At 41.2% G+C, this 131,384-nt stretch overlaps 3 protein-coding genes across 4 annotated transcripts; all 3 read left to right on the top strand.

Annotated features, from left to right (window-relative positions):
* Nucleotides 1-11,728: 11,728 nt before the first annotated feature.
* Nucleotides 11,729-16,264, top strand: LOC307250610 (uncharacterized protein; the record flags this gene model as incomplete). The annotated part of the gene is given in 7 exon segments (XM_080027726.1): nt 11,729-11,881; nt 11,884-11,953; nt 12,687-12,862; nt 12,905-12,997; nt 14,209-14,290; nt 16,082-16,143; nt 16,145-16,264. Coding segments are annotated over 7 exon segments (756 nt in total).
* An 11,748-nt stretch (nt 16,265-28,012) lies between these two features.
* Nucleotides 28,013-41,128, top strand: wfdc1 (WAP four-disulfide core domain 1). Of its 2 annotated transcripts, none has more exons than XR_013844872.1 (7): nt 28,013-28,557; nt 39,007-39,202; nt 39,460-39,543; nt 39,696-39,836; nt 40,431-40,490; nt 40,586-40,645; nt 40,770-41,128. XR_013844872.1 is itself a non-coding variant. In XM_080027303.1 (7 exons), the coding sequence occupies exons 1-6, from the start codon at nt 28,456-28,458 to the stop codon at nt 40,642-40,644; spliced, it is 633 nt and encodes a 210-aa protein (XP_079883429.1). In that variant the 5' UTR covers nt 28,013-28,455; the 3' UTR covers nt 40,645; nt 40,770-41,128. The 2 variants fall into 2 exon arrangements, 1 of the variants encoding a protein (XP_079883429.1); XM_080027303.1 differs by having other exon boundaries at nt 40,431-40,481.
* A 2,215-nt stretch (nt 41,129-43,343) lies between these two features.
* On the top strand, nt 43,344-79,056 carry dyrk4 (dual-specificity tyrosine-(Y)-phosphorylation regulated kinase 4; the record flags this gene model as incomplete). Its single annotated transcript, XM_080027725.1, has 15 exons — nt 43,344-43,375; nt 43,972-44,041; nt 68,002-68,085; nt 70,249-70,389; nt 71,047-71,221; nt 71,455-71,618; nt 72,405-72,541; nt 73,461-73,601; nt 74,712-74,850; nt 75,063-75,144; nt 75,271-75,443; nt 75,533-75,593; nt 75,887-76,016; nt 76,191-76,333; nt 78,836-79,056. The coding sequence occupies 15 exons, from the start codon at nt 43,344-43,346 to the stop codon at nt 79,054-79,056; spliced, it is 1,893 nt and encodes a 630-aa protein (XP_079883851.1).
* Nucleotides 79,057-131,384: the final 52,328 nt, after the last annotated feature.

Raw genomic sequence — 131,384 nt, 5'->3', positions numbered from 1 at the left:
GGTTTTTCCGACTGGAATGCCTCCGCAGCAATATTAGTAACCGCTGCTTCCATTAACATGCAATATTCAATCCAAAGTTGCTTTTCCTTCCACTGTGAAAATACTTAGAAGTCCAACTGCAACTTTTCGTTCTATTATTATTACTTTGTATTATCTTGCCTACAGTATGACCTAAAAAAAAATTCATACTCTACTTGTCTGTCATGAATTTAAACAAGTGCTCCTCTTGCTTTGTTTTTGAGAAGCTTGAAGCCATGTTCTGAGAAGAAATATAAACAAACTGATAGTTTGGCCTATATGTGATATATAGCCATCTCTCTCTCTCGTCCTCTCTCTCTCTCTCTCTCTTTCTCTCTCTCTTTATCCCTCTCTCTCGTGAAGAATTGGACTCATGGAATCAAAGGGTTCTCCATTCTCTACTGTGAACTCCAAGTAAACTGTGTGAAGATATCACAGATGTTATTATCTAAAATGTTTTTTTTTAATCAGCTAATAAGGAAATGAAAGGATGGAGAGAAAGAAGGAGTGTTTGTGTGGGAGAGAGAGAGGGTGTGTGTGTGTGAGAAAGAATGAACGCTAAAAACCTTGACGTGTACTTTGCATCACTCCAAATAAAAGCTCTTCTAGTAATCTGAGAGAAATCCATTTTCTGGGCATTATTTTTTTGGGGGGTTTGTTCTGGGTATGATGTTGTAATCTCTTCGCCAATGACGCTCAACATTTGTGAGATAAGAAGGAACATAAACAGCTTTCTGAGCCAAACACACGGATAAGTATTCATCTGAACAACAATTCTGTGACAATCCCCTTCTTACATCGGCTCCTTGTTTGCATGTGCACAGTTACAGTACACCACTCCGCAAGGCTCCCTGCTGTTTGTCAACTCGGTAATGGCAGCTGCTTAGTGCATAATATCTTCAGGCCTGGCTTTAACCAATCCTCTAGCAACCTTGTCGACACTTGCGGTTGCCCTCCGAAAACAGGCCATGATCCTTTTTCTAAGAATGAGTGCTCAGCCAAACCATGGTGAGGCATGCAGGGCTATGCCAGATGTGAATGTAATCTAGATTAAAGTTGGGATTAACAGCCCTACCGGCAAATGAGTCACTGTCTGAAACTCAACTTCATTCAGTTGCTTGAAATTGAATTTTCCCTTTTCACTCTCTTCCCAGAATCCCAGTCATTCCCAATGCAATCCGTTTTTTGGTTTAGCCGATATCGTGGTATGTCACGTATTGGCCATATGGCATCCAATTTCAATGGTTATTATAGCTCTGGTGAGATTTATAGGGACAGTGGCATTTGTAATAGGAGCTCCTGCAGTAACATATGGCCCAATGGATGTCAATCTAAATAGGCATTGCAGTTTTGCGTTATGAAGTATGATGGATTATGGCTATTATCCCTCTGTATACTTTAAACTTCAAGAGACATTGATATAATAAGCATGAGTATATGTGGATGATATAGTACATCACAGGACTGATCGTATAGCTCACATTGATAGTGATTCTAAAAATGCTTACGGGGATAATCATGAGAGAAATAAAGACACATCACATAATAAATATTCTCTGAGCTGTTCATGGGCTCACTTTGTTTATTGATGAATCTCCACATGAAACAAAAGGTCAGTCACAAGCTGATGTAACGTTTTTAAACTGTTCCACAGACACTTACTTTTCTATTAGCAAAATTAAAAATCTATCTCCTCCATGCAACACATCAAAGGGCAACCAAGGTCATTGCAGTGTAAGCGGAAGGGTTGACGATAACTTTAACAATTGAACGGTTTTCAACGCAAGCCTCACATTACAGGCTACTTGCTCTTTATAAATGACTCGCATTACGTCTGTTAATGGACTATCCTAGAACCGCAGCCACTGCAAATACATTGAAATTGGGTTTGTTTATGCACTTGTTCAGTCTCTAATTGCTCTTCAAATGTGGGTGATAACAGTGTTGTTGAGGCGATTGAGCCACATTACTGGATTTAAGAGGCCAAAATATTGAGCATCTGCTTCCCAGATGCAGAAAAACAAAACAACTTAAAGACCACCAGGAAGAGTATGTACATTTTTTTACACTTTTCAATGAAATGGAGATCATTTGTGTTTGTTTTAATGAAGATGTATGGTCATTTGCACACATTTCAGATTTGGACCCATATACAAGACTCACGCTGACTGTCTTGCACAAGCAGACACAGAAACACACACACACACACACACACACACACACACACACGCACGCGCGCACACACACACAGACACACACACACGCGCACACACACACACACACACACACACACAGTCCCAAGAAAAGCAGAGGCCATTACTTGGAATCTCATTGGGATGGATCTCCTGTCTGCTCCCTCCTTCAGCTTACAGCCTACAGACATCTATGTATAAACACCCCTGCTGAACACAAATGTTACGGCTCCCTTCCTGGTAGTATCAGCACCGTATTTATTTTCCTCATTGTCTTTTTTCTCTTCTTTCTCAAATCAATTGCTGACATGACTGATCGGCCGAAACAGTACGACCAAACGATTATTCAGAAACTCAAACCCCACTGTGCCACAGCACTGCACATAATGGATTTGGCCATATCTAATTTATTCCAAAAGTTAAGACATGTAAACAAATCCATCAAAAGTGTGTAATGGCATGGCTGGCATCTCTCTCTCTCTCTCCCTCTCTCTCTCTCTCTCTCTCCCATACACTTAAAACAATTCCCTCTCTGTCACACACACCTACACACACCGGAGACCCAGGTTTCTGTGGGAGTTTTTTTTTTTTTTTTTGCTCATTGAGAATCTAAAGGTTGAAGGGGATTGGTTACATGCATTCATTGTTCCCATAATGTGGGCGTTTGGGAAACCCTTTGAGACAAATGAACTGTAACTCCCATGATGTGCATTTCTTGCTGCTGGTGAGGATGGATGGAGGAGAGGGAGTGAGGTGATGACAGACACTCAGCAGACTACGCCAGATGGATCCACTGACATTTGTGTCATTTGGCTCCCTCTATACTAAGGCAATCCTGGCAAGCACTTTTTAACAGTTGAGGGGGAGAGAAGGAAATGAAAGTTTAATGTTATACTGAAATTCTTATTCTCTCTCGCACTCCACGCCTCCCTGCTTCCACTGTAAATACTCCAGCTTTGGGGGAAGGTTTATAAATACGATGGACTCAGCTCTGGAGTGTAACTTGTTTTTAAAAAAAAATCATTTAAATATTGATGAAATAGCCGAGTTTGAGGATTCCTGGGGCCACAGAAAGACAGAGAAGCATGTGAGTCAGAGGGAATTTACTGTAGTTCATGCATACCTTAAAATTGCACTGTGAAATGTGGCCTTTTAAAAAGAAATGTACCGACTTCTGGTGAAACGTTTTTTCCATCAGGCATACATAAAAAAAGGTTTTTGAAGTTACGCAGAGAAGGTTACAGAAATGAAACAACATTTTGAGAAATGCGTAGTTTAGAAGATCAATAGAATTTAGTTCAAACTCAGTTGGTGAACTTAATGATCTTGTAGAGCCAGGTCAGATTTTTTTATTTTTTTTATTATTATTTTTATTTATTTATTTGATGTCTTATTTTACCCTGTGGAGTTCCAAGGACATTAGAAGGATCTGGAAGGAAGGAGTGTAGGAAATCTATTTATAATTCATAGCCAGCTTTACTTTCATCCTGTACTTATGTATTTACTGGTGAGGCTAAAGTAAAGTCTTGAGGGGAAGTTCCGAGAGCTTCATAGTGAAGCCATAACTTGACTTTCAGTGTTCTTCACTGAGAGCGTGTGTGTGTGTGTGTGTGTGTGTGTGTGTGTGTGTGTGTGTGTGTGTGTGTGTGTGTGTGTGTGTGTGTGTGTGTGTGTGTGTGTGTGTGTGTGTGTGTGTGTGGTTAAGAGGTATAATTGACCTTGGCCTATGCTTGGCCCTTTAACACCTTTCACCAGTGAGTACATATCCCTGTTTACCTGTTTCTGTATCCCTGTCATTACTATTGGGGAACTAAAATGTTGCACCATCTTTATTTCTTTGATTTTCTATTGATTTGCTTCTGTTTCCTGTAAATTCAGAGTCATTCAAAACGCAGCCCACTGTCTGGTGAAAGATTTCCTCTCTTTTTTCCTGTCTTTTCTGCAGTGTGTTGTATTCTCCCAGCCACTCAATACTGTGATACGATCACAATAAGAAATGTTGTGGTTGTGCTGGACAAATCCATTTGACCTCATGTTGATTGACACTTTCATATAGATGGAGTTCTCATCAGTATGTCACCATCAGTGCCGCGGTTTTGTCGTAATGATCGTCAATAGATTTGTTATATGCATGTTTGCTTGCAAAACACATTTCAGAGTACCTATGCACAGTCACATTTGCTTGCATGCCAGGTGATATACATAACCAATTCCATTTCCCCTTTGTTGTTACACATGTCTTTTTGAATTCCTTCTATTTTGTTCCCTGCTGTTTACGTCACGGTTAATCCATTCCACAAGATTCAGATAAGACTTGAATCTAATTAAACTACCCAGACACGGTGTATCAGGATAGAAGACCCTATAGGGACCTCAGCCCACCGTCAAGATGGCGAGACCACGGGCTTAGACTGCAAATGTAGGATTTAATCTGCTGAAGGAGCCTTCGAGGAGTGTCTTCTTCCGCCAACAACCAGGAATGAATTATAAAAAGTGAAGAAAAATCTGCCAAAAATGCCTCACTGTAGGGACACATAATCTTCAATTGTACTGAATAGCATGAGGCGTGTCTGTCATTGAGAAGGGAATAGAAAAGTTATTTTGTTGGAAGTCCTTCTGAGTTGAAATGTGAGAGTTCTTTTAGCAGAGAAAGGGAAATCAGAAGTGTCGGGTGTTGATGCAAATGTAAAAGCTACAGGGAAACAGAAGCCTTTTTTGGGTGACAGAAATGCGGAGAGACAGAGAGGCAGCGAGGGGTATAGATATCAAAGAGAGGAAGGGGGTGGACAGAGAGAGAGAGAGAGAGAGAGAGAGAGAGAGAGAGAGAGAGAGAGAGAGAGAGAGGTCTCTTTATCTGTCCTCTTATCCGAGCCGTGCACCCATTATTTCACATAATTAGCTGAACTATGTGCTCGGACTCAGAATTAGCCCACTCCCTCCAACAGAAAATAAGCTCAGGACACAGCAAAAACAAGAGATGGACACACACACACACACACACACACACACACACAAACACACACACACACACACACATACAGAAGCTATCAAAAACTACCTGAAGCTCACCAGGAGGATGGTTCAAGGCAGCTTTAGAATCGATAAAGACAAATACCTCCACCACACAAGAAAGTATCTTTGTTGAACCATCAAAGATACTTTTTACCTAAAGTATGCTTACTTACCTTGGGGAGTTATTCCCTTATAAAATCTTTATTTTTCTAAAACCAAACCAAACATACACACACACACAAACACACACACACACACACACATAAACGCACGCACGCACACACGCACACACACACACACACACACACAAACGCACGCACACACACACACACACACACACATGGCCCACAGCAGCTGATCCTGCACATAAAGCCCCAGCCCGTCCTTCTTCTTGTATCCACCTGTAAACACAGTTTCATTTCCTGGAGAAATAAACTCAGAAACCTTTTTCCCCTGGAGACACAACCTCGGCATCAGCAGGTAAGATAAGCCACATGTTCTGTTTGAGCTTACCTTCATACTATGTTTCCCTGCAAAAGACACATGTCCAATGTTTGCTGTAGTGCCATGGTGACTGGAGGCCCAAGCAGGGATGTATCTCAATTTGGCAGCCATTGACCTTGAACCGATATTATGTCCGTCAGTGTGTAAGAAGGGCTCAAGACATCCAGCAATATCGGCAGATGTAGATGCATGTACTTATTGCTGATGCAGGTGAAAATAAATGTCTACTGGTGGCACGAGGAACAGTGTGACATTTTTCTAGAGTCCAGGGAGTCAGTGTGCCCTGACTGACTAGAAGTCCAGATCATTACCCAACTTCAAACCACACGTTGTCATGTATACACTGTTCAAGTAATTTAGTCATATATGTGTTATGTGATTTTGTCTATGACAGGACTGGGCTTGCTGTTTTTCCTTATTTCTAGTCTTGATATTAATCCAAGTTACTGTAACCGTCTACAGGCTACAGCTTCATATTTACTGTACAAGTATCAATCTTCTCGGCAAGATGGCTAATATACATATTTGACCAATAAACATATTGTATCTCATTTGTTCAATAAGAGAAGAAATTGCAATTTGTGGTTTTGGCAGAAGTAGGTCTTTCTACTAAGCTGAGTTAATTACCCCGTGCCACCAGCTTCATACCTAATTTACAGATATGGTAATGGGATTATTCTCTGTGGGCTACGCAGCAGATTTTCAGATTTTTGATGGTTTTATATTTGTGGAAAACACAAGCTCAAACATTATTTTCTAAGCTAGCGTTATAAAAAGGTTTGCATGGCCAGTTGATGACCCTGTGTGCGTTGGGCTATTTGCCGGCCTCAGCATCAACAACAACAGGCTGCCATCTGGCTATGCGCACACACACACCTGTTCTTTTTGGGAGTGTGCCACTGAGAGCCCAGCTAAAGGCTGGTGCACTGAAGCAGAGGTGGAAGGATGGAGACAGGAGACAGGTCTGGAAGTCAGACTATGAGAGGCTACGCTTCAAGTTGTCCTCATGTAGTTCAAAACACATAATTAAAACACCTGTCACATTATTCCCTTGGGTAGGTTGATTAAAGGTGGAGTCAGCGATTCTGGAGAATGCTTGTTGTCAAAATCACTTTTTGTCAAAATCAGTTAATATCTCCTAACGATCCGCTACCTAACCGTACTGTGTGTTCGCTGAAAGAAAAAACCTGGTGTTAATACACAGCCTCTGAGAAGGGATATGTAAACAAAGGTTATGTAAACAAAGGGGCCGCACGGTAACATGCTTGTTTACAGAGCCTAGGCTGTGTAATAACACAGATTTCTTTTCAGACGACACACAGTACGGACAGATAGCGTATTGGAGAAGATATTCATTGATTTTGACATGGAAAAGAAGCATTCTCCAGAAACAGTGAGTCCACCTTTAAGGAGAGAAAACATGCTGATTGTTACAGGGGATAGTGATGTCAGACATCGCTTAATTCTGTCTGCGTTATTCTTAGAGAAGTAGCTTTGTGAAAAAAGAAAGGGAGGTTAGTGACCCACTAATGTGTGGGTACAGTGCGACCTGATCCATGGATTGATGGTTATCCATGTCAAAAAGGTCAAATCTATTTCCCCTCCGGCTTGCACCACGTTTTGGCTGAGTTTGCCTGTGTCTGCAGAATTTCTGACAAGGATGTCAGCACACCCCACTGCTCTGCTCTTCTATCCACTCACCAGAATAATTCACAGTCAGCTAAAAACAAAACCGACAACACAACATTGTTTGGGGCTGGGAATAGAGTGGAGATGGATGAAAAGATATCTGCAAGCTATGGGAGGGTGTAGTTTGTGTATGTGTGTGTTAGTGCGTTTGCGTGTACGTGTGTGTGTGTGCGTGTGGGTGTGTGTGTGTGTGAGTGCGTGTGCGCGTACGTGTGATCATTGACTAAGCCCTTTTTTCACAGAAGACAGAGTAGGGAAGCTGCCCAGGGCCAGTTCTAAAGAACCTGACTGGCCTAAAAAATCGGTTCACAAAACAAAAACTTTTCTTGCCCCAGGTAACCAGTTGTGCAGAGTTTAAAACCTCACAGTTCTTCTAAATAAATCATCGTAGCCAGACTAAGTTAATTTATGTTTCATTTATGAATATGTATTATGGCTTAGCTACATAATCATTGTACCTATTTGCAACCAAATAAGATTCAAGATTACAATCCTTGATGAGGTGTGTTCAAGACTTGTCCGTTATCACAGACAAACAAAACAAACAAATATGAAAACAAAAAGACAGAGAGAGAGAGAGAGAGACAGAGAGAGACAGAGAGAGAGAGAGAGAGAGAGAGATGAGTATAATTCAACTAATACAAGAGTGATTTGCCAGACTTTGGCTTCACCACTGGTCAGAGAAAAGAAAGGAAGTCCAGACTGTGGGGCGGAAAAGTCGATGCCAGTGGACCTCTCTTCCTGAATGACTAGCACCTCATTGTTCTTGTACAATGACCTTGGCTCATCACACAATCAAGTGTCTGATTGCATCACACTCAAACCCAGACTGGCTTGTTAAGCTTTTGCAGCAATTACTGTGGGGCATGTGTGAGTGAGTGGCTGTTAAGGCCAGGACACACCAGTCCGACACGTTCCGACTACCCAAAAACTGGAGTCGCCGTTTCAGGAAGCTCCAGTCTTTCCGTCGTGGCCCAAAAACACACCGAGACGACTGCTTATTTTCCGTACGTCCCGCGCTTGTAATGTCTCCACAACAGCAGGCGGCGCTAATCTGTATTGTGGCCCGAAAAAATACGAAAGCCGGAAATGATGGGACAGCTCTCTAGAGCATAAACATAGATAGAAATACGTATTTATATTTATGGACCATAAGAGCACAATGTTTAGCAGAGAGTGTCGAGCATGGTGTCGAGCAGTCAACAAGGGTTAATGCATGTGAGTACTCGCAAAACGAAACGAACAAACACATTAAAACGATGGCTAGCTGTTGTTAGCTGTTTGTGCTACCCGCCTCACTTCCGGGCTTCACTGATTCGCTAGCCCTCCACCAATCAAATTGCTCCAAATGAAAGACGGTCGGCCGCCGATTGAACATGTCCAATCGGCGGCCGACAGGCTCAAAACAAGCCCGACAACCTCTACGTCGGCCGACGTCACAGCACACACCAAACAGATTCGTCTTTTTTTTTGACGACGGCGATTATCGGGCTGGTGTGTCCTGGCCTTTAGGGAGCGCATCAGTATTCAGAGAAGTTCAGTCTTGTGTGACATTTACTTTTTCTTTGAGCTGGTTTCATCCACAAATCTTTGCGCCACCCCACTGGCTCATGTTTCACGACTTGAGGCCAGTGTTTTCTTCAACTGAATGGTTATTTGTTGTTGTGAATGAAAGCCATTTATTTAGATGTTCTCTCATTGGTCAAGCAAGACTTCACATCCCATTTTGAGCCCTATGACTAACTTAGAAGAAGGTGAAGAATTTAAACGTAATCAGCACTTGCATACTCAGAACAAACAGTCATGCTTGCAACTCAGCAAAGCTGTTCTCAGGTACGGTGGGGGTGTTAGTGAAATGTTAACGCTTGCATTATAATATGCTCACAGTGGGAAGGCTGATATGCTCATGTTTATCTGGTATAATGTTTACCATATTAAACATAGTTATCCAGGGCATTAGCATGCTAACATTTGATAATGAGCACTAAACATAGAAATTAAGCAGAGGCTGATGAGAATCGCAATAAGTGAGTAAATGTTTGGTCATAAAATAAATGTAAACTTTGACCTGATGATTAGGAGTGGTATTTTGTTATCAAACGGCTGTCATTGCTACTGCTCACAGTGGCGAAATAGAGGACAAGCCAAAGGATCACTAAAGCCATTCATCCTCTGGGGAACAGGAAAGCCACTGAATAAGTGACAACTTTGTCTTTCTGATGGCGATAGACAAAACGACAGGATCACTTAAGTCATGCAATACACGTCTGTGCAGAATTGAATGACAATCCGTTCAACAGAAATTCCAGTTTTGCACAAAACCGACCCATATTGCCGTCCCTAGAGTCACAGCTGCTCCTCACACTGCTAGCAATACCTCTGGCTAAAACACAGGCAGTTTAGTTGAATAATGCAACTAAAAAGACCTGTTCTATCCACACACAAGTACAGTATGTATAGAGAGGAAGCTAGCTGTCAACCAACTCCAAAAGTTTTCCTTCAAAGGCATGGAGTTTAACTATATTTCAGAGTCATTGCATCACTAACATGCTGAAATATAAAAAAAATAGATGAAGAGGACAACAACAACCAAGGTCTAGTCAGTACTGTTACGTCAACACAGTCAGTATGCTGAAATTCTCCTTTTTTTATCATTCACACCAATTAAAAAACATTGTGTCTTCGGGAGTTGTTTGGTGACATCAGGGACCCCCCTTTGGATGGATAAACAAGTCCCGTGCTGCAACAATTCAGGCGCAAATACAGATACAGTGAAGATAGACAAAAATGCAGACATCAGATAGAAACATGGCTAATAACGCCGGCCCCATGTGCCCACTGTGTCAGGCCACCTCACCAGCACCTATTCATTATTCAGAAGGTCTTCCTCTCCGTCTCATTTCACTGCTCGACCCTTACCAGTCATCCCCGCCATAGATTTATAATTTATGTCCCGAGCCTATAAATCTTTAATTGTCTTTAGAACACCCGTCGGGGATGTATAATGCAATGTCCTGTGCAGCGAGAGCAAGTTTCTCCCATGAAAGCGAAATTACCAAAGAGGGCAGGGACAATTCTCCTTATGTAACACAGAATATATCATTGTGGATATTGTAGACCCTTCTATCACATTGTCTGGGTGTTGGACAGGTGAACCGAAAGATGATTGATGAATTTATCATACTACAAAGTGTCTTTTGCTGCTGTCTGCTGACTCAGGAGCACAAAGAATCTTGGCCCAATCTCTGTGCACTTGGCTTACTAGAGCTGGCACACCCCAAAGCCTGTGTGTACCCTGTATTGAACTGTAAATCTCATAAAAGAAGCAGCTGGCTGAATGACTAGTTTGAAAAAGTTTATTGGCAGGCTGTACCACTGAAAGGCTGTTTCAGGTTATTTATGAAAGATTTGTCCAAGCTGTTCTGTGTAAAATGACAGACTCTTGACAGTAAAAAAAAACTAAAAAACATTTTCAGATATTGTCCGCCTTTCCCTTGAGAAAAGTCTCAGTGAAAGAGTGAATGAATTCAAGCATACAAATTCACAAACATATGAAAATATACCAAATGCATCTCATTGTTTCCTCCAAATGATTGGAAACATCATGCAGTCTACGAAGTTCCATTGTTATGATGTATTTTTTAATCAACAGAAAAAAGGAATTGAGGTAAATCCTATCAAGCACGATGAATTTAGTCTGCTTGCAGTGACTGTGGTGAAGAGAGATGACGAGCAGCTTGCAATAGCGAATTATGTCTTTTAATTTCTGTGTCTGGACAGCTGTAAACACCGTTTGAATTTCACAGCTTGTCCAATATGTCCAAGAATGGCCTCCTGTCATAAATGGTGTATTCTACAGAGATGGTTTGTTGAATGTCATACCAAATACCTGAAAATGTCACACATAAACCTGACATACCTGGAAATGCCAGTTCAGAGATAAGGGTCACGCATGCATGGATGGTGCTCATAAAAAAAATACATTGACACACACACACACACACACAGTGAAAATGTCTGTGGCCACACTTGCAGTCTAGTATTCTCATCCACAAATAATGAGAAGTGGTTAAAAAAAATTCAAAAGACAATGCTTTATGATCAATGTATTTCTTAAGCATAAATGGAGTTATAAGTCAAAAGAGTCATGGAGCAGAAACAAGGAGTGGCTCTACTTTGTGTAGCGTAATGATCAGTCAATATCACTTATTACTGCTGTTGGATGACTTCCGTCTGTGAATCTTTAATGCCTTTTTATCAAATAACAAACGTGTGTTTGTCCATAGACAATTGAGTATTGCATAAACCAGCAGATGGACTCTCCAGTGACAGCTCACAGGGTGAGGGTAGATGTGGCACTAGCCGCTGCCCACGCCTGGTTCATCCTGCTGTCCTGCTTCCTGGTCTTCAGCCTAACGTTTGGGGTCATCGAGGTCTTTGGTGTTTTCAATGTTGATATACTGTACAACGATTCTTTGAAACCACAGCAACAGACACATCTTGGATTACCTCTACCATGGCTACTGTTCACCTTGTGGGTAATTAACTCAATCATTTTCTAATACAAGTACATATTTCTTGAAAAATAAATCATATTTTTTATCTTTACAAAATCCCTCCACTCTACTTGACCTAGATGTCAAATCCTTTAGATGGCTGTGCACTACCTGCTTGAGGTGCTGACCACCAGGTGGCTCTCTCCTACATATTTAAAAGGCCCTTCACTACATTGTACTTCATCATTAAATTCCCTGTCCATTCTTGAGTTGAAAGAATCAATGAAGTGTTTGTGTTAAGTCAATTTTTATATCCTGCAAAAGGAGGACTAACCAGGCAGTAAGAGGCACTGGGATTCATTTAAAAAGCTCTTAAATGTACTGTCTACTGTAGTTAAACCTAATGTCGAGTTCCACTGAGAATATTAGTCTAACAGGATTATTCTCCCAGAGAACATCTTCAATTCTACATCTACAAATTAAATAGGACCTTTTTGCAAAAACAGTAAACTGCAATTTTGTTGCCCAAAATAAAACTGTATGTGTATACTGTATAGAAGGATTATATATGGATGTCCTGTCTGTCTGCAGGTCCTGTAGCATCTGTGCTAGTTACAGCCCACCCTCTATAGTGATAAGGGGAGGGATGATATGCAGTTTATGAGTTGTGTTTAGGGCGTTTTACAGTGGCATTCGAAAATGGTAGGTGGTGTGAACCAAACACACACATAAAACACAAATCCAAAATGCTATTCACTGTTTGTTTTTGCTGCAGGTTTGGGCTTATCATTGACATGGTTGGACCCCACAGTGATCAAGCTGGGTTTGTACTTTGAGAAGAGGTGCCCGGTGGCAACTGCTTTGGCCAGCACTGGAGAGAGCATCCTTACCTTTGTCATCACACCCATGTTCCAGCTGTTAAAAGACAGCTACTCCTGGAGGGGTGCTTTGGTAGTCCCTGGTTCCATACCATATCCTCGGGGTTAAGGCATTAGGGAGAACCAGGCGGCTGCACTCATAACCATCTCTGCAGTGTCTGACATATTTGGAAGGGTGTTCGTTGGCTTGGTTGCAAACATGAGACTGGTGAGATGGTAAGTTCAGTTTTATAGTTAAACAGGGCAATAACATTTCTAAAAGCAAAGGTATTTCATTTTCATGCATTTCATTTAACCTTTATTCATATTCGATGGTCTAACTTTAAGTACATGGGAGTCCACAAGATCATATTGAAAGCAAATAAGCTTTTTTTTACTTTCTATCTGTGAGTTAGATGAGAGGTTAACCACTATCATGTCTGTACAGGATATATGAGGCGTCAGGCACCAGCCAATTAGCTTAGCTTAGCATGAAGAGGAAGCCAGGGAAAAGAGCTAGCCTGTCTATGAGCAAAAGTCAAAAAATATTTTTCTTTTCTTTCTTTTTATCAAAATCCACTTTCCAGCTCACTAATTAACAATGTTTACTGTATGTTGTTTGTTTAATCCGACAAACATGTAAAAAGGACTAATCCCTGGCCAAGAGCCGAATCTTCCTGCAGACTCAGCTGGTGATCTGGCAACCTCACAGTTAAGAGATTCAGGCTTTCTTCCAGACCCAAAAGCTTATCAACTTTTGGCAGCAGCTTCATATTTGGGGTTGGACCTCATCTAACTCTCAGCAAGAAAGCCAATCAGTGTGTTTTCACATAGTAACATATTCATACAAAGAAGAAACTTACTGCCTTCATTTAAAGTGTCAATGGTTGTAGATGCAACAGCTGATGAGCTCATCCTCCTGGGGTGAGGAGGATGCTTTGATAATAATAAAATGCAAGTGCACAATGTATCTACTTTGCATATCAAAAAGTAATGGATTTCAGATTTGAGTTGTTGCTGTAAAGCTCCCTCTGATCTAATTCACCCTTTCAAAACATTAATTCAAGGTTACAGCGTCATTTTACTGGACCTATTATTCCAACACATTAAATGTCACACCGGTCATGTGCTTATTAGACACTGTTCTACTTTGTAACCACAGCCCAGTGAGCCTATTCAACCACAATGAGATATGTATACCTTGATGACATTGCAGCACCACTCCTCAATCCTTCAATTATTAATGAAATTTGGTGATGGTCCGTCCCACAGGATCGGCGGGTTTTACATTCAGAGAGCAGCAGTGCAAAAATTATAATATGATACGTTTTTGGTTGTGTTAATTTCATGGCTGGTTGCTTCTGTAAGATTCTTTTTGTTCCCCTTTTAAATTGAGTTTCTTCCCCACTGACTTTCCATTCTGTTTCTGGTGACGTCCAGCCGAATCCATTCACCCTGTCCTACTGGAACACGAGAAACAATGTAATATGGCAAAGGCATAACAAAGGAGAAGAGAAAACCGGTACATCTTGTGAATGCCAGATCTAATTGTTTCGTTCAAAGCTGTGGGCAAAGCCGTTTCGGAAGCGTTGGCCACTTGGGGCCAGCAAAAACAAGCTGTAAACACAACATTGACCTTTTTTACTAAGTTGACTTGAGGAACTTCTAAGTCGATCAGTGGTTTGCACATCCAACAGTTAACAGAGCAACAGTAGCAGCCATTGGAGTGGTGTTTCTGGCCACCTGACACATGCAAGACCAATAATTACTGGGTCTTAAGCGATGTTTTCATTTTCACCAACTCTTTATGGAAATATTTTTCTCTTCAGCTACTACATGCTTCACAATGTTCGGGAGCTACATGAGTAGTGCTGAATTTCACTATATGCCTTTTGGTGGTGGGCAGGGGTAGCATACAGTAGGTTTATCAAAACAAAACGGTAACAGGGAAGTTTAGGGCGTTTTAATCAAAACACGTGTAGCAATAGAGCTGGAGGAAATGATTTACATACCTTTTTTGTGATTAGTATAGATTAAGTAAGACAAATGCATTAGTGCAAATAGGACAGTGACTTATCCCCTGTCTGGTCACCTAAAACCATGTGTGCGGGTCATATCCAGAAGTCTACATACATCAGAGTAATTACTTGCAAAGTGTACAAACCAGCACATTACTGAGGTTATACGATCCATTTTCACACACAACTCAAAATAATGGCAGTATAAGTTCAGCCTTGAAAAACACCCATCTTGACTTTGGCACCCAGGCAATGCAACCCCTTGCCAGAAAGTGTCCTGCTATACTGAGCACAGCCAGCGGTATATCAGCTGGAGGGGAACCTCTCCAACGGAGTGGAAAAATAACACCCTCACATAAATGTAGCTTGGATTTATTTGGAGGTAGCTATTTGTGGGACTACAAGAAGGCTGTAAGTTGTAGCAAAAACAGGTGTGTGGTATTAATCGTGTGACAGGATGCTACCTTGCACTTGGACTTAGGACCCTTTTAATGAGAATATGTTTTATATTTACAAATCAGGTGTAATATCGTCCTTCTAATATCTCCATTAGTCTCTGTTTAACAAGTTTCTGAAAACCTCCTCACACAGATTTAAGGAATACCTGGAGTAAACATGCATATTATTTTTGAATTCAAGATATCGCTGAAGGCTGAATGTGGCCTAAAATAAAGTAAAGAGCTAGTTAAAGTGAAGCTGTTTTAACATGGTCTCTCTGACACAGAGGCTTATCTTATGTACTGTCCCCTTCAGTACTATGCATGCACACTTTGAAGACCAGAGAGTTGATAGAAGTTGGATTCTTCAAAGTGTTCTATTTCACAAGAGGACGCCACTGGCATCGCAGCCCTAAGGATAAAGGATTCTCTCATCGCTGCCACAGTGTTTTGCCCTGTTTTCCATCATCGAATGAAGATCAAATGATCCCATAATTGTGTTTTGCTGTGTTTTGGCCGGCATTGGGGCATTCCACTCAGGAATAGATGTTAGACTAAGACTTAGAGATTGGGTTGGCAGTCTGATCCTTGCCCCTTCCTTTTCATTTGTTGAAGTGTCCTTAGGCAAGGTGTGTGTGTGTGTGTGTGTGTGTGTGTGCGTGCGTGCGTGCGTGCGTGCGTGCGTGCGTGCATGCGTGCGTGTGTTTGTGTGCGTGCGAGTGTGTGTGTGTGTGTGTGTGTGTGTGTGTGTGCATGAATGGTTGAATTTGGGGAGGAAAAAAAACTTGTAAGGCACTTTGGTTAAAAGCACGACATTAAAATATAGCTGCAGGTTTTCACACGCACCTTCCCCTTCAGGATTCTTCATAGACAAGAAGAGTGATCACGGAAGGGCTTTCCTCATGGCAGGAGTGGCACTGTGTCGTTTCTGCTCTGTTCCTGCTGCTTCTTCATCAAAGTCATGGGTCACTCACTAAGAACCAAGATATGCATACGGACATAATCGTCAGAACTGAAGCCAAAAGACTGGACATAACATAAGTCAAGGACAAATTGTTCGTTGCTAATGGACAATTAGTTTTTGAAGGAAAAGAAAATCTGGATCTTAATTACAGAAATGGAACATTTAAGTGAAGAATGAAGCAGAGAAGCAGAGCAGGCAAGGCTCTTTACTGTTTTTTTAAAATCTTTCTAATAAGATGAGTCCTGCAGATAGATTTTCACTGCATTTATCATTTGAAAACTGTTCACCATTAAGCAAACTGCAACCAGGAGGACAGTCGTTTGAAAATGAATGTAGGCCTTCCATTAAAAAGACAGTTTGAATGGAGGTATAGTTCATCTTAAAAGCTGTATTTAAATTTCTTATGAATTTGGCACCCAGGCAATGCAACCCCTGCCAGAAAGTGGTGCCAAAGTCAAGCAAAGTCAAGTCGAGCATCTGAGATGAACTGTACTACCTCAATTCAAACATTCTCTTAAATGGCCTACATACATTTACAAACAACCAACTGACAGTGCAGTAAAGATAAAGAAAGAAAGATTTGAGTGTCCTGGTTGCAGTTTGGTAAATCATGAAGAGTTTTCAAATGATCTTTACTTAATTTCTCTTTTAAATGTATACATCGCTAAAGGGGGTTTTCTGTTGTATCATACTGTATTATTAGTTTTTGCTGGGGGTTTTGTTTCAGTCAAGGAAAAAATAACAATCCAGGGCAATGTCTTTTAATACATAACATATAGTGCAGCCATCCTCAAGTCATTTTCGTGCCTTAATGTATTAATATTAAACATAAAATCACTTCAATGCAAAGAAACTAGTGATACTGTGCAGATACTGGCACTCAATACTGTGTGACAGTCAGGAACCTTATGAATTTTAATCTAATTATGTCAGACATCTTTATCCAGAGAGGGGCCAGGGGGTGGCACAGGCTACCCCTGAAATCTGATCAGCCGCCCCATTATCCTAAACTGTGATTGGCTTTCTGCCCGGTCAGAGGAGTATAGGACTTAGTTTGAACCAACTGTTTTACCAGTTAAACCAAAAATTGAAACAAAACGATGTAAGAAACTGTGCCTGTAATGTTAGACATGTATATGATAAAAGGAGACAGAAATGTTCAATCCATGCCATGGCTGTATGAGTGGTTGCCATACTTGAGGTTTGGGCCCCCCCATTATAAATCAGTTTATGTTTAATACTGTATGTTCTATTAAAGTCACTGTTATTGAATATGTTTTTGTTCTTTTTTGCAAAAAGGGAAAATGTGACTATGGCTCCCTCCAGTGAGGAACTATTGATATTGCATTTGCAGCCTCCACAACCGTAGGACTGAGCTGAAAAAATGCACATATCACCACACAGGGACTTTTGGTGGGTTTACAGATGTAGTCCCAGATAACAGTAAATTGCATCAGTTTCGGGTTCAGTGCTCAGAATGAATGCAGTATATTTTGCTGCTGCAAGGAAATAACGCATGCTACCATTAACGCAACAAGCAGATGTTAACTGATGTGAAGGCTGAAGTCTTGATAACATTATCCTAAAGGTTCAGTCGGACACCAAGAGTTTTTCTTCATTTTCTCGCTCTGTTGCAAAATGTTTGGTATGTGCAGCCAAGAAGAAAAATAGCTTTCATAACTTTGAACCAAAAAGATAAACATCTTCTAACTGGTATAATGCAAAGAGATAAACAAACATGTCAAACTCCAAACCGAGGTTTACAAATAGTTGGCCCACACTGGAAAGCTTGCACACAAACACATAGACACACAGACGCAGAACCAAAGGGCATGGACGGCAGAAGAGAAAACTTGCCACAAAAAGAGAGCCGGTAACAAAATACCATCAGCCTTTGATCTGCCAGACAGGAACAAAGACATAATCCATGTTTCATACAAGCTCAATAAGAAAACCACACGCACACAGAGAGACACACACACACACACACACACACACACCACACACACACACACACACACACACACACACACACACACACACACACACACACACACACACACACACACACACACACTGTATGCCATGGTTGACTGCCAAGAGAGAGAAGAGGCCAACTATTATCTGGGAAAGGAGGATGACTGCCGGCTCAAAGATTATCAGAGGATTTCCAAATCAGTGAACCTAACATCTACTGTTACTTGATACAGGAGAAACGTTGGTCTTTTAATTGCATACCAGCCCGCTTGAAATCCCTACACACTCATGCACTGTACTGCACATAAAAGGAGTACGATGTTGGACTGAGAAACACTGTACACAAAACAAACAACAAATGTGAAGTTACACACTATTTGCTTTGAGATGAAACGTTTTAATGCATTATAAGCTGAATTGATAAATAGGATAACTAGGATTAGCTCATTGATGATCCTTCTCCAACTTGCAGTATGTATACAATGTAATCCTGAAACTGACACTGCACCAATTTTGCACAAGAAGTTCAGTTCACTTGTCACAGTATATCAACTTGTATAAGCAGTTGTTTGATGTTCTCTGTGGCCTTGGAGGAAGCTCTTCAAAGTAAAAAATAAAATAAAATAAAAATATGTTCCCAGCATTGTGATGTATTTATGTCTTTTATCAGCCTGGGTTTGAGTCTTAACTCTTTTAACATAAGCCTGAGTCGTAAAGTGGAAATCTTACCGTTTAGGGGTTAGGCAGGGTCAAATGAAAGATGGTGTTGAGTTGCATTATTGGAAATGTAGGATTTTGTAGGATTTTGCCAGAGAGTGAAACAGAGAGAGTCATAAAAGTTGTGTTCAGCAGGAGTGCTTGTTGATGTCTGCAGACAAGGTCCTAAGAGAAGGCTAACGGAGGGATTGTGTGTGTGTGTGTGTGTGTGTGTGTGTGTGTGTGTGTGTGTGTGTGTGTGTGTGTGTGTGTGTGTGTGTGTGTGTGTGTGTGTGTGTGTGTGTGTGTGTGTGTGTGTGTGTGTGTGTGTTGGAGAGAGAGAAGAATCATTGACTTGGTACTGTCTTCATTTCACCTTTCCAACTTCAAACCCCCGACAAAGCATGATGCAAAGAAAGAGCTTTGAAGTCAACACACACTGAGCCCACATTGTAACTGTAGAAACAGCTGAAATAGTTTTGCACTAGTCTTTTCTCTTTCATTTCTTTTTTCTCCCTACTTTTTCTTTTTTCAGCTGACCTTGCCCCCGGGGGTCATGTTGAGGAATGCCGCACGGCTACCTGAGTTCAATGTGCTCAGTAGCAGGGCGAGAGAGAGGGAGCAGAGAGTTGAAAAGTGAAGGAAAAGAAAAAGAAAGAAATAGAGATGAGAGGCAAGAGAGGGGATAAAAGTTGATTGTAAGTGCATATGTAATCAGAGGAACTGGCCGCGAGAAAGTTAGGGGGAAGGAAATCATAAGGAGGTAAAAACTTCAAACTGAGGAGGAGCAAAAGAGGGGGACAGGAACAGTATAGTGGGAGAAAAAAAAACGGAGGAATGTTGCGGAAGAGAGAAGGAGAATGACAGAAAAGAAGCAATTACCGTACAGTGGGGGAAACCCTTTTTTTTTAAGCTGGCTGAGTGCAGTCAGACTATGTGCTGCTGACAGCCATTAGAAGATAAAGGATAATGATACAGAAATGGAATGGAATAGTCTTGAAGGGGAATCAGTTGAGCTGGGGCATGGCTCCTCACTGATTTGAAGAAAAACAGACATGGTGGTGGTAATGAGAGATGATTAGTGTAGCTACTACAGGAGGGTTTACTTAATGAGCATTACAAGCAAACTAGACCTGCACATCAGGTGCATCGCGCGAGCAGAATTTTTTTGCCCTTGTAAGATCTCTGCGTCTGCTTTTTGGCACATTTACTGTGAATTGTGTAGAACACAATATGCAAATAAACTTTGAGTGTTGCTGTGTGGGAGATTTGATTCTTGCATGTTTTTTTTCCCAAATGTTTATGAATAACATATAATTTACATTATATACAACATAATGTATCTTTTTTTATTGCAGTATTAACTGTAGGCAGCCTGAGCTGATTGAAGAGAAAGCTTTGGAACTGGGCAACCTGGATGGTGGTAGTCCAGAGCTATATACTATACACACTATATAGATACTGTATATAGTCTTTCCACTATTGCCTCCGATGTCCAGCTGGGTGAAAGTAGTAGCCAGCCGAGGTCACGACCCTGCTTGGGGGGTCCGGGGGAATGCCCCCCCGGGAGATTTTTTTTTTACCTTTTTAAAGTGAAATGCATGAATCTGGTGCACTTTGAGAGGAAAATTAAGAGGCTAAATCTGAGGAATTTTGTGTGAACAAATTATTTGGATACACTGGGTCGGATGAATTAGAAGCTATTGAAGAAAGACACATGGATTTTCCATAGAAATATAAATTTGAAATAAAATATTAGGCAGGGTCCTCTGGGTTGGGCTTGGTGCTCTTTTTCTTTTACGGGACATATTTTTCTGTAATATAATTAATTAATTTAAATGCAGTGAGAGGAACGAAGCAGAAGAACTCTGTTGTCCAGTTATCTTTTTTCCACAGACGAGGCTGAAATAGGCTATAGACTATACACAGTGCATGGGCAACAGAGGGCAGCCCCATTTTCAAATATTTTTAAATAAACTCAATACACACTGTGCATGCCATGGACTTGAATTTGACGTGATCAGTTAACCTCGGATTACCTCCCAGATGAACTGATTCAATTATTAAGCTATTAACTATCTACCAAAACATTGTATTCCTTTTATTGTATGATAATTTACATTTACATAATATGATGTTGATATCAAACACACAAACTAAAAAAATAATAATAATTGGGCGGGCCCCTCTGGCAGTCGGGACCCTAAGCAACCGCTCATTTCACTTATGCCTCGGGCCGGCTCTGCTGACCAGTGACTACTATAAGCGGGTGGGTAACTTGGAGGCAGGCTATCCTGCCCACCCAATAATACAATTAGAAGCAATGCATGGTAATGGTATATTCTTTAGTATTAATCAATTGTCTGAATTTTATTTGACATTTTCTTGGACAGCGAATGAACAGGTCCGTCCGATAGTGGGTCTAGACTTCCACCAAAAAAAAAAATAATAATTTTTGATTGGGTGGGCACAGCTCACATTTGGGTGGGCACGGCTCACCCTGGCCCCTGGCTACCGCCGGCCCTGGAAGGCATGCAGGTCACCCCATAACACCTGGACCGTCTCGTGTGAATATCTCATCTCTAATCTGAGAAGCCTGAAGTAAACTCACTCTGAATTCTTCTTCTTCTTCTTAGGAGAGTTTATAGGCAATAGCTACAGCATCCAACACACTGTCTGTGAACAATCTACAGTATGTGCAGAGATTCATCTTTCCCAGGGTTTTCATTATTGAGTCCCTCTCCAAAATTATGACATTTTGCAAAATGACACCAGGTTGGCTGGTGTTGGCTCTTCAGGATAACCCACTCATTTTCTCTGATCTTTGAAAAAGATGGTTGAAAAGATTACAAACGTGAGAAGCAGAGAGATGATGCAGAAGTCGGGCAGATGTTTGGTCTACGTGAGCCCCCACAGTTGTCAGTCATCCCTCACAACCCTCTCTATCACCCTTTATCAGCCCATTTGCATCTCTTTTTGTTTTCTTCCTTTTCCCCTGTGTTCTTCCTTGTCTTTCTCTTATGTTTCCATCCACCATGTGCCAGCCCGCATCGTTAAGCTGTCCCACTATAAATCATCAACATCATTGTGTTGTCAAAAATAAAAAAGGGGCATTATATAGAAGTAGCTATAGACAAAACAATGAATCATATTTTAGACATCCTTACTGTGTGTTTGAAAAGAGTTGTTATGCAAACATGTAGTATCAGATTGTATTACCAGTGTAGAAACCTTTTCCCATTTCTGTGTTGATGTATCGTGTCGATAGACAGTAAAGTTGAGCGGATGGCGCCAGACAGTAATACTCTGCTTGTCTATTCATGGTCAAATAAATTCACAACACAAACTCGTTCTTTCCCTGAATTCATACAGTGTGTGTGTGTGTGTGTGTGTGTGTGTGTGCGTGCGTGTGCGTGCGTGCGTGTGTGTGTGTGTGTGTGTGTGTGTGTGTGTGTGTGTGTGCATGTTTTCCATTTTATCACGTTGCTCAAAGTCAAACGGTACAAACAAGACAAACACACATCCCATCACTGACATAAACAGTCGTTAAGTCAAGGATTTATCAGCCCTCTTCAGCCGCTCTGGGTTTATATTCTATCAGACGCACATTAAAACCAAATGCTGGAGAGCAGCTAATGCTCGCTGAACTCTTTAAATGTGAGACAGTAAAACAGAGCAAAGTAGACTTTTATTGCTGAAGATAATATACAGCACACCGAAGGGATTACATTAGTTTTAAATAAACTGTGTAAGTCAAAGTGACACAAAGTTCTTTGCTCAGTACAAGTGTGACAAGAACTATGGAGATGTGTCTCTTTCCTCACTTATCACAGCAGTACAGAATTAACCACATTGAGAATGGTAAACGTACAGTGGTGGTAGGCAATGCTTTAAATACGGTAAGAATCTACAATACGGTCACAAGGTCACTGTGACCTCAGAATACACTGTGTGCAAAATTTTTAGGCAAGTTGTATTTTTGAGGATTCATTTTATTATTGAACAACTACAGTGCTCTCGGTCAATCCAAAATGTTAAAGAACCTAATCCTGAATGTTTACGAAAGTAAAAGTGAGGTTTTGTCTTTCTTACGAGAAAATATATATGTTTTGCTATTATTAGGCAACTATTAGTATGCAGAATTATTCTGCAACTAAATAAAAAAAATTAAATGTTCCCATCTCACTTGTTTATTTTCATCTGTTAAAGTGAGAATAATAAAACAACTCAAAATTTTCAAATAAAAATTTCCGACATGTCAACAAAAAAAAAATCAGTGACCAATATAGCCACCCGTCCTGCATAAAAATCATGGTCTTCTTGAAAGATGCAGACTTTTTAAGATACTAATAGTTGCCTTTAAAGATGAGCTAGTTGGACCTTTTCGGGTTGAAGATGGCCTCAAAATCAACTCCCAAACCTACTGCCAGTTTCTAGAAGATACTTTCTTCAAGCAGTGGTACAGGAAAAAGTCTGCATCTTTCAAGAAGGTGCAAACTCTTTGACATTGGAGAGTTCAGTCTTGAGTCAAAGAGAAGGTTTCTGCCAAATTTGACAAAAATCCCTCAAAGCGTTCTGAGATATTGCATTCATGAGGCATGAGGTCACAGCAACCTTGACCTTTAACCTACGGCTTCCAAAAATCTAAATACGTCATCCTTCAGTCAGAGTTGACATTTCTGCAAAGTTTGATTATAAACCCTCAAAGCATTCATGAGATATCCCTTACGTACAGACGTGCATTGATGGACAACCTGAAAACATAATGCCTTGGCCTTGAGCTATCACCGGCGCTAAGGCATAAAAAACACAAATGTAAACAATTTCTGCAGGCATCAGTATTCCGTATATTATAAGGATTATAAATGGAGTATTGGCCTAAGTACAACATTCGTCCCGCTCTACATCTCTGCAGCATAGTAATACCAACCAATCACAGCTAACCTCTGATTCCCCCCCAGGCTGACCTCAGACCCCGCCTAACAATAAATGGCTTCAACAGGCTTCTGCTTCAGGGTCTACCATACTGACACAAGAGCTGCCCAACCAGAGAAGCGTGCTAATAAATATTGTGACAAAGTAATGACAAACGCTCTGTCCACATTGTTAGCTTGTTCAGTTGCATAGACTTCCTTGAAAATGCCAAAACAATAATGCCTTTTTATCTTTTGGGTTAGCTGTGTTTGGATGGGGATCGTCTTTTGACCAGTCATTCGGTCTTTCACCTTAGTTCTGACCGAAATGTTGCCAGACAAATCTATGAGGTTCTGTACAACTTTGTCTTTTTAAGCTGCTGCAAACTCAAGTTGTGTGCTCTCAGCTCTCTGCTTCCTTGTCCTATAAAAAAAATGCATCCCAGTGTTTGAAATAAATGTAAAGACACAAACAGTCCAACTGACACTCAGACAGAGAAGCAATAAATGCATTCTGTATATACATTAACACCTAGTTAATTTGTTTTGTGTGTCTGCGTCCTCGGGCACAGAAACCACACACAATGTCAATACATTTGCATGAACCCTTTGCTGGTCTGCAAATCACATACTCAGTCTGCATCAACACAAGCTGGACCTCATCAAGAACCATATGCCCGGCAAATTCCCATTTGGCTTGAAAAAAAATCAATGCTCACTCAATCAATGCTTGTTTTCGTATAATTCTCACGTGTGGCCCGAGGAACTGTGCTGACCATCTGAACCTGTTCCCTCTCTGGACAGCTACCAAGTATTACGCCCCATGAATCAGTCCGGAATTAATCTCAGCATGTTACATGAAGCCCCCTGAGACCTGCAAGACACTCCACCCTGCAAGAACGAGCTTTTGCCTGCAGAGAAAGCCTCTCAGATGAAAGGAATTTCTGACTTTTGACTGGAAAAAGTTGCATTATATCCGTAGGCTGGAATGTGTGAATGTTTCCGTAAACCCTGTTCACAAATTCAGCTCTGCAGTTTATTTAATATTCATGTATACATTCCAGATTTGGAACGGAGGCAGGATATGGATGATGAATGTCTGGGGAATAGTCTATTATCACACACTGTCTACAACTGGAGACTGTGCAGCTTGCAGTGTTTCCCCCATTAGTCGTGGAAGAAGTGGAGATAAGGGTGTGGTGTAGTTTTAGAAATGATGACAAGATAATGCAACACAGATCTAAATTGATTTCAATTCCAGCCCGCGGTCGTTCTCTGCATGTCACTCCCCTCTCTGCCCCATTTCAACTCTGTCTCTACACTATCAATAAAGCATAAAAATGCCAACAAAAAAAAAAATCTGAACATTGAGCCATATGGAGGACATATTAAAGGTGCTGTAAGCGGAATGGTTCTTTTAGCTAACTTCCTGTCAGTTACTGCAGTTAGCAGTCCCCTCGCTCGTCACCACATTAATGCTCAGTCTGCAGCGAGTTATCTAGCATCATCTCAGATCCATAAGTGTGATAAAACATCATAAAAACCATCAAAACAGACATTGGGAAGGATTTTTACCTGCTCCGCCATTGTAGGCGCATATACATTCACACATCTGTTGCTCTGGCGTGCACCGGCAGTGAGACCATGAGTGAGACGGGTGTCGGTTTGTAGCGTTCTCTCTTGTGATTGGATAAAAATTTCGGGATCCTCCGATAAGTTTATTTGCCGATTACATGAAAAGCAGCTGACCGAGAGATTGGCTTTATGAAACGCACACATTATGTAAGTGATCACTGTATGAATAAAGAGCGATTTAACACTTATATTAACATAAATAAACCGCTTACTTCACCTTTAATTATGAGAAACACTTATTATGCCATCTCAGCATGTTTTTATGCCTGAGTAAAACACATGTTTATACGAATTTCACTCCCTAAAATGTCTGGCCCTGTCACAGACAAATGTGTAAATGTCAGAAATGTTTCCTAATGAATTCCTTTGATACAAATACAACCCCAATTCTGCAAAAAGTTGGAACGTTATGTAAAACGTATATAGAACAGAATGTGATCATTTGTTAATCATTTTTCACATACAATCAAGTTGAAAACAATACAAAGGCAAAAAGTATTTTATGTTTTACCCTATCTATTTAATTGTTTTATGCTTATTCTGAATTTGATGCCAGCAACACATTTCAAAAAAGTCGGGACAGGGGAATTAAAAGATTGGGACAGCTGTGGGAAATACCTGTTGGGAACATTACTCACATACACATGTTAACTAACAGCTGATATTATCATGAATGGATATAAAGTGGCATTCCCCAAAGGTTCAGTATTCACAAGCAATAATGGGGCGAGGCTCACCACTCTTCCTCCAGACTCTGGGACCTTGATCAGTGATGATTTGGGGTCTCATAACACCTCAGCAGTGCCAAAGCCTGATCATGTCCATGTCATGCTGCATTAATGCAATAATTCATGCAAAAGGAAGTACAGAGTGAACATATTTTTCATAAGTTCAACATTTCTGTATTATGATCCTTTTTTTGATTGGCCATTATGGAATATTTTAATGTTTTGAGATGCTGGATTTTTGGGCCTGAGATATTTCACGTTATGTCTAATGAATCAAGAGAATATGGAATTTAAACTTTTTTAATTCAATTACAGATTTATTTTTTTATTTTTTATGATATTTTGAAAATGTGAGATGTGAGTGTTTTTTGTGTTTGCCACCATATAACCCTGGAAGAAAGTTGCTACTACAAAATCTGTGATCTCCAATTAAAGTATTAAAATGAATGTACTCACCTTCTTCTTCACACTTTCTCAAGGCATCATCCACCATATCGCCTGGACCGGGCCTGTGCACACACACACACACACACACACACACACACACACACACACACACACACACACACACACACACACACACACACACACACACACACACACACACACACACACACACACACACACACACACACACACATTGCCAATCAATACTGCCACTGTCTGCCTTTTGCTAGAAGACTCCTCCTTTAGTACTCAGTCTGTCTAGCCACTGTAACTAGGCACTTTCTTATCTGTGTGCAATAAACATGGTGCTGCAAGTTGAATGTAACTGACACTCATTTATTAGAAAAAGTTACACACTACAGCTTTAATGCTAAACCAAAGCTTTCAGTAAGGGACAGGCTCTTCTACCGGCCAGTCTTTCCCAATATATACAGTGGTATGGTCTCTTCCAATGACCTCTTCCACAACCTCCATACCCCCCCCACCCCAACCCCCCCCCCCCCAAACCCCCCTTATGTTGTCTCCTTTTTCCCTCTTACTCTTTACTCTGTCTTTTGTGTAAGTGAATCCAGGCCGGGGCCTCCCTGTGACAGGAGCCCTAGTGCTCCTGTAAAACTAATAATGACTGAGGTTTGTGCGAGCTTGGCATTCTTTCTCCCTTTCAGTGTAAAACACCAAGAATGGCGTGAGGGGAGGGGACAGGGAAAGGGGAGAAAGGTCTGGCGGTAAGGTAGGGGGGTAGTGTGGGGTCAGGGGGGGGGGGGGGGGGGGGCGGTGTCCTAGTTTGACAGGGTGCAACAGGGCAGATACGTGGAAGAGAGGAAGGGAAGCACAAGATGGAGAGAGAAAGAAATAGAGAGACAGAGAGGCCCCCTTTCCACCACATGCCTTCATTCTTTATGGGTGAATGAATGCCACTGAAATCACACTGTAGCCTCCCCAAACAAGTTGCACACACACACACACACACACACAGGAAGGCAGACACGCATTCCCACATATGCAGGTGTGTTCCCCAGCTGCCACATTGGTCAGATAAACCACACACACGCTGTCCCTAAGTAAAATCTGGAATGTAAACACGGATGTTTAATAGTCACAATGCATGCTCAGACACTCTAGGCTATATCAGTCAACAACAAAGTATTCACGAATAAAACATGTGCAGCAGAGCCACACAGAACATGAGATGTGTCACGGATGCACATTGACACAACTCATTGTCAAACTCACACAAAAAGATCACCAGATGTGTAGTAGCGAGTTGTAACGAGGGGGTAAGGGGGAGGTCTCTCTCTCACACACACACACACACACTGCCCTCTCTAACACTCTCCCCTCCCCTTCTCCCAGAGAGAGAGAGAGAGAGACATGTGCACACGCTGGGCCAGCAGACAGTTCCAGCTCTCAGCAAACTGATGCACAGACAGCTGCCGGTTTCTCACTTTTCCCTCCTCAACTATTCTCCTCTTTAAGTCTTTCTTCTCTCTACACTGCCTCCATTCATCCCCTCTGTACTTTCCCCTTCCTTCCCTCTATACTTTGTCACTGCCCTGCACTTTTCCTCAGGCGGATCTAAAAAGGACAGGTCCTAGTTGGAGGGAGAGAGGGCGGCTTGTGTAATCCCCTGGCTATAGTGCACATGAGCACCGAGAGAGAGAGAGAGAGAGAGAGAGAGAGAGAGAGAGAGTTATTGCCATAGCTGGAAAGGCAACGTAACAGACGCGCAAAAGGACAAACTTTTGGAATAAGGAGAAGGTGGGTGGAAAAAAAGGAATACTTCTCAGAGAGGAAGGGAGGAGAAGGAGAGAGAGAGAGAGAGAGAGAGGCTGAAGGAAGAGTTTGGAGTTTGGGGTTGCACATACACAGACCATGCCGGGCTCTGTGGGGCTGCTGCTGCTGCTGCTGTCCCTGTTGGTCCTGTCCACAGGAAGTCATGCCAGACGAATCAGGAAAAGAGGACTCAACCAAAAGGTAGGGCTGCTAACCTCTTCTTTGACTTTTAACCATGTGCATGTACTGTATATGAGAGTGAATGTCCTTCCTATCTTGATGTCGATATATAGTTTAGGTGTTTACAATATCCTCCAAAGTAAGGGTATAGGTGAAAGCTAACAGCAGCAGTTATTGTACAATACCGGCTCTGTTCCACAGAGGCTGGTTTCACACAGGGAGAGTAGTTTTGTGGCTGAGGTGAGAGGTGGCCAGGTTGACCTGCTATGAGGAGCTAATCCTGTAATGAATGGAATGAATAAGAAACATTTACCAAAGTACTGTGCTTGAAGGAATAGTTAGTGAATGTTTGCAGAGAATTTAGTAAGACAATCAATATACCACCCTCACGTGTGTTCGCTAAATATAAGGCAGCAGCTTGGGACAGAGCCAACAGCTAGGTTGGCTCTGTCCCAAGGTAATATTATCCACCAATCAGTATTGCTAAAGCTGAATAATGGACATTTATATATGGGTAATGACAAAATGTTGAGGTCTTACAAGTTATTTTTTTGTTCCAGACTATTTCTTGGCCAGGAGCACTGCCATGCAATGTAAAGACTACCCAGGCTTGCAAAAAAAATGTCTTCAGTTTGTGTGCCCTTTGGTGTTTGTATAGCTTATTTAAGCAGCATTGTTTTGGTATTTGTGCTGGACTAAGCTTTAGGGCTACCGGCTGTAGCCTCATAATCATAAAGGTATTGAGTGTGATTCGTACAAACTTACACTTTTACAACTACTTAAAAATATATACTTCTTATTCCACTAGTTTGACAGCTTTAATTATTAGTTAGTTTTCCAATTGAAGTTTTACAAACAAAACCTATGACCACCTCATCTTGTAGGATGCATTGTTATGCAGACTACTACAAGTATATAATGTCATCAGAACTAGCTTCAGTTTAATCCATACAACATCAAAATGCTGATCACACGTTAATTCATCCCAATGAATAGAGCAATAATAGTATACTGTGGCACTTTCAAACGGATCTTCTGCTGAGTACTTTTACATGTTACTGATATTGCTTCTGTACTTTTATATAGAACATAGGGACTAAATATGTAAATTAGGCACCGGCTACAATTTTGCATATTTTCACAAATGTTCATCAATATGCACTGTCCCTATTTCAAATAAATACATCTCAAAAAGTTGAAAGCAGGACTTTAACTTGCAGTGGAGCACATTGGTTTATTGCTTAGCGTTTCTTCCAATACTGGAAAAAAGAAAAGTTTGACAGCTGTCCCGCTTTGATTGCCAAACATGACAAAGCAACGTGGAAGGGAGAGTTTTTTACAATTTTGATGAGGAGCAGAGAGTGGAGTGTGCGACAGGTTGGAATAAGTCACTGATTTTCAACTTTCCGTATGAGTAATTGAAGGGCACACTGGATGTACAACTTTTTTTGTGTGTGTGTGTGTGTGTGTGTGTGTGCGTGTGTTTGTGTGTGTGTGTGTGTGTGTGTTTTGGTGGTGGATTATTAGGGCAGGAACTGAACTTGCAGACCGGGCCCCTGCTCAGCTCAGTGTAACTGATTGATCATCTCTAACAAGGGCTCAGTGTAGCGTGCAAACCTCTCATGCTTCAAGGTTCTCACTTTCTAACTGCTTTATGCCCTCGGTGGCCTTCTTCTTATTCTCTCTCTTTCCCTCTCCCTCTCTCTCTCTCTCTCTCGTTCTCTCTTCCCCTCTGTCATATGAATTAGTTTGCCCTTTCGCCCTCTCTCGCACTGCTTCCTCCTTCTACTTGACGCTCCTCTCCCAGAAGACCCTTATTTCCTCTCTCAAATCTCTGTCTCTCTGGTCCCCCTCCTGAATGGGCTAAAAGCACCGTCTTGCTGGACTGCGCTTCAAAGCTGCTGTAATTGGAACATGCTGAGACGGCTGTGCAGATGGAGTTTTGTCTCTTTCTTCCTCCGAACCTTTTCATCTCTGCATCTTTCATTTTTTTTAACCACTTCCCTCACACCCACATATTCACACACACACACACACACAAGCGCGCGCACACACACACACACACACAAGCACACGCAAACACACACACACACAAGCACACACACACACACACACCCTCAGTCTCATTCACAACACCGGGTCCGTGAAGAAAGACAAATTATACTCACAGAGTCGTTCAAGTATAAGCACAGAGCTTTGGAATAGTGTACCTTGGAAGGGAAATGAGGAGAAAAACAATAACAAACCCAAGGCCACCAGCGTGCTCCGTTCCTGTTTTGGGTTTGGGTTTGGGTTGAGTCAAAAGAACTTCCAGATGAAGCCAATTGATATAAGTAAATGTATCAACAATATTTTGAAAAATGGAGACTTTCCCGAAATGTTTGATCAGAGATTGTGTGGAATTTAAAGACTCATTAGATATAGAGGGGGAAAAAAACATAGCTCAACATAATTGCAGTGCAGAGTTTATGATATCCACACGATTTATACAAAAAGTTTTTTATTTGCCTCTATATCTTGCTGTTTTTGCCGGCTTGGCCTTAACCCACTAAATTTCACTTGTATGAATGTAAGTATCTTTCTTCTACCAGAAGGCTTTCACTCTGACCTCTGGGTCCGCTGGTCTTGGGGAGTTGAATGTCCAGCGCCTCTTACCTTGACCTCCCACTGCCACAAGGTTCAAATGTCACCAGGAGCACTTTCCCAATTTCCTCTTTGTGTGTGGCTGCCTGCCAACTAATAAAGGTGTAGAGGGGTGAACAAGTAGGCGTACTACAACCCAGTCACGGTGCAATCAAGAGAAACATGATTGATGGTTACATGAGAAGATGTGGGCGTGGTGGGGGCGACGGAAAATGAAGAGAAAAAGGGGCTTAAAAGAAAGAGTAACAACAGAGGCCTTAAGCTGATTGATTATATACTGTATTTTAACACCGTCTGGCTCTCAGGCTCTGACACTTGCCTGGGCATGTTAGTGAGCACTAACAAACAGTGGCTCAGGCTACCATCATACATCTTTACAGTTTCATGTATTTGATGTGATGTGGTTCCATTCAGAGCACCTGTTATTAACACAGGGGCCCTGCAGATTCTCAGGAACACGTGTACTTCCTGTTATATGGGCTGGCCGGACTGTTTGACTTGGCGTGGGGCCACTAGGTAAAACAAAACAGATCCATGCACTGCCTGTCCTGCTGTTTGACTGAATAATGGGGTCCAGCTTATTCTCTTCAGTGTTCCATTTTGTTTTTGAGTTAGTTGTCCCGTCAACAGCATTGAGATGCGCCAGTTTCTGTTGGACTAACTAGTAGCACAGCCAGGGCCGACGGACTGGGGGGAAAAGTGATACAGTCGTGGGGGGGCCCAAGGCAGAGGAGGGCCCATAAAAATACAATAAAAACACAATGGACAATGCCATTCCAAAAAAAGAAATATTTGACTGGCTCATGATAGGCCCCTGACCCTTGCAAGGAGATCAGGGGCCTGCGCATGACAAAGGCATGTGTGCGGGAGAGTAAGCAGGAGCAAGCCAACATTGAATTGAACTGGTGGCGAAAATAAACGCAGCGATGTTTCTATGGGGATATTTAGCTGTACAGAAATAAGTGCTAGCAAAGCTAGAACAGTTTAAGACTCCACATCACTGTGGCAACACAACCTATCTATCCGCTCAGACAGCGCAAAGAAACATCTGATGAATACATGAGAGTGATGGCCCCTGCAAGTTTCAGTAAGTTTAAAGAAGTGCCACACTGTTACTGCCTTTGAAATGCATTTAGACATTTTAAGGGGAAACACATTGTATTTATTATTTCAACTATTGAGTTATTTGTAGAACAGCATGTTAGTGTAGGCCAACAAGATTTATTTTCAGAATTTTCAATGCTGCTTTATTTTTATCTTTTCAATTGGGAAAGACATGTTCTATAATGACCTGTATTTAAAAAGAAATCAAGCAAGTAGGCTAATAATAACCATTAATGAATTATAGGCTATCGCATCACAGTAGGCCTATTGTCCACAATAATCACAGCCCCCCATCCATAAAGGAACTTTAAAAAGTTGAATTTGTACTTGATGTGCCAACACAAGTGTATGTTCTATTATTTGTATTTAGTGTGTCTGCATAGTATTGCACCAAAACAGTAGAAGTTTTCTTTAATTGTGTTTTGTACTGTCTGTAAAATTATACCTGCACATAGCAAAAAAAATTGCACAATTGTATTCAAATAAATAGTTGTTTATTTCTATAGTGCGCATTGGCATCTTTGAGCAAAATACCCCCAAAATTTTAGCCGCGCCTCCTGTGACCCTGGCCAGTGACCACCTTGACTAAGACATATTATGAGGGAAACACCGGTAAAAGTAATGATTTGGTCATTCATCAGATGAAATATTGTGGAGTTGTCTGGCTCAGAGAGCCATGTGTATTGTAAGACCGCTTTTCAGGGGGCCCATCAGGACTTTTTGTATAGGGGCCCAGAATTTGGTGCTACGCCCCTGAGCACAGCCGGCTGCATTTCACAGCTAGGAATGCATTTCATATCATCATCAAATAGTTTGTGGCCTTAAAGGTTGAGGAATGTATGACCAATGCATTACAGCCACAGGCTACACGATAGCCAATTCACATCACAACATTTTTGGGGCAATTTCAATGATTTCCAATGGAATGATGAGTGGATTGGATCGTGGAGTAAGAAAACATTTGTTGCAGTTTGAGTTCAACTTTGACAGATGAAGAGTCTCTCATGTCTCTTGTGAAGGGGACAGAGAGTCCAAAATGCAAGACGTTTCATATCGTTGTTGTTGCACTTTTCACTTTCATGTAGCCTCCTTTGTTGGAATAACAGGAGTCAATGGTGCAAATACATCTTTTAAATAATCTGTGAATGTATTGTCCCATTAGCGATAATATAGCTAATAAAAATGTTTTAACTGGTTGTTAGCTAAGCTTACAAACTAAAAATATTTGTGATGTGTTAAACTTGGGAATATATGTATTGTAGTCAGTCAGTCATTCGGTTTACCAGGGGGTTTGTGAACTGGTGTGTGTGCAGCTCTAAACTGGACTAATCCCAGTCAGATGATGCCCTGATGGTCAGAAGCACATTAGTGGATGTTGTTGTAACTCCTGCAATATCAACATTTGAGGTGTATGTATCAGAAAGATTGCTTGAATTGCAATACATTGCAGCCTATTCCTAGCCTGGCTCCGCCCGCCTACCTACTTCCGCTCAAATTTAATTTTCCCTTCAGTAGTCAGTCTGGGGTAGCGGTGAATACATGTGCTCTAGCTCAGGGAAATTTCCGGCCGTCCAATCAGCGAACAGAGCGAGTGGCTGAGAACGATGACGTCGAAGTCGCGCTCCAGTTTGAGTTGAATGCTGCCTTCCTTTATACTCGGAACTCGGAGATTTCCGACTTGGTAGTTCCGAGTTCCGACCTGTCTGTGTTCCAGTGCATCTGCTCGCGAAAGTATGTACGCCGACAACCTTTCTCATCCAAATAACTAAACTTTAGGCTCTAGCAAGATACCGTTGCCAGGTACCGGTAGATTCGTAGACTACAATACTTAGTGAAGTCGGAAATTTCAGAGTTCCCAGTGTAACTGGAACGCACCGTCAGAAGCCGGCTCCTGTCATACGTCACGACCAAACGTGATGCGATTGGTTGGCTGATCCAGAGTGGCACTGGGCAGATCCAATAGTTTTAAACTTCAACAGACACCCGCCTCCAAGTGAGTGAACGTTTGCCAATATAGGGCAGTTCCAGACCTTCTGTACAAATGAAATGAAGTACGATGGTCTGGTTGGACCAGGCTAGCCTATTCCATGTGTGCCAGACATTCACGCTCTGAATGTCAATATATTTGGCCAATCAGATGTAGCCTACCAGAATGTCTCATAAACAATAAAACCATGTTTTTTGAATGGAAATGATGCGTTTAATTTTTTAATTCATTTTTTCCAGTGTGTGGTCCATGTTGGCAGTAAACACAGAGCAGAAAGACATTAAAACCGTACATTTGAGCATTTATTTATTATTTATACATTATTATTTATCGCACGTTATATCATCATCGCAATATTCAACAATGTTTTCACATATCACAAGTGTTCCTGATGTCGTGCAGCCCCTAATTTAAGGGCAACTCTATTATTGCTATCATTGCCCTGCCACCTCAGGTTATGACTGACAGGTAGCAGATGCTACTTCTGGTTTCCCTACACTAATTAGCTGCCTGTTGTGTAAAAACCACACCTCGTTTGGATTGGGTCTGTTTTGTCTGGGTTTCAAGGTTAGACATCCCCACTCTGCCAGTGTGTCCACAGTTCAAGGCTTTGCAACTACTTGTTTGTCTGTTAGCATGTCCTACCCTCACTCATTGAAACTCTTTACAGGCTGTCTGTTTGACTCAAAGTATAGCCTGCCGCGCCTCCATCTATGTGCACGTCTGCCGAGCTTTCTGTCAAACCTGATTCCTGATGTAGACAGAGGAAATGAGGCCTGACAACTCAAAAGAAGACCAGATGTGTACTGTTGGCTAGTGGCTACCTCATTTAGTAGTCATGGGAGATCTCTGGCACGTTTGAGTTACACTTATATGAAAGAACACACCTTTCTTTTTCGGGGTCTGTGTGTTTGTTGTGCACGTGCAGCCGCAAAAGGGAAGCCCAAATAAATCTCAGTATCTGTCTGAGATCTCTGCGTGGAACCGTGAACGGACTGATCTCAGTACAGTTATGGAGCCAGACAAGGTCTCCAGTGGGTTCTGCACACAAACTCCCCAAGGGAACCACAGAGCAAGAGCACTGAAAATAATGGTGGTGGTGGTGGTGGGGGTTTGGGATTAGTTGTTACAGCCACCCTTGTGCCACTGCTTTTGTGCACCAAAGAAAGAGGAAGAAATCAAGGAAATAGGAAGAAAAAACAACATAAGACAAGGGGGAAAAGAAGAGAGATAGTGAGAATATTTCAGACCTAGAGGCACACACACACGCCTAAAGACAGACACGGACATCACACAAGTCCCCGCCGGCAGTTTCTCTACAGGAGAGCAGTCGAGCAGACAGGAGTGTAAATAAATAAAGCGCAACATCAGAGGGATGTCAAGTCAAGTCAACTTTATTGTCAATTTCTGCAATACAGTGCTGTATGTGCCAGACATACAAAGGAATCTAAAGTATGTCTCTCTCCAAACTCGGTCAGTACAAAAGGATTAAAAAAAAGGTAAGTAATAAATACAATAAATACGTTTGAAGTAGTGCCAAAGTAAAGCAAGACCAAAAGGGTATCGAAAAGTAAGGAAATTGAAAATGTGCAAATATGAAGAGAAGTGTGCAGGATTGTGTGAGTGAGCTCGGGATGAAAAGCATGACAGCCCCTCTGGCATACAAAGACTGGACAGGAGACCTGAGAGTGAAGCATGTAACAGTAAGAGCTGTAGGACAGTATGGCAATGTAATATTTTTTACATTGGTATAAGTCTAAGGACTCAAGGATCAAAACAGTGCACACATATTTAAGAATGAATGGCTTCTGCAGTGTCCAATATTCACTTGTCTACATAGTTGCATAAACAGGAAGGGCACACTTGACCTTTTGTAGGAGACACAGTTGTAGGAGACTTGAGGAACAGATCGGATACGAGACAAGGGGAGACGGTAGTAGCGATTATGTCATTATCCAGTCACAGCAGACTTTGTAGTCGTCATTCATAGATGTGATTACACCGGAGGACGTTGTGAATGACATCCTGAGAGCCATGGATGAAGAGTTTAGTCCAAAGTGTGGGGGAGCTTGTATATCAGCAGAGATAACTGTCAAAAAATGCCATACAAGTGATTAGGTCCGGGTATGTTTGGGAGTTTTTGAGGCTGGTGTCAAAAAACTAAACAATAAACCTTTTCAGTCACACACCCAAAAGGATGGGAAAAATGTCTATTTAACAACAAAAAAGAATTACACAAATGTATAAGTATCCAATGTTGTCTTAAAGGGAAGAAGTTGATTATCGTGGCCAGTTTGGGGCAACGCAAATTATTCTTTATTATGTTCTATACGATATTATCAAAGTTAATATAGCAAACCTGTTAGCAAGAAGTAAACACACTCACAATGATACACGAATACCTACATTTCCATACCAATTGCTGCTTTACTCCAGTCACTCCCTTTTTTTGGCAACGGAGACATTTTCCACGTTACATCAGAGAGGAAATTCATAGCAAGTCTGAGTATGTGAAGCCACCGGCATGTTTGTTTCCTTCACTCTTCAAAGAGTTGCAAAGATATCAGTACGGACATGTCAAGTTGTTTCATCAACCAGACACGGAGCAATAAGCATTCGTCTGGAGTCGTGTCTCTGGCCACCCACGGATTTTAAGGCCAACGTTTACTCTTCTTTTACCTCTGTTTTGGTCTCCACCAACTTACTATGTTTCACCAGCTTATACAATCTGTTTATCAGAATTGTTGAATGACAACAGTAAGACTGAATCAAAACAGGAAAGTCTTCAGTCCAAAAAAATAATTCTCATCAGTTGAAATATGCTACAGAGATCAGTAAGTAACTTTAACAAGCTCTGACTGAAAGAGCCGCACATTGCTCCCTCAATCCATCCGTAGTGTGAATCCTCCCTCCTCCCCCCTCCTCCCCTCCCCATCCCACCAAAGAACAATTCACCCACTAATCTTTCAGCTGCCAGAACCAGTTAATGTGTGCTTAAAGCGGACACACATGCAGTGAGAGTGATACCACGTCAGCGCCAAACATTTGCTTTCGTTTTTCCGGTCGGTTTGTAAGAGCCCTTCAGTGAGCCTGCCAAATAAACAGCACCGTTTTAATGACCGTGCGCAGCCCACAAGCTGATTATCTAATTACTAATCTAGTGTAGGAAAAACACCCATTTTTCTCTCTCTCTCTCTCTCTCTCTCTCTCTCTCTCACACACACGCCCCAAATGAATGGTGGCTGCTTAGGCAAATAAATTCAACCCCTCAACTGAAAAAAGACAGTTTTTTGGGGGGGGGTGACACATAACATGTGATATCAGCCCTGTGACATACAACTTTGCAGAAATAACATTTGAGGCATCATGATCTCCACAGGCAAAAACTGAACGAGATAAACAATCTGCTTTACATTACGTCCAATGCAGCAGATGCTCAAATAGTTCAACGTTAATCACTTCAGTTATGGCCGATAATAAAAAATACTAAATGCTTAAATTGTTCCTTGTTATGTCCTTCAGTGCTTGCTGTAAAAGTGATGATCAACCAACCAGTTAACAGCCTGCACTGTGTTTCTCATTGCTAATGTGCAGCAGTGAGAAGAAATAAGTGGAATTAGATTATTCACACTGTGAACACTATTAAAGCAAAATGCAGTGTATGAAGAAAGAGAGTTGATGTCCTTGGGAAAAGGGCTGTAATATGTCCCATGTGTACACAACCTCACACAACCACAAGCTGCTTACACTGTGGTGCAAAACTTGTGATATTCGATACCAGTGTGAACGAGCATAAAACCACACATTCTGTTCTGGATATGTCCAAACCATTGAGCACGACTCGATAAAGAGTTGCAGCTTGGTCAATTCTAATAAAGCACACATAGCAGAGATCATGGCCTGATTCCCATTATGTTAACATCTGTAAAGAATAAGAAAGCAGATCTTCATTGGCAACAGAGGAAGAGTGCGTGCATTGCTGTTTTTACTTGTGCATCACATGTGTATACGCAGGCCAGCACTGTATGTTACCAAATTTGCCAATGTGTGTGAAGTGCTTGTCTCAGGGTCCCGTGTCCTGCTTTCTCCCTCTCAGACCCACCATGGAAGTGTGTGTGTGTTCCCACAGTGAATTAGCTTCACAATCCAGGTCAGGACATTAGCACAGCCGGCATCCATACTAAAGCAACACTTGTATGTGAACAGTATGTGGCTTAGGTCTTCAGTGCAGGAAAATGACCACTCAGATCCAATGCTGCCCTCTGGTGGTTAATGGCAAATTACATGATGGAAGAAATTACAGCACCAAACTAAAATAAAAACCTTCACAACCTTTAAAAGATTGATATATTTTATCCTAAATCTGCTACACTCTACACGCAACTGTTTTAAATAACTTTATTGTACTTTCACCCACGCCATTTTAATTGCAGCCGTTTGACATCACTTTCTCCTTTGTATTATTTAATTGGTCATTTAATTTATTTATCTACTATTCAATGTTTTGGCTCTTTTTATCATCTTTTTCAGGGCACTAACTTTATTTTATACTAAGCATTGTTGTCGCATTGTTTTCGTGTTGTTTTTACTTTGCATTGCTTTGATTGACTTGGATATGAGTTTCACCCCTCAATGATATCTCAAATATAAATAAAATATTACATTAAATGAATTCAAATTGATATTCTTATTCAATTGATGGGACATTTTGGATTCATTTTTGTGTCTCTCTGTAGGACTACGAGTACCCAAACCACCCTCAGTCCACCCAGCACCAGAAGAATGACCGGTGTCCGCCGCCGCCCCAGATGCTGCCTGAGAGAGCGTGTGAGGTGCCGGGCTGCCGCTCCGACTCGGAGTGTGAGCGCCACAAACGCTGCTGTTACAATGGCTGCATCTACGCCTGCCTGGAGTCTGTCCAGCCGCCACCAGGTCAGCATAGACAACAGGCAGAGGGTTACACCTTCACACACACAGTAGTAACTTGTGTGTTAATGTTACATTATAGCAGATCGAAAAAATAATACACACATGTATTATTATTATTATATATATTATTATGTATTGTGTGTGTGTGTGTGTGTGTGTGTGTGTGTGTGTGTGTGTGTGTGTGTGTGTGTGCGTGTGCGCGTGCGCGTGTGCGTGTGCGTGTGTGTGTGTGTGTGCGTGTGCGTGTGTGTTCTGAACAGTGTTGGACTGGCTGGTGCAGCCCAAGCCTCGGTGGTTGGGGGGCAACGGCTGGCTGTTAGATGGCCCTGAGGAGGTTCTGCAGGGTGAGTAAAACACACGCACCCGACCAGGATGTCAATCGGCTCAGTACAATCATCAACACAATACATTAGATAGCCATTCTGCTATCTGAATATAAAAGGTCCAGAGAATCTCCCTGGTGCAATTGATGTCCGTTATTTCTGTTCCACTATAGCCGAGGCCTGCAGCACAACCGAGGATGGAGACGAGCCGCTTCACTGTCCCACGGGCTACGAGTGCCACATCATCAACCAGGGAAACCCCGCTGCGGGCATCCCTAACCGGGGACAGTGCATCAAGCAACGTGCCAATTCTGGTACGGCTAGAGTTAGTCTAGTTACTGAACTGAGGCTTTTAAATCAAGGCCTTTAACACACACACACACACACACACACACTCACACACACACACACACACACACACACACACACACACACACACACACACACACACACACACACACACACACACACACACACACACACACACACACATCTTCTCCAAGCTTCATTTTACCTTTACAACTTGTCCATTGGAACTTCTTTCTAAGGTGTGTGCTCTTATAAAAAGCACCAAAGAAAAGAGACAGGGTGCTGGGTTGTGCCAGCAGGCTTGAAGTCTGGCCTGGTATTTTCTTGGCAGATGAAATTCTATTTGCCGCCAAGTTTCTCATTATAATCTATGAATAATATGCAAAGTGGAGGGACCTGGCAACCCAGAGCACTTCCTCAACTTCTAATTTACAGTGAAAGCTGTTGGCAGGGATATTTCAACTAATGATTTAATCAAAAGAACATTTGTTTTTTTTTGCTGGATATACCTCTTTAATCCCAAGGATATTGTGTATGATATGGAGAATATTAATTTTTTAAAACTGTTATCTTTCAATTGTGTGCCATTTTCTGTACAGATGGACGCGGTCTGAGGCACAAATACTTCAAGGACTACAAGGACTACTTAGGTAAGTGAGGTAATGTGGACAACTTGTTTGACAACTTGCACCATTACTGAAGCAGAGATGGCGCCAATCTGCCTGACATGATGATGGCTCTTTTTCACCCACAGGCACCGCTTCTGACAATGCAGTGGGCTACGAAAAACACCATCAAAAGCACCTGGGATGAAGTACGTTTCTTGTTTGAGCCACTCTCAAAAGAGCTCTGCACCATGATGCTTCTTCAGACAAAGCCTTATGATTTCTAAAAATGATTTTATTGTAATTCTCTTTTTTTTTTCTTCTGCCCCTCAGATCCACCTGACCTCCGCCTCGACCATAACACAACCTCAGACATTCGCCGGTTCCTGCTCAATCCGCTCACATCACACCTCATCTGACCATTTTTTTTTCTACCAGACCTACCACCGCTACCTCCTCAATGTAAAGAACCAGGTCTTGCGGCCGGTCCATAGTCAAAAAGTACTTTGGGAGACAAATCATCACGTGCCTACAGTACAGAGCCAAAGAAATAAGTGGGGTTTTTTTTCTCTCTGATGAGGACGGGGTGAAGAGAGCCTAATGCTTTCTTTATCAAATGTCTCAAAAATGAAGGAAACTCATGCCATTCTTTTTTTTTTCGTTCCTTTACAACCCTCTCTCCCTTTCTACAACTCATACTCGCTCACTCTCAAACCTCCGAGACTGAAAATCAAGAACATGTGGGGGGGGGGGGGGGGGAGGGGATTCACATTTATTCCTTCTCTCTTTCTCAGAAGGACGTGCTCCAAGTTCCCGGTCTGAAATCTGGAAAGTTTTATATAGACGGAATAGGAAAACATTCCATCCGTGCTTGTTGCTTCTTTGAATCCAATCCCAGTGTGGTTCAATTCTAACTGGCTGTAATAAGACCAACAAATGCCATATACGAGTGTGTATGGATTTGGAACAGCAGTAGATCTGTTTCTACTGACTTCAAAATAAGATAAAATAATTTGTGCAAGGGGTTTATTAGAGAGAGATGTAGTTTTAAAGGGATACTCCATCTGTGACACAAAAAACCACCATTTAAATAAGTCTCCAGAGGGAAGGTGTTTGGTACTGCAACGTTGGGTTTGGGTGGATTATCCCTTTACCTGTGTATATTGTATCTGTAATAATTTTCCCGAAAGTTTTTTTTTTTTATGAAACAAGTCATACAGCAAATTTCTACCAGTGCATTCTGATCATTCAAACACCTCATACGTTTGATTGTGATCATGCAGAATGTTTTTTTTTTACAGACATGATGATAAAAAGGGCTTTTGTGCAGAGCAGATATCACAAAACATGGTCAAAAGATTGTGCGTGTTATCCTCAGACTTACCTTGCTTCAGTCCACATGTTCCTCTCATACGTTGTTTCCGATATCACTTCAAATGGTGCTCAGTTTTAATCGCTGCCTATAAAAAAAAAGAATAATAAGCTGGTCACATAATAAGCTGAAGGTGTACAAAACAAAAGCTATAACCATCCTCGATGTGGAGAACTAAAGTGATCTCTGAATGTTTCTATCCGACTGGTGCTGTAATGTTGCCTTGTTCATGAGAAATAAACCCCGTTATTGAATGACGAGACTTTTGTGATGCTTTTTTACTGTAAGTAATCGTAGGAGTCGAGGATAAAGTCATAGAATGTCCAATAAATGATGATACAATAACAAGAAGATCATCACAGTTTTCTATATGTGTTCTGAATGTGTTTCTGTGTTTGGGTTAGTTTTTTTAAAAATCCTGTTTAGTCATAATTGTTTAGCAATAGATTTGGGTGAAGCAATTCATTTTTTTGAAATAAGGCCTACAGCTTCAGCGAGGTACATGGGTTTATTTCAGTGCATGTAAATCAGCACAAAAAGACAAATGTGAAAGAATGGCTGTTATGATGTATGTGTTTGTCATATCTGAATTGTTTTCCACAAACAATCATATGCTAGTGTTGATTATCTATTGTGCAAATTGCAAAGTGTACCTGTGTATCTTGAAAAGCTCTAGGCATATATGTAGAATGTAGTGATATTATTACACAACACAGAGATGAAGCCCTTCTAGGCTATACCTGAAATATGCACACTCACTGTTTCCATTACAGGTGCTTTCATCTCATATTTGTCTTTTTAGCCACAAATCAGTGAGATAATAGTAATACATTTTTCTATTTTACAAAACTATTCTATTCTATTCTATTCTCTTCCATCCTATATCCTTCATCTCTATCCCTTCTTCTGTTGTCTCCTGCTAGGGACAACTTTTAAAAACAAAGGGGAAAGCATGTCAACACTCTGTGCGTTACCTTTTCCAATGGTCAAATGAGGGCCGACTCTTTTGCAAAACCCTTAATGCTATCTGCCTAGCTCAAGTTCAAACTCCTTTTGGATAAAAGTTTCGGCTAAATTAAATCTAGCGTAATTAACTTTGTCTTATTAAGTAATATTCTGGTAGGCTATAATAGGGAGCTTTGCATACAGTCAGGAAACGCGTTGCTGTGTGACCCACAGTAGGCCCATGCTATTTGGAAAATCAATAGCCCAGTGGGTGCCTGTCCCTCCCTTTGTGTCGAGCTCTCTCACTCTGCCCCCTCTACCTGTCTCTCGTAGCCTACACACACGCGCGCGCGCTGCCTGGCACGCCCGTGAGCACCTGCCTGCAAGCTGCATCGGGGCCTGGAGGGAGAATCAAATTGTCAATTGGCACTTTCTGTGGAGAATATAACAGCCATTGTGTGCTTCTTAAGACGGTCTGCCAGCCGTATGCTCTCGCCGGGTCGGAGCCATGGGTCGGAGCCTACAAACTAACGGTTGGGCATGTCGCCCGTGACCGCCTCATGACTTCCACCTTGTTGATTTGTTTCATCATGAGCGCGCCGAGCAAGTCATCAGAGAAAAGGTTAGTGCGATAGTCTACTCATCTGTGCGTTTATGGACACGATATCCCATTTGCGGAGGTAGGCCTATTGGTACACGCAATATTAGGACTATAATGTTTTAATTGCAAGCCAGTATAATAGTCATTTCGCCTAAACCTATAGTTCTAAAGAGTTAGGCTCATCAATATAACTGATTACCTTAATAAGCCTACCTGTTATAGGCCTATGTGTATCTTTCCCTATGGGCTTACACAAGTTATTTATTTGTGGGTGATTACTTATCGAATTAGACACCTTTCTTAGCACCGGAAACTGTTTGACTTACTCCACACCTTTCTATAAAATAGGCAGAGCTCGATGTGTGTAATATGAGAACAACCAGACTTGTGCCCAGAAGGTGTCAGTGTGGTACTGACAGCTATGAGTAAACAGCTCACTTGATCATGCAACATTGTGATTTTTAATATTCATATTATAGTGAATGACAAGAGCAGTTGCTTTGTAAAAGAGATTTTATTTTTGAACCTTGAAGCAATACACTTTGGCATCATTAAAGAATAGTTCCCGTCACTGTAAAATTGCAGTATGCCTAAACTCAGATTCTACCTCTGTACAGAAATGGCTCCAAAAATAAGCTGGGAAAGCGATTCAAGGAGAGAAAAGGCACATTTCCTCGGCTGACCAAGGTAGGGGGTTGCTGCTATGTGTTCCTGCTAATAATAATAATAATAATAGGGTTTGTGAATTGGCTTGTGTTTGTTTTTTTCTTCTTGTCAGCCTGTCCACTTCAGTATATCATTCAAAGTTGTGGCAGTTGCCATGTTTTTGTGTGTCTCCAAGCAACCCTACACCCTGTGTTGATCCGCAGGCCATTAAATAAATGTTATTTAGGTGATTGTGTGCACTCAGCAGAAGTGATTTATTAGGGGAACATACTATACATGTTGGCCTGCCTCACTGAAACATAGAGAGGTGCCCTTCTCCCATTGAGCAAACGTTGGGAGAGCCAGACTACCCAACCACGCGCCATTACAAGGCCTCTGTCTGCTCTGACACCACCTCATTTGATGGCCCTGTCCCTGATAACCCTGTCATCTCCTCTTCATGGAAAGGGCCACAACTTTCAGCTCTGCCCTCTAAGGACACATTCACGCAGCGGTGGACTGATTCAAGCCCTACACCTGTTAGAAAAATATTTCATGTTCTTTTAACCAGAGTTGAAGAAGGAAAAACAAGTAGAAGATTTATTTCAAAGCTTAAAGGTTTATTATCTAAATTGAGTGAGCAGACACATGTAGGCCTATACATGGAGCTTACTGGTTCTCAAAAAACGTCCCCAGTAAGACTGAAGACAAAATGGTGGGACATAGTGTTATATGGAAACAAATACATTATTTCTGATTGGTTGACTATGTGTTAGAGGCTGGCCGATGACGACTTCTTCTTGCTGGTCTTCATAAGATACATTTCATGGTTTACACTACCCTGCTCATAAGAGAGGTGAAGGGAGGGAGCGGGGTCGTTGCTAGGCTGGTTGTCATGTGCAGGCTCATCCCACACAAATAGTTCTCCCCTGACCTTGGGCAAAGTATCTACTGAAATGGCCTGCCTCAGTGTTGCTATGTGCACTTACAAATGGTGAATGAATGTGAAGTTAATAAACATACAAAAGTGTATAAGTTTAAAAAGCACAAAAGTATAAAATTAAGATTTATTCTCACGCACCTTTCACGTGTTGGAGGGATTATAAGGGTGTTTGATAGCCCCTCAGACTGCCCCCTGCTTGAGCTCCTGTCACACCAATTTCTACTCACTGTTGATTAAATTGCAAAAGCGGTTTGGACCCCTCTGAAATCATAGTGGACAAGCCAGCGGAGCAGGAATGAATGAATCCCTTTGAAAGGGACGCGGCTGGTCGTCTCATTCTGAAGCTTTACCTGGGCACAGGGTTTATTCAGACTCTATTCATTACAGAGGAGGCTTGGTGAGGAGCTATAGCTGAATAGGGAGGACAAGACAATGTAGATAACATTTGAATATGGGACGTCAGATTCACCTAATGGAAATGAATGAAAAGCCTCCATAATCAAGGCCATTGTCAGTCAAATAATCCGAAAACCAAGCACAGACAACATTTACATGAAGAGCATTGCATAGTGCAGGGCTAATGTCTTCTTTTCAGCCTATCACATACCCTTTTATTTGCTTTGATTGGAGCACTTCAGCCTCTTACATAGTGAGTATATTTGAATGAATTAGTAACCACTCTGCCCACAGGCAGTTAAAGCCAAATGATAAATCTCTGAACATCAGTGTGGAATTGGAAAGAGCAGTTATGTGAGGCATCATTTGAAGCTGTCAGGGTAGTGAGTGGACTACACGCTCAGGGTGTCAGCTCAGAATATTTTCTCTTTTTCTAAGTTAAGACATCAATAGAGAGCATTGTCCTAATAACAAAATACAGACACAAGCAGCTGCTCTCTGTAGATGCTCCCCTTAGCCCTTTGAGATGTCCTGAGACTGTAGCAGACGGTGTCTTTTTATGTTTGCAGCATTTACACCTTCGGCATTCAAGCCTTCTTTTTTTATCAGAAAGGGCTACCAGGTCATTCCATCGAAGAGGCACATTATGTTGCACGGATCTGCGCGAATTGTTTTGGTCGCATTTGTCCATCCCCCAAAGACTACTTTTCAAGCATTCTTTTCAAGCACTAAGGATAGCATTACAACCAGGGCTACAGCTGACGCTGATTTTCATTGTTGATTAAAAAATAATGGAAAATGTTCCAAGGTGTTTTCAACTCCCAAATATGTTACATTTACAACTAAATAAGTCAGTCAGGTAACTATCTCATTGGAGAAGCTGGAAACAGATAATGTTATGAGAACGTACTGTATATGATATATATATATATATAAAAATACAAACATGTGCAAATTACTTTTCTGTCCTTGACGTCTCTGACTACTCTAATCGAGCTACATATAATCGAGCTCTACTTGAACACCCCATGTAAAAACAATGTGGCTCCGCTCTGTTAGATCATGACCTTGATTGTTGTTTGTGCACTTCATGGCCTGCTGTAGAGTATTGTTTATTAGAGCAGTCACGCACACTTGGCCCAGGCCTCACCCCACAGACTGTTGTACAGAGAGGGTGCCTTCCCATTATTCTGATGAACCCTGGCCCTGATAGGGTTTCTCATCACAGCTTTGTCCTTCGTTGACACCGGACCCCCCGAATTAACGCCAGCCATTATAGAGAGAGGGAGCTCACCTCTGCTGAGTAACACACTGATATCAGTGGCACAGGGTTCAGGCTGTAGTGGCTGTGTAGAAATTATATTATATCCTAAAAAAAAACTATTTTTTCTTACTTGTTATTCTCTTCTTCTCTCCACTTATTTCGACCTCTGCATGTGTGAGTTTGCCTGCATAATATTGTGTTGTTATGCCAATTTACTTAACTGTATCCATGTTACTTGCTTGCAAGCATTCAGATGTTCCAGCAGAACATGGCCTAGTGATCACATGGCCTGTGCTTCTCAACATGTGAATCAATATTCATGTTAGGACCTTAAAAAGGCCTGGCATCATGGCAGCATCCGCTCTGCTGTGGATGACTGTCATCACTCCCACTGTGTCCCACTCCCAGACACAGCACTGTGAAAGCCTGGGCTTGTATATGTGTGCTGCCATGGGTTTCCATGGTGAGGGGGCGTTGTGTTGTTTCTCCAGAGAGGACAGCTGGACAGAGACACTCCAGCAGTCTGATAAACATTAATTGGATTTACAAAGAATGCTGGGTATACAGCAGCCACCCAGGGAGTTTTTGTTAATGAGTGCCTGCATGGCTTGTGTCTGTTTTCCTTTAACAGTGAGTCATGCAATACAGAGAGAGAGAGCTGCTGATCAGGGTATGCCAGCGTCCTCCCCCATCTCTCCCACTCCTAACATAGCCGTGGGCGCAGAGGCATTGTTGTGTAACAATGTGTGAAGTTTTATCTAAAAATAGTTATTATATAAGAGGATATAACCTTGCGTGGTTATGGAATATAACACAATATTTTATGGCTCTTTTTGTTTATCTTGGACTCACCTTACCACTCACCAAATATGAACACAGGTGGTCATTTATTACATAAGAAACATAGATATGTTCAAAATTGCATCCCTGAGAGCTGAAACATTTTAAAGTAAAATATCGCTATAGCTTTTAGAATATACAATATCAGCAAACATACAGTTTTCCTTTGTATGGTTTTGTCTTTTTTAATGCAAAGCACTCACAAAAAAACACAATATAAACATTTCTCCACCGTATTATCACATTCAAATGATGTTTTAATCATGAAGAGTGATTACATAATTGTGATCACAATGATGAGGGTTAAGGCTCACTTATGCCCTATGTTAGATACACATACGGGTACGAGCCGAGCCTTCTGTCCGTACTCTGCGTACATTTTGTCCGTATTTCTGCACGTATCCTGCAATCTTACAGAGACTAGTTTGTTGGATATGTTGTAATGATATAAATGGCCTCACAGACCACCAACATGTACACCAACGCCTCCTGTTTTGCCTCTTTCAGCACTATGTCTGTGTCGCTATTGCTTAATCTTTTTCATGGCTGTTTGACTCTTCTTCTTCTTCCTATTGAGGTAACTTTTTACTTAGGGCGGCACCGCTGCCCTCTAGAGGATTGTTTCCTTAATATCCATTCCAACATATACGCATGGAAGTATGAGGGCAGCGACCAACATAACGTTGAAAACATACATCTCTATTTTTGCATCTAATGGGGGCATACATTTGCCTTTTGTCGACCCTGCGTTGGTCACACAGGCCAGAGAGTGCCAGTATATACATGTAGCATTGGATGCCAGTTCGACAGCTTACAGTATACCTGAGCTTTGGATAATGAAACCATAAGGGTCGAAGAAGGGATCTCCTTTACAGAATCCACCTATTCGCTGTGATTTGACAACACTGTGTGGAACAGTAGAGCCTCTTGTACTTGGCACAAGAAGACAACAAGCGTTCCAGTCCCCATTGTCCACATCTGCCACACATGTCATCAGATTAAACCCTGCAATTTGCACTGATCGTGGCAGTTTGAAGGCAGTGTATTGTCTATGTCAATCAAGCTCGGACATGGGGTCCTTTGTGTCCCGGTGGCGACAAAAGCGGATCGCCTTGCCATGTTGTTGTGGAAGGTGACAGGACAGTCTGTGTTTATGGGGTCAAAAGAAGGGCCAACAAAGCTCATCTTACCGGGGCCGACCAAGCTCAACTCTGTCCATCACCCCTGAAGGACCAAAAGGTTTCAGAGTGCAGGGTACTGGGACACAGCTGGCAATGATGAAATTAGTCAGAGATACGTCTCAATTTATCTGGTTGTAGCAATGGTACTATTTGAAGTAAAAAGAGAAGGGGCAGATTGTAGTTAGAAAGTTAAGAATGGAAAATGCCATGTGGTGACTCCTGGCGCTGTGTTTTTTTTTTTTTTTTAAGATATTTTTTGGGCATTTTTATGCTTTATTGATAGTGTAGAGACAGAGTTGAAATGGGGCAGAGAGGGGAGTGACATGCAGAGAACGACCGCGGGCTGGAATCGAACCCGGGTCCGCTGCTGGCCGAGGCCCATGGGGGGGACGCCCTACCAACTGAGCTAAGGGCGCCCCCATCCTGGCGCTGTGTTGTCTGAGGTCTGGGTTAATGGGGGGGTTACTCACACCAGAAGTGTTTGAGGACAAGGAGTGTTGCCCCAGAGCCAGAGATGCCAGGCTATCATCGCTCTCACACAGGCCTGGCTGCACAAGTTCATCTCCTCCATCGTCAGGTCCTCCCTGACAGGGAAGAGAGTCTGGGGCATTCAGGTCAACACCCTCACTGCAAACGATAGGGGCTAGACTAACTGCCGTGTTGTAAGCGTATGTATCACCAACACCTATCACACACACATTTTTGATAATGGAAATAGACTCACAGGCTTGAAAAATCTCACCCGCACACAAGCACCTGTGCAAATGTTACGATGCACCTGCCTAAGCCGACCGACAATTACTTTGTCTGAGCGGCTTTATTGATATCCTGACATACAGTGGAGCGAACAGAGCAAGCCATGGGGCCCTGGGTCGGGAAGCAGCAGATTTTAGATGAAAGCATGATTAATGAGGTAAGACTTCCAACTGTGACACTCTGGGAAAAACAGCCTATTATGTTACTCTGTAAAGCATAGACTATACTGTACATGGTGTTTTAAATTAAGGTGGTACTGGGTGCAGCGGAACTAGATTCCAAACTTTTAATCTCTCTGAGTATTGAATATTGAGTATCTTATAAATATGTTCGGTAACACTTTATAATAACTATCCGTTATAACTCGTTAATAGATCATTAGTAAACTCTTAACTAATGATTTATTAATGATTTGTTAAGTGTTTGTTAGAAGTTTGTTAAGGATTTATAACAATGCCTTACAGACAGTTAATAGACCATTAATAAACTTTTAGTTAATTGGTTATAAATGACTTGTTAAATGACAGTTAACCGTTTGTTAAGGATTTATAACTGTGCTTTATAGATAGCCGATAGATAATTTCCAAGCTAGTAGTGAATTACTTACTAATGACGTATTAAGTATCAGTTAATAGTTTATATGTGTTATCGGGACGTTATTCTAAAGTTGCAACTATTCCTCATTTATTAATTGTTTGTAAATGAGGAATAGTTGCAACTTTAGAATAACGTCCCAATAACATATATAAACTATTAACTAATACTTAACTAATATATTAACTCACACTTTACAGATCAGTTGTTAATAGATTGTTAACCTTCTACTAATACCAGAGAAACTTTGTAGAACTGCACATGGGTGAAACAAGTTCAAGGTACAGAAATTTGACATGATATTTAAAACCCATAGGCTGTTCTGTGTACTGTTTTTTACCAAAGAAACACCACAGATGAAATGTTGAATATTGTGTTTAATCTATAGAAACACACATACTGAGCCATCACATGGCATAACAGTAGTATACAAAAGTACACAACAACATACAAACCCATGAGGTTTGGGAACTTTTTGTGGTAAACACTGGATAAACAGAATTTCAGAGGGACATTTAATGTCCATACATCACAGCAATGTCATGGATTATCCGTCCTAATGGCCCTTTGCGATGCTTACGGGCAAGCCACTCATGCCATTCAATAACTCTGAGATGGTCAACCAATAACTCCTCTGTACGATTTCCCCTGAGTCTCCACACATTTTCCTTAACCGTTCTCCAGGCCCTCTCTATGTGCTGAGTATGTGCACCTGTTTGGGCATCAACATATGACACACTGTGATTGACAGTCAAATGGGTGTAACCTAGCTGAGGTAAAGCATTGCGATAAGCCCGCCACTCATCACTTATTATTGTAGATCCCACTTTAACATGGTGAGCTATAAGTGGCACCAGATCTCTCCTTCTTCTTCTCTCGACTAAGCGAAGAACAGGCTCTGCATGTCTTCTCCCTCTCCGGTTCACACCTAGCATCCCAAACACCCACTTCTTCCTCTTCCAGCCACCAGCCATTCGTCCCCGTCCATACTGTTAAAAAACATGAAATGTTAGGAATTCTTCTTCTTTAAACAAAATGAATAATCTATCATTCAATGGTAATTTGCATTACTATTTTGATAATAGTGCTTGCTCCTTGCCTTTCTTTTGTGTCTGAAGTGGCTCTCATCAACAGTGACAAACTGCTGCCGCCCCCCAATGTACTGGCCTCTTGATTGCTGATATCTGTCCATCGCAGTAGTGCACACATCTCGCAGCTTTTGAGCCATCTTGGACAGGGTTGCTGAGCTTCCAGAAATGTCATCATTGATCATGTCCACTTGACGTAGACGCAGGCCTTGTGCAAATCTAACAGAACAAGGCAAAAAAATATAATCCTACAGTTATTTTGATCTTTTTGGTTTGATACACAAAGTATGCATCTACTGCACCACAGGATATGATAATTGTCCACTGCATAGATACAAACAGCAATAATAATGGAAAATATACATTGTGGTATTATTTTCTACAGAGCTCTGTCAATACATTTGGGACTAATAATATTGGGATATTTGTAAAATCCTATTTCTAATATTAATTGCTAGAGTCTATAGATTGAGAGAGCCAATTGCCATTTAGCTCCACCAGGCCTAATGCTGGCCAACACAGCATCCCATAAGTAACATTAAACATATTTCCATAATTAAACTGTTAAGCTGTAAATTACACCTATTAGCAAAATAAATCACAAAAGTGAAACAACTCCAAGCACCTGTTATCATCATGGGTGTAGAGATGCTCTATAACATAATAATTACACACTTTACTACATAATCTCCAGTTATTGTTTATGACAGCACAGTTATACAGTATTTCTATTGAAATAAACACTTTTCATCAGACAAACACACTAAAATCATTTAAATCATTAAGTCATAGCGTACCTGTACACAAAGCGCATCCAGTTGAAGAGGGAGACCTTTGAATTGCTGAATATAGACTTGTGTCGAATTGACCTCTTCAGTTTCCTCCCTCTGTGGTTATGGTGTTTGCAAACCCTGAAGATACATACATAGAAATAAATATAATAATGACACAGGCCAGGGTAGTGGCTAGAGCAGTGATTCTCAAACATTTTCATGCCAAGGACACCCAACTTAATGTATTTGGCCATGGAGCCATCTGAAAATATTTTGTGCCAAGACTCTCCCTAAAAGGTATGTTAATGTTTCAAAAGTGTTGATTTTTTTCCAGTATTGTTTTATCTGAAATTAGCAGATCTATAAACTCACAACGTTTTGTGATCTTCTAGATTTAGTAACAGTAGTGTATTGTATAGTGGTGTATTTCTATAAATTAATGAATTAAGATATAAGCCTATTGGGCACTCTTATCAGCTCATTATTAAATAATTTTAATTTTCACTAGAATTCCGAACCAAAATACCCATTTATGTTTTCATTTCATACAACAAAAATAAACTTACCATGCATAGTTGTCCACACAAACTGATTCTTTGAATTTCATCTTGTGTTTGCATTTTTGGCATCTCATCCGTCTTCTTAGAAGCCTTTTCTTCTGCATCCATTTGATTATTTTTCTGTGTCTTCTTTTAGATTTAGTTCTGCCTTCAATAAGCTCTCTTAGCTCAGTGGCTAAACCAGGCATGATTTAGTTACGATATTACAATATGACTTGATTCGGCCTAGCTATTTTCCTATCCTGTTATTTCCACACACATCACACGATCAAGTTTCCCCGAGTCTCTGTGACTAGCTCCCGCCAGATTACGTTTGGGTTTGAATTGACGAGGGAGAAACAAGCCAATCATAATTGTATTCAGGGGCTGGAGGAGGAGCCATCCGGCCTCCTCCATCATATTGGCTTGTCGTCAACTTGTCAATCACCTGTACTTTGACGAGTGAAAACCTTATTTTTATACAGTCTATGGTGAAAACCGGAGACGACCTAAACAGACACGCCCACCCTTCACTCTCTCGGTTGATGGGCAGGGCAGCTGGCATTAGCATGGACTTCAAAATGAATACACGGTCTGGTAAAATGTCCGATATCAGTGTTCCCAGCAGCGATGCGCAAAATACCGAGATCAATCCAGGTACTGTCGGGAGAAAGAGAAAGAAGTCAACAGCCGGTACTTCCAGCAAAAAGAAAACTACGCCTCTGGACCATGCTGTGCACATGGACGGTGACGGTAAGCGAGAATGCGTGTTATCTTTCCATTAAAGATGTTTGGTCGGGATAACACGGATTGATAGATTTTTACTACATCATTCAACCAGATTAGTGTCAAATGATTAATTTTGTGTGCGCGCGCGCGAAACTAAACAAGCACGCGCGAGCTAGCTAGCCGAATATAGAAGATTTCGCCTCCTAGCCTATATGAGTTGTAAGACTTGTTGTAGGCCTACAGTTAGTAGAATTGTTGTTTTCGGAGAGCAACACAGGGTGCATACAAAGTATTAATCAATGTTGACTGAATGTTACAGCTGCCATATGGGTTGAGCAATATATTGATATTGTTATAGCATAATAGTTGTCTTCTCCTGGGTTTGAAAGCTATTACAGTAAAGTGATTTCATTTTCTGAATTTACCAGACTGGTCAAGTTAACCTTAGTCTAGAAGAACTGAAATGGCTGCAAAATAGTCAACCAAGAATCATCATACTGGTGTGATTGAATGCATCAAAACTTTAAGTCAATGCTTAGACAAAATATAAAGATACACATAACCTAAAAATATTGAGTTATTTCAAAAAGGCTATATCGCTCAGCCCTATACATGTGTGTATAATTATAGTCTGTACACATCCATTCATATATTCACTGGTGATGAATGACAGTTATACAATTATGTTCACTCATTCAGAGATCCAGTGCAGATATCAATCTCTAGAGCTAGCTGCTCATATACTATATTTTATTTTACCTTCACTTGGCTTTTATGATTAGAGTTTTTTTAATTATCTATCCTATCATTCCAGATACTGAGGCAACCGTAGCTCCAACAGCATTTCTACATATTAAGAAAATGCAGCTTAAGCTCCGTGAGGCCAAGAAGAAGCAGCACACAATCACAGAAAAAATCAGTGACCTGATTAAGGAGAGAGACTCCCTCCACCAACAAGTTGGTGAAAGTAAGTTGGCCTAACACTTTCTTGGGAAAAAAACATGTTGCACACCTAACAATATATATGTGTGTGGTGTGGTGTGTGTGTGTGCGTGTGTGTGTGCGTGCGTGCGTGCGTGTATAATTGAGTGGAAGAAAGGCCAACATTTCACAGTGACAAGACCTTCAACAGAGCATTACTGTGTTATTAACCAAACAATATATGTGCAGTTAATACCTGGAAGATAATATCTGTAGCATTGATTGACAGCAGACACAGCTGTCCAACTGATGAAATCTCGATTGATGAGTCAGTGAAATTAATTAATAAATAATACATGTGAGTACAGTGTTGGAAAGAATGTATGTGAGTGTACTTGTATCGTCATACTTAGTAATGCATTTGGTATTTTATTTCTCTTATGTTGTAGATACAGATGATGGTGGGACAATTGACACATCTTCCTCGGCCAACTCGTCTCCTGGTCCATCTTCTTTCTCTTCATCCTCCAGTCCATCCAACTCCTCTTCATCCAGCTCCTCATGTTCATCAACTGATTCTTCCAATTCAGACAAGAAATCGAAGAAAAGACGCAAGAAGAAAAAGAAGCACCACCACCAGAGTCACAAGAAAAAGGATAAGAAGAAGAAAAAAGAGAAGAAAAAAAGGCTACATGGCAAGCAGAGAGGTAAGTGTACTCATGTGTGTCAGGCATATAGACGTCACAACGTCTCTCTCTCTCTCTCTCTCTCTCTCTCTCTCTCTCTCTCTCTCTCTCTCTTTATTAGCATGACCGTTAAAATACAGTGTTGCCAAAGCAAATAAAGGCAATACAGACAATAAATAAAAACAGACAAACATAAAAAAACAAGAAATAAGACTGCTCCCCTCATGTGTGTCACGCATGTAGACATCTCTCTCTCTATCTCTCTCTCTCTCTCTCTCTCTCTCTCTCTCTCTCTCTCTCTCTCTCTCTCTCTCTCTCTCTCTCTCGCTGTATAAAGTTTATCCAAAACTTGCTTGCTGGTGGGACTATTGTCTTGGACCTTCCAATTGCTCTGTGCCCATGTAATCTTGTTACTTGCAACCACTTTGCATCTATGCGTGTGTTTCCCTGTGTTGATTCACAACTTGTAGGTTTGTTATACTTACCTAAACTTCTATCTATTTCAGCACGTCATCCAGAGGAGGTTATCAAGAGATACAGGAAAGTTCTTAAGGCGTACAAGAAAGGAAGGAAACTGAGCATGGCATATCGAAAGGTCGGTGTCGACCGAAACACCGTTGTCGCCAATGCCCCGATCTGTGAGCTGGCTGTTGTGGCCCCGAAGAAATACAAGGAGTTGCTGGTTGCTTATACACCACAGCAACGACTGCAGGACTTTGCAAAAAAATGTCTGGAAGTGTTGATTAATAATCCAAACCTTTTGAGGGATGTTGAACATCAAAAGAAAAAGGGAAAACTGATTCCTCTGTCTAAGAAAGCTTAGGTGTTGTGTCACTGTGGAATGGTGCCCTAGAGCAGTTCGATTGTAGCTCAGGTCTGGTTCAGTACAGTATAATACTATATATATATATATATATATATACAGTACTAAGTATAGAGGGTCCAAGTTGTGGGAAGACATGTTCATATCAATAATGCCAATGGCTTAATTTTGATTTATTTTGTTTTCATGTCCTGCACAAAAAGTTCCCAAACCTCATGGGACATTGCCGTGATGTATGGACATTAAATGTCCCTCTGAAATTCTGTTTATCCAGTGTTTACCACAAAAAGTTCCCAAACCTCATGGGTTTGTATGTTATTGTGTACTTTTGTATACTACTGTTATGCCATGTGATAGCTCAGTATGTGTGTTTCTATAGATTAAACACAATGTTCAACATTTCATCTGTGGTGTTTCTTTGGTAAAAAACAGTACACATAACAGCCTATGGGTGGAACAAGGTTGAGGTACAAAAATTTGATATTTTAATAAATATCATGTCAAATTTCTGTACCTTGAACTTGTTTCACCCATGTGCAGTTCTACAAAGTTTCTCTGGTATTAGTAGAAGGTTAACAATCTATTAACAACTGATCTGTAAAGTGTGAGTTAATATATTAGTTAAGTATTAGTTAATAGTTTATATGTGTTATTGGGACGTTATTCTAAAGTTGCAACTATTCCTCATTTACAAACAATTAATAAATGAGGAATAGTTGCAACTTTAGAATAACGTCCCGATAACACATATAAACTATTAACTGATACTTAATACGTCATTAGTAAGTAATTCACTACTAGCTTGAAAATGATCTATCGGCTATCTATAAAGCACAGTTATAAATCCTTAACAAACGGCTAACTGTCATTTAACAAGTCATTTATAATTAATTAACTAGACGTTTATTAATGGTCTATTAACTGTCTGTAAGGCATTGTTATACATCCTTAACAAACTGCTAACAAACACTTAACAAATCATTAATAAATCATTAATTAAGAGTTTACTAATGATCTATTAACGCGTTACAACGGATAGTTATTATAAAGTGTTACCATATGTTCTCTTGGGATTTGAACATAAAGCCACCGGTGGTCATATCATTGAAAGGGTGCACTTCTCATAACATCACTATACATTCCCATGCTTGTGTTTTTTTATATATTTATTATCAGACATTGAAGAAAATAATGATAGCACTAATGGCATGTCTTATTGAACCAAATGTTTAGATTCCTGTGTTTCTTTACTGAAGCCTTATACAATTTCAGGAGGTTTTTCCAGCCATTCTACCAGACAACACCATGTTGCCATTGCAGTACCTGCATATTTTAATCTCTAGTGTTATTGCCAGCATAAAGCACACAAACAATTTAATCAAGGCAAAGGCAAAATAAAACGTGTATTTTTTCTGGTGTATAGGTAACTATCTAGATCATGTGTCTTTGAAGGCTGAATCTCAATATCTCTAGGAATATGAGATGGGTTGTAAGATGGGGAGTTGGTGAGCAGTAGGAATTGAGTTGTCTGAATACTAAAGGAGTATAGTAATTATGGCAATGTAAAATAGTTTTGTATTTGGTTATACCAGTCACTTAGGTGTTGGGGCACAGGATTAGTTCGAAGGTCTGTATTTTACATCAGACTCTGACGTGAGGGATCCATTTCTCAGACGCATGCTTGGGAAAATGGGAATTGCTGTGACAGTCTAGGTCTTTGTCAGATGGAGAAGACAGAACGCTGGTGTTTGTATGTTTGTGGTTATTGCAGCACATGAACTGGTGTGCTGTGTGCTTGAGAGGATTAATCTTATTCTGTATGTAGGTGGTCTCAACGGGCCAACAGTTATTACACATATGATGTAATAGGTCAACCTCCACCTCCATCAACCAACCAACCCACACAAACGATGGATATAGATACACATACATACACATACACATACACACACACACACACACACACACACACACACACACACACACACACACACACACACACACACACACATACATACATACACACATACATACACAGATACACTATTGTATAATTATAATGATAATAAAATGACAATGAGTAGGGTGAATATTTGTAATACATTTCACATATGTAATATACATTTTAGAAGTGATCATTTTATGATGACCTTTTGATCATTTGGATATCGATTTTTAAATTGTCATAATTACATATTTGTTCCGACTTTCTCGCTTTTTCAGTTCCAACATTTCTCATCGAGGTCAGTAGCTACATGTCATTATCGCCAACCCGAATGCATTAGCCCATTTGGAGCAAACAGTGGCTAGTGTCACTGCTTTTGGACGCGAGTTTGTTTTGTCGTGTCACCCTCTTATACTCAGTAGAGTGAGCCTCTCCACATGGCTAACAAGATTTGGCCTGGCCTGACCACCGCTTAATTTTCAGCTGTGTCCACATCAACAAGCAAACACATAGACACAGATATACCGTAACAAAGAAACACACACAATCACTCCGTCCATTAATAGAGAATGAGGACAATCAGGAAAATAATTCAGAATTTGACTTGATTGTAATTACTTTATGATAATAACAGCTGGATGCTCTTTTACAGTAATACACAGACCGTGTCTTGATTGTTCAGATAAAAAAATTATCAAATAAGAACCCCTTCCGAACCTATTTATAGCAAAGGTTTCAGTTTGGACCTTTTTAAAGGATTTTAAAATGTCCACAATTTGTTCAACAGACAGAGAATTGACCTCACTTATGATGGAAGTGTTCCTTTAAGTGGGCGTCCACTGAATTTCCATTCATAGATAGCTGGATTAAAGGGAATGTCAGCACAAACACTTTGTTAATCTGCACTTCTTTCCATTGCCAAGGACCATTTAAATGCCCACATGTCACAATTGAGCCTTTAAATTGTTTGTGTGTCTGTAAGTGTGTCAAAGTGTTTGCGCTTGTGTCAACTTGTGAACTTGACCCATATCAGCTTCTCAGGGACAAGCTGTCACTAAGATGCTTGCTGTCTGATACTAACACTGCAGATGCTGCAGTCCACCTGCCAGCCAGGTCAACCTACCCACACTGCCTCTCTGCCAAACAGAAGGAGGCTCAGATACTGTCTGTTTTGGCTGGCAGCTCACCTGGCTTCAGTTTACCTCGCCTGGCACCTGCCGGCGATTAGCCAGGGCCCAACAGAATGTAAGGGACAAGGTTAAGAGGAGGTAATTTGGCCCTGCTTTTACAGAGCCTCATCTGGTCTGGTTTGGCCTGTCCAACCACCTGCTGTTCGCTCTATCCAGGTCTGTCCTGATGGTACATGGAAAGGTGTGGTCTCTGATAGGGCTTTCACACTGACACGGTTCTGGTTCTGGTACCGTTCTGGAGTCTGAGAACCTTGGTGCTTTCTGGTGAACCAGCCTGTGTTGGTACAAGTTTAAGTGGAACTAAAGTTTAACCCCCCTAAGATCATAGTCTTGTACCTTTTTGTGCTTCTCCTGGAAGTCGGTTTGAGCCCAAATCACCTACAAGCATTTGGTTTCCTTTGCGGAACACTGCTAGTTTTTATTTTCTACTGCCTGGACATTGTCACTGCCTTTGTCTCCTTGCTTCTCTTTCTCATCTTCACAGCTCTCAAGAAAAAGCAAAAAATAAATAGTTTGGCGTGGAGCCTTGCCAATGTGAGCGAGCGCCCTTTGAAATGCCAACAGCTTGTCAAATGATTGTGTCGTAGTTTGGTTTAGAGCCAGCATTAAATTCTAGGAATTTAAAAACCCCAAAGATGTGTAAGCAGAAGAAAGATACAGCAGCTACCACTATCAAGACTGGTCTTTGACTGAGCTGTAATGGATTATAGTAGCTTGGTGACTCATGCTATAGAAATAGCTAAATTGTATTCGGCACCAAAACAGGGTGATACAGATGTTGTGTTTTGGAATAAGGCAAGGCAAGGCAAGGCAAGGCAATTTTATTTATAGAGCACATTTCAGGCACAGGGCCACTCAAGGTGCTTCACAGGGTTAAAATCAAATAAAGAATACAAATACAAAAAAAAAAAAGGACATACAGTAAATTATATGAGCCAAGATGCAAGTAATCACTAAGTTGACACATCCTCTGAAAAGCAAACCTTTAAAATGACATGCTGCTCTGTAACAACTCATATCAATTAATAGTTGGTACTTATCATCTTTTAGTCAGCCTCCAGCTAATCATTTATTCATAAAGAGGTACAGGGTGGTAATTACCTGCAGTGTATATATATAGATACGCTCCCGCTGTGGACTCAGCTGTACTGTTCTGTGCTGCTGTGTGCAGCAGGCGGGCGGCCAGGGAGTGGTGGGATTGACTTTCAGTTATACACACTGTTTGTCAGTAAGACTGTAGCATCCCGCAGGGGTTTGTCACAGCAGCAGAGCAGGTTGAGAACGGTTTAGAACTTTAGAGCGGTTGGTGGGGGTGGGGGGTCTTCCAGGGCTGCTGGGGCCTGGCAGCCTCAATGGGTTTGTCTCTAAGATACAGTGGCAAGTGAGAAGTCAGAAGATAGATACAGGCGTCTGTTGAACCCCACGGTATGCCCTTTAGAGCCGAACCTCCTCCTTGTCTGACTTCCTCAGCCCCGTGAAGAGAGGCCACCTGGGAGGATATGAATCTACAGCACCTCTAGTCCCAGAACCCCCCTCCTCACGCTTCTAACCAGCACTCCCAAAGGCCTCATTTACTGGAAGCTACTGTAAGTGCCAGGCCCCTGCCGCTGTTTCTCCGGCTCAGGCTGGGTCCCTTGTTGAGTCCCATCCGTACGTCACTTGCAGTGGCAAAGACAGAGAGAGCACTCCCTCACCGATTATAGCAAACAGCACAAAGCAACAGCATCCGCACACTGTCTGTCTGCAGCCTGCCTCTCTACACTCTCTGTATCCCGGAGTGGAGAAAAATTATCCGGAGGAACCTGACAAGGAAGAAAACCAAGAGGCACCAAGGACTCAGACAACCACAATGTTACCTAAGGCTTAGATGAATATGTGATGCATGCAATAGCAGAGCGTAGGGGAGATTTATGACCAGGAATTCAGGATGTGTTCACATCTAAAGTTGACAATGCAGAGTCAGCGTAACCAAACTCTGTAGCATCATATTTCTGTTAACGGCAAGAAGAATTGTGTTTCGTCAAACTGAGTCAAGGAGCAGTGCCCTGACTTACAGTCACTAAACTACGAGCAGCAGCAGCAAATGCAGGCCTGGCAGCATCATCATCGTCATCATCCTTCATTTTGCTTCCGGTGGTGTCTATCTGATCTCTGACCAGCTGAGTAACTACCTCCCCTCTGGCTGGAAATGGTGTCTAAAGGCTGAATTGGACTTTGGGGTGTGGTGTTGGAAGCATGGGGGAGATGTGCTATGTGGGAAGACGGGACCTCACTTGCCTGCTGTGGCTTTAGCCTCTTCCAGGGCTGCTGGGGCCGAAACAGGAGGGTCCAACCTGAGGTATGTTTGGAGGCAATAGAAGCCAGACGGGATGTTAGACAGCTATTCACAATGTATACCCTGCACTCACACTCTTCCTTTTTTCCCAGGCACATCAGTCCTTATTTTTAGAATCGCTCACTGTTAGCACAGTCCTCCTTGTTTTAGCTATTTTCAGACATACATAAACTGTGAGCCATTAGGATGTGGTTGTCAAGGTGAGATCTAATGCATCTACATTGTTTTGCTCCAGCTGCTTTGTAACACAGATGCATTGTCACCAAGGTGACAAGATGTAAACAGCATACCGACTCTCCCAGGTGAGCTGTGGCAAGGTTTAGAGTATATTGGATTATGTTCAGTTTGGTCTCGGTTACATTATTCTGAAAATACTTTCTTACAGTTCAGAACTAAAAGGTGACTTGGGCTTCTCATTTTCTCTGCATACTTCAATATTCCATCAATAGTTTGGTTAGGGGGGATTGAAACTACTCATGATTGATTCTACTCACATGTCTTTACGCTGCCGTGTGGTTAGTTTAGCACAAAGACTGTTAACAGGAAGGAGAGGCTAGCTTGCATTACGCTCACCATGAGATTTCCAGGGAAGCAGCAGAGATGAAATGACTGAGGCCGGTCAAGAAATAATCTAACACCATAAAACCATGTTTTACTCTTATTCACTACTGTTTTTGTATATATCAAACAAACAAGATATACCATCAACTAGTATTTTTTGCCAGTGCTTTCTGTTTCCCCGTTTCCAATCTTTATGCGGTAACACTTTACATTAAAGCAGTTCGGATGGATGTGAGTTTGAGCATTTCAGCACAATCATAATATCCCGCCTTCCTCCAATGCAGCCCCACCCCCCCATTCCTATCCCCGTTTTTTTTGTTTTGTTTTTGAAGAAACTTAATTTAGGCTACACAAGCAGACTTACTTGCTTAATACTGTCTCCGTGCACAAAGTGAGTTATATTGTGGCTGAAGAAACTGGTGGCTGTAGGCTACCGGTACCGCGCTGATCTGCTTGTATCACTGGTTTCACTTCAGATATGTCGGCCAGAACACCACTTATGCTTATAATGACACTAGGAGAGGAGGAGTAGGGTTTTATCCGCTCTTTATTTTCCTTCTTTCACAGGCACAGCCGCATATAGATCGCGGAAAAAGAACAAAGGCTTAAACTCCGCTCGTGAGGAGACGTTTGAACAGCTGTTGCGACTCGCGAATCGCAGCCGCTAATAACATGCACAAACTATAACTTATAACAGCGATCGGGACTACATGTACATACTCACACACGGGTGATTCACATTTACACTCAGATAAACACGAATGATGGCTTACTGTGGCAACTTGCTCACACACATCTCACCGAGGGAGAAGCGAAAGGAAACTTACTGAACTGGCTCTCTGGCCGACTGACGTCACGGCCCAACACTAAACAAAACACAGCTTAACACACTGTAAGAAATAACAAGAAATAACAACACTGTAACCTTTTCTACAATGGTCGCTACTCGCTAGGCTACTGTCTGCCGTGGAATCAAAACAAACCCTTTCGTTGAGGACGCGCGTGCACGAATGCGCGGTACACAAGCAGACGGCAAACAGACAGGTCTGTCGGCCAATTAAATCGTTCGGTCCGAACGATTTGATTGGTTGTAGTTTTCACCTAATATTATGAGACTGAAATAATTGTTTCTTTTTATTCCTGGTGGGTCTACCATGCATTTTAGAGTGTAAAAACCTTATTTATACCATTTTAAAGTCATTTAAAATAAGTGTAAAAACTCTACAAAGGTAAGAATAGCTTTAAGGGTATATTCATTTGATCTGTTAGTTAATGTTAAGTTAATAGTCAATAAGCATTAACTAAGCATTAACTAACTTTTAATAACTGCTTAGTTAATGGTTAAAAAATCACAAGTTAACTTAATGAGCTGTATTATGCACGATTAATTAGCATTAACTACGCATTGACTAACCGTTAATAGCGTTAAGGATTAACTTACAATGCATTAATGTATTACTGTAAAATATTCAGCTTACAAAAACAAGGTACCATCTAAAGCTTGGCAAGAAAGCAAACCCTAGCCCATTAAATAAAATATTTTGGTGGTGCTACAAAAATTTGATTTATTATAGACACGATCATAGTCTTTCTACTCCCATCTTGCTGCTTTGAAGATCATAAAAAACTAGAAGCAAAGTAATGTGGGATTTTGTCTAAGTGGTGTCATATCAGCGTTATACAAACAAATGTTCAGTCTGCTCTGTTCTGCTGTGGCTCTATCTAGATTGTATAAGATGTATACCTCCTACACTGCCTCCCGCCTCTGAGAGCACCCCCTGTCTCCTTAATAAAATACATAATAGATCATTTAAGAAGGAACTAGATACATACAGTAGGAAGAAAATAAAAATAGAAAAGATAACAAACAACTGAAATGTCAAGTTCAAGGAAGAGTAGAAAAGCCATAATGGCGTGTTGGGTGGCCCTCCTAATGGAAAATATTCAACATAAAGACACACAAAGTATTCCAAAAATGCTTGACACAATGTTGTTTAACTGGACCAACAGCAAAGGATGGTTTGGTTTGCTTCTCGACTGTATTTAGGCTGATGCAGTTTCTAATATGACTTGGTAAACTATTCCCAACAATGAGGACCTCGATTGGGAATTCAATGAATAATTGAGAAAAGGTTGTCCTGAAGAAAGTATGATGAAGATCATTGGCTGGCCTTTTGTTGTACTGAAGAATTTGGGATTTGTACTGAAATGCCATGCCTTACAAATGTCTGAACCAGCATCCTGTGAGTATTTTAGTGTTTTTATTGTGTTATGAACTCATTCAATGCAACAACAGATTGGGGAATGAGGGAATGTATTATGGAGAGCTCAATAAGGAAGGCATATGGAGCCCCTTCCTCGACAGTTCATCTCATCTCATCCAGTCCCAAGGCTGAGGTTGATTACTGGAGTGGCTGCCATGGTTGCATAACAGCTGTCGTCTAATCATATTCATCGTACGTGTTCTGGCCTCCTCTTCGCATGGAGCGACTGTGTTGTTTCCTCCCCTGCAGTTGGGATTAGTCATGGGAAACAAATGTCTTCTTGCTTACATTTAAATCATGTCTGCAACAAGGTGTTAATGCTGTAATGGCTGAACTCTTGTTACAAGATGGGATTTCACATTAAGTGTTTCATTCGTGGTTAAGCTAAAGTTTACAGATATTTGCCACATGGCTCTCTGGGGGTTGAGAAAACTGGGCACCGATTGGTTGTATGATGTGACTTGGCATTTTCGAGATGACTTGGCAGAGATGATTTCACATTCCCTACAGGGTGAGAATGTATTTGCAGTCCCAAGGCCTTTGTATTTTGACAAATGGAGTTGCCTTATTGTCTATTTTTGGTTTTATGTTTAAAAGCTCTCCAGGGTTCCAGCCAAAAGTATGAACTATATAGGCTACTGTATCATTAGTTGTATATATTGTCTCACCTTGGCACACAATCCTTGCAAAAAAGGGTCCACAATTCCCTTTGACACTGGTAGCTTTGGGAGCCCCCAGTCCAGTTGCTACACATGACTGAATAGAGCTAAGGAATTTTATAAGAGAGAGGCAGCAGCCTATTCTTCAAACACGTCCATTTGCTCTAAAAATATGTTAATTTGGATATTTGGTGATACAATATGGTTTGTTTCTAATGTAGCCTGACTAAAAAAAAATCGTATGTTTTGCTTTCCTTCGATGTTGCAACTCGTTCAAAACTTAAAAAACACTTGAAGTAGCCTGTAGTGGCACTTCGCTGGAAACAAGTGAAATTGTCCGATTGTTTCACCTGACGCCGGAAGAGGGATATGATCTTGCGAGACACATGTACGACAGATTTCCGAAGTTGGGGATCCTGTATGGTACTCATTTTGAGGGGTTAGTCGTCAACAAAACTTTCACTGTAGCCTACATTTAGTATAGGGGACACGACGTGCGTGTGTGCATGCGTTGGTGAGTATAGGCTATATGCAGCGTCCTGTGTCGGGGGAGCGCATCAGTCACAGAGAGCATGGTGTAGGTGGAGGACAGCAAACGGATATAAATAAATCTATATTTGGAAAGCCCCAGCTGTCAGGCAGGTGGCTCTTTCAGTGTCTGAGCTGTGCTAGCGTCAAGGCGCAGAGACCCTCAACAGCTTGCCCCGCTCGCTAATCCACTCTCTGACGACAGCGCCTTTACCCCGCGCGCGTAAAAACCCAGGAGTACTGCAGGTTCGGGTCGGTGGATCTCATCAGTCATCGGGAGTGTAGGCTACTCTTCATTTCACTTGGTTTCACTTCTCTTAACAGGGTTGGACTTGTGTGGTTTTGAGGCTGCACTGACTGATTCGGATACAATGAGTCTGTTTTGGATTTTATAATCTCCTCATCTTTGTTTGGATTGTCAAGCAACTGCAAAGACTGACTCTGATAATAACACAACATGTTGCCAGAAATAAACAACAAGGTGAGGCACTCCTTAATTACAGTGTGATTGTGGAACTCTTTGTTTAAGGAATAGTGGATTTGTTAAAAGGCGATGTATGGTCAGAAATGTTCAATAATGGCAAGGCTGCTGGTTTGGTTACAATAAGTGTGAGTTTTATATCATTATCCCAGTATTAATAACCCTATGGTGAGCTTACGGATTTCCTGCTTTTCAATGGAAAATCATTTTTTATGTTGCCCAGATACAGGGCTTCAGTCTAGGGTAACCCCAGAAACCTTCCAGTTATCCTTCTACAGTACAGCGATAATCTCAAATTAAACTGTTTACTCTACATGCTGTATTTATTTTTGTTGATCCCCATGCCAAGAATGCAAAGTTATTCTCACTTGAATGCTTATTATTTAGTTTGCCCTCTGTCCCCCCTGCCCCGCAGGCCAAGTTATGATGAAAAATCTGATCCATTTCTATTTCAGTCGTTGTTCAACGTACTTATTTCAGCGTTTGTTGTGCTGACAGATTCTGTAAGTCTATATGGGCCCTGGTGTATTTTACACACCATACATGGAAACATATAAATTTAACCTATGCTGATTTGGGGTCTTAAAGAATTTCATCTTTCTTTTTTTAATTCTGTTTTTAATAAGAGGAGTTATAAATTCAGGAATGTGTGCTTTGAAAATCGACCAACACGTGATTTTGATCACATGCATTGATAAGTGATCATGCCCACCTAACATGCACACATGAACTGCAACCATGTTGACACTCTTGATGCCGACATTGAACAGAAGGGTTGTGTGCTATGGAAATGACAACGTAGTGTGATTATTCATTTAAAAATGCACGTGCGAGACACCATAGTGTTTGTGAGTTGCTTTGTTGATCCTCTGACCAACTGAACCTGGTCAACCTTAATTAACCAAAGTTGCTGTCACACCCCTGCTGGGATGATGCTCATCCAATGATGACCCCCGGACACACTGACGCCGAGTCAGAATTGCTCTTGACGTCGGTCACTTCACATTTATTTTCATCCATGTGATTATATTTAAACTTGTCGGCACATCGCACACGTGGCTTATTTCATGCATGTGTCATTTCATAAACTCTCCTGTGCAAACCTGAACTTAATGCAAATTCTTAAATGAGAGAGGTGAGAAATAAAGAAATGTGTGCATTCATTTTCTCCTATAGCCCCAATAAGCAACCATGTATATGCCTCAGGATCTGATCATCCATCATAGTGGAACAAAAGGTCACAGTCATTATTTAGTTTTAGTTTTGTTTTGGTGCTTTGACAGACACGTGTTGTTGTGATGTTGCTGGGTTTCCACTGGCTCAGTGCTCATTAGCCAGGCTTACAGCAGGCCTTTACAGGTGATGGTTTAGAAGCCAACCTGCCACACTGACCTACATGGCTACTGCTGTCATCCACAATGCTCCAGGTTTAGTTACACGACTACATTGTTAAGATAAGATAAAGTAAGATAGAACCTTAATCATTCTGAAGGAAAATCTTTTGCCAGGTTGCTCCAAAATTACAGAAACAAAAACAGAAAGAAAGTATTATAAGTGAAAATGAAAAAATGAAAGTGAAAATGAAAATAAATAAATATATATATATATATATACAAAACTTGATCAACTTCAACTTTGACCACTAAATGAAAAATAGGTCACTTCAGTGTCTCATCCTTCTCTGCCCCAGCTTGTTGAAATGGCTTAACCCTTTGAAAGACAGACATAGCCCTGACACTGATCTGATGGGGCTTTTGCTTCTCATTCAGTGGAAAAGTTTAAGACTATTATTGGGAAGCTGTCTCCTATATGCAGCACCTGTTGATACCTCAACCAGCTGGCTTCACCAACTCCCTCTCTCCCTCCCTCCCAAACTGCCAGGCTGGCAGAGTGAGTTTAGCACCAATCCCCAGAAGCTTTATTTCAACCGTATGGTGTCACCCAACAATGCTGCACGCTCACCCGCTGATTAAAAAGACACGTGTAAGCTGGATTGGTGCCGAAGAGAAGCATCCCAAATGCCTGTGATATACCTTTGTTCTAGTTTATTTAGAATAGCCCAAGCTCCCTCTCTACAGGCTGAGAGGCATGTGTACCCACCTCTGCAAGACACATGGATGTGCACGTGTGCACTGCAGCTGCACAGAAAACACTGGCTAGTGAGAGGAGCGTTGCTGCTTTTGCAGAAGTAATCTATTTTGGGATCACATTGCATTATTTTTGCCCTACTGCCTGCAACCTCGCTAAGCTGCCCACAGGCTATGTGTTTCTGCAGAATCCAGGCAGCAAACACACAAAGCTATTTAATTATTTTTCAACATGACAGCTTTAATAGCTAGCTTCAGTATATATCTTTTGGAGATGTTATGATGCAGATCTTATGCATTGTGCCGTGTGAGAATCATGGCCTAATAGAAATATGGCTACCCACAAAAGAAGAAAATGTGCCACGAGAGCGTAGCTTATTATTCTCTTTTTACATGAATTGCTCTCATTCCTCCCACAGACGTCACGAACAGAGGCTTTCCCTCATCCTCACAGAATACCAGCAGAAGGCAGTCGCCTCGGTACAAACAGATCGTGCTCACAGGTCAGCGCTTTAGTATTTCATATAAATAAATATATATATATGAGGTATAAATTGCTTGAGAGATAATTTTCCTCCTTTTTTATTTCATACACATTGTCATTTATTTACTCCTGGTATCTAAACACACGTGGATGTGCCTGCACACCTCTATCTCTTCACACATGTGGTAAGGTGTTATCCCCAATGATATAACCATGTCTTATTCTAGCAGCAGGCCCCCCCAGTTATAAACAGGCGTAACTGTGTTTACTTCCTTTGCCTGTTGTGGCAGGTGCTCGCGCCTAAATATAGCACTATCTCTCTGCATCATAACTAAGTTGGCAGATCCAGCTCTAAACCACATGGGATGAAATATCAGAACGATCTACTGTATATTTGGGAATGCTTTTCATTACTGGAAAACTGTTAATTATTCATGCAAAATCATTTGAAGATGTTGCTGACACAGTACATTGCTACAAGGTTACATGATAGCTGGATTCTGGGGCCCCTCTGTTTAGAATTTGTCCAGCTGAAATGTGAGTTGACGCGCAGCTCAGTAAGTGGAAACATGTCTTAAATCTTATCTATAATGCCAACCTTGAGACACACACACTTCTTTAGGATATCACCATTTTTTTCCTTAGGGAGTAGAGCTGCACGATTTAGAAGAAATATCTAATTGCTATTATTGTGACTGATATTGCAATTTGCGATATTAGAGGGAATGGTCACTTCACATCATAATCTAATTTTATTCTTATTAAAAAACATATTCATATAATTATGTTGTGTTTTTTGTGAGAATATTTACCTAAAGAATAATATGTTTTCTGTATTCTGTAGAATATGATGAGTAGACAGGGCATCTCTGCAGCATGCAAATATTTAATTTGAAAATGCTTTTTATGACACATTTAGCCTCTATCTAACAAATATTGCACCTTGCTGCGGTTTTAAAGATGCAGTAGGGTCATATTAGCCTGGTGCTACCAGACCATCGTACTTCATTTCATTTGTACAGAAGGTCTGGCAGTGCTGTAATTGGCAAACGTTCACTCATGGAGGCGGGTGTCTGTTAAAGTTTAAAACTATTGGATCTGCCCAGTGCCACTCTGGATTAGCCAACCAATCGCATAACGTTTGGTCGTCACGTGTGTCATGAGCCGGCTTCTGGCAACTGAAACTGGAGCGCGACTTCGACGTCATCGTTCTCAGCCACTCGCTCTGTTCGCTGATTGGACCGGCTGTCGAATCTCCGGCAAAACTGGGAAATGGGCTATACACCCAGACTGACTACTGAAGGGAAAATAAAATTTGGCCGGAAGTAGGCCGGCGGGCGGAGCCAGGCTAGGGTCATATTGCAGTTTCGATTCAAAATCGATTCATTGTGCAGCCCAACCAGGGAGCTAATTTTGCCAATCCGTGCCATCATGGTGAGCCTGTCGAGGCTGTGACACATGTAATCGTGCTCTGAGAGCAAGCTAGATGGCAGCTAGAGAATAGCAGCTCTCTGCCCTTCACCTCCCCTGCAGAGAGTCCACAGACAGACTCTGTCAGCAGGGCCCGAAACTCACAGGCTTTGTCCCCATCTCACTCTAACCCTCATCAGTAATCCCAGTCGCTACCTGCTGAGGGGGTCCTGGTCACCCGAGCGTCCACACAACCAAAATGCATGTGAAAAGGATGTAGGGTCGATCACACAAACACAGACACATACACATGAAAACATGAAAAGGAAAACAAAAAATAAAGAAAAGAATGCATTTAGACTTGACACTTGCTGACCCACTTTCTCAAGCTGCTTTTGTTGTGCCGTTCAGGGTTTGCTATTCTGTTGCACTGATATCTAGGGCGGGTTATTCCCTACAGAAATTGCTCTGAAAAGCCTTCTAGCTGTGGAAGTTTGCGAGTTTCTTTTCTGATTTTCCTACATCTTCTAACTTTTTAATCAATTATACACAAGTCTGCCTTTATCTAAGTGTTTTGGTCACACTTATGTTCACACTTATACAGTTTAAAGATTTCCGATTTTGTAAACCTTACTGAGGAATCTTGTTTATTTGATCACAATTTGTCGCAATTCTTTTGTTCTTGTAATTTTTTTAAAAATCCTTCATTATTACTTTGTTTCTATATCTTCATTTAGGGCTATTACATTAAAACAATACCTCTGGTTTACAGAAGTTCAACTCCGGTGTCGGGACCTTGCCTCAGCTTGATCCACCGGTGGTCCAGGTGGTGGTCAGCAATGCCAAAAACCAACACCAGCAGTCGGACAACATCCTGCCCCAAATCGCCAACAACGGGGGCCAAAACAACTATGTAAGACTCATTATAGAAGCCTGCAAAAATCCTACAGTAGCAACTGGTCTTGTATTAAAGTGTCTCATGATGTTCAGGATTGGAGGGAAAATATTCAGTGTTTCTCCAACTTAGCTTAAAGGTGCACTAGGTAAGGTTGTGTCAGACAGGTGAACATTTACTAGTGTATATTCTCATAACTGAATAAACCAACTTTACTCACAGGAAAAATTGGATCCAATGGAACACAGTTTGAAGTTAGATACCTACTTTTTAAAGATACTTTTTTCACTGTTGTTGTTTAAAACAAGGTCCACAGTTCTGTTTTAAAACAATATTCTAGTCTTACATTTGGTTCTGGGTGCCTTAAAATAATTGAGTTTCGATATACAGTATGATGATTCAATACTAATAAATGACATGTATAGTAAATATGTTTTGTAAATGAACTGCAGGCTTTGCAAATTCAAAACAAATCCCCTTCCCCTGAAACTGCATGGTGCACCTTTAAGTAACTCAAAGGTGAGAAGCAGCAGGGTAGTTTTAAGGACAAGATTAATTATGAAAACATTACGAAGGTCACACCTTCACTTTATCGACTCTTTGCTTCTAATACAAAGCGACTCTACTTTCTCTATTCGTGTTATATATTTTTCCCCATTTTTTTTTTTTGCACAGGATGAGCGACCGAAGCCCTCCCCGCCATTCAGCATGCGCTTTGGTGCAGCATTGGATAAAATGTCGGCCTCCCGCAACAGCAAGCTTGTGAGCAACAAGCTGGAGAAGGAGAAGGAGAAGGAGAAGGAGAAGGAGAAGTCATTCGAGGGTCAAAGGTTACCCATGTCCCCCACAGGTATGTTGTCATGGATACGAAATACAACACAGCAGATTTAGAAAGGCACTGTCATCTTTTTTTAAAAATCTCTTAAGGGTTTACCAAGTTTAAACAAAATGTGATTCCCACTGACACAACCACAACCAGAATAGCATGCTGGCATTGAAGTTCAACTCTTCACCATCCTCCTCTGCTCTTAGTGGAGGTGTACTCAATAAAAGAGTGACTCATCCTCTTGCTTTCTGTTGCAGAGGCGCTGAAGAACTTCCAGGAGAGAATGACGGACTTTGAGCAGGAGGAGATCATGGACTACTCAGAGGTCTGGTTCCTGGGTCTGGGCTCTCAGAAGATCGAGGGTTCCCAAGACGCACCACAGAACTCTGCATACGATGATGAGAATGGAAGCTACATCAGGGTAATGTGATTTACTCATGCAATGTTGAATTAGTTACCATAGAATTGATCACTTTCAATCTCATTTCAGCTAAGAATATATTGCTATCCATTCCATCCTGGCACACAAAAGATTCAACATCACGAAAAAGATAAATGTGGGCATCTTGAACTTAAACAGTCTCGGATGGTGACATTTCCCAAAAACACTTAAATGCACTAACATTATAAATTCCTTTGCTGATGCATTCAAAACCACCATCATGGTTCTTATAGTAGGCCTCACACTTACACTTACACTTACACTTACACTTACACTTACACTTACACTTACACACACACACACACACACACACACACACACACACACACACACACACACACACACACACACACACACACACACAAAGCTGAACTGTACATGATCAGATGCCTTTATGAGACCACAATCTAGCAGCTGCAGACATGACATGTATACAATAAACTGCACGCAGGTCTTCAAACCCTTTGACAAGAGGCTTAACTTTCTTATATACATGAGGCGAATGGCAGGCAGTTTGAGTATATGTTATCGATGGGCCGTTAAAGCCTGAGTGACTGACCATTGTTAAGGTCTTATATCTCCATTGTGGAGCATCTCACTGTCAGAGGCTGACATACAGTATACAGCATAGCCATAGTACAGTCAACACTGTAGCTGATATGCCCACAGCACATATGGATGTGTTCATATTCAGTTAAAGGATACAGTGCATATAAGGAAAGTCTGCTCAAATGTTTAAAGTGCTCTTATTCTTGAATCTTCCAGGTGCTACATGACCACATTGCCTACAGGTTTGAAGTTCTTGAAGTGATTGGGAAAGGCTCCTTTGGACAGGTCCTGAAATGTATGGACCACAAGACCAACGAACTAGTGGCCATTAAGATTATACGCAATAAGAAAAGGTACACTCAACTCCAAATGTGTTTCATTCTGATAGATTCAGGTTTCGTACCTACTATTCCCTTCAAATACTTCATGTATTACCCTTGCATTTAAGAGGGGGAGTCAGCGATTCTGGAGAATTTATGTTGTCAAAATCACTTTTGGACATAATCAGTGAATATCTCCTCACGATCCACTACCTTAGTAGTTTACGGAGCCTAGGCTATATATTCACACACACTTGTTATTCAGCACACACACACACACACACAGTACAGACAGGTAGCGGATCGGGACATGATATCAACTCATTTTGACAAAAAGTGATTTTGTCAACAAGCATTCTCCCCCGAAAAGCTGACTCCACCTTCCAAACACAAGACACTTCACTAGATACTCCACAGAATAAGGGCATTTGTCTCATTCAAGAAGTCAAACGTTGGCATTGCTTCAAGATACCCTGTTGCGAGATTTTTTCCACATGTCTGCACCGGGATCCTTTTACGTGTCAAGAGTCAGCCAAATTGTTCAGATCCTGATTTAGAATGATAGAAGTCTGCAGCATCCCATGGTGTTATCTTACCGGGGGATCAGAGCGGCGGCCACTGCCTGAGTGCTATAGGTTACATACAGGGGCCATCGTTTCTTACTGCCACTTCAATTATAGGCAGAAAACAAAGTAGGTGCAAACTGCCACAGCCACTTTGCACTGTCTGAGCAAAATGTGATCTCTCGTAGAAAAAGAGAGTGAGTTGTCGACTTTAAGAAATAGGCAGGGATTTCAGAAAATCCATGTGCTCTATCTCACATGGAAAAAAATGTTGTTCATTCTGGCCCTGCAAACATCTGGAAATTTCGGAACTACATTAGGTTGAAAACAAGGGTATTGTATCCAGCATATCAGTATCTTAACACCTCCTATTAAAACCTTGTGTGTAGGTTTCATCACCAAGCCCTGGTGGAGCTGAAGATCCTGGACGTCATCAAGAGGAAAGACAAAGAAGGCCTCCACAACGTCATCCACATGAAGGAGCACTTTTACTTCCGGAATCACCTCTGTATCTCCTTTGAGCTTCTCGGGTTAGTTTGCGCTTACACTTTGCATTCCGGCCCCCGCGTGTTCAGAAGTTAGTCTAACAGGAGGCTATAAAGACATTCCTGAATAATACATCTGTTAAGCAAAGGTATTCAAGGTGTGCCACATGTCCGAGCAGCAGGGTCAGAGCACCGTACTGCACTGTTCACTCTATTCTCTATTCATAACAGTATGTGGCTTTGTACCTAAAGCTGTCTGTGTTTTACGGTGGATTGCCACTGATTGCTATTTGAGGGGAGATAGTTTTGTGTATCACTCAAGGCTGAATGACCTTTCGAGGACGTCTTGGACTGCCACCTTGTCTAACATTACCGTCACCTAATCCTTTAGTTAAAGCCTTGATTAGGGCCGTATCTCTTACCCCCTTCTTGCTCCATGGTGTGGTGGCTCCAGTTTCAAAGTCTAAAGAAGTTTATGCTTATGGCAAGTGGGAAGAAATAGCAGGAGGACACACTGAACAGGACATAATCATATATTATTCCCAAGCATGCAGGCTGGGCAGTCACGAGATTAAAAGTGACTGTAAAGTGAAGAGCAACATCAAACCGGCCTCATTTTGAGGAATATGAAGCAGGTCTTAAAGCCCCTATTGTCATTTAAGTTTGACAAACTGTAAAAAGAAATGCGGATTAGATGAGACAGGCTATGCTCTGTTTCATATGACACAATAGATATTTTGGAGAAATGACGGCAGTTCTCTGCCCAAACATTATCTAAAAAGAATGAATGTTACCATGGAAACCGTTTGATGGGCCATGCCCACACAGTCCTGCCAAACTGTCTAGACAGTAAAAAAAAAGCTGTATTTGTTTTAACTAAGGTTTATTATATCTAAGAACTTTTTTGTTTTCAATAAAAAAAATTGTAAAACTCCAAATTTGATATCTTAAATAGATTTTTTACTATTTTAGACCAGGTTTCCAGCAGCTTGAAATAATTTGTATGGAGCTAATTCTGCTAGGTCAGCTATAATACAAAGCAAATAGATAGCAAAAGAAAAAAATAAAATGTAAGAAATTTGTCTCTTCTAAAATGGTCCAATCTGGGAAAAGATTTCCAAGTTTTCACACATCACATTTTGTTTCCTTCTCCAGGGTGAATTTGTACGAGCTCATCAAAAAGAACAACTTCCAGGGCTTCAGCCTGGCGCTCATCCGTCGCTTCACCCACGCTCTGCTCAGGTGCCTCCAGATGCTGCACAGGGAGAAGATCATCCACTGTGACCTCAAACCGGTAAGGACTTTATTGTGTATACCTCAACTTATTTTTTTTTCAAATAGAACACAAGACCAGATTTAAAATGTCTGCAAAGCGTTACCTTGACCGCACCTTTGCACCAAATTACTCTACTACAATGTTGTGAATTTTGCTCCATCTTGTGGAGAAGCAAAATATTGCACCAGCCTTATAATAGGTGTTTGAATGTCTTTTTTTTTTTTTTACAGGAAAACATCCTTTTGTCTCAGCGAGGGCCGGGGAACATCAAGGTGGTTGACTTTGGATCAAGCTGTTATGAACAACAAAGGGGTAAGCGTCTTTAAAACCCAGCAGAAAATATGTAAAACATAACAATACTTCCTGATCAGGTCAGGTGCTTCCAAGAAATAGCCAGGCCCCCATATCCCTAACCGTCTCCTCTCTGTATTCCATTAGTGTACACCTACATCCAGAGTCGCTTCTACCGCTCTCCAGAGGTTATCCTGGGTCACCCCTACAGCATGGCCATTGACATGTGGAGTCTAGGCTGCATCCTCGGTGAACTGTACACGGGCTATCCTCTGTTCCCAGGAGAGAGCGAAGTGGAGCAGATAGCTTGCATCATGGAGGTACGACACGGAAATAATATTAGGTCCACATTGGGTTGCGTCTATTTTTTGCACATCCCTTATGGTGTCCTGATATTTTTCACTTACAGGTTCTCGGCATGCCTCCAAATGATTTTGTTCAGTCAGCAACGAGAAAGAGGTTGTTCTTTGGTGAGTATTTATGTTCACGTTAAAGGTGTGGAGTCAGCGATTCTGGAGAAAGCTTGTTGTCAAAATCACTTTTTTTGTCAAAATCTGTGAATAACTCCTCACAATCACTACCAGTGCTTTGTGTGCCCTCAAAGCAAATCTGGTGTTAACACACAGCCTAGTACAGCAAACAAAGTAGCCTATGTGATTATCAAAATGAATGACACTGAGCTAGCACTTTGCAGAAGGTATTCCAAATGTTTAAAGGAGCAATGGGATGATAAATCCGTGCTGTGTTGGATGGTTGTGTGCAGACTCAAAAGGAAACCCCAGGAACATCACTAACAGCAAGGGGAAGAAGAGGAGACCCAACTCTAAAGAGATGTCGGCTACGTTGAAAACCAACGATGCTTTGTTCTTAGACTTCATCAAACGCTGCCTCACGTAGGTTCACACGAAATATCTGCTTTTCTCTTGTTCATCTGTTTTAAATGTGAATGTGCTGCATAAAAACTGTCTGTGGCTTTTTTTTTTAAAGAAAGTATGCTTTAATTAGATAGAAATAATTATTTAATCGAAATATCAAATAACAATGATTTTCTTATTACTTTAATTCAGTTGGGATCCTACCAAGCGCATGACTCCTGATGAGGGGTTACAGCACGAGTGGATCCTGGAAGGAAACTTCAACAGAGTGCGGCCGAGGCCCCAGCCGACAGTGAAGAAGGCCTCAGACAGTTTGACCGGCACCAAAAATAGCAGTGAGCACAGTTTCTACAAACACCTTGACATCCAAACCTGGTTAGGCCATTTCATCACCATACTATATAGTTATGAGTCAAATCTATCCATGCAACAAACAGTTCCAATAGAGCAAATCCTTACACCTATAAAATCCATACACTCGTTTCCATGTCCACTTATTATTACACTGTGTGCAAAATCTTTAGGCAAGTTGTATTTTTGAGGATTAATTGTATTATTGAACAACTACAGTGCTCTCGGTCAATCCAAAATGTAAAAGAACCTAAACCTGCATGTTTACGAAAGTAAAAGTGAGGTTTTGTCTTTCTAACGATATATATGTTTTGCTATTATTAGGCAACTAAATAATTATTATTCTGCAACTAAATAAAAAAATGAAAATTTTCCCATCTCACTTGTTTATTTTCATCTGTTAAAGTGAGAATAATAAAACAACTCAAAATTTACAAATAAAAATTTCCGACATGTCAAAAAAAAATCAGTGACCAATATAGCCACCCTTCTTTTCAATAACTGTCACAAGCCTTCCATTCATGGAGTCTGTCAGAAAAGGTCCAACTAGCTCATCTTTAAAGGCAACTATTAGTATCTTTAAAGATGAGCTAGTTGGACCTTTTCAGGTTGAAGATGGCCTCAAAATCAACTCCCTGCCACTGCCAGTTTCTAGAAGACACTTTCTTCAAGCAGTGGTACAGGAAAAATCTGCATCTTTCAAGAAGACCATGATTTTTATGCAGGACAATGCTCCATCACATGCATCAAAGTACTCAATTGCATGGCTAGCCAGTAAAGGCCTTAAGGATGAAAAAATAATGACATGACCCCCTTCCTCACCTGACTTAAACCCTATTGAGAACCTGTGGGCCCTGGTTAAATGGGATATTTACAGTGAAGGAAATCAGTACACCTCTCGGAACAGTGTATGGGAGGCTGTGGTTGCTGCTGCACAAAAAGTTGATCGTCAACAGATCAAGAAACTGACAGACTCCATGAATGGAAGGCTTGTGACAGTTATTGAAAAGAAGGGTGGCTATATTTTTTTTTTGACATGTTGGACATTTTTATTTGTAATTTTTTAGTTGTTTTATCATTCTCACTTTAAAGCTATTCTTACCTTTGTAGAGTTTTTACACTTATTTTAAATGACTTTAAAATGGTATAAATAAGGTTTTTACACTCTAAAATGCATGGTAGACCCACCAGGAATAAAAAGAAATAATTATTTCAGTCTCATAATATTAGGTGAAAACTACAACCAATCAAATCGTTCGGACCGAACGATTTAATTGGCCGACAGACCTGTCTGTTTGCCGTCTGCTTGTGTACCGCGCATTCGTGCACGCGCGTCCTCAACGAAAGGGTTTGTTTTGATTCCACGGCAGACAGTAGCCTAGCGAGTAGCGACCATTGTAGAAAAGGTTACAGTGTTGTTATTTCTTGTTATTTCTTACAGTGTGTTAAGCTGTGTTTTAGTGTTGGGCCGTGACGTCAGTCGGCCAGAGAGCCAGTTCAGTAAGTTTCCTTTCGCTTCTCCCTCGGTGAGATGTGTGTGAGCAAGTTGCCACAGTAAGCCGTCATTCGTGTTTATCTGAGTGTAAATGTGAATGACCCGTGTGTGAGTATGTACATGTAGTCCCGATCGCTGTTATAAGTTATAGTTTGTGCATGTTATTAGCGGCTGCGATTCGCGAGTCGCAACAGCTGTTCAAACGTCTCCTCACGAGCGGAGTTTAAGCCTTTGTTCTTTTTCCGCGATCTATATGCGGCTGTGCCTGTGAAAGAAGGAAAATAAAGAGCGGATAAAACCCTACTCCTCCTCTCCTAGTCTCATTATAAGCATAAGTGGTGTTCTGGCCGACATATCTGAAGTGAAACCAGTGATACAAGCAGATCAGCGCGGTACCGGTAGCCTACTACAGCCACCAGTTTCTTCAGCCACAATATAACTCACTTTGTGCACGGAGACAGTATTAAGCAAGTAAGTCTGCTTGTGTAGCCTAAATTAAGTTTCTTCAAAAACAAAACAAAAAAAACGGGGATAGGAATGAGGGGGTGGGGCTGCATTGGAGGAAGGCGGGATATTATGATTGTGCTGAAATGCTCAAACTCACATCCATCCGAACTGCTTTAACAGATGAAAATAAACAAGTAAGATGGGAAAATTCAATTTTTTTTATTTAGTTGCAGAATAATTCTGCATACTAATAGTTGCCTAATAATAGCAAAACATATACTGTATATATTCTCATAGGAAAGACAACACCTCACTTTTACTTTCGTAAACATTCAGGTTTAGGTACTTTAACATTTTGGATTGACCGAGAGCACTGTAGTTGTTCAATAATAAAATGAATCCTCAAAAATACAACTTGCCTAAACATTTTGCACACAGTATATGTTCATTAGCTGAAGCCATAGCTATGCAGACTTACCCTACAGTTTTCCTTTTTATTGACATTGAGCGAACATTTGTTTTTCCTTTGTTTTAACGGTTACAGCAGCAAGGGTCAGCTCAAAGAGCGGCACTAATGACAATCTGAAGAGAGACGGATCAGACACAGGGACCTCGGAGCGTCTGAGGCCCCTGGGAGCCTCAGCGGAGGAGGAGGTGTATGAGAGCGAGGGTGGAGAGAGGCCCGTTCACATCACCATCAAGCCTCAGGAGCAAGGGGCCAGAGAGAGGAAAGATAGCCAGGAGTGTTTGCCCCCTATCAACTAACGGTCTAAAGGGAATCCTGCTGCGTTCAAGAACAGGTGGGAATTCTGGATGTAGAGACTCAGGGGGTCGCACCGGAGACTGACTATACGTTGTGGAGGCGGAAGAAAATGGACAACGTGAAAATAAAGTTGATTTTTGATTATTTTATTTTTTTTGCCATGCACACACTGGAAATCACAATATTTTGCATGCCCTCATTTGCTGATACCAGTTAGAGAAGTATTTTATGTTTCTGAGATTTCAGTTGGCAAGCAGCTCAGAATGCTCAAAGGATATCTTCTACAGACAGGAAGAAAATCAAAACAGTTGGATTGGATTGGATCAATGTGTGGAGGGGAAGCACTGATCATCTTTTATTTATTGATTTTAGTATACAGTTATCATGTTTTTTTTCTTTTTGTGAACTTTGAGTTTCTATGACATTTTTTAAAATAAAAGGTGTAAAGATGTAGTTGCTGGCAGGCATATTGTGTAAATGTGTCTCAGCTGTTAGGTCAAATGGTTAAAAACTTCACTCATAGCACAGCACCAGCTTTTTGCTGTCACTCTCTCCTGCATTATTTATTAAACCAAATCTTTGCTGCGCATTGAAATCTTTGATAAACAGGTCTGACTCAACAACAATTTCACTTTTCTCAGTATCCATAATATAAAAAAACATATGAGCTGACTGTAAAAAAAAATGCATGGCTAGGAAGATAATCACTTTGTTTTTTTTCTTTTCTCTAATTATTTTAGACATTTGAGCGTTACTTTCATAACAGTAAAAGATATGAAGAATTGTGTGCAATAAAGGCTGAGCCAAAAGATGTTTTTTTTTTTTTATTTTTCATTATGTTTAACAAAGAAATGATTGTCATATTGTTTCTATTTGTAGAATGCAGATCATGACATTGATTATCAACGGTTTCACATATTTGTTATGGAATGTGTTTGATCCTGTTAAGTTGTTCAGCCATTTAACTCGACAATCTGAAAATACGTAATTGTAATAGAATGTGCTGTATATATTTCTGCTGTAATTTCGTATGTACGTGTAACACAGGACATATTTTATGAAAATATTTCAGATATTTGTCGAGGAGTTAGACAAGGTTTTACTTGTTGTGTTGTTTCTGTATGAAAACATTTTGTATGTCTGTGTTATTGATAATATTTTTTTATATTAGAAACAAAATGACAATCCTTGTGTAAGTAGCTTGTGCCTTGCAGTATTAGACATTGTGCACTTTACTATTGTGCGTGAAAACCTGGATTAGAAACAGTCGGATCCTTAGCTGTCAAACAGACAAGGGTTAAAACCATTGTTTTATTATAAACCATTTTTATACAATTCATTTTTGTCTTTAGTTGGCAACAAAGATCCAGTTTAAATTGAGTTAGCTAGGGTGGATAGTAGCTTCATAAGAAAAGCCTTTGTCTTTTATGATGAAATAAAAAAGTTGTTTCAAATAGTAATATGCGTGTGAGTATATTGTTAACACATCAGACTACAGTTATTAGTGTTCTATTATGTAAACTACAGTTTAATGCTGTCACTTGCAGTTGCTTTAAAGGTTATAGGGGAGCCTGGTGTGCCATTGTTTAAAGTATACACTTGCCAATCACTTTAATATCAACAGATGGACGATACATATGGTAATTTATGAATGGAAAAATAAATTACACAACAACATTCATATGCTACAGAATGCTGACACCTTCTGCTGTGTGTAGGAACAGGCAGTGGCAGGACCTTTTTTACTTTTGAGTTTTTCAGTGCAGTAAAGTACAATTTTATTTCATCAGTTTAAAATAACTTTTAAAGAATGATCAATTCAAAAATGTTTGGACTAAGAAGCGGAAACACATGTTGATTGACTGCCGTTTGCCTAACTTCTGCTGAGGACCATCTAATTAGGCTCTGTCCTATCCCCATCATAATGGCTGCCATCAGGCAATTATTGCCAGTCATTGAGCCATTAGGCAAGTTTGGTTTCCATAAAAGGAAGTGCAATGGCCTGGATTAAATAGCAAAGTAAAAAATAAATAATTTATTTAAGTAGTCGAATTAAATTTGCCTATTTATGAAAAATATACGAAAAAAATGTATTACATCCTTCACACTGATGGGGATCAGAAATGTTGGTTATGCCTATTGCGATTCATTAAAACATGAATATGTGTGCACTTAGTAGTGACATTCAAACAAACACTGTGAGAAAGCAGTGGGAAACATCAGGAAAACAAATGCCACTTCATTGTATGATTATCTTTCTTACATGACATTTTATTTCCCCCGATATGTGTCCCCCTAAAGTCCGTTTTTACGCACTAATAGATAGAACCATAGATATAGAACCCTCTCTCTCTCTAGCCTACATGTCCAAACAGCGCCACCCATAGACATAATATCCAGAATTCTACATTATGTCGATGGCGCCACCATCCCATTGACTGTGATGTGGCTGTAAATGGTACTGCATCTCTATCTCTCTCTCTCTCCTCTCTAGGCTATATCTCTCTCTCCTCTCTCTCTCTCTCTCTCTCTCTCTCTCTCTCTCTCTCTCTCTCTCTCTCTCTCTCTCTCTCTCTCTCTCTCTCTCTCTCTCTCTCTCTCTCTCTCTCTCTCTCTCTCCTTGCTGTAAAAAAGAAATGTATGTAATTGTTATGTATGGGCTTGTTTTGGGTGTTTTAGTGTTCTGTGTTTTTCCTTTAAGTTGCCACTGATTGAGTGAGTAGGTGTGCTGCCTCACTCAATCAGTGGTTGCTCACCTGGTTAATTTGTGGACAGCATTTAAGCAGCATGTGCAGCTTCAGTATGGGTCCCTGCTCTGCTCGCTGCCGGACTGTTGCTGCTGAAACTGTGTTTTCCCAGAAGTTAAGTTTATGCTTTTTGGCTTAAGAAGTAACCTGTTTTATTGCCAAGCTGCTGTTCTGTTATTTTTCCGGTCAAGTTAAGTTTGATACTTTAGTTTTTTTAGAATTAAACTCACATTCTTTTTACTACCCGACTCCTACTTATCTTTTAACTGGTTTTAAGTTACAGTCTCTACCTCTAGCCCAAGACGGGGACGTAACAGTAATGTATGTCATAACATGATTACCATCATGAATACAAATTTGAATTTAGCATGAATATAATCAAAATTAAGATAGGGTGGTTTATCATAATGTAATTATTAATTCCTCAGTCGGAGATGGAGCCAGCTCGGTCCCCACGGGGTTCCACTCTAACCCCTTCCACCTGCCAAGGTCCACGGTGAGGTAAGTATTGGTGCCCAATTCCTTTGTAGCCTATTCGGAACTCGGAAATGTCCGACTTCCGACACGGAAAAGTGCCATAAAACGGTTGTTCAAGTCGGAACTCGGGCAACGTCTGCCTTTTTCCACAATTTAAAGTTATAAAATACATTATTAATGGCAAATGTTTTTAAAGGGAAGTTGCGAGGCTCTCCTCAGAAACGATACAGGAGCGATAGTTGCTGTATTCGTAGCTATTTAGCTTGTTATGCTCAAGCTAACGGCCAGTAACAGCTAAGGCTAGTGATACCAACGCTGGCTATTTCGCTTTGCATCACTAGTTTCTTACAACTCCTACCTGGATTACTTGTTTTATGTTTGTGTTGATCCAGAGTGTGTGTTGTCTAATTGTGTAGTCTATGGATGTAGCAGACTGTGTTGGTTCTAAATGTTGTATGCGATCATTAATTTAACGCTGTACCTAATGTTAACCTATATTTCGCTGATCGAACATCTACCAAGTGGTGACATCAGATAGGCCTACTACCAACTGTGTTGTTAAATCATCCGAAACTTCGTCTGAATTACAGTAGCGTTCACTTAAACTGCACCCATGCGTCCTGTGTTAATGAAATACCCTGGGAATCATACAGTTAGATTTTCCTTCTAATTTCTGATATTTGTTGCAACGAAGAACAAGATTGAAGTCTTTTTTGTTATGCAGTGGACATAATGTGTAGTGCATCCCAGTGTAAATGTCTTTAAAACGGCAATAATATTTGTGAAATTGTGTTTTTAAACATGACTTTAGTATCTGAAAGAAACTGATGCTTAGGCTACATCTGACTCAGATGTGATGGTAATACATGTAAGCCACAAACTGGAGCTAGTTATGCCCTGGTTTGAAAGTAGGCTATGTTGTGACAAAGGAATGTTAAAGGGGACATATTATGAAAAACCAAACATTGCTGGTGTTTCAATGAAATGGAAAAAGTAAAAGTAGCCTAACTTCTTTAAAAGAAATGTGTTATTCGGGTGCTGTCAGAAACATATAATCGTCTGTGTGGACACAACTCAAACTCCTTTCATTCCAAGTTAAGGTCAAGTTCAACGTTTATGGGAAACAACAGTTAGGCTACTTGTTGCAACTGAGTGCAAATAGAGATGTTTCATACATTACAATAGTGTGTTTAGCCTTTTGCACAATCTGTACTTGGGTAGCGACATTGTTAGACAACAGTGAGAAAAAAATCAGGCCAACAAATGCCCCTTCATTGCATGATGAACTTTCCGTCATGACATTTTTTTTAATCATCAGAATAAAGCTAGTTATTACATGGCAGTGATAAATGTGTCAGATATTCAGATATTCCTGAAAGTATAACAAGATAATGCTTCTTAATAAAAATGAATCGACAAGTGGTTCAGGAAACATTTCTTAAATTACTTGATGACAATCATCACGAAATCCCTCGATATAATGTGTCCCGCTAAAGTCCGTTTACGCACTGTTGTGGAAATGTTTATTACAGTCATAATAATTATGTGTTTATATAGACTAGTGCCATCTTGACTCTAAATATTCGTAAGCAACAAAAATCCTGACCTTACCTTGATGGTGAAGGTTGTTATGTTCTGAGATACTCAAACTGCGTAAGAATGTATGTTTTGACCCAGATGGCTCCTGAGAACTATGTCTGTAAGATAACTAACAATATATCTGGCTGAGGAGAATCTTGTACGTAGGCTGGAATGTTCGTGCGTAATTAGATTTCACTATAAATCTTCTGTATGACCGCCTATCGTTGGTCATTTCACACAATCCCATTGCTTGATTGTTGTCTTGACAAAACAAAAACAATAAACATTAAAGATCTGTTCTATTTTTGTATTTAAACATTGTGTCATCTGGTATTAATTGACTAAATTCTCATCTTTTAAAGGTTGGTACTTCAATTCCATGACAGCACAAATATGTAGGATCCTCTATCTGTGCATTACTCTTTCCATAGACAGCAGCCTACATGCTCAAACAGCGCCACCATCCCATTGACTCAGTGTTGTGGCTGAAAATGGTACTGCAGCCAACCCCCTGTGCAGTTTGAATGAGAGTTCCATTCTGTGAGATGAGAGGTGAAATTAAAAAATAACAGAATGATCAAACGATCTGATGGCTCGTGTTTCCAGTAGACAAAACAACTAAACAGTAGAGCAATGACAGCTGTGGATAGGATACATGTGTTTAGGCTCATCAGACACCTCACTAGGGTTGCAAAATTCCGGGAATTTTCAAAGTTGGAAACTATTTATGGGAATTAACGGGAATTTTGGGAATTAACGGGAATAAACGGGAATTTACCAAATTTAAAGCAGCCCAAATGCAATAAATTCTCCTAACTATGTTATTTCAGTCCAGGCAAACGTTCTAGACTGTAAGAAACAGTTTTTTCAACTAAGTTTTAATATATTTATGAACAATTAATTTCAAATCAGATTTTTTTTAAAGTTTATTGAGACACCCAACTTGATATCATATATTGATTTGACTATACCAGGTTTACAGAGGCTTAAACTGTGATTTTACATATAGTTGGGGACAATATATTTTAGCATAATCTTGACTAAAACAACCAGATTTTATGCAAGTACACTTGGCAAATTGCACTTAGCACACATCCTACTGCAGGGGTAGGGGAGAACGGGGTAATATGTCACACGGGTTGGTTTTCACAATCGTTATATCTTGGAACCAGAAGGCGCTGTCTGTGAAATTTTGGTATGTAAATATCCAGAATTGGGATCATAATCTTCCTTGGAGTTAGACTGCTGAATTTGAGGTGAGAGGACTGTTTGTGTCAAATTGAAAATATTTAGCTCCTCAGTATTTTTCTTCTAGGCTTTTACACAATGGGTTTATAACAAAACACTTGTTACCCATAAAAAGTGTGAAGGGTAAACTATAGTTTAGATTGTGGTTAGCAAGCTAATTGGTTGTCAGATGGTTGTTGGCCTTGATGCTAGCAAGAAATTCAAGTTGGGGTTGGTCGTCACATTTTTGGGGGGTTGGTTGTCACATGTTATCCAAAGGCTGCAGCCAGAAAAGGAACCCAATAACGAAAGAAGTTGTCAACCTGTATCCTCACTGGCACCCCAGAGAAGGAAAGAATAGAGCAGGAAAAGGCAGCTAGCATGCAAAAGAAAAAAGGGCAACAAAAAAAAACAGTGCATCCCAAACTAGACCAGCTGCCAAGGCTACAGTAAGTTATGTAGGCCTATTTGTCAACTTGACAATGCAATTACACTTTCAAATTGAGTTCTACTTTCCTTCTTTTTAAGATTATTCCCATTAAGATAACATTGTGAAAAACAACCCCATAGTGTGTGACAACTGACCCCTTGATGGGGTTGGTTGTCACAATGTGTAAGGGTGTCTTTGATGATTAATTTCTTCTTTATTACAATAAGATAGAAAAAGTTAGGGGTACACATTTCAAGCCAACACCTTAAGCTTCAATTTAATGTAGGAATGACTATTGAAAGATCTTTTACGTGATGAGCAATTCTCACTAGAGTAAAAAGTGTGCCTACTTACCCCGTTCTCCCCTACTGAGGCCATGCCCCCTACATGCTCTGTGCATTCCTCCATCACATGGGGGGCATTTGACTTTATTTATTGAATGGTTGGGTTCAGACAGATGAGTAATATTTAACTCAACATTCATCTTTTTGTTGTTCAGTGAAATTATTGATTGTTCACAAAATAATCAAAACTTGATCAGTTCTTCTTACAAATAAATCTGTTCAAATGTAATGTTTTTTTAATTGTATTATTTTGCATGTCTGTCTGCCTATGACCAAACATAGTGTTTAAATGTTTAGATTTATGTTTGGATGTGAAAAAAAAAATTAAATTACCGACATTTAGTTAATTCCTATAATTTCCAATTTTGAATATTCCCAAAATTCCCGAGCGAAAGTTCCCGTGGAAAGTTTCCGGAAACTTTCCGGTAATTTACCGGAAACTTTCCACCCCTTTGCAACCCTACACCTCACCAATCAAAAAACACATTATAAAAAGGACTATTTTATGGATATGCAATAACAATAATTAACTAGAACTGCAAGCAGTTTTTACCGGGGGCCAAGCCTCCGACGCAACTCGTCGTCGACCGCCGTGCCGGCCGCTCACTTCGCAGAATCCGTGGATGTAAAGTTTTTGACCGTGGGATGTTCGGTGCGGGAGTTGTATAGGTATCGCTGTTTACGGATGAATTTGGCGAAACTGCCACGGTGGAACGATGCAGCTCAATTCACAGAACAAGTGCATGTCAAGTTTTTTAATGTGCGATGTGTGGTTGGCGAGTTATGAGCAAAAGTAGATTGTCAGCCTTGACAAAATGGCCGCCGGAGCTAATTGCACAATGTAATGTCAATGGACATGCTAACATTCCCGCCTTTTTTCTTTGACGGAAAAAAAAAAATCTAATTTTATTAAAAAGTCCCTTAAACATTAATATTTCTTGGCCATATTTTTTCTATAGACTCGTGTTTGCCCCTTGATGTTTTACCGTGAGTTTTAAGAAATTTCCTCTGGCCAATTAGGAGATATAAAATTTCCTAATTTATGGCGCCCCCTTATGGCGAAAATTTCCAAATTTTTTATTGAACGCAATAAAGGGTAGCCCCAACATATGTCTAAAATTTGGACTTGATCCGACTTATGATTTTGGATTTATGAATTTTTTCGTAAAACGTAGCTAATCAAGAAATATTTAAAACGCTACCGTTTCGTTATCCATGGTCGGATCAAAATTCTTTCGTATGATTTCTTTCCGTGTGGGTCGGTAGATGTTCTGTGAAAAGTTTGGTGTCGATTGTCCAAAAAATACGGGAGGAGTAGCGAAAAATATGTTTTGCAGTTTTTGCGATTTTGCGAAAAATGTATAATATCGCAAATGGGCGTGGCCTATGCCAAATGATGCAGCTGACTCCAGTGCATCTGTGGATATAAAGTTTTTGACTGTGGGACGTTCGGTGTGGGAGTTATGACCCCAAACGCGTTTTCCTTCGTTGTAGCGCCACCTAGTGGCCGGCATGTCTGAATTTTGTTGTAGGCCGGGAGGCCAGGGGTCTGAACTAGTCATGCAAGTGGCATGTCCCAACCCTTTACGGTTTGGGCTGCAGCACCACTTTTACTCGGAGAAAAATTAAAATAATAATAATAACTAGAACTGCAAGCAGTTTTTACCGGGGGCCAAGCCTCCGACGCAACTCGTCGTCAACCGCCGCGCCGGCCGCTCACTCCGCAGAATCTGCGGATGTAAAGTTTTTGACCGTGGGATGTTCGGTGCGGGAGTTGTATAGGTGTCGCTGTTTACGGATGAATTTCGCGAAAGTGCCACGGTGGAACGATGCAGCTCAATTCACAGAACAAGTGGATGTCAAGTTTTTTAATGTGCGATGTGTGGTTGGCGAGTTATGAGCAAAAGCAGATTGTCAGCCTTGACAAAATGGCCGCCGGAGCTAATTGCACAATGTAATGTCAATGGACATGCTAACATTCCCGCCTTTTTTCTTTGACGGAAAAAAAAAATATCTAATTTTATTAAAAAGTCCCTTACACATTAATATTTCTTGGCCATATTTTTTATATAGACTCGTGTATGCCCCTTGATGGTTTCCCGTGAGTTTTAAGAAATTTCCTCTGGCCAATTAGTAGATATAAAATCTCCTAATTTATGGCGCCCCCTTATGGCGAAATTCTCCAAATTTTTTATTGAACGCAATTAAGGGTAGCCCCAACATATGTCTAAAATTTGGACTTGATCCGACTTATGATTTTGGATTTATGAATTTTTTCGTAAAACGTAGCTAATCAACAAATATTTAAAACGCTACCGTTTCGTTATCGATGGTCGGATCAAAATGCTTTAGCAAGATTTATTTCCGTGTGGGTCGGTAGATGTTCTGTGCAAAGTTTGGTGTCTATTGTCCAAAAATTGTGGGAGGAGTAACGAAAAGTCAGTTTTGCAGTTTTCGCAATTTTGCAAAAAATCTATAATATCGCAAATGGGCGTGGCCTATGCCAAATGATGCAGCTGACTCCAGTGCATCTGTGGATATAAAGTTTTTGACTGTGGGACGTTCGGTGTGGGAGTTATGACCCCAAACGCGTTTTCCTTCGTTGTAGCGCCACCTAGTGGCCGGCATGTCTGAATTTTGTTGTATGCTGAGATTTCACGGACCTGGATCTAGTCATGCAATTGGCATGTCTGCACCCTTTACGGTTTGGGCTGTGCACGCAGTTCTAGCGGCGACAAATAAGAATAATAATAATAATCGCCACAAAAACAATAGGGTTCCCTGCCCCGCAGGGCTTGGGAACCGCGTTGCTGTGCAAAACGCGGTCCCAGCTCCTGCTCGGGCTTGGCCCCCTAACTAGAACTGCAAGCAGTTTTTACCGGGGGCCAAGCCTCCGACGCGACTCGTCGTCAACCGCCGCGCCGGCCGCTCACTCCGCGGAATCTGCTGATGTAAAGTTTTTGACCGTGGGATGTTCGGTGCGGGAGTTGTATAGGTATCGCTGTTTACGGATGAATTTCGCGAAAGTGCCACGGTGGAACGATGCAGCTCAATTCACAGAACAAGTGGATGTCAAGTTTTTTGATGTGCGATGTGTGGTTGGCGAGTTATGAGCAAAAGCAGATTGTCAGCCTTGACAAAATGGCCGCTGGAGCTAATTGCACAATGTAATGTCAATGGACATGCTAACATTCCCGCCTTTTTTCTTTGACGGAAAAAAAAAAATCTAATTTTATTAAAAAGTCCCTTAAACATTACTATTTCTTGGCCATATTTTTTATATAGACTCGTGTATGCCCCTTGATGGTTTCCCGTGAGTTTTAAGAAAATTCCTCTGGCCAATTAGGAGATATAAAATTTCCTAATTTATGGCACCCCCTTATGGCGAAAATGTCCAATTTTTTTATTGAATGCAATTAAGGGTAGCCCCAACATATGTCTAAAATTTGGACTTGATCCGACTTATGATTTTGGATTTATGAATTTTTTCGTAAAACGTAGCTAATCAACAAATATTTAAAACGCTACCGTTTCGTTATCGATGGTCGGATCAAAATGCTTTAGCAGGATTTATTTCCGTGTGGGTCGGTAGATGTTCTGTGCAAAGTTTGGTGTCAATTGTCCAAAAATTGTGGGAGGAGTAGCGAAAAATATGTTTTGCAGTTTTCGCGATTTTGCGAAAAATCTATAATATCGCAAATGGGCGTGGCCTATGCCAAATGATGCAGCTGACTCCAGTGCATCTGTGGATATAAAGTTTTTGACTGTGGGACGTTCGGTGTGGGAGTTATGACCCCAAACGCGTTTTCCTTCGTTGTAGCGCCACCTAGTGGCCGGCATGTCTGAATTTTTTTGTATGCTGAGATTTCACGGACCTGGATCTAGTCATGCTATTGGCATGTCTGCACCCTTTACGGTTTGGGGTGTGGACACAGTTCTAGCGGCGACAAATAAGAATAATAATAACTAGAACTGCAAGCAGTTTTTACCGGGGGCCAAGCCTCCGACGCAACTCGTCGTCAACCGCCGCGCCGGCCGCTCACTCCGCAGAATCTGCGGATGTAAAGTTTTTGACCGTGGGATGTTCGGTGCGGGAGTTGTATAGGTATCGCTGTTTACGGATGAATTTCGCGAAAGTGCCACGGTGGAACGATGCAGCTCAATTCACAGAACAAGTGGATGTCAAGTTTTTTAATGTGCGATGTGTGGTTGGCGAGTTATGAGCAAAAGCAGATTGTCAGCCTTGACAAAATGGCCGCCGGAGCTAATTGCACAATGTAATGTCAATGGACATGCTAACATTCCCGCCTTTTTTCTTTGATGGAAAAAAAAAATATCTAATTTTATTAAAAAGTCCCTTACACATTAATATTTCTTGGCCATATTTTTTATATAGACTCGTGTATGCCCCTTGATGGTTTCCCGTGAGTTTTAAGAAATTTCCTCTGGCCAATTAGGAGATATGAAATTTCCTAATTTATGGCGCCCCCTTATGGCGAAAATTTCCAAATTTTTTATTGAACGCAATTAAGGGTAGTCCCAACATATGTCTAAAATTTGGACTTGATCCGACTTATGATTTCGGATTTATGAATTTTTTCGTAAAACGTAGCTAATCAAGAAATATTTAAAACGCTACCGTTTCGTTATCCATGGTCGGATCAAAATGCTTTAGCAATTTTTTTTTCCGTGTGGGTCGGTAGATGTTCTGTGCAAACTTTGGTGTCAATTGTCCAAAAATTATGGGAGGAGTAGCGAAAAATATGTTTTGCAGTTTTCGCGATTTTGCGAAAAATCTATAATATCGCAAATGGGCGTGGCCTATGCCAAATGATGCAGCTGACTCCAGTGCATCTGTGGATATAAAGTTTTTGACTGTGGGACATTCGGTGTGGGAGTTATGACCCCAAACGCGTTTTCCTTCGTTGTAGCGCCACCTAGTGGCCGGCATGTTTGAATTTTTTTGTATGCGTACACGGCCCGGACCTGGATCTAGTCATGCAATTGGCATGTCTGCGCCCTTTACGGTTTGGGCTGTGCACGCAGTTTTAGATGACTACAAATAATAATAATAATAATAATAATCGCCACAAAAACAATAGGGTTCCCTGCCCCGCAGGGCTTGGGAACCGCGTTGCTGTGCAAAACGCGGTCCCAGCTCCTGCTCGGGCTTGGCCCCCTAACTAGAACTGCAAGCAGTTTTTACCGGGGGCCAAGCCTCCGACGCGACTCGTCGTCAACCGCCGTGCCTGCCGCTCACTTCGCGGAATCCGTGGATGTAAAGTTTTTGACCGTGGGATGTTCGGTGCGGGAGTTGTATAGGTATCGCTGTTTACGGATGAATTTGGCGAAACTGCCACGGTGGAACGATGCAGCTCAATTCACAGAACAAGTGCATGTCAAGTTTTTTAATGTGCGATGTGTGGTTGGCGAGTTATGAGCAAAAGTAGATTGTCAGCCTTGACAAAATGGCCGCCGGAGCTAATTGCACAATGTAATGTCAATGGACATGCTAACATTCCCGCCTTTTTTCTTTGACGGAAAAAAAAAAATCTAATTTTATTAAAAAGTCCCTTAAACATTACTATTTCTTGGCCATATTTTTTCTATAGACTCGTGTATGCCCCTTGATGGTTTCCCGTGAGTTTTAAGAAATTTCCTCTGGCCAATTAGGAGATATGAAATTTCCTAATTTATGGCGCCCCCTTATGGCGAAAATGTCCAATTTTTTTATTGAACGCAATTAAGGGTAGCACCGACATATGTCTAAAATTTGGACTTGATCCGAGTTATGATTTTGGATTTATGAATTTCTACGTAAAACGTAGCTAATCCACAAATATTTAAAACGCTACCGTTTCGTTATCGATGGTCGTATCAAAATTCTTTTACGTGATTTCTTTCCGTGTGGGTCGGTAGATGTTCTGTGCAAACTTTGGTGTCAATTGTCCAAAAATTGTGGGAGGAGTAGCGAAAAATATGTTTTGCAGTTTTCGCGATTTTGCGAAAAATCTATAATATCGCAAATGGGCGTGGCCTATGCCAAATGATGCAGCTGACTCCAGTGCATATGTGGATATAAAGTGTTTGACTGTGGGACGTTCGGTGTGGGAGTTATGACCCCAAACGCGTTTTCCTTCGTTGTAGCGCCACCTAGTGGCCGGCATGTCTGAATTTTTTTGTATGCGTACACGGCCCGGACCTGGATCTAGTCATGCAATTGGCATGTCTGCGCCCTTTACGGTTTGGGCTGTGCACGCAGTTTTAGATGACTACAAATAATAATAATAATAATAATCCTTACAAAAACAATAGGGTTCCCTGCCCCGCAGGGCTTGGGAACCGCGTTGCTGTGCAAAACGCGGTCCCAGCTCCTGCTCGGGCTTGGCCCCCTAACTAGAACTGCAAGCAGTTTTTACCGGGGGCCAAGCCTCCGACGCAACTCGTCGTCAACCGCCGCGCCGGCCGCTCACTCCGCGGAATCTGCGGATGTAAAGTTTTTGACCGTGGGATGTTCGGTGCGGGAGTTGTATAGGTATCGCTGTTTACGGATGAATTTCGCGAAAGTGCCACGGTGGAACGATGCAGCTCAATTCACAGAACAAGTGGATGTCAAGTTTTTTAATGTGCGATGTGTGGTTGGCGAGTTATGAGCAAAAGCAGATTGTCAGCCTTGACAAAATGGCCGCCGGAGCTAATTGCACAATGTAATGTCAATGGACATGCTAACATTCCCGCCTTTTTTCTTTGACGGAAAAAAAAAAATCTAATTTTATTAAAAAGTCCCTTAAACATTACTATTTCTTGGCCATATTTTTCATATAGACTTGGGTATGCCCCTTGATGGTTTCCCGTGAGTTCTAAGAAAATTCCTCTGGCCAATTAGGAGATATAAAATTTCCTAATTTATGGCGCCCCCTTATGGCAAAATTCTCCGAATTTTTTATTGAACGCAATTAAGGGTAGCCCCAACATATGTCTAAAATTTGGACTTGATCCGACTTATGATTTTGGATTTATGAATTTTTTCGTAAAACGTAGCTAATCAACAAATATTTAAAACGCTACCGTTTCGTTATCGATGGTCGGATCAAAATTCTTTTAAGTGATTTTTTTCCGTGTGGGTCGGTAGATGTTCTGTGCAAAGTTTGGTGTCAATTGTCCAAAAAATATGGGAGGAGTAGCGAAAAATATGTTTTGCAGTTTTCGCGATTTTGCGAAAAATCTATAATATCGCAAATGGGCGTGGCCTATGCCAAATGATGCAACTGACTCCAGTGCATCTGTGGATATAAAGTTTTTGACTGTGGGACGTTCGGTGTGGGAGTTATGACCCCAAACGCGTTTTCCTTCGTTGTAGCGCCACCTAGTGGCCGGCATGTCTGAATTTTTGTCGTATGCGTAGTCCGGACGGACCTGGATCTAGTCATGCAATTGGCATGTCTGCGCCCTTTACGGTTTGGGCTGTGCACGCAGTTTTAGGGAGGTACAAATAATAATAATAACTAGAACTGCAAGCAGTTTTTACCGGGGGCCAAGCCTCCGACGCAACTCGTCGTCAAGCGCCGTGCCTGCCGCTCACTCCACAGAACCTGTGGATGTAAAGTTTTTGACCGTGGGATGTTCGGTGCGGGAGTTGTATAGGTATCGCTGTTTATGGATGAATTTTGCGAAACTGCCACGGTGGAACGATGCAGCTCAATTCACAGAACAAGTGCATGTCAAGTTTTTTAATGTGCGATGTGTGGTTAGCGAGTTATGAGCAAAAGCAGATTGTCAGCCTTGACAAAATGGCCGCCGGAGCTAATTGCACAATGTAATGTCAATGGACATGCTAACATTCCCGCCTTTTTTCTTTGACGGAAAAAAAAAAATCTAATTTTATTAAAAAGTCCCTTAAGCATTAATATTTCTTGGCCATATTTTTTATATAGACTCGTGTATGCCCCTTGATGGTTTCCCGTGAGTTTTAAGACATTTCCTCTGGCCAATTAGGAGATATGAAATTTCCTAATTTGTGGCGCCCCCTTATGGCGAAAATGTCCAATTTTTTTATTGAACGCAATTAAGGGTAGCCCCAACATATGTCTAAAATATGGACTTGATCCGACTTATGATTTTGGATTTATTAATTTTTTCGTAAAACGTAGCTAATCAACAAATATTTAAAACGCTACCGTTTCGTTATCCATGGTCGGATCACATTTCTTTCGAATGATTTCTTTCCGTGTGGGTCGGTAGATGTTCTGTGCAAAGTCTGGTGTCAATTGTCCAAAAATTGTGGGAGGAATAGAGAAAAATAAGTTTTTCAGTTTTCGCGATTTTGCGAAAAATCTATAATATCGCAAATGGGCGTGGCCTATGCCAAATGATGCAGCTGACTCCAGTGAATATGTGGATATAAAGTTTTTGACTGTGGGACGTTCGGTGTGGGAGTTATGACCCCAAACGCGTTTTCCTTCGTTGTAGCGCCAACTAGTGGCCGGCGTGTCTGATTTTTTTGGTCAGCTGAGAGGCCGGGGGTCTGAACTAATGATGCTAGTGGCATGTCCCAACCCGTTACGGTTTGGGCTGCAGCACCAATATTACACCGTTTTTCCGAGAAAAATAAAAAGAACTAGAACTGCAAGCAGTTTTTACCGGGGGCCAAGCCTCCGACGCAAGTCGTCGTCAACCGCCGCGCCGGCCGCTCACTCCGCAGAATCTGCGGATGTAAAGTTTTTGACCGTGGGATGTTCGGTGCGGGACTTGTATAGGTATCGCTGTTTACGGATGAATTTCGCGAAAGTGCCACGGTGGAACGATGCAGCTCAATTCACAGAACAAGTGGATGTCAAGTTTTTTAATGTGCGATGTGTGGTTGGCGAGTTATGAGCAAAAGCAGATTGTCAGCTTTGACAAAATGGCCGCCGAAGCTAATTGCACAATGTAATGTCAATGGACATGCTAACATTCCCGCCTTTTTTCTTTGACGGAAAAAAAAAAATCTAATTTTATTAAAAAGTCCCTTAAACATTACTATTTCTTGGCCATATTTTTCATATAGACTTGGGTATGCCCCTTGATGGTTTCCCGTGAGTTTTAAGAAAATTCCTCCGGCCAATTAGGAGATATAAAATTTCCTAATTTATGGCGCCCCCTTATGGCAAAATTCTCCAAATTTTTTATTGAACGCAATTTAGGGTAGCCCCAACATATGTCTAAAATTTGGACTTGATCCGACTTATGATTTTGGATTTATGAATTTTTTCGTTAAACGTAGCTAATCAACAAATATTTAAAATGCTACCGTTTCGTTATCGATGGTCGGATCAAAATTATTTTAAGTGATTTTTTTCCGTGTGGGTCGGTAGATGTTCTGTACAAAGTTTGGTGTCAATTGTCCAAAAAATATGGGAGGAGTAGCGAAAAATATGTTTTGCAGTTTTCGCGATTTTGCGAAAAATCTATAATATCGCAAATGGGCGTGGCCTATGCCAAATGATGCAGCTGACTCCAGTGCATCTGTGGATATAAAGTTTTTGACTGTGGGACGTTCGGTGTGGGAGTTATGACCCCAAACGCGTTTTCCTTCGTTGTAGCGCCACCTAGTGGCCGGCATGTCTGAATTTTTTTGTATGCGTACACGGCCCGGACCTGGATCTAGTCATGCAATTGGCATGTCTGCGCCCTTTACGGTTTGGGCTGTGCACGCAGTTTTAGATGACTACAAATAATAATAATAATAATAACTAGAACTGCAAGCAGTTTTTACCGGGGGCCAAGCCTCCGACGCAACTCGTCGTCAACCGCCGCGCCGGCCGCTCACTTCGCGGAATCCGTGGATGTAAAGTTTTTGACCGTGGGATGTTCGGTGCGGGAGTTGTATAGGTATCGCTGTTTACGGATGAATTTCGCGAAAGTGCCACGGTGGAACGATGCAGCTCAATTCACAGAACAAGTGGATGTCAAGTTTTTTAATGTGCGATGTGTGGTTGGCGAGTTATGAGCAAAAGCAGATTGTCAGCCTTGACAAAATGGCCGCCGGAGCTAATTGCACAATGTAATGTCAATGGACATGCTAACATTCCCGCCTTTTTTCTTTGATGGAAAAAAAAAATATCTAATTTTATTAAAAAGTCCCTTACACATTAATATTTCTTGGCCATATTTTTTATATAGAGTCGTGTATGCCCCTTGATGCTTTCCCGTGAGTTTTAAGAAATTTCCTCTGGCCAATTAGGAGATATGAAATTTCCTAATTTATGGCGCCCCCTTATGGCGAAAATGTCCAATTTTTTTATTGAACGCAATTAAGGGTAGCCCCAATATATGTCTAAAATTTGGACTTGATCCGACTTATGATTTTGGATTTATGAATTTTTACGTAAAACGTAGCTAATCAACAAATATTTAAAACGCTACCGTTTCGTTATCGATGGTCGGATCAAAATTCTTTCGAATGATTCTTTTCCGTGTGGGTCGGTAGATGTTCTGTGCAAACTTTGGTGTCAATTGTCCAAAAATTGTGGGAGGAATAGAGAAAAATATGTTTTGCAGTTTTTGCGATTTTGCGAAAAATCTATAATATCGCAAATGGGCGTGGCCTATGCCAAATGATGCAGCTGACTCCAGTGCATCTGTGGATATAAAGTTTTTGACTGTGGGACGTTCGGTGTGGGAGTTATGACCCCAAACGCGTTTTCCTTCGTTGTAGCGCCACCTAGTGGCCGGCATGTCTGAATTTTTTTGTAGGCCGGGAGGCCGGGGGTCTGAACTAGTCACGCAAGTGGCATGTCCCAACCCTTTACGGTTTGGGCTGCAGCACCACTTTTACTCGGAGAAAAATTAAAATAATAATAATAATAATAATCCTTACAAAAACAATAGGGTTCCCTGCCCCGCAGGGCTTGGGAACCGCGTTGCTGTGCAAAACGCGGTCCCAGCTCCTGCTCGGGCTTGGCCCCCTAATAATCGCCACAAAAACAATAGGGTTCCCTGCCCCGCAGGGCTTGGGAACCGCGTTGCTGTGCAAAACGCGGTCCCAGCTCCTGCTCGGGCTTGGCCCCCTAACTAGAACTGCAAGCAGTTTTTACCGGGGGCCAAGCCTCCGACGCAACTCGTCGTCAAGCGCCGCGCCTGCCGCTCACTTCGCGGAATCCGTGGATGTAAAGTTTTTGACCGTGGGATGTTCGGTGCGGGAGTTGTATAGGTATCGCTGTTTACGGATGAATTTGGCGAAACTGCCACGGTGGAACGATGCAGCTCAATTCACAGAACAAGTGCATGTCAAGTTTTTTAATGTGCGATGTGTGGTTGGCGAGTTATGAGCAAAAGTAGATTGTCAGCCTTGACAAAATGGCCGCCGGAGCTAATTGCACAATGTAATGTCAATGGACATGCTAACATTCCCGCCTTTTTTCTTTGACGGAAAAAAAAAAATCTAATTTTATTAAAAAGTCCCTTAAACATTACTATTTCTTGGCCATATTTTTTCTATAGACTCGTGTTTGCCCCTTGATGTTTTACCGTGAGTTTTAAGAAAATTCCTCTGGCCAATTAGGAGATATAAAATTTCCTAATTTATGGCGCCCCCTTATGGCAAAAATGTCCAATTTTTTTATTGAACGCAATTAAGGGTAGCCCCAACATATGTCTAAAATTTGGACTTGATCCGACTTATGATTTTGGATTTATGAATTTTTTCGTAAAACGTAGCTAATCAACAAATATTTAAAACGCTACCGTTTCGTTATCCATGGTCGGATCAAAATTCTTTCGTATGATTTCTTTCCGTGTGGGTCGGTAGATGTTCTGTGCAAAGTTTGGTGTCAATTATCCAAAAAATATGGGAGGAGTAGCGAAAAATATGTTTTGCAGTTTTCGCCATTTTGCAAAAAATCTATAATATCGCAAATGGGCGTGGCCTATGCCAAATGATGCAGCTGACTCCAGTGCATCTGTGGATATAAAGTTTTTGACTGTGGGACGCTCGGTGTGGGAGTTATGACCCCAAACGCGTTTTCCTTCGTTGTAGCGCCACCTAGTGGCCGGCATGTCTGAATTTTTTTGTATGCTGAGATTTCACGGACCTGGATCTAGTCATGCTATTGGCATGTCTGCACCCTTTACGGTTTGGGGTGTGGACACAGTTCTAGCGGCGACAAATAAGAATAATAATAACTAGAACTGCAAGCAGTTTTTACCGGGGGCCAAGCCTCCGACGCGACTCGTCGTCAAGCGCCGCCGCTGCCGCTCACTTCGCGGAGTCCGTGGATGTAAAGTTTTTGACCGTGGGATGTTCGGTGCGGGAGTTGTATAGGTATCGCTGTTTACGGATGAATTTGGCGAAACTGCCACGGTGGAACGATGCAGCTCAATTCACAGAACAAGTGCATGTCAAGTTTTTTAATGTGCGATGTGTGGTTGGCGAGTTATGAGCAAAAGTAGATTGTCAGCCTTGACAAAATGGCCGCCGGAGCTAATTGCACAATGTAATGTCAATGGACATGCTAACATTCCCGCCTTTTTTCTTTGACGGAAAAAAAAAAATCTAATTTTATTAAAAAGTCCCTTAAACATTACTATTTCTTGGCCATATTTTTTCTATAGACTCGTGTTTGCCCCTTGATGTTTTACCGTGAGTTTTAAGAAAATTCCTCTGGCCAATTAGGAGATATAAAATTTCCTAATTTATGGCGCCCCCTTATGGCGAAAATGTCCAATTTTTTTATTGAATGCAATTAAGGGTAGCCCCAACATATGTCTAAAATTTGGACTTGATCCGACTTATGATTTTGGATTTATTAATTTTTTCGTAAAACGTAGCTAATCAACAAATATTTAAAACGCTACCGTTTCGTTATCCATGGTCGGATCACAATTCTTTCGAGTGATTTCTTTCCGTGTGGGTTGGTAGATGTTCTGTGCAAACTTTGGTGTCAATTGCCCAAAAATTGTGGGAGGAGTAGCGAAAAATATGTTTTGCAGTTTTCGCGATTTTGCAAAAAATCTATAATATCGCAAATGGGCGTGGCCTATGCCAAATGATGCAGCTGACTCCAGTGCATATGTGGATATAAAGTTTTTGACTGTGGGACGTTCGGTGTGGGAGTTATGACCCCAAACGCGTTTTCCTTCGTTGTAGCGCCACCTAGTGGCCGGCATGTCTGAATTTTTGTCGTATGCGTAGTCCGGACGGACCTGGATCTAGTCATGCAATTGGCATGTCTGCACCCTTTACGGTTTGGGCTGTGCACGCAGTTTTAGGGAGGTACAAATAATAATAATAATAATAACTAGAACTGCAAGCAGTTTTTACCGGGGGCCAAGCCTCCGACGCGACTCGTCGTCAACCGCCGCGCCGGCCGCTCACTTCGCAGAATCCGTGGATGTAAAGTTTTTGACCGTGGGATGTTCGGTGTGGGAGTTGTATAGGTATCGCTGTTCATGGATGAATTTGGCAAAACTGCCACGGTGGAACGATGCAGCTCAATTCACAGAACAAGTGGATGTCAAGTTTTTTAATGTGCGATGTTTGGTTGGAGAGTTATGAGCAAAAGCAGATTGTCAGCCTTGACAAAATGGCCGCCGGAGCTAATTGCACAATGTAATGTCAATGGACATGCTAACATTCCCGCCTTTTTTCTTTGACGGAAAAAAAAAAATCTAATTTTATTAAAAAGTCCCTTAAACATTACTATTTCTTGGCCATATTTTTCATATAGACTTGGGTATGCCCCTTGATGGTTTCCCGTGAGTTTTAAGAAATTTCCTCTGGCCAATTAGGAGATATGAAATTTCCTAATTTATGGCGCCCCCTTATGGCAAAATTCTCCAATTTTTTTATTGAACGTAATTAAGGGTAGCCCCAACATATGTCTAAAATTTGGACTTGATCCGACTTATGATTTTGGATTTATGAATTTTTTCGTAAAACGTAGCTAATCTACAAATATTTAAAACGCTACCGTTTCGTTATCCATGGTCGGATCACAATTCTTTTGAATGATTTCTTTCCGTGTGGGTCGGTAGATGTTCTGTGCAAAGTCTGGTGTCAATTGTCCAAAAATTGTGGGAGGTGTAGCGAAAAATAAGTTTTTCAGTTTTCGCGATTCTGCGAAAAATCTATAATATCGCAAATGGGCGTGGCCTATGCCAAATGATGCAGCTGACTCCAGTGCATCTGTGGATATAAATTTTTTGACTGTGGGACATTCGGTGTGGGAGTTATGACCCCAAACGCGTTTTCCTTCGTTGTAGCGCCACCTAGTGGCCGGCATGTCTGAATTTTGTTGTAGGCCGGGAGGCCGGGGGTCTGAACTAGTCATGCAAGTGGCATGTCCCAACCCTTTACGGTTTGGGCTGCAGCACCACTTTTACTCGGAGAAAAATAAAAATAATAATAACTAGAACTGCAAGCAGTTTTTACCGGGGGCCAAGCCTCCGACGCAACTCGTCGTCAAGCGCCGCTTCTGCCGCTCACTTCGCGGAATCCGTGGATGTAAAGTTTTTGACCGTGGGATGTTCGGTGCGGGAGTTGTATAAGTATCGCTGTTTACGGATGAATTTGGCGAAAGTGCCACGGTGGAACGATGCAGCTCAATTCACAGAACAAGTGCATGTCAAGTTTTTTAATGTGCGATGTGTGGTTGGCGAGTTATGAGCAAAAGTAGATTGTCAGCCTTGACAAAATGGCCGCCGGAGCTAATTGCACAATGTAATGTCAATGGACATGCTAACATTCCCGCCTTTTTTCTTTGATGGAAAAAAAAAATATCTAATTTTATTAAAAAGTCCCTTACACATTAATATTTCTTGGCCATATTTTTTATATAGACTCGTGTATGCCCCTTGATGGTTTCCCGTGAGTTTTAAGAAATTTCCTCTGGCCAATTAGGAGATATGAAATTTCCTAATTTATGGCGCCCCCTTATGGCGAAAATGTCCAAATTTTTTATTGAACGCAATTCAGGGTAGTCCCAACATATGTCTAAAATTTGGACTTGATCCGACTTATGATTTTGGATTTATGAATTTTTTCGTAAAACGTAGCTAATCAACAAATATTTAAAACGCTACCGTTTCGTTATCCATGGTCGGATCACAATTCTTTCGAATGATTTCTTTCCGTGTGGGTCGGTAGATGTTCTGTGCAAAGTCTGGTGTCAATTGTCCAAAAATTGTGGGAGGTGTAGCGAAAAATACGTTTTTCAGTTTTCGCGATTTTGCGAAAAATCTATAATATCGCAAATGGGCGTGGCCTATGCCAAATGATGCAGCTGACTCCAGTACATCTGTGGGTATAAAGTTTTTGACTGTGGGACGTTCGGTTTGGGAGTTATGACCCCAAACGCGTTTTCCTTCGTTGTAGCGCCACCTAGTGGCCGGCATGTCTGAATTTTTTTGTAGGCCGAGAGGCCGTGGGTCTGAACTAGTCATACAAGTGGCATGTCCCAACCCTTTACGGTTTGGGCTGCAGCACCACTTTTACTCGGAGAAAAATAAAAATAATAATAACTAGAACTGCAAGCAGTTTTTACCGGGGGCCAAGCCTCCGACGCGACTCGTCGTCAACCGCCGCGCCGGCCGCTCACTCCGCAGAATCTGCGGATGTAAAGTTTTTTACCGTGGGATGTTCGGTGCAGGAGTTGTATAGGTATCGCTGTTTACGGATGAATTTCGCGAAAGTGCCACGGTGGAACGATGCAGCTCAATTCACAGAACAAGTGGATGTCAAGTTTTTTAATGTGCGATGTGTGGTTGGCGAGTTATGAGCAAAAGCAGATTGTCAGCCTTGACAAAATGGCCGCCGGAGCTAATTGCACAATGTAATGTCAATGGACATGCTAACATTCCCGCCTTTTTTCTTTGATGGAAAAAAAAAATATCTAATTTTATTAAAAAGTCCCATACACATTACTATTTCTTGGCCATATTTTTTATATAGACTCGTGTATGCCCCTTGATGGTTTCCCGTGAGTTTTAAGAAATTTCCTCTGGCCAATTAGGAGATATGAAATTTCCTAATTTATGGCGCCCCCTTATGGCGAACATTTCCAAATTTTTTATTGAACGCAATTAAGGGTAGTCCCAACATATGTCTAAAATTTGGACTTGATCCGACTTATGATTTTGGATTTATGAATTTTTTCGTAAAACGTAGCTAATCAAGAAATATTTAAAACGCTACCGTTTCGTTATCCATGGTCGGATCAAAATTCTTTTACATAAGTTTTTACCGTGTGGGTTGGTAGATGTTCTGTGCAAACTTTGGTGTCGATTGTCCAAAAATTGTGGGAGGAGTAGCGAAAAATATGTTTTGCAGTTTTTGCGATTTTGCGAAAAATCTATAATATCGCAAATGGGCGTGGCCTATGCCAAATGATGCAGCTGACTCCAGTGAATATGTGGATATAAAGATTTTGACTGTGGGACGTTCGGTGTGGGAGTTATGACCCCAAACGCGTTTTCTTTGGTGTAGCGCCACCTAGTGGCCGGCATGTCTGAATTTTTTTGTATGCGTAGTCCGGACGGACCTGGATCTAGTCATGCAATTGGCATGTCTGCACCCTTTACGGTTTGGGCTGTGGACACAGTTTTAGGGAGGTAAGTATAATAATAATAACTAGAACTGCAAGCAGTTTTTACCGGGGGCCAAGCCTCCGACGCGACTCGTCGTCAACCGCTGCGCCGGCCGCTCACTCCGCGGAATCTGCGGATGTAAAGTTTTTGACCGTGGGATGTTCGGTGCGGGAGTTGTATAGGTATCGCTGTTTACGGATGAATTTCGCGAAAGTGCCACGGTGGAACGATGCAGCTCAATTCACAGAACAAGTGGATGTCAAGTTTTTTAATGTGCGATGTTTGGTTGGAGAGTTATGAGCAAAAGCAGATCAAAATGGCTGCCGGAGCTAATTGCACAATGTAATGTCAATGGACATGCTAACATTCCCGCCTTTTTTCTTTGACGGAATTTTTTTTTTAAAATTTTATTAAAAAGTCCCTTAAACATTACTATTTCTTGGCCATATTTTTTATATAGACTCGGGTATGCCCCTTGATGGTTTCCCGTGAGTTTTAAGAAAATTCCTTTGGCCAATTAGGAGATATAAAATTTCCTAATTTATGGCGCCCCCTTATGGCGAAAATTTCCGATTTTTTTATTGAACACAATTAAGGGTAGCCCCAACATATGTCTAAAATTTGGACTTGATCCGACTTATGATTTTGGATTTATGAATTTTTTCGTAAAACGTAGCTAATCAACAAATATTCAAAGTGCTACCGTTTCGTTATCGATGGTCGGATCAAAATTCTTTCGAATGATTTTTTTCCGTGTGGGTCGGTAGATGTTCTGTGCAAACTTTGGTGTCAATTGTCCAAAAATTATGGGAGGAGTAGCGAAAAATATGTTTTGCAGTTTTCGCGATTTTGCGAAAAATCTATAATATCGCAAATGGGCGTGGCCTATGCCAAATGATGCAGCTGACTCCAGTGCATCTGTGGATATAAAGTTTTTGACGGTGGGACGTTCGGTGTGGGAGTTATAGCCCCAAACGCGTTTTCTTTGGTGTAGCGCCACCTAGTGGCCAGCATGTCTGAATTTTTTTGTAGGCCGAGAGGCCGGGGGTCTGAACTAGTCATGCAAGTGGCATGTCCCAACCCTTTACGGTTTGGGCTGTGGACACAGTTTTATGCGGCGAAGTATAATAATAATAATAATCGCCACTAAAACAATAGGGTTCCCTGCCCCGCAGGGCTTGGGAACCGCGTTGCTGTGCAAAACGCGGTCCCAGCTCCTGCTCGGGCTTGGCCCCCTAACTAGAACTGCAAGCAGTTTTTACCGGGGGCCAAGCCTCCGACGCAACTCGTCGTCAACCGCCGCGCCGGCCGCTCACTCCGCGGAATCTGCGGATGTAAAGTTTTTGACCGTGGGATGTTCGGTGCGGGAGTTGTATAGGTATCGCTGTTTACGGATGAATTTCGCGAAAGTGCCACGGTGGAACGATGCAGCTCAATTCACAGAACAAGTGGATGTCAAGTTTTTTAATGTGCGATGTGTGGTTGGCGAGTTATGAGCAAAAGCAGATTGTCAGCCTTGACAAAATGGCCGCCGGAGCTAATTGCACAATGTAATGTCAATGGACATGCTAACATTCCCGCCTTTTTTCTTTGACGGAAAAAAAAATATCTAATTTTATTAAAAAGTCCCTTACACATTAATATTTCTTAGCCATATTTTTTATATAGACTCGTGTATGCCCCTTGATGGTTTCCCGTGAGTTTTAAGAAATTTCCTCTGGCCAATTAGGAGATATAAAATTTCCTAATTTATGGCGCCCCCTTATGGCGAAATTCTCCAAATTTTTTATTGAATGCAATTAAGGGTAGCCCCAACATATGTCTAAAATTTGGACTTGATCCGACTTATGATTTTGGATTTATGAATTTTTTCGTAAAACGTAGCTAATCAACAAATATTTAAAACGCTATTCTTTCGTTATCCATGTTCCGATCAAAATTATTTTACAATTTTTTTTTCCGTGTGGGTCATTAGATGTTCTGTGCAAACTTTGGTGTCAATTGTCCAAAAATTGTGGGAGGAGTAGCGAAAAATATGTTTTGCAGTTTTCGCGATTTTGCAAAAAATCTATAATATCGCAAATGGGCGTGGCCTATGCCAAATGATGCAGCTGACTCCAGTGCATCTGTGGATATAAAGTTTTTGATGGTGGGACGTTCGGTGTGGGAGTTATGACCCCAAACGCGTTTTCCTTTGTTGTAGCGCCACCTAGTGGCCGGCATGTCTGAATTTTTTTGTATGCTGAAAATTCATGGACCTGGATCTAGTCATGTAATTGGCATGTCTGCACCCTTTACGGTTTGGGCTGTGCACGCAGTTCTAGCGGCGACAAATAAGAATAATAATAATAATAATAACTAGAACTGCAAGCAGTTTTTACCGGGGGCCAAGCCTCCGACGCAACTCGTCGTCAAGCGCCGCGCCGGCCGCTCACTCCGTAGAATCTGCGGATGTAAAGTTTTTGACCGTGGGATGTTCGGTGCGGGACTTGTATAGGTATCGCTGTTTACGGATGAATTTCGCGAAAGTGCCACGGTGGAACGATGCAGCTCAATTCACAGAACAAGTGGATGTCAAGTTTTTTAATGTGCGATGTGTGGTTGGCGAGTTATGAGCAAAAGTAGATTGTCAGCCTTGACAAAATGGCCGCCGGAGCTAATTGCACAATGTAATGTCAATGGACATGCTAACATTCCCGCCTTTTTTCTTTGATGGAAAAAAAAAATATCTAATTTTATTAAAAAGTCCCTTACACATTAATATTTCTTGGCCATATTTTTTATATAGACTCGTGTATGCCCCTTGATGGTTTCCCGTGAGTTTTAAGAAATTTCCTCTGGCCAATTAGGAGATATGAAATTTCCTAATTTATGGCGCCCCCTTATGGCGAAAATTTCCAAATTTTTTATTGAACGCAATTAAGGGTAGTCCCAACATATGTCTAAAATTTGGACTTGACCCGACTTATGATTTTGGATTTATGAATTTTTTCGTAAAACGTAGCTAATCAAGAAATATTTAAAACGCTACCGTTTCGTTATCCATGGTCGGATCAAAATGCTTTAGCAATTTTTTTTTCCGTGTGGGTCGGTAGATGTTCTGTGCAAACTTTGGTGTCTATTGTCCAAAAATTATGGGAGGAGTAGCGAAAAATATGTTTTGCAGTTTTCGCGATTTTGCGAAAAATCTATAATATCGCAAATGGGCGTGGCCTATGCCAAATGATGCAGCTGACTCCAGTGCATCTGTGGATATAAAGTTTTTGACTGTGGGACATCCGGTGTGGGAGTTATGACCCCAAACGCGTTTTCCTTCGTTGTAGCGTCACCTAGTGGCCGGCATGTCCGAATTTTTTTGTATGCTGAAAATTCACGGACCTGGATCTAGTCATGCAATTGGCATGTCTGCACCCTTTACGGTTTGGGCTGTGCACGCAGTTCTAGCGGCGACAAATAATAATAAGAATAATAACTAGAACTGCAAGCAGTTTTTACCGGGGGCCAAGCCTCCGACGCAACTCGTCGTCAAGCGCCGCGCCGGCCGCTCACTCCGTAGAATCTGCGGATGTAAAGTTTTTGACCGTGGGATGTTCGGTGCGGGACTTGTATAGGTATCGCTGTTTACGGATGAATTTCGCGAAAGTGCCACGGTGGAACGATGCAGCTCAATTCACAGAACAAGTGGATGTCAAGTTTTTTAATGTGCGATGTGTGGTTGGCGAGTTATGAGCAAAAGTAGATTGTCAGCCTTGACAAAATGGCCGCCGGAGCTAATTGCACAATGTAATGTCAATGGACATGCTAACATTCCCGCCTTTTTTCTTTGATGGAAAAAAAAAATATCTAATTTTATTAAAAAGTCCCTTACACATTAATATTTCTTGGCCATATTTTTTATATAGACTCGTGTATGCCCCTTGATGGTTTCCCGTGAGTATTAAGAAATTTCCTCTGGCCAATTAGGAGATATGAAATTTCCTAATTTATGGCGCCCCCTTATGGCGAAAATTTCCAAATTTTTTATTGAACGCAATTAAGGGTAGTCCCAACATATGTCTAAAATTTGGACTTGATCCGACTTATGATTTTGGATTTATGAATTTTTTCGTCAAACGTAGCTAATCAAGAAATATTTAAAACGCTACCGTTTCGTTATCCATGGTCCGATCAAAATTCTTTTACAATTTTTTTTTCCGTGTGGGTCGGTAGATGTTCTCTGCAAACTTTGGTGTCAATTGTCCAAAAATTGTGGGAGGAGTAGCGAAAAATATGTTTTGCAGTTTTCGCGATTTTGCAAAAAATTTATAATATCGCAAATGGGCGTGGCCTATGCCAAATGATGCAGCTGACTCCAGTGCATCTGTGGATATAAAGTTTTTGACGGTGGGACGTTCGGTGTGGGAGTTATGACCCCAAACGCGTTTTCCTTTGTTGTAGCGCCACCTAGTGGCCGGCATGTCTGAATTTTTTTGTATGCTGAAAATTCACGGACCTGGATCTAGTCATGCAATTGGCATGTCTGCACCCTTTACGGTTTGGGCTGTGCACGCAGTTCTAGCGGCGACAAATAAGAATAATAATAATAATAATAATAATAATAATAATCGCCACAAAAACAATAGGGTTCCCTGCCCCGCAGGGCTTGGGAACCGCGTTGCTGTGCAAAACGCGGTCCCAGCTCCTGCTCGGGCTTGGCCCCCTAATAACTAGAACTGCAAGCAGTTTTTACCGGGGGCCAAGCCTCCGACGCAACTCGTCGTCAAGCGCCGTGCCTGCCGCTCACTCCACAGAACCTGTGGATGTAAAGTTTTTGACCGTGGGATGTTCGGTGCGGGAGTTGTATAGGTATCGCTGTTTATGGATGAATTTTGCGAAACTGCCACGGTGGAACGATGCAGCTCAATTCACAGAACAAGTGCATGTCAAGTTTTTTAATGTGCGATGTGTGGTTGGCGAGTTATGAGCAAAAGTAGATTGTCAGCCTTGACAAAATGGCCGCCGGAGCTAATAGCACAATGTAATGTCAATGGACATGCTAACATTCCCGCCTTTTTTCTTTGACGGAAAAAAAAAATATCAAATTTTATTAAAAAGTCCCTTACACATTAATATTTGTTGGCCATATTTTTTATATAGAGTCGTGTATGCCCCTTGATGCTTTCCCGTGAGTTTTAAGAAATTTCCTTTGGCCAATTAGGAGATATGAAATTTCCTAATTTATGGCGCCCCCTTATGGCGAAAATGTCCAATTTTTTTATTGAACGCAATTAAGGGTAGCCCCAATATATGTCTAAAATTTGGACTTGATCCGACTTATGATTTTGGATTTATGAATTTTTACGTAAAACGTAGCTAATCAACAAATATTTAAAACGCTACCGTTTCGTTATCGATGGTCGGATCAAAATTCTTTTACAGGATTTCTTTCCGTATGGGTCGGTAGATGTTCTGTGCAAACTTTGGTGTCAATTGTCCAAAAATTGTGGGAGGAGTAACGAAAAGTCAGTTTTGCAGTTTTCGCGATTTTGCGAAAAATCTATAATATCGCAAATGGGCGTGGCCTATGCCAAATGATGCAGCTGACTCCAGTGAATCTGTGGATATAAAGTTTTTGACTGTGGGACGTTCGGTGTGGGAGTTATAGCCCCAAACGCGTTTTCTTTGGTGTAGCGCCACCTAGTGGCCGGCATGTCTGAATTTTTGTCGTATGCGTAGTCCGGACGGACCTGGATCTAGTCATGCAATTGGCATGTCTGCACCCTTTACGGTTTGGGCTGTGCACGCAGTTTTAGGGAGGTAAGTATAATAATAATAATAACTAGAACTGCAAGCAGTTTTTACCGGGGGCCAAGCCTCCGACGCAACTCGTCGTCAAGCGCCGCGCCGGCCGCTCACTCCGCAGAATCTGCGGATGTAAAGTTTTTGACCGTGGGATGTTCGGTGCGGGAGTTGTATAGGTATCGCTGTTTACGGATGAATTTCGCGAAAGTGCCACGGTGGAACGATGCAGCTCAATTCACAGAACAAGTGGATGTCAAGTTTTTTAATGTGCGATGTGTGGTTGGCGAGTTATGAGCAAAAGCAGATTGTCAGCCTTGACAAAATGGCCGCCGGAGCTAATTGCACAATGTAATGTCAATGGACATGCTAACATTCCCGCCTTTTTTCTTTGATGGAAAAAAAAAATATCTAATTTTATTAAAAAGTCCCTTACACATAAATATTTCTTGGCCATATTTTTTATATAGACTCGTGTATGCCCCTTGATGGTTTCCCGTGAGTTTTAAGAAAATTCCTCTGGCCAATTAGGAGATATAAAATTTCCTAATTTATGGCGCCCCCTTATGGCAAAATTCTCCAATTTTTTTATTGAACGCAATTAAGGGTAGCCCCAACATATGTCTAAAATTTGGACTTGATCCGACTTATGATTTTGGATTTATGAATTTTTTCGTAAAACGTAGCTAATCAACAAATATTTAAAATGCTACCGTTTCGTTATCGATGGTCGGATCAAAATTATTTTAAGTGATTTTTTTCCGTGTGGGTCGGTAGATGTTCTGTGCAAAGTTTGGTGTCAATTGTCCAAAAAATATGGGAGAAGTAGCGAAAAATATGTTTTGCAGTTTTCGCGATTTTGCGAAAAATCTATATCATCGCAAATGGGCGTGGCCTATGCCAAATGATGCAGCTGACTCCAGTGCATCTGTGGATATAAAGTTTTTGACTGTGGGACGTTCGGTGTGGGAGTTATGACCCCAAACGCGTTTTCCTTCGTTGTAGCGCCACCTAGTGGCCGGCATGTCTGAATTTTTTTGTATGCTGAGATTTCACGGACCTGGATCTAGTCATGCAATTGGCATGTCTGCACCCTTTACGGTTTGGGCTGTGCACGCAGTTCTAGCGGCGACAAATAATAATAATAATAATAATAATAATCCTTACAAAAACAATAGGGTTCCCTGCCCCGCAGGGCTTGGGAACCGCGTTGCTGTGCAAAACGCGGTCCCAGCCTGCTCGGGCTTGGCCCCCTAATAACTAGAACTGCAAGCAGTTTTTACCGGGGGCCAAGCCTCCGACGCGACTCGTCGTCAAGCGCCGTGCCTGCCGCTCACTCCGCAGAACCTGTGGATGTAAAGTTTTTGACCGTGGGATGTTCGGTGCGGGAGTTGTATAGGTATCGCTGTTTATGGATGAATTTTGCGAAACTGCCACGGTGGAACGATGCAGCTCAATTCACAGAACAAGTGCATGTCAAGTTTTTTAATGTGCGATGTGTGGTTGGCGAGTTATGAGCAAAAGTAGATTGTCAGCCTTGACAAAATGGCCGCCGGAGCTAATTGCACAATGTAATGTCAATGGACATGCTAACATTCCCGCCTTTTTTCTTTGACGGAAAAAAAAAATATCTAATTTTATTAAAAAGTCCCTTACACATTAATATTTGTTGGCCATATTTTTTATATAGAGTCGTGTATGCCCCTTGATGGTTTCCCATGAGTTTTAAGAAATTTCCTCTGGCCAATTAGGAGATATGAAATTTCCTAATTTATGGCGCCCCCTTCTGGCGAAAATGTCCAATTTTTTTATTGAACGCAATTAAGGGTAGCCCCAACATATGTCTAAAATTTGGACTTGATCCGACTTATGATTTTGGATTTATTAATTTTTTCGTAAAACGTAGCTAATCAACAAATATTTAAAACGCTACCGTTTCGTTATCCATGGTCGGATCACAATTCTTTCGAATGATTTCTTTCCGTGTGGGTCGGTAGATGTTCTGTGCAAAGTCTGGTGTCAATTGTCCAAAAATTGTGGGAGGTGTAGCGAAAAATAAGTTTTTCAGTTTTCGCGATTCTGCGAAAAATCTATAATATCGCAAATGGGCGTGGCCTATGCCAAATGATGCAGCTGACTCCAGTGCATCTGTGGATATAAAGTTTTTGACTGTGGGACGTTCGGTGTGGGAGTTATGACCCCAAACGCGTTTTCCTTCGTTGTAGCGCCACCTAGTGGCCGGCATGTCTGAATTTTTTTGTAGGCCGGGAGGCCGGGGGTCTGAACTAGTCACGCAAGTGGCATGTCCCAACCCTTTACGGTTTGGGCTGCAGCACCACTTTTACTCGGAGAAAAATTAAAATAATAATAATAATAACTAGAACTGCAAGCAGTTTTTACCGGGGGCCAAGCCTCCGACGCAACTCGTCGTCAACCGCCGCGCCGGCCGCTCACTCCGCAGAATCCGCGGATGTAAAGTTTTTGACCGTGGGATGTTCGGTGCGGGAGTTGTATAGGTATCGCTGTTTACGGATGAATTTCGCGAAAGTGCCACGGTGGAACGATGCAGCTCAATTCACAGAACAAGTGGATGTCAAGTTTTTTAATGTGCGATGTGTGGTTGGCGAGTTATGAGCAAAAGCAGATTGTCAGCCTTGACAAAATGGCCGCCGGAGCTAATTGCACAATGTAATGTCAATGGACATGCTAACATTCCCGCCTTTTTTCTTTGACGGAAAAAAAAAATATCTAATTTTATTAAAAAGTCCCTTACACATTACTATTTCTTGGCCATATTTTTTCTATAGACTCGTGTTTGCCCCTTGATGGTTTACCGTGAGTTTTAAGAAAATTCCTCTGGCCAATTAGGAGATATAAAATTTCCTAATTTATGGCGCCCCCTTATGGCGAAATTCTCCAAATTTTTTATTGAACGCAATTAAGGGTAGCCCCAACATATGTCCAAAATTTGGACTTGATCCGACTTATGATTTTGGATTTATGAATTTCTACGTAAAACGTAGCTAATCAACAAATATTCAAAGTGCTACCGTTTCGTTATCGATGGTCGGATCAAAATTCTTTCGAATGATTTCTTTCCGTGTGGGTCGGTAGATGTTCTGTACAAAGTCTGGTGTCAATTGTCCAGAAATTGTGGGAGGAGTAGCGAAAAATATGTTTTTCAGTTTTCGCGATTTTGCGAAAAATCTATAATATCGCAAATGGGCGTGGCCTATGCCAAATGATGCAGCTGACTCCAGTGCATCTGTGGATATAAAGTTTTTGACTGTGGGAGGTTCGGTGTGGGAGTTATGACCCCAAACGCGTTTTCCTTCGTTGTAGCGCCACCTAGTGGCCGGCATGTCTGAATTTTGTTGTATGCGTGGTCCGGACGGACCTGGATCTAGTCATGCAATTGGCATGTCTGCACCCTTTACGGTTTGGGCTGTGCACACAGTTTTAGGGAGGTACAAATAATAATAAAAAAAATCCTTACAAAAACAATAGGGTTCCCTGCCCCGCAGGGCTTGGGAACCGCGTTGCTGTGCAAAACGCGGTCCCAGCTCCTGCTCGGGCTTGGCCCCCTAATAATAATAATAATCGCCACAAAAACAATAGGGTTCCCTGCCCCGCAGGGCTTGGGAACCGCGTTGCTGTGCAAAACGCGGTCCCAGCTCCTGCTCGGGCTTGGCCCCCTAATAATAATAATCGCCACAAAAACAATAGGGTTCCCTGCCCCGCAGGGCTTGGGAACCGCGTTGCTGTGCAAAACGCGGTCCCAGCTCCTGCTCGGGCTTGGCCCCCTAATAATAATCGCCACAAAAACAATAGGGTTCCCTGCCCCGCAGGGCTTGGGAACCGCGTTGCTGTGCAAAACGCGGTCCCAGCTCCTGCTCGGGCTTGGCCCCCTAATAATAATCGCCACAAAAACAATAGGGTTCCCTGCCCCGCAGGGCTTGGGAACCGCGTTGCTGTGCAAAACGCGGTCCCAGCTCCTGCTCGGGCTTGGCCCCCTAACTAGAACTGCAAGCAGTTTTTACCGGGGGCCAAGCCTCCGACGCGACTCGTCGTCAACCGCCGCGCCGGCCGCTCACTTCAGAGAATCCGTGGATGTAAAGTTTTTGACCGTGGGATGTTCGGTTGGCGAGTTATGAGCAAAAGCAGATTGTCAGCCAGATTAAAATGGCGGCCGGAGCTAATTGCACAATGTAATGTCAATGGACATGCTAGCTGAGATTAGCATCCCGCCTTTTTTCTTTGATGGAAAAAAAAAAAATCAAATTTTATTAAAAAGTCCCTTACACATTAATATTTCTTGGCCATATTTTTTATATAGACTCGTGTATGCCCCTTGATGGTTTCCCGTGAGTTTTAAGAAAATTCCTCTGGCCAATTAGGAGATATAAAATTTCCTAATTTATGGTGCCCCCTTATGGCGAAAATGTCCAATTTTTATATTGAACGCAATTAAGGGTAGCCCCAACATATGTCTAAAATTTGGACTTGATCCGACTTATGATTTTGGATTTATGAATTTCTACGTAAAACGTAGCTAATCAACAAATATTTAAAACGCTACCGTTTCGTTATCCATGGTCATATCAAAATCATTTTACATGATTTCTTTCCGTGTTGGTCGGTAGATGTTCTGTGCAAAGTTGGGTGTCAATTGTGCAAAAATTGTGGGAGGAGTAGCGAAAAGTCAATTAGGAGATATAAAATTTCCTAATTTATGGCGCCCCCCTATGGCGAAATTTTCCCAATTTTTTATTGAACGCAATTAAGGGTAGCCCCAACATATGTCTAAAATTTGGACTTGATCCGATTTATGATTTTGGATTTATGAATTTCTACGTAGAACGTAGTTATCAACAAATATTTAAAACGCTACCATTTCGTTATCGATGGTCGGATCAAAATGCTTTAGCATGATTTCTTTCCGTGTGGGTCGGTAGATGTTCTGTGCAAAGTTTGGTGTCAATTGTCCAAAAATTGTGTGAGGAGTAGCGAAAAGTCAGTTTTACAGTTTTCGCGATTTTGCGAAAAATCTATAATATCGCAAATGGGCGTGGCCTATGCCAAATGATGCAGCTGACTCCAGTGCATCTGTGGATATAAAGTTTTTGACTGTGGGATGTTCGGTGTGGGAGCTATGACGTTTTCCTTGATATAGCGCCACCTAGTGGCCGGCATGTCTGAATTTTTTTGTCTGCGTAGTCCGGACGGACCTGGATCTAGTCATGCAAGTGGCATGTCTGCACCCTTTACGGTTTGGGCTGTGGACACAGTTTTAGGGGGGTAAGTATAATAATCCTTACAAAAACAATAGGGTTCCCTGCCCCGCAGGGCTTGGGAACCGCGTTGCTGTGCAAAACGCGGTCCCAGCTCCTGCTCGGGCTTGGCCCCCTAACTAGAACTGCAAGCAGTTTTTACCGGGGGCCAAGCCTCCGACGCAACTCGTCGTCAAGCGCCGCGCCTGCCGCTCACTTCGCGGAATCCGTGGATGTAAAGTTTTTGACCGTGGGATGTTCGGTGCGGGAGTTGTATAGGTATCGCTGTTTACGGATGAATTTGGCGAAACTGCCACGGTGGAACGATGCAGCTCAATTCACAGAACAAGTGCATGTCAAGTTTTTTAATGTGCGATGTGTGGTTGGCGAGTTATGAGCAAAAGTAGATTGTCAGCCTTGACAAAATGGCCGCCGGAGCTAATTGCACAATGTAATGTCAATGGACATGCTAACATTCCCGCCTTTTTTCTTTGACGGAAAAAAAAAAATCTAATTTTATTAAAAAGTCCCTTAAACATTAATATTTCTTGGCCATATTTTTTCTATAGACTCGTGTTTGCCCCTTGATGTTTTACCGTGAGTTTTAAGAAAATTCCTCTGGCCAATTAGGAGATATAAAATTTCCTAATTTATGGCGCCCCCTTATGGCGAAAATGTCCAATTTTTTTATTGAACGCAATAAAGGGTAGCCCCAACATATGTCTAAAATTTGGACTTGATCCGACTTATGATTTTGGATTTATGAATTTTTTCGTAAAACGTAGCTAATCAACAAATATTTAAAACGCTACCGTTTCGTTATCCATGGTCGGATCAAAATTCTTTCGTATGATTTCTTTCCGTGTGGGTCGGTAGATGTTCTGTGAAAAGTTTGGTGTCGATTGTCCAAAAAATACGGGAGGAGTAGCGAAAAATATGTTTTGCAGTTTTTGCGATTTTGCGAAAAATCTATAATATCGCAAATGGGCGTGGCCTATGCCAAATGATGCAGCTGACTCCAGTGCATCTGTGGATATAAAGTTTTTGACTGTGGGACGTTCGGTGTGGGAGTTATGACCCCAAACGCGTTTTCCTTCGTTGTAGCGCCACCTAGTGGCCGGCATGTCTGAATTTTGTTGTAGGCCGGGAGGCCAGGGGTCTGAACTAGTCATGCAAGTGGCATGTCCCAACCCTTTACGGTTTGGGCTGCAGCACCACTTTTACTCGGAGAAAAATTAAAATAATAATAACTAGAACTGCAAGCAGTTTTTACCGGGGGCCAAGCCTCCGACGCAACTCGTCGTCAAGCGCCGTGCCTGCCGCTCACTCCGCAGAACCTGTGGATGTAAAGTTTTTGACCGTGGGATGTTCGGTGCGGGAGTTGTATAGGTATCGCTGTTTATGGATGAATTTTGCGAAACTGCCACGGTGGAACGATGCAGCTCAATTCACAGAACAAGTGCATGTCAAGTTTTTTAATGTGCGATGTGTGGTTGGCGAGTTATGAGCAAAAGTAGATTGTCAGCCTTGACAAAATGGCCGCCGGAGCTAATTGCACAATGTAATGTCAATGGACATGCTAACATTCCCGCCTTTTTTCTTTGACGGAAAAAAAAAATATCTAATTTTATTAAAAAGTCCCTTACACATTAATATTTCTTGGCCATATTTTTTATATAGACTCGTGTATGCCCCTTGATGGTTTCCCGTGAGTTTTAAGAATTTTCCTCTGGCCAATTAGGAGATATGAAATTTCCTAATTTATGGCGCCCCCTTATGGCGAAAATGTCCAATTTTTTTATTGAATGCAATTATTGGTAGCCCCAACATATGTCTAAAATTTGGACTTGATCCGACTTATGATTTTGGATTTATGAATTTTTTCGTAAAACGTAGCTAATCAACAAATATTTAAAACGCTACCGTTTCGTTATCGATGGTCGGATCAAAATTCTTTTACGTGATTTTTTTCCGTGTGGGTCGGTAGATGGTCTGTGCAAAGTTTGGTGTCAATTGTCCAAAAAATATGGGAGGAGTAGCGAAAAATATGTTTTGCAGTTTTCGCGATTTTGCGAAAAATCTATAATATCGCAAATGGGCGTGGCCTATGCCAAATGATGCAGCTGACTCCAGTGCATCTGTGGATATAAAGTTTTTGACGGTGGGACGTTCGGTGTGGGAGTTATGGCCCCAAACGCGTTTTCCTCCGTTGTAGCGCCACCTAGTGGCCGGCATGTCTGAATTCTCTTGTATGCGTACACGGCCCGGCCCTGGATCTAGTCATGCAATTGGCATGTCTGCGCCCTTTACGGTTTGGGCTGTGCACGCAGTTTTAGATGACTACAAATAATAATAATAACTAGAACTGCAAGCAGTTTTTACCGGGGGCCAAGCCTCCGACGCAACTCGTCGTCAAGCGCCGTGCCTGCCGCTCACTTCGCGGAATCCGTGGATGTAAAGTTTTTGACCGTGGGATGTTCGGTGCGGGAGTTGTATAGGTATCGCTGTTTACGGATGAATTTGGCGAAACTGCCACGGTGGAACGATGCAGCTCAATTCACAGAACAAGTGCATGTCAAGTTTTTTAATGTGCGATGTGTGGTTGGCGAGTTATGAGCAAAAGTAGATGGTCAGCCTTGACAAAATGGCCGCCGGAGCTAATTGCACAATGTAATGTCAATGGACATGCTAACATTCCCGCCTTTTTTCTTTGACGGAAAAAAAAAAATCTAATTTTATTAAAAAGTCCCTTAAACATTACTATTTCTTGGCCATATTTTTTCTATAGACTCGTGTTTGCCCCTTGATGGTTTACCGTGAGTTTTAAGAAAATTCGTCTGGCCAATTAGGAGATATAAAATTTCCTAATTTATGGCGCCCCCTTATGGCGAAAATTTCCGAATTTTTTATTGAACGCAATTAAGGGTAGCCCCAACATATGTCTAAAATTTGGACTTGATCCGACTTATGATTTTGGATTTATTAATTTTTTCGTAAAACGTAGATAATCAACAAATATTTAAAACGCTACCGTTTCGTTATCGATGGTCGTATGAAAATTATTTTAAATGCTTTCTTCCCGTGTGGGTCGGTAGATGTTCTGTGCAAAGTTTGGTGTCAATTGTCCACAAATTGTGGGAGGAGTAGCGAAAAGTCAGTTTTGCAGTTTTCGCGATTTTGCGAAAAATCTATAATATCGCAAATGGGCGTGGCCTATGCCAAATGATGCAGCTGACTCCATTGCATATGTGGATATAAAGTTTTTGACTGTGGGACGTTCGGTGTGGGAGTTATGACCCCAAACGTGTTTTCCTTCGTTGTAGCGCCACCTAGTGGCCGGCATGTCTGAATTTTTTTGTAGGCCGGGAGGCCGGGGGTCTGAACTAGTCACGCAAGTGGCATGTCCCAACCCTTTACGGTTTGGGCTGCAGCACCACTTTTACTCGGAGAAAAATAAAAATAACTAGAACTGCAAGCAGTTTTTACCGGGGGCCAAGCCTCCGACGCAACTCGTCGTCAACCGCCGCGCCGGCCGCTCACTTCACGGAATCTGTGGATGTAAAGTTTTTGACCGTGGGATGTTCGGTGTGGGAGTTGTATAGGTATCGCTGTTTACGGATGAATTTCGCGAAACTGCCACGGTGGAACGATGCAGCTCAATTCACAGAACAAGTGGATGTCAAGTTTTTTAATGTGCGATGTTTGGTTGGAGAGTTATGAGCAAAAGCAGATTAAAATGGCTGCCGGAGCTAATTGCACAATGTAATGTCAATGGACATGCTAACATTCCCGCCTTTTTTCTTTGACGGAATTTTTTTTTTTAAATTTTATTAAAAAGTCCCTTAAACATTACTATTTCTTGGCCATATTTTTCATATAGACTCGGGTATGCCCCTTGATGGTTTCCCGTGAGTTTTAAGAAAATTCCTTTGGCCAATTAGGAGATATAAAATTTCCTAATTTATGGCGCCCCCTTATGGCGAAATTCTCCAAATTTTTTATTGAACGCAATTAAGGGTAGCCCCAACATATGTCTAAAATTTGGACTTGATCCGACTTATGATTTTGGATTTATTAATTTTTTCGTAAAACGTAGCTAATCAACAAATATTTAAAACGCTACCGTTTCGTTATCCATGGTCGGGTCACAATTCTTTCGAATGATTTCTTTCCGTGTGGGTCGGTAGATGTTCTGTGCAAAGTCTGGTGTCAATTGTCAAAAAATTGTGGGAGGTGTAACGAAAAGTCAGTTTTGCAGTTTTCGCGATTTTGCGAAAAATCTATAATATCGCAAATGGGCGTGGCCTATGCCAAATGATGCAGCTGACTCCAGTGCATCTGTGGATATAAAGTTTTTGACTGTGGGACGTTCGGTGTGGGAGTTATGACCCCAAACGCGTTTTCCTTCGTTGTAGCGCCACCTAGTGGCCGGCATGTCTGAATTTTTTTGTAGGCCGGGAGGCCGGGGGTCTGAACTAGTCACGCAAGTGGCATGTCCCAACCCTTTACGGTTTGGGCTGCAGCACCACTTTTACTCGGAGAAAAATTAAAATAATAATAACTAGAACTGCAAGCAGTTTTGACCGGGGGCCAAGCCTCCGACGCGACTCGTCGTCAACCGCCGCGCCGTTCGCTCACTCCGCAGAATCTGCGGATGTAAAGTTTTTGACCGTGGGATGTTCGGTGCGGGAGTTGTATAGGTATCGCTGTTTACGGATGAATTTCGCGAAAGTGCCACGGTGGAACGATGCAGCTCAATTCACAGAACAAGTGGATGTCAAGTTTTTTAATGTGCGATGTGTGGTTGGCGAGTTATGAGCAAAAGCAGATTGTCAGCCTTGACAAAATGGCCGCCGGAGCTAATTGCACAATGTAATGTCAATGGACATGCTAACATTCCCGCCTTTTTTCTTTGACGGAAAAAAAAAAATCAAATTTTATTAAAAAGTCCCTTAAACATTACTATTTCTTGGCCATATTTTTCATATAGACTTGGGTATGCCCCTTGATGGTTTCCCGTGAGTTTTAAGAAAATTCCTCTGGCCAATTAGGAGATATAAAATTTCCTAATTTATGGCGCCCCCTTATGGCGAAATTCTCCAAATTTTTTATTGAAGGCAATTAAGGGTAGCCCCAACATATGTCTAAAATTTGGACTTGATCCGACTTATGATTTTGGATTTATGAATTTTTTCGTAAAACGTAGCTAATCAACAAATATTTAAAACGCTACCGTTTCGTTATCCATGGTCGGATCACAATTCTTTTAAATGATTTCTTTCCGTGTGGGTCGGTAGATGTTCTGTGCAAAGTCTGGTGTCAATTGTCCAAAAATTGTGGGAGGTGTAGCGAAAAATAAGTTTTTCAGTTTTTGCGATTCTGCGAAAAATCTATAATATCGCAAATGGGCGTGGCCTATGCCAAATGATGCAGCTGACTCCAGTGCATCTGTGGATATAAAGTTTTTGACTGTGGGACGTTCGGTGTGGGAGTTATGACCCCAAACGCGTTTTCCTTCGTTGTAGCGCCACCTAGTGGCCGGCATGTCTGAATGTTGTTGTAGGCCGGGAGGCCGGGGGTCTGAACTAGTCATGCAAGTGGCATGTCCCAACCCTTTACGGTTTGGGCTGCAGCACCACTTTTACTCGGAGAAAAATTAAAATAATAATAATAATAATAATCGCCACAAAAACAATAGGGTTCCCTGCCCCGCAGGGCTTGGGAACCGCGTTGCTGTGCAAAACGCGGTCCCAGCTCCTGCTCGGGCTTGGCCCCCTAATAATAATAATAACTAGAACTGCAAGCAGTTTTTACCGGGGGCCAAGCCTCCGACGCAACTCGGGATCGGGCGTCGTCGTCCGCGGCGCCGGCTCCTCTCTTCACGGATTCAGGGGATGTAAAGTTTTTGAATGCGGGATGTTTGGTTTGGGAGTTATAGACCAAAAGGCAAAAAAGAAATCGCAGAGAAAGATGCTCAAGTGTGTTTTTGGCGCCCCCTTTTGGAGCAATTTAAGGAAAAAGTAGGATCAACCTGAGAACCATAGGACAAACACATGTGTGAAGTTTGGTGTTAATAGGATGAATCGTTTTGGATTTAGGAGCAGTTTGGTACAAGGTAGCTAATGTGCATATCTTTAAAGCGCTACCGTTTGGTCTTCCGATGGTCGTAGAAGAACTATTTGACCCACTTTTGCTCGTGGGAGTCGGTAGAGCATAATGCTTTTGGTTTCGTCCAAATCGGGCAAAGACTGTAGGAGGAGTATGTTTTGGTGACTGACACATCCTATCGCAAATGGGCGTGGCCTATCTCAAAAGATGCAGCTGACTTGTGGGCATCTGTGGATATAAAGTTTATGACCGTCAGACTTTCAGAAATCAAACATACCTGTCAAGTCTGGTCAAAAGATGAAGCCTCAGCCAGTGTCTAAGCGTAAACCAAACTGCTTTTACCTTCATTATAGCGCCACCTGTAAGAAATAAATGATTGCTTTGCTATACCAGAGCCCCGTTGGCCAGCATGTTTCCAGGTCCATTCAGACAGCGGCTTGGATGGACCTGGAATCCAGACACACTGTTTCCGCCTCTCACGACGTGGACGGGGGGTTGGGTTTTGAGAGGCAAAAAATTTGGGTTCTCAAATCAAAATGGTGTGTTTAAGATTTAATAAAAAGGTAACCTAAATCCATGGCTAACACACTACAATGAGGGTACATCATATATCTGTGGATTAATACTTACGTAATGTTATTAATGGTTTGTTAATAAGTATTTAACATTATTTAATGTTAAGTAATGATTGGTTGGGCATGAAGTATGCTCAGTTAACTATATTTACCTTAGCATTAACTAAGTATAACAGTTTATTATACTTAGTTAATGCTTAGATTAGCATTAACTAAGGATAACAGTTAGTTTTACTTAGTTAATGCTTATTAAGCATTACGTAAGTATTTATAAATGGTTAGTTAGCTATAAGTTATTAACTAAGCATTAACAAATAGTTTATCAATGTACCCCTATTGTAAATTGTTAGTAATAGATGAATAGGGAAAAAAAGCATCTCTATGGCTTTGATTAGAGGGGCAAATCCATTAAAAAAAGAATGGGGAGAAAATTTAAAGTTCAAATCTCAAAAGTTAAAAATGGATAATATTGATTGAGAAAAAATAGAAAATGAGGAACATAAATGCAGTAAATTTAAGGACAGGTGTTCCTCTAACTGTCATTAATGGTTTAGAAATGAGCAAAGGCCTGTAATCCAGATTTGTTTAGCTCAAACATTGGGTAGTGCTAAAAAAAAAAATTTTTCAAGATTATACAGGTTAAACATTAAAAACCAGTTAGAGAAGGCTCTAGTTGGCATAGAGGAAATCTAAACAGAGACATTCATGAAAGCTGTAGTATGTGGACAGAATTTGCATTAAGTATGCTTAGTTAACTATATTTACCTTAGCATTAACTAAGGATAACAGTTAGTTTTACTTAGTTAATGCTTATTAAGCATTACGTAAGTATTTATAAATGGTTTGTTAGCAATGAGTTATTAACTAAGCATTAACAAATAGTTTATCAATGTACCCCTATTGTAAATTGTTAGTAATAGATGAATAGGGAAAAAAGATGAAAAGGGATAACATCTCTACGGCTTTGATTAGAGGGGCAAATCTATTAAAAAAAAAATGGGGAGAAAATTGAAAGTTCAAATCTTAAAAGTTAAAAATGGATAATATTCATTTAGAAAAAATAGAAAATGAGGAACATAAATGCAGTAAATTTAAGGACAGGTGTTCCTCTAACTGTCATTAATGGTTTAGAAATGAGCAAAGGCCTGTAATCCAGATTTGTTTAGCTCAAACATTGGGTAGTGCTAAAAAAAAAATGTTTCAAGATTATACAGGTTAAACATTAAAAACCAGTTAGAGAAGGCTCTAGTTGGCATAGAGGAAATCTAAACAGAGACATTCATGATAGCTGTAGTATGTGGACAGAATTTGTAGTTTGATATGTGTGGGATCAATGTCACGAATGTAAACATGATCAAGAATTGTGTCACTTTCTGTTGTTGGTGAAGAGACAATTTGGGTGTAACCTTGCTGTTGCATGAAATGTTCTGCAGATTTTGAAACAAGGGCATTGTCATTGAAATCTCCCATAATTACCTTGCCTCCTGAAAGTTGGTTAAAGTGGTTTAGTAGCAAAGCGAGATTGCTTTTGAATAAGCCGAGTTTGTATGATGGTGGTCTGTACAGCACAATGTAATTGTAATTCAATGGCTGAACATTAAAGATGATGGCTTCCAAATCACTGCATGGCATGTCAATAATGTTACAAGTGATATGGTCTTTGTGATAGCAGCCCACTCCACCATGCTGCTTCTTCACCAAGTCTTGGAATAGGTTCATGTTATGGTAGGATTGAGACCGGGGTTTGTGTATAAATGTCCACCCTGGCATTTCAATGGTATTGACTGGTGTGTTTTGTTCCAGCCATGTTTCTGTTAGGCAAATGACGTCAGCATTCAAGATTCTCTGGTCATTTTTAAGGTCTTCTATGTGTTGGCATAGGCCCTGAATGTTGTGTAAGCATATTTTGAGACTTGAAGTTATTTTTGCTGGGGGAGTTGCAATGAATGGTTCCATATTTTGCAGGGCAATGTCAATGTCTGGTTTTGAATAGATGGCAGTGGCTTTAAAGTCTTGAATGATAAGGTTTTCTACACATGTTACTCGGCTTAATGCTACATATGCTTGGCCAGCTGAAAAGATCTTTTTAAGGGACACTACAGCTCTTTCTAAAGTTAAACCTTGAACTTTGTGTATGGTACAGGCCCATGCTAGGCGTAATGGAAATTGGCGTCTCGCTCCACCAGTCATTGTTTTGTCTTCCACAGCATGTATGGGTGTTGCTTGTTGAAATTGCGGCTCTGAGCATATAGACCTAGTCCTTAGTTTCCTGCCAATTTTGTCATCATCAAAGTTAACAAAAATGGTTTTGGGAAACTGATCGTTTCCATCAAATGTGATTTTGCAAACAGTACCGAATACACCATTGACCAGTCCGTCTGACAGATCTATATTTTTGATGAGCATAACGCGAGCTGATGGACCAACAGTTAACAGTCTGCTTAAGCATGTTTGTTTATCAAAAGTTTGTGGACTACTTTTTCTTGTTATATGTCCTGTGTCTGGGTTTCTGTGAGAATCTTGAGCTTGAATTTGCACTACATCCGTACATGTCTTGTGTAACATGGTGATGTTATGTACTGCCACTGCAGTGTTTGTGGAGAAAATGTGAAGGTCCTGTGTAAATTCCCCCATGCCTGTCTCACATTGTTTTAGTAAGACCTCATCTCGCACATAAAGTGTGTCTCCTCGTTTGTGTTTTCTAAGACGATTTAATGTTTTAGCAAAGTCTTGGTTTTTTTGTCGCATTATTGTTGTCAACTCAATGTGAGTGAAATGATTGTTCCACAGATCGGTCACCATTTGCTCTTGGTAAAGAGGTTTTCCCTTTACAGGTGCAAGCTGGAAAAAGTCACCAACTGCCATGATTGATACATTCCCAAATAATGCATAATCTCCATTTTGCTTTATTTGTCGTAATCTGCCATGGATGTATGTAAGGATTTTATGATCAACCATACTCACCTCGTCCAAAATAAGTATTTGTAAGTCTTTCATTGTGGCTCTTAAAGTATTGATTTTGTCCTCTTTTAGAGGTTGATATGGCAGTGAGGCATTGGTAGTAATTGCAAAGGTGCTGTGTATTGTACTTGCGTTGATATTATATGCTGCTACTCCTGTAGGAGCAGCTAGCAAAACATGAGTGTCGTTTGGATTACTGGACATTCTTGCTAAGAGTCTGCATGACTCATAGTACACAGCTTTAATCAGGTGGGACTTTCCTGTGCCTGCTCCCCCTGAAATGAATGCGCGGAACGGGTCGGGGTTTTTGCCATTGACTTTGTCAAGGCACCATGTGCGGATTTTGTAAAATATTTGAGTCTGTTGATCATTTAATGTGCGCATAATGGACAGACCTTCAGCTCTTTGTATTGTGTGTGTGGGGAATTCTTTAGACAGTGTTGCATTTGTGTCTGACTGTAAGTCTGGTATGGTTTCTCTTTCATTTGGATTTGTGTCGTTGTTATTGGTCATGTCCTCCTGACATTCTAATCGCTCCAACTCTGATTCAGGACAAAGGTCTGCCCATGCCTCTTCGTGAGCCCCATGGTGCCCTGCAACCTCTTGGCATCTGTCAAGCTCATCTGCTTCTACTTCAAATTTGGATCTGTTGAAATCTACAACTTCTTTAACACTTTGCGTTGTATTGCTGCTGTTAGTGATGGAACCAGTGCTGTAAAACTGCTCATAACTGCTGTATGTTGGAGGTTTTAACTGATCTGTTGAATAATGAGGCAAAAACAATTGTAGCAAACTTTGGTAGTGTTTTTCTGGATATTTGGTTTTTGAGAAACGAGCGTATCTAACAACAGCATCAGATGTCCTAGTTCTTTCCTTAACAAAGCCAGTGTTATTTTCCAGTTTAACAGCGCCTTTGCTGTGCTGCTCTATCCCGTACACAACTCTGTATTTTGAAACAAATGTTGCTAGACAAATATCATGGAAAATTGTGCCCTGGGGGCGGTTTTGGTAGCGGTCATTTAAGCTCGTCATCCATATTTGGTCTGTTGATGTGTCCCCCTGTTCTGCTTTGCGTTTAAGGTCACAGAGAGGAAGACTCATTCTGACAATGTTTTCCCCAGTAGGGATAAATGTGACATTTCTTGAGCATTCTTTCAGATTCATGTTTGTAACTCGATAAACACTTTCTTGAGCAGAAACGTCGCGATTATGGAGAAAGACACTTCCCAACTTATTTAGTGTTTGTTTTGCGTCTAAATTGCCATGTTTTTTCATTTCATTTTGTGTATGTTGTAACAATAAGCCCATTTCTTGTTCTGCTTTTGAGATGTATGATATTATGTAAACTACACAAGCAAAAGCATCGCAGACATATTGTATGTCCATGTTGGCATTCCAGCAACGCAATAGGTCTTTGTTGTATTGATTAACCCAAACATCTGATGGGTTGCGTTTGTGTACAACAGCATTTTTATTTGTTGTCAATTGGTAGGCTTTTTGAAACATTTGCTGTGTGATGTTAATGGAAGCAAATAGCTGATCCACAGTGTCAAAGGTTAGGTCAGGATTCGAAAGAGCATGTTTGACCCTTGCCATAACATTTTTAGCCACCTCTTTTTCTTTTTGTATTTTTAACAAATAGACGTCTATTGGATCAACATCTGTTACCTCCTGGTTTTCGTCTGTTTTACTTTTACAAAGAAAGGTGTGGTTGCTTGGAGGACGTGGAAAGTTAAATCTGCATGTTGTGCCTCTTTTCCTACAACTCTTTGAGTGTTTGGAGCTGTGTTTTTGAACGCTAGAAACAACTTCATGTAATACGTCGGTGGCGGGGGGGAGTTCACAACTGATGTATTTATCAATAAATTCTATGACTTCTTCGTCTTTGTTTTTTCCTATTTTTGGTGCATTTTCCACCCAGAACAGACAATGTGTATGGGGTGAGCCGCGTTGTTGGAATTCAACTCTAAAAAAGCTGTCAATAACTTTACCAATGGGGTTAGCCGGTGACTTGATGACTTCATTTAGGAAAGTGTGAAATCTGTGTTGGAACATCCTAGCTGCAGTAACCGGATTAGTTTTGAGTAAATTGCACCTCTGTGACCAATCCATGTCGTTGACATTTCCCTGTATGTTTTGTATTCTCATGAAAACATCTATGAGTTCAGTCCAGCGTAAATCAGCAGATGAAAATGAACAGAACCAAGTAGGAACCCCAAGCTGCCTAATAAGAGAAAACAAGTCTTTCTGAACACCCTGCCAAAAAACGGGCGTCCCTCTGATTGGTTTAAGGAACTTGTAACCAAGATCACATTTTAAGACATTGTTTACATAGTCTTTGTTTGAAAGCATGGCGGAAGTTATAGCCAATGTTTCCCCGGCATGGTAACCTTTTCTCAATGCTATGGACACATTGGAAACAACTTGATAGACCTCAGATAAATATTGGGAATAGAAAATGTAGTCTACGTTGCTGCTAAACCTCCCATCAGCATTTAGGATTCGTGAGTTTATGTATCTACTGAGAGTGAGCCTGCGTGGCCGTGTATCATGGAATGTACCTGTCCCTTTGGGGAAAAGAGTCGGAAAACATTTTGCTTCATTGCCAACATCTGTCAGCAGCCTAACAGGACTGTTTCCTTCAGCTGGAGCCATTGATAAAACACTTTCGAAATGCTGATCAAATAATTCTTGTGCAATATCAATTGGTTGTAAACATGTGTCCAAGTGTATCCCGTGTGTTTGACTTTCATATATGTGGTCATGTTCATCATCATCCGTCACCTGGTCTGATTGAGTTGTATTGTCAATAGTGTTACTGCTTTCAGTTGCAGATGTAGTGTCATTAACTGGGTTGCATTCTTTCGAAACAGAACATGTATCTTTTTGTAAGGGATTTTCCCATTCAGTGTTAAAGTCTATGTTCTTATACCATTTATTGATGTCCTTTAAACATGCTATTGCATTTTCCATTTTTTGAGTGTGCACAAATTGATACTCATAATGGCCCTTATAACTAAGCTTTCTTTTCAGTTTTATTCGGATAATCAAATCTTGATTTTCTAGCCTTGGGAGAACCGAAGTGACTACATTGTTGTTTGATGGAACGCAAGTGACGGGGCCATGCACAGAATTCTGAGAACCCTTCGGTAATGCCACAAGGCGCATAAAGGGAATATTCAATGCGCACAGGTGTTGTTCTAATGAGTTCAGTGTCCGTAATTCTTCTGGAATTGGATCTAATTCCATATTGTTCACAACACTCTCCTGGGGAACCTTACCACTGAGTATCTTGTTGTGGCAATTGAAACATATCCACAATTTCCCAGCAACTGTCTGTTTTAGTGTGCATGGCGATAAACATGCATTATCACATTGATGGAGATATGTTGTAGTAATGCATTGTTTTGCAATTGCTGACACAGTTGAAGCCTTGGATTCATATGTAGTTATGTCACATAATTTTACTTGCCTTTTGAACAATAATCTGTGACATGAACAGCAAACATGTTCTGGTCCATGTTTGACCTCATCTTGGAAAAGCTCAATTACAAAGTCAATATTGTGTTTTAAGAGGGTTAGATTAAGTCTCTTTTGACAGTTTCTTTCAATTAAAGAGGGCTTATAAGCCGGATCTTCTCTGTATTTGATTACAATTCTTTGTTTCACCTGGTTACGATGGGCAGGATTATTTGCATATTTTTCTATACTGCTGGTTTTTACTTGACCTCTGAATGTTTCATTATTTCCATATTTTTCTATACTACTGGTTTTTACTTGGTCTCTGAATGTTTCATTATTTCCATATTTTTCTATACTGCTGGTTTTTACTTGCTCTCTGAACGTTTCATTTGAACCATACTTATCTATACTGCTAGTTTTCTGATTTGCTTTATACTGTTTATCACAATTATATCTTTGTTGTACTTTTAGCTTTGTAACTTGCCTATATTCTGTGTCTTCAGCATATTTTCTCTTTCTTTTTAGATTAACTTTATCACTAATTTTTTTACCTGGTGAAACAAGGTCTGCATTGGACATTTTGTGTGACATTTCACAGAAGCTAGTTAAACTAAAGCATGTAAAAGAGTTTTTTTCTTTGACACATGCAATTGGTTCATAATGGCGTTCATTGCAGTGTTTAAGATATATTGCTTTTCTTATATCCTGCTCAATGTTTGCTGTAAACTTTATCCATTTTTGTTGACTGTATGTGTAAATATCAAGACAAAGCAAATCTGCAGAAGCTTGTATTTCCAATTCTGTTGCCCAGGAACCAACATATTTCATTTTTGATTGCCTGAGATGTTGTTCCACGGATGCCACACCTCGTCTCAGACAAGCACTGTAACGAAGTGGATTTGTTTCTATGTGCTTGACTATAACCTTTCTAAAGGCCTTGTGATTTGTTTCAGTACCACTAAATACAGACGAAAGAGAGCGAAAGAAGCAATTGCCGTCGCCTTGAACGGGTGTTGTTTTGCATGGTTCAGGCTGTTCCATATTAACGGTTTGTACAACAATATCTCGGTCTAAACTAGGTACTATACTAAGCTTAGTGCAGATTCTATTTTTTTCCCCAAATGTCAATCCTTTGAAGGTGATATTGGGACTATCTGTTACAGAAATTAAAAGGACATCTGATGCACCATCTGTGTGAATTGGAAGATCACTATTTACAGTTGTGTGACATGTAGAAGTGTTTGCTACAGGCTGCACAGTTTCAAGGGAAAGAGACGTGTTTACTGCAAGGGAATTTCTATCTGTTACCGAAAGTACACTGAGATCCGAGTCACTGTCAGTGTCAAAAGTACTGTCATGTGTCGAAGTGCTGGCTTCAGGCTGTGCAGTTAAAGCAGTAAATGGTGAGTTTACTTCAACAGCTTTCACACCTGTGACTTCAAACGATTTGATTGGGGCATGTGGATCATATAAGGAATTGACAAGGTTGTCAATATGGTCATATAACTCATACACAGTATCATAATGCGCTACTATGCTGGTTCCATCCGGTGCAACCGAGCCCCAAGTACTGCGAGAATGAGGATCAAAAACGGCAAAACTGTCTGTGCAGTTGAAAAGTGCACAGACATTGTCTTTGATGTTAAGCAAGCATGTGTCTGTCTGTTGCAGTGCCTTCTGAATAGCTTGCTTTAAAGGCATGACTAGGTCTCCTACAGAAGCGTCATAATCCTCCTCTTGATTAATATCTCCAGAGAGATCATCAAAATATTGCAAACTAAACAGTTTATCGTTTAATTTGCAGTGTCTGGGTAACTCAGAAGTGTAAATATACCCAGTGGTGTTGGCTGCACTGATTGCATTATTGTCTAGCATAGATGTGTACAAGCCATTTCCTTGTTTTAGAACTTGATGAATGTTTTTTTTTTTCCATTTGAGAACGCTATGGGTGGCATGGGTCATGATTGCTGCAATGCAATTTGTAGCACACTGCTTACCTGCATTGTCCCCAAATATATGGCTGCTCTGGTCAAACGATCCTTTCAGACACCCCGGGTTCTCATAAATCACGTGACTTGTTGTAGCAGCTCTGGCAGGTGCAACATCACAGGGTGCCTAAAAACACAACAGAAGTCAAGTTCAATCAAAATGGGCTTTAACCAATAGTTTACAAGGTATTCATAAAAAGGGCCCTTAGAATAGAAACTTATTGAATTTAGCCTTTTCCCACGGCTAACATGAACAGCTATAAAGAGTATAACGGTGTGGATTTCGTCTGAAGCAGTATCAGTGTAAATAAGTATATTTTCCTTTTTGAAATATTTTGTTAAAAAATCTCCAGAACATACTAAAATAAAGGCTATGTAACATCGCCGTATTCTGTGCCAGGAAATACCCTGTCAAAGCTTAAGTTCTCAAAATATATTGACAAACCTTCTGATTGAGGATCGGCATCCAAACGGGACCTGAACACTGGGCGTTTCCCTCAGGTCTGTTCTGCTGTAATGACAGGAAACAATTTCATTTAATAAATGTAGCCTTGTCCCACAGCTAACACAGCTAAGAGCTATAAAGAGTATGACTGTTTGGAATTCGTCTGAAGCCCAAAAACATTTTATTAGTTCTCCTAGAAAAACTAAAAACACAAGGTGTGTGTCTATAACTTTTTTGCAATCATTTTCTATCAACATACGATGGCATAAACCAATAGATGCAATTCCACTCAGGATAGCAATGTATGAAAAGCTACTACATGCTCCCCCCCTCCTTTTACAATTATCACAAACATCTTGTTGTTGTTACTAAAGACATAGTTCACATCTAAGTTTAAATCAGTATATTATTATTTTTGAAATATCAAATCATGTAATAATGTCATGAGAAATTCTGAGAAGATACTTTAATAAAAGATATGTACCACCACTGTATTCCATGTCAGGAAATACCCAGTCAATAGTTAAAGTTCTCAAAGTAGAATGACAAACCTGATTGAGGATCGGCATCCCAACGGGTCCTAAACACTGGACGCTTCCCTCAGGTCTGTTCTGCTGGATTGACAGGAAACAATTCTATTAAATAAATGTAGCATTTTCCCACTACTAACAAAGACCTATAAAGAGTATAACGGTTTGGATTCTGTCTGAAGCCCCAACAATAACATATTAGTGCTCTAGAAAACACAAGGGGTCCCTTTTTTTGCAATAGTGTTCTATCAATAAAAGATGGCATAAACCAATAGATACGATTTCACTCAGCAATAGCAGGATATGAAAAGCTACAAGATGCTCTCTTTTTCCCCCCATTCCTTTACTACTATCTAGGTTTGTACCTCTCGTTGAAGAAACGGCCACTCGACAGAACACAGGGACTGGTCATCCCCCTCCAGTTGAGAAAACTGTAATGACATAGTAAGAATTGTATATAATACATGTACATTACAATTGAGAAATGGTAACACAAAACTACACTGTCTTAAAGGGAACTTAAACAAAATATGCAAAAGTGTCTTTATTTCCATCTAAGCTATTTGACACCCTATTATAAAAAATGGATGGTAGTATTGATGATACAGTACTGCACTCTATTCAACGAATGTGTGTAATCATCACATGTTTGTATGCAAATTACCTTGCTTGAATGCACAAAAGCACTGCCCTCCAGAGTGGCTGGTACAGCTGCTTCTAGAACAGGGCGGGGAGGTACCAGCTTTGAAGGTTCCTCAATCGTGGCTGGAGTTTCAAATGCCTAGATAATAATTGTAAATCGTTGGCAAAACAATACCTAGTACACACAGAATGTTGGACTATCTCTTGTATTAAGGTGAAATCTGAAAAAAGTAGTTCCTATGTTTCAACCAAAAAACAAGTACATATTTCACTGAGAAATTACAAACCTCAGGGCGGGCCTGCTTTCGTTTGGAGACAACAGCTGTTGTTCCATGTGCCACCTTCCGTTTCTATCATAAAGGAAGAGAACAGAAATTATAACAGTTAATGAAATATAACACATTTGTTATCAATGCAACTATCAATGTACTATACAATGTAAAGCCTGTCATACAGGATTACAGGCACTATTAATATGTATGCACTCACAAACAGTTAATATTAAAATCACACAAATTACCTTTCCACTGCTGTACCCCATGGTAGCATACATAGGGCTGTCAAGGTTGGAAGGAACAATGCGATCCATTGCAGCCAACTTCTCAGTGCTAAACCGAATAGGATTTAGCACCACGGAGCATTCCTTCAGGACCACGGGTACAGAAAGCTATGAAATAAAAAACAAAATAGAGCCATTGACAATTTACCTTGTCTTGTACGCATCATTACTGTTTAATTTCCTTTCAGCTATAATACAAATGTACAAACCTCATGAGGAAGGATCCTCATGTAAGACTGATCCCAGTCCTCAGGCTCATCCCAGTTCTCAGGTTGGCTGCGCTATAAAACACATAGGGAGAAATATGTATTCAATAAATGTAGCATAACTAAAACTAAAGCTCTTCAAAAATGTATAATTTCTAATTCTCCCTTCACAAACAAGGTGGTATTTTAAACAAATTTATCATTTGTCTTAGGTAAACATGTTTACACTAACACTGTCATGACACTTGAAATTTTATACTGAAAGATTAAAATCGATTTAATATTTTCAAACGTGGGTAATTCTTTACCTTGCCACGAAAACCAACATGCGTCATCTTGAACGGGTCCAGGGCCTGTCGACGTGGTACTTCTCCTGTGACAACGAGTCTAGGGGTGAACCTTCTGACCGGTGGGGATCTGGTCCTAGGTGTTACCAG

The sequence above is a fragment of the Ammodytes marinus genome (assembly GCF_949987685.1).
Source record: "Ammodytes marinus genome assembly, chromosome: 5".
Classification (NCBI taxonomy): domain Eukaryota; kingdom Metazoa; phylum Chordata; class Actinopteri; order Uranoscopiformes; family Ammodytidae; genus Ammodytes; species Ammodytes marinus.
Note: the sequence above shows the minus strand (reverse complement) of the source record. Positions and strands in the feature narration are given on the sequence as shown.

Excerpts from the sequence above, each read along its gene's own strand:
- wfdc1 (XM_080027303.1), top strand. The coding sequence starts at position 28,456 with ATGCCGGGCTCTGTGGGGCTGCTGCTGCTGCTGCTGTCCCTGTTGGTC. Across the intron at positions 39,203-39,459 it reads GTCTGTCCAGCCGCCACCAG|TGTTGGACTGGCTGGTGCAG; the intron begins GTCAGCATAGAC and ends TGTTCTGAACAG. Across the intron at positions 40,482-40,585 it reads GGACTACAAGGACTACTTAG|GCACCGCTTCTGACAATGCA; the intron begins GTAAGTGAGGTA and ends TTTCACCCACAG.